Source organism: Monodelphis domestica, chromosome 7, assembly GCF_027887165.1.
Source record: "Monodelphis domestica isolate mMonDom1 chromosome 7, mMonDom1.pri, whole genome shotgun sequence".
In the NCBI taxonomy this organism is placed as follows: Eukaryota; Metazoa; Chordata; class Mammalia; order Didelphimorphia; family Didelphidae; genus Monodelphis; species Monodelphis domestica.
Window position 1 is genome coordinate 147,757,219 of NC_077233.1, and position 116,872 is coordinate 147,874,090.

Sequence of the window (116,872 nt, forward strand, 5' to 3'; positions counted from 1 at the left end):
AGTGAGCAGATCCAGTAGAACAATTAAAACATAATAATAGCATTAGAAAGAATAATAAGTTTGAAGAATTTAAGAACTCTAATGCACTGATCATCACATTTCCAGAGGACTGATAATGACATACTACCTATTTCCTGACAGAGAAGAAATGGACCAGAGATCCAAAAACAGGACATTTTTGGAACCAATGTGAACATTTTTGTTTTGTTTAACTATTCATATTTTTTACAAAGACTTTTCTTTTTTTCCAGTAAGAGAAGGGAGATGAGAGGGAAAGGAAGGAGAGGGACAAAGTGAGAAAAATAAAAGGAAAAATTGTCATTTAAGCAAATTTTTCATTTGAAGTAAACTGAAGAGGATAGAAAGTCCAGAAAGAATCACAGAAAAGTAGGACAGTTTTGAAAATTTTATATTTGGAATGGCTAGGTGCCATAGTGGAGAGCACCAGGCCTGAACTTGGAAGGACCTGGGTTAAATTCTGACTTCAGATATTTCCTAGCTGGGTGACCCCTGGGCATGTCATTTAACCTTGTTTGCCTAGCTTCTGCCTTTCTATCTTAAAAGCATTACTAAGACTGCGGAAGTAAGAGTTAAAGAAAGTATATGTTGAATATATTATATATTTAAACAAAAAGCAAGCTATACATGCCAGAGATCCTCAATTTCATGTACATTCTGTTCTGTTATACCATATATGTGAAAATTTCCATTTTACTTGGTGTTTGTTAGGTTCAGAACAAACACTGTTTTTAAAAACTGAAGGAAAGGTTTTCTTTGAAGTAGGTTGAGTGTTTCAAGCCTCTGTAAGACAGATCTGAAGCCCATATGACTTATAGTTAAGGTTTTACCTACTGGTCATGACTTTTCCAAGAGAGAGAAGGCCAGTTCAACATTAAATTTATTTTAATTTGCATCTTTCCTTGATAGCAAAGACTGTTTTAACTTTTGTAATCCTAGCACTTTGTATAGTACTTGGCATATAGTCAGCACTTAATAAATGATTATCCATTCACTCATTTATGGATTATTTGCTTTTAAAAACCCATTATTTCTTCTGTATAAATTATTAAGTCAATCCCTTCCATAATCATTGATGAGTCATTGTAATATCTGGTAAATGTAAGGTTTGATGCAATCAGGACAGTATTGTCTACAAATGAGCATCTGAAGGCCCTTGCCATTTTCATTTGGTTTTTCAATAGTACATCAGCCATGACAACGGAAAATAACTTTCATAACAATCTAGTACCCTATTTTATGCCTTACTTGATGTTACTAAGTATTGAACAGAGCTATGTCTATGGTTACAGTTATCAAAGAATCTTGCACAATCTTAATATAACATGAGAAAGGCCTTTATGGAGGCTATGTTTTACTCTTATTGAGTCAATTTTGCTTTGGTCTTTATTTTTGTCATCAACAAACTATAAACAGAGTAGGATTTTGAATTCTCAATATCTTTTTGCCTAGAGCATTTTTTTAATATGGTTGTTGATTATATTTCTTCTCTTGAGAACTGCCTCTTTATAGTCTTTGATAGTTTATCAATTGGGGAATAGTTCTTTCTCCTTTATATTTGATTAATTTCTTATATATTCTGTATATTAGATTTGTATCTGAGAAACTTGGAGCAAATATTTCCTCAGTTAACTTTCTCCCTCCATTTATTTATGCAAAACCTTTTTAATTTTTTGTAATAAAAATTGTCCATTTTATCTTATATGATCTTCTCAGTCTCATGTCTGGATTTGACTCTTTCCTTATCCATAAATCCAAAGGGAATTTTCATCTTTTTTTCCTTTAACTTGTTTAAGATGTAAATTTTTTATATTTAGGTCCTATATCCATTTTTTGGCCTATTGTGGTATATAGTGGGAGATGCTGGTCTAAGTATAATTTTCTGCCAGACTGTATTTCAGTTTTCCCAGAAGTTTTTGTCAGTGAGTCTCAACTCTCACAATAAAGGTCTTTGGGCTACCAAACACTATATTCCTTGGCTTCTGTATGCTATGTACCTAATGCGTGACATTTAAATTTTTTAGCAAGTGTCAAGTAGTTTTGATGATTATTGCTTTATAGTATAATTTGAGATCTAACATTGCTAGATATCATCCTTTTCTCCTTTTTTCATTACTTCTTTAAAAATCTTTTGTAAGATATCCCCTATTTCTATTCTCTTACCTGTGGACTATGTTCATATTTCACTGAAAAAAAATAATCTAGAAACCTAGTGATTGATAAACCTCCCCTCCCCTCCCCTCCCCTCCTCTCCCCTCCCCTCCTCTCCTCTTCTTTCATCCCTATATCACATGACTAGGTGGTCTGTCTCTTGTTAAGACAAACCTTTCAGAGGCATCCTTTTATCTTATTCTCTTTAATCTTCTCCAGCACATTGTCCCCATTAATATCTGCATTCTCTAATCTTCATTTCCTCCTTTTCTATTGGCTCCTTCCCTGCTGTCTACAAAGATGTTCCTGTCTCTGCTATCCTTAAAAAACCCCAACTTCATTTGTTCTACCAATGCCTGATAGATTTCATCCCATATATGTACTCCTCTTCTTAGTTAAGCTCCTTGAAGATGTCATCTATACATAACTACATGATTACAACCATAACATATTCTTTTTAAAGAAAAAATACAGACTTAATAGAGAAATAGCAATTGCTTATGTACAGGTTGAAACAATATAACAAAATAACAACACTAAATTATTCAGTGGCATATCTAGCAAACTACCATGTGATTACTTAATAGAGCTAGTCAAAAACAATAATGAAATTCATCTGGAGGACCAAAAGGTCAAAAATCTCAATGGAAATAATTTTAAAAGTGAGAATGAAGGGGGCCTTGCATAATCAGATCTCAAAATATAATATGAAACAGAATATTCAAAATGATTTGGTGATAACTTTTAAATGAAGAGGTAAATCACTGGAATAAATTACGTATACAACACATATAAAGAAATTGATCTAGAAACCTAGTGATTGATAAACCCAAAGACCTTAGCTTTTGGATCAAAAGCTCACTATTACACAAAACTGCTGGGAAAACTAGAAAACAGCCTGAGAGAAATTGAGTTTATGCTAAAACTTCACACCATATACCAAGGTCAGCTCCAAATAAACAACTGATTTAGGCATAAAATATCTCATCATAAGCAAAGGAACAAGGAAGACATTTCCTTTCACATCTATAGATAGTAGAAGAATTTATGACCAAAAATGGGAGAGGGTAGTAGAAGGTAACATGAACAATTTTGATTACATATTTAAATTTTTTTGCACAAATAAAACCGATTCAACTTAAATTAGAAGTGAAACAATTAACTGGAAAACAGCTTTGTAGTAAGTTTTTCTGATACAAGTTTTATATCATTATTTATAAGAACTTTACCCAAATTCATAAGAAAATGAGCCATTTCCCAAACATTTGATAAAAGGCCAAAGGTTAAGAACAGGTAGTTCTTTCAAAGGAAGAAATATAAAATGTCAACAAATATAAGAAAAAATATTCAAAATAAGTAAGAATTAGAGAAATGAAAATTAAAGCAATTCTGAAATTCCATCTCATTCCCATTAGATTGGCAAAGGCAAAAAATGAAAATGGTCCATATTGAAGGGGCTATAGGAAAAGGGCACATGAATGTACTATTGGTACAATCATGCATTGATCCAGCCATTCTGAAAAGTAATTTGGAACTTTGCCTCATAAAATCCCTAAACTATATATACATAATCCAGCAATACCACTCTTTGGCTTCTTGTCCAAAACAGAACAAAAAAGAAGAAAAAGACCCCCGTGTTCAGAAATGTTTATAGCAGCCAGCTCTTTTTGTAGTGGTAAGTCAAGAACCCAAACCTGAAGACGTAATTATTAATTAGGGAATGTTGTAACAAATCATGGTGTGTAAAACGTAAGGATTATAGATGAACAGGCACTGGTGTTACTTTAAGGATGGTGACTGATGGTCGTGAGGAGCTTGTTGTGAAGGAGGAAGGAGCTGTATGGTAGGAGCCTTGGTAGGATGACTCCTACTCTCTCTCTCTCACTCCCTCACTCCTCCTGGGTAGTGCTACTCAGGAAATTGGCATTCCCCTCTTATATGAGGGTGATGAGAGGATGAAGGAAGGTCTCCCCTATCAGGTGATATAAAGGGTACCCCAAAATTCCCTGACACGAAGAGGTCAAGGGGAGTCTTTTGACTCGGTGGGGGAGGGATCTCGATTAGCACTCTGTTATGGCTGATCTGTAGTCTCAACGAGTTATGTCTTTTTATTTATTTATTTTTTAAAATAAAAACCCTGTGGTAGTAGGATGTGTTCTTTCCTTTCTTTCTTTCTTTCTTTCTTTCTTTCTTTCTTTCTTTCTTTCTTTCTTTCTTTCTTTCTTTCTTTCTTTCTTTCTTTCTTTCTTTCTTTCTTTCTTTCTTTCTGTAAGGGCAACCTGCCCTTACAGAATGAAATGGAATGCTATTGCACTATAAGAAATGATGAAGAGGATGAGAACTTGAGAAAGATATATAAACTGATACACAGTGGAGTGAACAAAAACCAGGGAAACAATTTATATAAAAAAGCAATTTTGGGGACTTCCGGTTAAGATGGCGGCTTAGAGAAAGCTGAAGTTCAGATCTCCGGAAAACCCTTCCCGACCGATCTCAAACTAGAAGCTCCTAAGGCGCCGAAATTCAAAACGATCAACAGCACAGACCCTGGGAACCCTCCTCCTGGACCTGGACCCGGTTCAAAAGGTACGGCTCCCCTTAAAAGCCAGAACCCGAGATCCCTCGGACCTCAGGGGTAGGAGCGCAGAGTCCAAGGCTCCCGGAAGCGGCAGCCGCGCCGGGCTCAGAGAGCAGGGTCTGAGGAACAACAACCCTCAGGGTCTTCTACCCAAGTCCCAGTCCGGGTGAAAGTTACTGCCTGGGGCTTCCGCTGCAGAGAGCCGGTAGGTCCGGGTGAAAGTTACTGCCTGGGGCCTCCGCTGCAAAGAGCTGGTCGGTCCGGGTGAAAGTTACTGCCTGGGGCCTCCACTGCAGAGAGCTGGTCAAAACAACAGCAACCCTCAGGGCGGGCAAGACAGCCTCACTGGCTGGATCCTGCTATCCAAGTCTCAGTGAAAGTCTGTGCTCTCGGAGCTTGGGGAAGCGGCAGCCCATCCCCCTGCAGGCCGACGAAACAGCCTCACGGCCAGGGATTCTGAAGGCAACTTCCGGAAATCGAGCCAGGGGGAGAGTGTGGCCTCGTGGTCCGACCCTTCCATTCCAGTTCCAGTGAGGCATATTCAGTTTAACCCAGGGAACGCTCATAGAACCAACATCTGCCCAGGACTAAAGCCACTGATCACCAGACAAAGACAAGAAAAGCCAATCCTCCACGTTCAGAGATGACAAATTCCACAGAAGCACAGAAGCCCCAAAATACCAAGAAAAATAAGAAGAAAGGGGCGACTCTGGACACATTCTATGGAGCCAAAATACAAAATACAGAGCAGATAGAAGAAGATATACAAGAAAATTCTCCAAAATCTTCCAAAGGAAATAGAAACTCTCCACAAACCCATGAAGAATTTGAATCAGAAAGGACCAAAAAGATGGAAGCCCTCTGGGAGGAAAAGTGGGAAATGATGCAAAAGAAATTCACGCATCTACAAAACCAGTTTGACCAAACTGTAAAAGAAAACCAGGCTTTAAAGCAAGAACTAATAAAGCAAAGCCAAAACACCAAGAAATTAGAAGAGAACATAAAATATCTCACCGACAAGGTGATAGATCTGGAAAACAGGGGGAGAAGAGAAAATTTAAGAATAATTGGACTCCCAGAAAAGCCAGAAATAAACACCAAACTGGACATGGTGATACAAGATATAATCAAAGAAAATTGCCCAGAGATTCTAGAACAAGGGGGCAATACATCCACTGACAGAGCTCACAGAACACCTTCTACACTAAACCCCCAAAAGACAACTCCCAGGAATGTAATTGCCAAATTCCAAAGCTATCAAACAAAAGAAAAAATCCTACAGGAAGCCAGAAAAAGACAATTTAGATATAAAGGAATGCCAATCAGGATCACACAAGACCTTGCAAGTTCTACGCTGAATGATCGTAAGGCATGGAACATGATCTTCAGAAAGGCAAGAGAGCTGGGTCTCCAACCAAGAATCAGCTACCCAGCAAAACTGACTATATACTTCCAAGGGAGAGTATGGGCATTCAACAAAATAGAAGACTTCCAACTTTTTGCAAAGAAAAGACCAGAGCTCTGTGGAAAGTTTGATACCGAAAATCAAAGAGCAAGGAATACCTGAAAAGGTAAATATTAAGGAAAGGGGAAAAATGTTATCTTCTTTTACTCAAACTCTCTTCTATAAGGACTACATTTATATCAACCTATGTATACTAATATGTGGGGAAAATGTAATGTATAAATAGGGGGTAAAGAAAGACCAAATAGAATAATGGTTCTCACACAAAGATTCACAGGGGAAGGGGAGGGGAAGAAAACTCCTATAAGAAGGAGAGGAAGAGAGGGGGGGGGGGGTTACTTAAACCTCAATCTCAGGGAAATCAACTCTGAGAGGGAAAAACATCCAGATCCATTGGGATCTTGAATTCTATCTTACCCAACAAGGGTAAGGAGAAGGGAAAACCAAGGGGGGGAGGGGGAGAGGGAGAACAAAAAGGGAGGGAAAGAGAGGGGGGAGGGGGAGGGAACAAAAAGGGAGGGACTAAAAAGGGAAACATCAAGGGAGGGGACAAGGGGGACTGATTCAAAGTAAATCACTGGACTAAAAGGTAGAGCCTAAGAAGAAAAGGTTAGAATTAGGGAAGGCAATCAAAATGCCAGGGAGTCCACAAATGACAATCATAACTTTGAACGTGAATGGGATGAACTCACCCATAAAACGTAGACGAATAGCTGAATGGATTAGAATCCAAAACCCTACCATATGTTGTCTTCAAGAAACACACATGAGGCGGGTTGACACCCACAAGGTCAGAATTAAAGGATGGAGTAAGACCTTCTGGGCCTCAACTGATAGAAAGAAGGCAGGAGTGGTAATCATGATATCTGATAAAGCCAATGCAAAAATAGACCTGATCAAAAGGGATAGGGAAGGTAATTATATTTTGTTAAAAGGGACTCTAGACAATGAGGAAATATCATTAATCAACATGTATGCACCAAATAATATAGCACCCAAATTTCTAATGGAGAAACTAGGAGAATTGAAGGAAGAAATAGACAATAAAACCATACTAGTGGGAGACTTAAACCAACCATTATCAAATTTAGATAAATCAAATCAAAAAATAAATAAGAAAGAGGTAAAAGAAGTGAATGAAATCTTAGAAAAATTAGAATTAATAGACATATGGAGAAAAATAAATAGGGATAAAAAGGAATACACCTTCTTCTCAGCACCACATGGCACATTCACAAAAATTGACCATACATTAGGTCACAGAAACATAGCACACAAATGCAAAAAAGCAGAAATAATGAATGCAGCCTTCTCAGATCACAAGGCAATAAAAATAATGATTAGTAATGGTACATGGAAAACCAAATCTAAAACCAATTGGAAATTAAACAATATGATACTCCAAAACCGTTTAGCTAAAGAAGAAATCATAGAAACAATTAATAATTTCATCAAGGAAAATGACAATGGCGAAACATCCTTTCAAACCTTTTGGGATGCAGCCAAAGCGGTAATCAGAGGCAAATTCATATCCCTGAAAGCTCATATTAACAAACAAGGGAGAGCAGAGATCAATCAATTGGAAATGCAATTGAAAAAACTCGAAAGCGATCAAATTAAAAACCCCCAGCAGAAAACCAAATTAGAAATCCTAAAAATTAAGGGAGAAATTAATAAAATCGAAAGTGATAGAACTATTGATTTAATAAATAAGACAAGAAGCTGGTACTTTGAAAAAACAAACAAAATAGACAAAGTACTGGTCAATCTAATTAAAAAAAGGAAGGAAGAGAAGCAAATTCACAGCATTAAAGATGAAAAGGGGGACAGCACCTCCAATGAGGAGGAAATTAAGGCAATCATTAGAAATTACTTTGCCCAATTATATGGCAATAAATACACCAATTTAGGAGAAATGGATGAATATATACAAAAATACAAACTGCCTAGACTAACAGAAGAGGAAATAGAATTCTTAAATAATCCCATATCAGAAATTGAAATCCATCAAGCCATCAAAGAACTTCCTAAGAAAAAATCCCCAGGGCCTGATGGATTCACCTGTGAATTCTATCAAACATTCAGAGAACAATTAACCCCAATACTATACAAACTATTTGACATAATAAGCAAAGAGGGAGTTCTACCAAACTCCTTTTACGACACAAACATGGTACTGATTCCAAAACCAGGCAGGTCAAAAACAGAGAAAGAAAACTATAGACCAATCTCCCTAATGAATATAGATGCAAAAATTTTAAATAGGATACTAGCAAAAAGACTCCAGCAAGTGATCAGAAGGATCATTCACCATGATCAAGTAGGATTCATACCAGGGATGCAGGGCTGGTTCAACATTAGGAAAACCATCCACATAACTGACCACATCAACAAGCAAACTAGCAAGAACCACATGATTATCTCAATAGATGCAGAAAAAGCCTTTGATAAAATACAACACCCATTCCTATTAAAAACACTAGAAAGCATAGGAATAGAAGGGTCATTCCTAAAAATAATAAACAGTATATATCTAAAACCAACAGCTAATATCATCTGCAATGGGGATAAACTAGATGCATTCCCAATAAGATCAGGAGTGAAACAAGGATGCCCATTATCACCTCTACTATTTGACATTGTACTAGAAACACTAGCAGTAGCAATTAGAGAAGATAAAGAAATTGAAGGCATCAGAATAGGCAAGTAGGAGACCAAGTTATCACTCTTTGCGGATGACATGATGGTCTACTTAAAGAATCCTAGAGATTCAACCAAAAAGCTAATTGAAATAATCAACAACTTTAGCAAAGTTGCAGGATACAAAATAAACCCACATAAATCATCAGCTTTTCTATATATCTCCAACACAGCTCAGCAGCAAGAACTAGAAAGAGAAATCCCATTCAAAATCACCTTAGACAAAATAAAATACCTAGGAATCTATCTCCCAAGACAAACACAGGAACTATATGAACACAACTACAAAACACTCGCCACACAACTAAAACTAGACTTGAACAATTGGAAAAACATTAACTGCTCATGGATAGGACGAGCCAATATAATAAAAATGACCATCCTACCCAAACTTATTTATCTATTTAGTGCCATACCCATTGAACTACCAAAATACTTCTTCACTGATTTAGAAAAAACCATAACAAAGTTCATTTGGAAGAACAAAAGATCAAGGATATCCAGGGAAATAATGAAAAAAAACACATATGATGGGGGCCTTGCAGTCCCAGACCTCAAACTATATTACAAAGCAGCAGTCATCAAAACAATTTGGTACTGGCTAAGAAACAGAAAGGAAGATCAGTGGAATAGACTGGGGGAAAACGACCTCAGCAAGACAGTATACGATAAACCCAAAGATCCCAGCTTTTGGGACAAAAATCCACTATTCGATAAAAACTGCTGGGAAAATTGGAAGACAGTGTGGGAGAGACTAGGAATAGATCAACACCTCACACCCTACACCAAGATAAATTCAAAATGGGTGAGTGACTTAAACATAAAGAAGGAAACCATAAGTAAATTGGGTAAACACAGAATAGTATACATGTCAGACCTTTGGGAGGGGAAAGGCTTTAAAACCAAGCAAGATATAGAAAGAATCACAAAATGTAAAATAAATAATTTTGACTACATCAAACTAAAAAGCTTTTGTACAAACAAAACCAATATAACTAAAATCAGAAGGGAAACAACAAATTGGGAAAAAATCTTCATAGAAACCTCTGACAAAGGTTTAATTACTCATATTTATAATGAGCTAAATCAATTGTACAAAAAATCAAGCCATTCTCCAATTGATAAATGGGCAAGGGAAATGGATAGGCAGTTCTCAGATAAAGAAATCAAAACTATTAACAAGCACATGAAGAAGTGTTCTACATCTCTTATAATCAGAGAGATGCAAATCAAAACAACTCTGAGGTATCACCTCACACCTAGCAGATTGGCTAACATAACAGCAGAGGAAAGTAATGAATGCTGGAGGGGATGTGGCAAAGTAGGGACATTAATTCATTGCTGGTGGAGTTGTGAACTGATCCAACCATTCTGGAGGGCAATTTGGAACTATGCCCAAAGGGCGACAAAAGAATATCTACCCTTTGACCCAGCCATAGCACTGCTGGGTCTGTATCCCAAAGAGATAATGGACACAAAGACTTGTACAAAAATATTCATAGCTGCGCTCTTTGTGGTGGCCCAAAACTGGAAAACGAGGGGATGCCCATCAATTGGGGAATGGCTGAACAAACTGTGGTATATGTTGGTGATGGAATACTATTGTGCTCAAAGGAATAATAAAGTGGAGAAGTTCCATGGAGACTGGAACAACCTCCAGGAAGTGATGCAGAGCGAGAGGAGCAGAACCAGGAGAACATTGTACACAGAGACTAATACACTGTGGTATAATCGAACGTAATGGACTTCTCCATTAGGGGCGGTGTAATGTCCCTGAACAACTTTCAGGGATCCAGGAGAAAAAAAAAAAACACCATTCATAAGCAAAGGATAAACTATGGGAGTGGAAACACCGAGAAAAAGCAACTGCCTGAATACAGAGGTTGAGGGGACATGACAGAGGATAGACTTTAAATGAACACTCTAATGCAAATACTATCAACAAAGCAATGGGTTCAAATCAAGAAAACATCTAATGCCCAGTGGACTTACGCGTCGGCTATGGGGGGTGGGGGGGAGGAAAAGAAAATGATCTATTTTTTTAACTAATAATGCTTGGAAATGATCAAATAAAATATATTTAAAAAAAAAAAAAAGCAATTTTGTAAGATTTAGAACACTGATCCGTGTCACGATCAACCAGAATTCCAGAGGACAAAGAAAAATAAAGGGGCAGTGGAGTAACTGTCTATAGAGCCAGCCATTTAGGGAAGAAGGAAGCAGAGTGAAGGGAATATTCAGGACCAGGACAGGTGAGAGAGAGAGAGAGAGAGAGAGAGAGAGAGAGAGAGAGAGAGAGAGAGAGAGAGAGAGAGAGAGAGAGAGAGAGAGAGAGAGAGAGAGAGAGAGAGAGAGAGAGAGAGAGAGAGAGAGAGACAGGAAAGAGAGAGACAGGAGAGAGAGAGAGAGACAGGAAAGAGAGAGACAGGAGAGAGAGAGAGAGAGACAGGAGAGAGAGAGAGAGACAGGAAAGAGAGAGATGTGAGAGAGAGAGAGAGAGAGAGAGAGAGAGAGAGAGAGAGAGAGAGAGAGAGACAGGAGAGAGAGAGACAGGAAAGAGAGAGACAGGAGAGAGAGAGACAGGAAAGAGAGAGACAGGAGAGAGAGAGAGAGAGAGAGAGACAGGAGAGAGAGAGAGACAGGAGAGAGAGAGAGACAGGAAAGAGAGAGACAGGAGGGAGAGAGAGAGAGAGAGAGACAGGAGAGAGAGAGAGACAGGAGAGAGAGAGACAGGAAAGAGAGAGACAGGAGAGAGAGAGACAGGAAAGAGAGACAGGAGAGAGAGAGAGAGAGACAGGAGAGAGAGAGAGACAGGAAAGAGAGAGAGAGAGAGAGAGAGAGAGAGAGAGAGAGAGAGAGAGAGAGAGAGAGAGAGAGAGAGAGAGAGAGAGAGAGAGAGAGAGAGAGAGAGACACCAAGGATGGCTATTTAACTATTCTTGACATGGAGCAAGCTTTCCCCTTCTGAGCAGCCCATCATTAGGACAAGTGGAATTAAGGGGTGACAGTTTGCAACTCACAACTGCCTAGGGAGAATAATGACCCCAAGTCATTTGTAGTATCTAACTTTCATCTTTGGGGTGAAAATGCAAAACTGCACGGTGATGCCTTTTCCCTAGTCTTTCTTTGAGAAAATATTCCCTTCCTCCCATAAGAGGGGAGCAACAAATTAGGTCAGGTGAGCAAAAAGGATCTGTTTTCTCCTGCCAGGGGCAACTCTAACTTGTCTGTAATTTCTTAAAGTTGGGCTTGTTAAAGGGCCCCCTGAGGCTACACCTTTCAGAGACCATCTAATAAAGTTTAGTTCCTTGTCCCAGGAGCCTCATAAAAAGGTTGGCCCAGAAGGGAAGGCAGGTGCCTCATTATCTCTGGAGTAATTTAAAACTTTTAAATTATATGATCAATAGCAACCCTTGTAATGAGCCCCACAGTGATGGTGTCAGTTAGAGCTTGATGGCAACAGGTCATCATAGGTTTCCTAGAAGCCACTAAGTGATGATAGTAGAGATAATAATTATAATACCACCATGCTGGCTTAATAGAGTACTTTTCCCTGAGGAGTTTAGAGCAATTAGCAAATTTTTCCTTAGGGGGTCAGTCTTGAAAAGATTATTTTTGGAGGCCCAGTTTGAGTGGGTTGTTTAAAGAGAACAATAATTTTTCACTTTTTTAAAAAGCAAAATTAATTCTTGTCATATTATTTCTGCATGAACTTTTTAAAATCAGATTTTGTCCCATCATATTTTAATGAGTGCTCAAAAGGGTTTGTAAATGAATTTTGCAGAGAAGCAAAGCAGTTCAATACAGGTACCAGACCTGGATTTCATTCCTAACTAAATACATATTAGCTGTGTGTCCTTGGGCAAGTTATCTACCCTCTCTGAACCTGTCTCCTCATTAAAAAACAACAACAACAACAAAAAACAAACCAACCTGGATTAATAATATTTGGACCATCTACCTCCTAGGGTTTTTGTGAGAAAAGTTTTTTTGTAAACCAAGAAGCACTAAAGTGTAAAGTATAATTATTATCTATTTCATGGGATTGCTATAAGAAAAAAAGATTTTGTAAACTTTAAAGCACTTTAGAAATGTGAACTATTATTGCTATTGTTATCTTTCTCCCTTCCCTTTTCTCTTCTTTCTATTGTGTATCATGTTTCTACTTATTAAAGAACTTCCCCCTGGGTTTTGCTTTCATAAGATTATTCACTTACGAAAATGAACAATATGGAAATATGTTTTGTGTGATAACACATGTATAACCCAGATTGAATTGCTTGCTAGCTCTGGGAGGGGGGAAGAAAGAAAGGAGTGAGACAATTTGGATCATATAACTTCGGAAAACTTCTGTGGAAATTGGTAATTGGTAAAAAATAAAATAAAATAAAGAAAAACAATAAAGAACTTCCTCTCCCTTTTAGCTAGGCCTTTATTCCATAATTTGACCTCTCCGAAAATGTCTTTAAAATCATTTAAAAAGAAGTCCCTTGCTGTGTTTTAATGCCCAATTAAAACAGCCTGGCATGATGGGTAAAATACCAGACTTGGAATTAGGAAGACCTGTATAAGAGTCAGATTTCTGACATTTCCAAACTTATTACCCCTAAGGCTTATTTAGGCAATAGCAGAGGGAATCGCATATCCTTAATATATTCATATTAGACAATAAAAGGTCTACTTATCACCAGTTCTTACTTGTTCTCTTTTGTCATTTGCAAATTTTTTGACTCTCCTTATTTTTTTAGGGAATGAAAAATTCCTCTGTCACATTCCTTTATATAAATATCTTTATTCCTTTGCCACCTAGAGCTGATTTTGCCCCTTTGCTACCTAAAACTTAGAATCATAGAATAATATCAGAATTAGAAGGGATCTCAGAAGCTATGTAGTCCAACCTATATCAGAACAGGAATCTCCTTTATAAACAAAGCTACCTAGGAACTCTAAAGTCTAAACACAGAAGTCAAAAGAACATAAATGGAAAATATGCTCTAAAGGACTAAACAATGATAAACTTCTTATATTCTTATTTGGGGAGATGAATCTGATCATCATCCAGGATCAGAGAGGAAGGGTAGTTAGATAGAAGTCCTAAGAGTGATTCCATTCTGTCTTGAGGATCTTAAAAGATGAATGAAGTGAAACATATTTTCTGTGGTCAAATTTACTCACCCTCTCTTATATCTATCACAATTTATATCTTCCACCATTTTAACTCACTACAGTTTAAGACCTCAACCATTTTAAATCTCACAACCCTGAGCTAATAAACACATAAACAGGACAGTTTGGTTTAATAACTAAGGGAAAGGTGAAAAGGGTTTGGGATATCTAAACTAAAGAACATGAATAAACTGGTATTTAATAAGCTGGTAGCTTCAGAGAGATGGTATCTGCACTGTGAGGTACTTCTCTACCTAAGAGTCCCAGCTCCTATAATACAATACACTTCTCTAACCCAAATCCTCCCTTAGATGGTGATAAAGGTAGCAGGTTGGAAGGTAAGCAGGAACTGGGTTCAAAGGGAAGGTCTCACTGACAGATGGCTTTAGGTGTCTTCAGCAGCTCTTTAATATTTCTCAGCATCAACAGGTTCCATAGGAATAAGTAGTTGGTAGATAGATCACAAAAAGCCACAAGAGAGAGAATAGCTAGTTCACTAGGTCCCTCCTAGGAGACTAGACAGAAACTCAACCTCCTGCCTGCTTAACTGTCCCTTAGAAGAAGCAACAGTCCTGCCACTTCTCCAGAATTCTAGTACCTTCCTGCTTCTGCCTAACAGGATTGCTCTTTTCTTTATAACAAAGGGAAACCCTCTCTTCCACTTTCCACCATTGTCCAGAAGTCCTCCAGATTCAGCACCACCCTGTGGTTTGGAATTACATTGGGAAACTATGATTTTGAAGTTGCTATGAGGCAAAACCTAGACATTTTAGTGGGTCTCTCACCCAATAGAAATCGATATAGAAGAAATTCAGTTTTATGGCAATCTTGGGAGGGCCTGACTTTCCATAATATATAATATACTTGCCACCATTAGACAACTAACCAATCCTTTCCATTAGATCCACACTTGAAAACTTCATAGTTATAGAACTTAAAAAAAAAACAACTTACCTTCTCTCTTAGAATCAATATTGTGTATTGATTCCAAGGCAGAAAAGCAGTAAGGGCTAGGCAATGGGGGTTAAGTGACCTGCCCAGGATCACACATCTAGATTTAGTAACAGCTTATTGCTCAGATGAATGCTTGAGCAAGAGGCAAGCTACCTACCTCCCACATACTTACACAAAACTCTTGTTATCACCAAACTGAATAATGATCAATAAATTCAATGAGACACCATATAAAGTGACTTCCATTCCAGTACTACACAAAAAAAGTCATACTGAAGTCCATAGGCAGTAGGAAAGGGGCATCTCTAGCAAAGCCAAAATAAGACCCAGAGTTTTGGGAGCAGAAATAGAAACATGTAGTCAATAGGGCTCTGTGGTTGGAGGCAGCAAAGGCAGGGGGCACTTTATTAGAATGCTTTAGCATGTTCAGAAAGTTCCTGGCCAAGGCAGCAAACTGACAGGATGCTGTGGACCTTTAACTGGGACAGCTCAGACCTGCAGGCTCCAAGGTCCCTGATGCTAAGTCCTAAGATGCCAGAGAAGATCTTGAAGATCAAAATACCCTGACCCTCAAAGATCTAGGAAGGCTTATCCTGGGAGAGAGAAGGAAGGGAAAGAACTCAGGGGACCCAGGAAAACACCAAGCATGGCCAACCACTTCACCCAAAGTGCAGCAGGAGGCAGAGCCTGGCCTTAGCATAAAGCTCCAATTCAGAAACTAAAGCTCGAGAGGTAAGAAATAAAGGAAAACACTGACTAGTATGAAAAATGATTCCAAATCTATAAATCCTCTAATAGGAGAGCAATACAGTAGAAACCGCAAGCAGAAACTCAAGAGAAAAAATGTATTTTTCACGAGGACTATATGAATATTTGGAATAAATGAAGCAAGAGATGAAAAATTAAATTAAAAATTTTTGAGAAAAGAATTGGAATTACATCATCAAAAATATAAAAAAAGAAAAGAAAACAATTGGAAAGAGAACAAGTAGCTTAGAAGAGAAAGTGGTAAACATATACAAGAAATGGAATCCCTGAAAACTAGTATAGACCAAACATAAATCAATGACTCTATGTAACATCATGAAGTATTAGTACAAAATTAAGACAGACAAAATAGAAGAAAATATAACATAGCTCAGCCGATCTGGAAAACAGGTAAAAAAAAGATAATTTAAGAATCACTAGACTCCCTGAAAACCAAGATTAGAAGATGCTTGGATACTATATTTCAAGAAAGCACAAATGAAAATTGTTCAGATCTATTAGAATACAAGATTGTAAAAGGTAAAAGAGATAGACTTATTATAAATAATAACCTCCCCTAAAAACAAGGAAAACAGATCTTTCATGGAATAAAAGACTTTCAAAGATTTCTAATGAAAAGAGATAAGAGCTGAGTAAAACTGTTGAAATATCAACATAAGCATCCAGAGAAACCTAGAAAAAGTAAATTTATTTAAGCATTTGGAAGAAGCAATATTATGATCCTAATCAAAGAAGAAGAAACAAATGTTTCTTCAGAACCTTCATGTCTTCAAAAGATATTAATACAATTCAATTAAAAAAACATGTCCTGGGACATGGGAGTGGGGGTTGATTCTGTTCTGAGAGTTTGAAGAAGACAAACTAAAAGGGAGAGTCAAAGGAAAATACCAATATAGAAAAATTTAAGAAGGGGTGGAACTTGCCTGTTCAATTGTTCAGTTGTGTCTGACTCTTCATGACATTTAACCTCTTTTATTGGAAAAGATATTAGAGTGGTATGCCATTTCCTTTTTCAGTGTGTCCCCATTTTACAGCTGAGAATCTGAGGCAAATAGAGGTTAAGTCACTTGCCCAAGTCACATAGCAGTAAGGGTCTGAGGTTGGATTTGAACTCAAATATTCCTGACTCTAGGCCCTATGAACTGACTACTTCTTATAATTTAATTATATAAAGAGAGTATCAAGACACAAAGGAAGGGATTAGAGAGCAAGCATCAAATGAAACTCACTTTTACACACAGATATATACATAAAGTTTGACGTAGGAATATATCAGGCTCAATAGGGATTTAGAACATTTTTTTCAAAAAGCTATTAATACCTTGGATTTCTTCTTTTGAAAACTGCTTATTCATATCCTTTGACCATTTATCAATTGGAGAATAGTTCCTTTTCTTGTAAACTTGATTCTGTTGCCTATATATTTTAGAAATGAGATTTTTATTAGAGAATGCTTGCTGCAAAAATGTTTTTTTCTAGTTTTCTGCTTTTCTTCTAATTTAGCTGCATTGGGGCTTTGTGCAAAAACTTAAATTTTATGTAATCAAAATTATCCATTTTATCTCTTCTGAGTCTCTCTATCTTGGTCACAAACTCTTACCTTATGCCTAGATTGACAAATAATTTTTTCCATGCATTATTAATTGCTTATGATATCACTATGTCTAAATCCTGTGCCCATTTTGAGATTTCCTTGATATATATATATATATAAAAGATTTCCTTTTGCTTTTCTTTACTATAAATATCTGTTAAAAGGATTTGATTTTTCTTTTGATTGTGAGGATGTGAGGAGAAAAATAGATTTTTTTGTAAGTTAAAATTTAAAAAAAACTGTGTACATGTGTATATTTAATAAGGGGTTGAATTGGAGACCTTTCAGTTTCCCTCCCTCTCTAAATCTAAAACATTATTCTTCTGTCATCCTATGAATTCAATAATCAAATCCTATTCATAATGATCAAAAGTAATATACCTGAAGGCAGAAAGGCAGGAGTTTGAGGGTGTAGCAGTCCACCCCTAGCTATGGGCAAGAGGAACAGTTGGTATGTACAGATTGTCTTAGAAGAGAGCATGCTCAGTCTTGAGCATGCTCAGTATTGCACATGGCTGGGAAAGTCTCTGACCCTTGACCCCAGCTTCCCCCAGGTTAGGCGGGAACACAGGTTTCTTTGTGCTCACCTGGTTAAGAGAAACCACACCTATACCTTGTCATTAACCAATGAGAATCATCCCTAGGTACTGTGTATATTTGCATATCAAAGACTATATTTAGCCCAGCAAGCTCCATCTTTAAATCTTCTCTATCTCTCTTTCATCTCTCCGACCTGTGTGGTATTAAATGTGGATCTCTGGACTGGTAAAAGCCTTTGGAAGGGTCCTTTGATCAAAGCTTGGCTGTGGCTTATGGAAAATTAATAAAGACTCATTCCTGCCACCTCATATCTCTAATTTGACTCCATCATCCCCCTCATGGTATCTAAAACTTCTATCCTGTCTCTATTTTCCTACCTTAAAACTTCTTGCGGGCCGGGAGGTTTTAGAGGGAAAGGCAAATTAGTATTTTTTTAGAACTCAGTGCTATAAGGGTCATTCCAATAAAGAGGTAAACAGATGATAGAGATGAGGAATCTTGAATTGCACTGAGAAAGGGAGATGAGAATGTTATTTCAAAAACTAGAAAACAAACAATCCAATGGTCCCACAGCAACCAGAAAAGATATTTTAAAAATCAAAGTAGAGACCTAGATACATTCTACTTTTCCCATAGCTCCCCCTCCTAGTATCTTTCAGCTGAGAAAACTTGCCTTATATTTCACTGAAAAAAAAGGGTGCCATTTGTTGATTCCCATAGCTCAAATACCTTGATTCCTTGATTCCCATACCTCTGATACCTTCCACCACTCTCTCCTCCATCACCTGTTTCACCTGAAAAGGTGATCCCTCTACTTGCCAAGGCAAACAACTCTACATGTACCTTTGGTCTCATTCCATCCCATCTTTTCAAGAAGATTGCCTCCTCTATCATTCCACTCTCTCTCTTATCTTCATTCTCTCCCTGTCTAGTGACTACTTATCTACTTCCTGCAAATATGCCATGTCTCAAAAAACCCTCCCTTGATCCATCCTTCTCTGTGTAAAGATTAAAATTTTTGGGAAGCTAAGGCAGGTAGAAATTAGTTTCTTTCTGCAAGGAGTATTATATTTTTATGAGGTTTATTAAAGGTTAAGGATTAAAGAAAATACAGAATAAGAAAGCACATGCCTAGGCCAGAGAGGCCTAGACAGGATAACCTCACATCATGGAAGAGATGCGTCTGCTCCAAAACAGAGGTCCAAAAAAGACCGAGCCTATTCACAACCAGGTTTAAATACCCCATCTCGCTCTCAGCCCAGGTGAGATTAAAAAGCATTCTGGGGAAGTGGAGCAAGGGCTTCTGGGGATTGAAGTCCTGGATTCGAGTCTATTTTTTACATTTCCTCTTGTGATCATTTTTGGAAAAAATTAATTTTTCCTCCAACAGGATCATGAAAACATAATCAACTTAAAGATTACAATAATGTGAGGATAGGAGGGGGGGGAAACAAAACCAATAATTGCTGGTCGCATTGACAAAAGTCAGTTAGGGGGCAGTCCCTTTTGGCATGAAAGTATACATACAAATAAATGTCCAATCAACCACGCCCAAAATTCGTTTTTGTGCACTTGTGGTCTGGTGGCTTCTTCATGGTATCTTCTCCAACAGTTCAGTTTCTGGATTCAGGGAAGTAGCATCTTTCTTTACCTAAAATTCTTCTCAAAAAGAATGTAAACTTTGCAATTTAAATAATAATATTTTTTTACATTTCCCATGTTGTGGGTGATTGAAAAATACAGGATCACTTAGGGATGCATGACTGAAGTATGAGGTATATGAACCAATTGATATATAATTGAGATATTAAAAGGATATCAGAAAATCCAAATAAAAAAGAAAAATTTCTGGATGAAAATATAGACTATCAAAGTCTTATGTGTAAAAATTCCAAGTAAAAAGAAAAATAAATCTATAACAGGTCCTTGAATCAGGGCCCAATTAAATGATCTAAGCAATGATGCATTTACCCAGTCAATAGCCAGGACTACAGAAAGGTACCACACTATGGAAGGCAGAAAAGGAGACCAGATTATAGGAGCCAAGGTTTTGGGGATACTCATCTGTGAGTATCTTCAGAGTGAGTGTGGACACAAGGAAAGCCTATGTTGTAACAATGTTAAACACAGTAACCTTGAGTCTTCACACTAGGTTCAAGACCTTTGTATTGGCTTAGAAGTGCATCAGTCCATCCTGGATTGGCTTTTCTTTGGCTCTGTGCAATGGCTCTTGTGTGTATATCTTGTCCTGGAATCAGACAGAATCATTAAGCAAAGTCCCATAATTTTTTAAATAATTAGTGGCATCATTTTTATAGTCACAAGCTTTTTGGGGTATGAATTGACAAATGTATCTTAAACTTATAGTATTGAAAAGTAAAAAAGTTAAAGAAAATCTTAATGCTGGTGATGTGCTTGAAATATAAAAAAGGAGAGAAAAAATAAAAAACTGAAATAGTACATTGCACATGCAAGAAAAATATAATAAAAGAGTTTTAAAAATTCAAAAATATAGCTTATAATCATTGACACTCTGTGTCAGATAAGAAAATATAGAATACAAGACATTCTCACCAAAAATGAGATCCATTTCCTCTTTATATCTGGCCATGCTCCACTGTGAGTATAAGGCAAATGAACTGAGCAAAGTAATAATTTTTCATTTTTAAAGAACAGTAGTACAAATATGTAGTTATCAATATCCCCAAAATTCTCAATAGCCCAATTAATTACAATAGCAAACAAATACACTATCATTTTTACAGGAGTTGCTGTATAGCATTAAAAAACCTATGAATTGATGGATATTTGTCACAATTTTTTAGAAATGTAGCAATCTTTCAACCTTGGTAATAAACATATTGTTGAACAAAGTAAAACTCATTTTGGGTTTAGAACATCATGAAATCTATATATCATTCTGGTGGAAGTAAAGTAGTGAGCTGAAGAGTATAAATGAGAGATGCTCCTTTTTTGGAGGCTTTTTTAGGGGTACAAATGCCCTGAGATTAACTACCCCAACTTCCATTCACATATTTAGAAATGTGGGAAGGTTGGGGGTTATAAAATGTATTTCACTTCAGCTAGAATTGGCCTTACACCTCGTGTTAGGGGCAGGCAAAAATAACCAGAGATTGTTTTAAAAAAATTACAAAAATCATATTAAAAAAAAAAAACCTCTTAAAATCAGTTGAGATATTTAGCACATTAAATTTTCCAAAGGTTGTTATAGCAATTGTAACCAGTTCTGATGAAGTCCATCTATCCTCTATGTGACAAATTACAAAGGCAAAAATAGAAAGGCTGTTTTTTCATATATAGGCTTATTCAATAATATTTGTTCAGCACAGTTATAGGGGAGAAACAACAGAATTTAACAGTAGTTAACCCAGTACATTAAAATGAACAGTATAACAGAATAATATTGAATCCAGTAATATATGAACTTAAAATCACAAAGTTATATCTTAAACAAAACAATCAGGAAAATGCAATAGAATACAGAGATTTTTATAAACCACTGGAGTCTGAAATGCCTTAAAATATATAGCCTCTAGTCTTTAAAGTTCCTTAGGTGTGTTTTTTAAAATTTATTAATTATCCATTTAAATGTCTATTGTCCAAAGGCAGAGTGGTAAGGCTAAGCAATGGGGGTTAAGGGACCCATCCAGGGCTCCAACTGGGGAGTATCTGAGGCCAGATTTTAACCCAGGACCACGTGTCTTTAGGCCTGGCTCTCAGTTTGCTAAGCCACCTATTTGCCCTGTTAAAGTTGAATCTTTGGGCTGACTCTTTCTTCTGGCATGCAGGTGAAATCAATGAAATTACCAGAACAGTCAAAAGGTATCCTTTTAAATAGCCCATTGCTTTTAAGTTCCTGTTTGGAAAAGTCTGTTTCTTCTCCTCTCCCTTTTCTCTCTCTCCTCCTATGATCCGCCCACTTGGTCAATACTCCCATCCATGTGGAGGCTTAGCCTAAGGGAAAATTATCCATTCTCCTTTCCCTCTTGTCTCTCTCCTCCGCCCACGTGGCCAATACTGTTACCAGCTGGTAGAAATGAGTCCTGGGCAATCTGCTCCAAAGATCTGGGTGATGAGCCGGCTGGGGTTGTGCTCGTGGGTCTGGGGCGCAGAAACAGGCAGGTAGTGGCCAGCAGATGGCGGCAGGCAGGAACACAGGCAGGCAGGGCCGGGAGAGCGGGCACCAGATGAGAGGCCAGGAGCAGGAGCCAGAGCCGAAGTGGGCCACTGGGGTGGGCAGGGCCAGGACCAGGTGAGGACAGAGAGAGGTCAGTAGCAGCAGCAGGAAAAACAGGTAGGCAGAACAAAGCAACCGGGAACCAGGTGAAAGGCAAACAGCAAACAGGCAGGCAGGGCCGGATGCTAATGGCTGGAATGAGCAGCAGCTTTGCAAGGGTAAAAAAAACCTTGACCAGAGAAACATGGCTTAAAAAAATTCTAGGCAATAGTTATTAAAGGCTGAACTAAAGATAGAGAAAAGAATCAGAAGATTGAGATATTTTGTTTTCCCGAAGTGGTATGCCAACTGTAAAGATTAAAATTTAGGGGAGACTGAGGCAGGTAGAAATTAGTTTCTCTTTCCAAGGAGTATTATATTTTTATGAGGTTTATTAAAGGTTAAGGATTAAAGAAAATACAGAATAAGAAAGCACATGCCTAGGCCAGAGAGGCCTAGACAGGATAACCTCACATCATGGAAGAGATGCGTCTGCTCCAAAACGGAAGTCCAAAAAAGACCGAGCCTATTCACAACCAGGTTTAAATACCCCATCTCGCTCTCAGCCCAGGTGAGATTAAAAAGCATTCTGGGGAAGTGGAGCAAGGGCTTCTGGGGATTGAAGTCCTGGATTCGAGTCGATTTTTTACATCTGCTAGCTATCATGCCATATCTCTTCTCCATTTGGTGACTAACCTCCTTGACAAGACTGCCTACAATAAGTTCATTTATCTCCTTTGTTCTTACTCTTCTCTTAACTTGCTATAATCTGGCTTCTAAGCTCATTATTCAACTGAAATTGCTCTCTCCAAGATTACCAATGTTAACTGCAAAGCTTAATGACCTTTTCTTAATCTGTCTTTCTTGACCTCTCTGCAGCCTTTCATGTTGAAAGAATGTAATCGTACAATAGTCCATTTATGCTTTTTGACCATTAAATACTTATGAAAGGGAATGCATTCTAGGTCAGTAATGTTCTTGCTTAGGCAAGGACACAGGGCACTCCATTTCCAAACTATGAATATGTTTATCGGCTGTCCCCCATGGCTGGAATGTCCTCCATCTTCACTTCTATCCCTTGCCCTCCTTGATTTCCTTTAAGTCTCAGCTAAAATTTCCCTTTCTACAAAACATTTTTCTATATTCTCCTTAATATGAGTACCTTCTCTTTGTTGATTACATATCTTTTTTTTTTGTACATAGTTGTTTGAATGTTACCTTCTCCAGAAGACTGTGAGCTCTTTGAGAGTAGGGATTTTCTCTTTATTTATATCCCCAACACTTAACATAGGAGCATAGTAGATATTTAATAAACAATGGTTGACTTGACTAGTGTCAATATTGCTAGTCACAGGGGTAGGCAGGTGGCACAGTAGATAGAAAGCCAGGCCTGGAGATGGGAGGTCCTGGGTTCAAATTTGGCTTCATACACTTCCTAGCTGTGTAACCCTAATTACCATGACTATGCCAACCATCATTAAAATATCAGCCCTCATCATTACCATTCTTGGCCTCTAATTGGCATAGAGTTAAATTCCTTAACTACCACCAAAAACAACAAAAACTCCCCATACTCACAACTTCTCAAACATATTAGGATATTTCACTCACATCTTATGCCAACTTTCACCACTAATTGCTACCAACTAATAGATCTAAACTGACATGAAAAAACAGAAACTTTTAAAGGCCAAGTTAATATTCACAAAACAGCATCTTCTTCAATTATCTCAACTCAAAAAGGTCTAATCAAATTATATTTCTTATCATTCATAATTTCCATCCCTCTGATCCTATAACTTAATGCAAAGGAACCACTTCCAATACAGTATAGATCAGTGATGGTGAACCTTTTAGCGATGGAGTGCCAGGCCCCACCCCCATACCACCTCCAAGGCCAAGTGCCATGCCTGCCCTCCCAGAGACCTTGTGCCATGCCTTAAGTGCCAGGTGTTTTCCCCAAAAAAACCAGGGTGTGGGATATGAAAAAATGTCATCAGGCACAGTGGAGAGGGGGAGGAAGCAGCTCCATCCAAGTCTCTCTGCCTTTCTAGTAACAAATCTGAGAGGGAGGGGCTGCATATGTGCCCACAGAGATAGCTCTATGTGCCATCTTTGGCGCCTGTTCCATAGGTTTGCCATCACTGGTATAGATAGTACTAAACAAAATCCATTCTAATAGCATGAAAACCCAACCACTGCAACCATATAACAAAGAAACCCCACTAAAGCCTTGATCCATACAAAAACCCCCTACAGAATCAACTCTACAACCATACTTACTTCAACTTCCCCAGACATAAATACCAAATTAACTCTGCTGATAAAGCAAATAACAATATGCTAAAAGCTACAATATTCCCCAGTCAAGTCTCTGGATACTGTTCCATAGCCATAGCAACATTATAACCAAAACCCACCAATATATCCCACAAATAAACTAAAAAAACTACCAGTCCTAAAAAAGTATCTTCTAAAGTAACAACAATCACACTAGCAACCAAGCTCAATCCACCAGAAGCAAAACTACAAACCCTAAAGTTAATAACAAAGAAAACAAGAAAATAATCATCATTTTTATAATTTTATTATGGACTCTACCCATAGCTTATGGCATGATAAAACATTATTCTATCTCAATCACAAAAACCTAATGAGTAACCTATGCAAAAACTACCCTCTTATGAAAATCATTAACCACTCATTCATCTAGCTACTGACACTGTCATATTTCAGTGTGTTGAAACTTTGGCTCCCTCATTAGAATTTGCCTAATTATCCAAATCCTAACAGGACTATTCCTAGCTATACATTATACATCAGACACTCTTACAACCTTATCATAATCTGCTGAGAGATAAACTATGGCTGACTGATCCAAAATCTACATGCCAACAGCATTTCCATATTCTTCATATGCCCAGGAATCTACTGCAATTCCTTCCTATACAAAGAAAATGAAATATTGTAGTGATTCTCCTCCTTAGCATCATAGCTACCACATTTGTAGGATACATATTTCCATGAAGGCAAATATCCTTCTGAGGAGCCACAGTAATTACTAGTCTTCTTTGAGTGCACCATCTTAGTAAAATGAATCTGAGGAGACTTCTCAGTAGATAAAGCCACTCTAACCAGATTCTTTGCCTTCTACTTTATTCTACCTTTTATTATCCAAGTTCTAGTCATTATCCACCTCCTATTTCTACACAAAATAGGATCTAATAACCTTTCTGACATCAACCCAGATGCAGATAAAATCCCATTTTGCCCCTACTACACTATCAAAGATGCCCTTGGATTAATCCTAACAATCCTAGTACTCTTACTACAGGCAATATTTTCACCAGATATATTAGGTGACCAAGACAACTTCACACCAGCAAACCCCTTCAACAACCCACCCCACATCAAACCAGAATGGTACATCCTACTTGCCCAAACAATTCTTCAATCCATCCCCAACAAACTAGGAGAGATTCTTGTCCTTATAGAATCCATCCTTGTCCTGCTAATTATCCCCCTACTTTGCACAACCACACAAAGGAACCTAATATTCCAACCTATATCTCAAACATTATTCTGATCCTTAACAGCTAGTCCCTTCACACTAACCTGAACTGGGGGACAGCAAGTAGAACAACCATATATTATTAATGGCCAAACAGCTTCATCCCTGTACTTTATATTCATTAGTGTCTTAATAGTCCTACCAAGCATATTAAAAAACTATGTACTAAAATCTAAATACTCATAATCCCAATTGCCTAGCTAGCCCTTACTGCTCTTCTACCTTGGAACTGATTCCCAGCATTGATTCTAAGAAGCAGGTAAGGATTTTTAAAAGATATGTTGCTAGGGGGCAGCTGGGTGGCTCAGTGGATTGAGAGGCCTAGAGACGGGAGGTCCTGGGTTCAAATCTGGCCACAGACACTTCCCAGCTGTGTGACCCTGGGCAAGTCACTTAACCCCCATTGCCCAGCCCTTACCACTCTTCTTCCTTGGAGCCAATACACAGTATTGACTTTTGACTCCAAGATGGAAGGTAAGGGTTAAAAAAAAAAAAGATATGTTGCTAGTCAAAGCAGTAAGGAAAAAAAAATTAAAAGAATAAGTTTTGTCCCCCCCCCCCAAAAAGAGGCAAAATTATTTTTATGAATGGATGGATGGAATCAATTCAGGACTAAAGCTCCATCAAAGGTAAATAAATCTACATCCCTTTTTATTCTTTTTGGTCTTGATTCATTATCATAGGCAAGGTGACTGACTGGTATCACTTCCACAAATTTGACCTTGAGTCTTGGTTGTTCCAGATCTGTTCCAACCAGATCTAGTCTGATCCACAGGGAGAGAACTAACATACTTCACTAGTGCTTCTGATAATATGCTAATACATATAATAATATAACATATAATAATAATACATATGATAATATGTAGGATTCTTCCATTTGAAAGAAATTATATTTATTGACATAATTTTGGTATTTATTCTGGACCTCAATTTACTGGATTATGGAAAACTATTTTATCTATCCAACTAAAGATTCTATTGTATACTTATGCTTTGATTTGTACATAAAATATTTAATAGCTTACTTTTGTGAACTTTAGATTACTCCACTCTACTTAGTCTAACAAAAACAGGAATGTCTACACCCATACTTAAGGATTAAGTATTTAGCTGCAGTACAAGCTAGACCACTAGACTTTTCACTTCATGACCTGAACCCAGGAGACAAGGTGTATATTAAATTTCCAGCATACTGGAGCAACTCAGCCTTCCTGGGAAGGGCCATTCCAAATATTGTTAACTACTCCAACATCTATAAAGATTAGAGAGAAGGACTCTTGGATTCATTGCTCACATGTAAAGAGAGCATCTTCTGTTGAGACTGATTGCCTGTACCCTATCACATGCATTGGAAATAATAATCCATTGACAAGTTGTTGCTGTTTTTCGAGAACACATTGAATTCCTTAATTTCTCCCCTTATTTTTACTTTACTTTTATTTTGATTAGAATGTTTGATTTTTTCTTTTTTCTTTTTTCTCATTTCTTATACTAAAGGTATATACAATTAATATTATTTTTCTGCAGTAATATGTTTAATATATATACATATATATTTGTACATATACTTGCTATAATATCGATGCATACCCAAAAGCTTTAAACTGTGGGAACCTGCCATTTATTGATAACATGTTATGGGACTGTGATTAATGTTTGTGTCTGATTCTAGAAAATGGGATAAAAACAAGGAGCACAGACTTCACCTGAATAGTGCCAAAAAGAACACACAGGAAAAAACTAGTGTGAGACTTGAGGTTGCGACGCTTGACATATGTTAAGTCGTAGGACTTCCTTGTATCTACACTCTTTATGAAGTACTCATACAAGTACCAAAGTTTGACTATCATCATGGCTCCCCATATCCTTGAGAATGACAAAAAACCAGACCAGGGAATGACATTTCCCTATCAAAATAAAATTCTAGTTCTTTTTCTTCTTATAGTATGGCATCTTCCTGTATTCTTGGCTGCAGATGGGTAAGTGAAATATGACTGCATTCTGTCCTACAGACTTGTGGGAGAGAAATTACTTTAAATTGGACCTGTACTAGGGCCTATTATGAATTCATTCTTGGTTACTCAATATTTTATATACATAGATTTTGATATTTTGATTCTGATTTTGAATTTTTCTTTTTCCCAAAAGTTTGACTTTCTTCCATTTTTTTCTTTTTTTATGTTTTTTATTGTTTTTTCTCTTCTTTTGATAATTGACTCATACACTCATAACTCAACATTGCATCCTGAGCTAAAATGGATATTTCTTAACACCCACTCCAGAGGGGGATTGTATTTTAATAAAAATCCAAGATTTTGAATTTTTGTTCAAGAAAGATCTTCAAGGAAAGAAGCTTGCTAACACCTAAATCCATAGAATGAACTGTTGCAGAAAGATGCCAGAAAACCTACACTACATCAAGAAGATCCAGAACAAACTTTGGGTGTGGTTGATTGAACTGAAGTTTGATTGAACATTTATTTGCCCCCTAATTGGTTTTTGTCAATGTGCCCAGCAAACATTGGTTTTACTCTCTGTCTTTATTCTATTTCCCTCTTCTATCTAACTATTGTAGTTTCCTCTTAGAAGATGAAATTATGTATGTACCTGCAGTTAGAAAATTTGGAGGTGCAGGATGATTATGTTTAGTGTTCAATCGGGGAGACTAGTCTCCCAATCATCATTGGGGGGGGACTGCGAACTTTCGATTACTCCACCCTACTTAGTCTAACAAAAACAGGAATGTCTACATCCATACTTAAGGATTAAGTATTTAGGAGGATGGACAGACATGTGCTAGCAAATGACAAATCAGAAACAACTGACAGATCCCTGGGCTGTCCTAAGTCAAGCTTAAGGTACCATTGGTATATGTGAGATGCAGGAAAGTGATGTAAAAACCTTCTCTATATTTCACATCACTTCCTCTCTCTGGCCTCTTTCCATGGAGAGGTGGCTCTGGCTGGCAGCATGTGTAGCGTTTCAGCATCTTGGTGTGGCGGCAGCTATTGTCTGGTTGGGTGGTGAGTTTTCCTTGATACTATACTGGGAGAAGCTGAGTAGCCTATTTCAAGTGAGGCATCCTAACTGAGCTCTCTCAGAGTTTAGGCTGATTCCTTTCTCCTTTACCTTGTAAACACTATCCTCATGGCAGAGGTCTTTGAACTCCCCCTGGCACAGGCCAGGCGGGAGACATTCTATACCCTTTTCCCTCTCTTCGCCTTAATTCCTTCCCTCTATATTAATTAAAATCACCATAAATTTCCATACTGACTTGGGTATTTTATTTGGAATTTTTCTCTGGCAACCAAATTAATTTAGAATATGCCACAACCCTAAAATTATCCATACAGTTTGAATTAAAAATTAAAAGAAAATAAATCCACAAAAATCATTAGAATTTTTCTTTTGAATAATAAAAGATAGGCAGAATGGAGAAATGTCCACTGAAATAACTAAAATGCATCATACCAAGATAAAGAGCAGTTCTGTAATATTATAAGATGGTTTTTATTATTATTTTTGGCAAAGATATTTTATTTTTGCCAATTATGTGATAACAATTTTCCACATAAGTTTTCTGAAATTATATGATCCAGATTGTCTCCCTCTCTCACTTCTCTCCCTCTTCCTGGAGCTGATAAGCAATTTGATCTGGATTATACATGTATTTTCATGTAAAACATATTTCCATATTATTCATTTTAAATTTCCTTTTGGGTTCTTCCAGAGTTTGTGACCAGTTCCCTTTTTTTTTTTTTGAGATTTTGCATGTGCTTGCTTGGATCTCACCATCACCTATTGCTTCTGTTCTTTGTTCTTTTTCCCTGTAGAAATTTTCAAGGGTCAAGAGGTTTTTTTTTTTTGCTGTTATTTGTTCATTTTCCCACCAGTGGACTGGGAAATCTGCATGTTGCTGACCATTTCTTAGTACTCTGGCCATTTCTGTTCTACCACCTGGTTTGTAGGGTTTTGCTCTAGAGCTGTCTTCACTGTCATAGCAGAGGCTTGAGCACACCCAGTGCTTTGGATCTCCAGACCTCACTGCCAGGGTCTGGGACCTTAACAGGTAGGCTTGAAGTGCTCTTTTACTGGTGTAACCCATAACTTGGGATCCCAAAGTTGCCTATGCCCTGGTCCTGAGTTTGTCATGTTAGGGTAGTTGTCCTCTCCTTTTCTGTTTACAATTTTTCCTTTTGGTTTTCCCTTATATTATGGAAATCCTCTCTTTCTGCCTACCTTTCAAGTTGTGTTCAATGGGAGAGGCCCTTCACTCATCCTGCTTTGATCCCTATCTTTTTGAGGCACCTATCAAAGATTGTTTTGGAAGGATATCTAGAGTGGTTTCATAGAAATATGTAAAGGGTTGATTAAAATGGGTGATTGAGATTTTACTTGACTCAGTCTGAGAGGATGGTCTGCTCAGGCTCAGAGAGCTAAATGGCTTCTCTCTGAGAAGTCCAGGAGGTAACTCACTCAACTTCAGTTGTTAAACAGTTGAAGATTTATTAACAAAGATAAAAAGGATTGAGGTTTCTTCAGTGTCTGGAATCACAGAGGAATCTTACAAAACTCTTACAAAGTTTCAACACAACAGAACTTTTGCACATTCTCAAACAATGTAGCAAACATCAATATCTCCTATCAATTTTATAAATTGCAAACTCACATAACACCAGAATAGTAGATCAACTATTTCTAAATCAATTTTCATCTATTCCTGTTATATTAAACTAATACACAAATCTTTCTATCCATGACTAATATACCAGAACAATATTTAAACCCTAGAATTTTCCACTTTTATAAGAAACTTCATTTAAGGAAAAAACTTTCTGGTAATGCAGTTTAAAACCCTAATCTGAACAAATTCAAACAGCTTTATTCTAGTTTCTATACTAAATTTTAACCCTATAGTTAAATTGTTACATTAACTTTATAACTAACTTCCTTAACCTATTTTGTACATCGTCTTTCTACATACATGATACATACAAGAAATATTTACATAATTACAAGAATTTTATGTTACAAATATACATCTATATACAGATCTATGTACATATATCTACAAAGTATATCTTACTGTCATTATTTTTAATCCTATCACACTCTGATATTAATCAAATAGAAATCTACAAATCCTTCTATCCAATTAATACCTTATAAATCTACTCCTGACTATGTAGTTATCCAGCAATTTCTTTTCCACCATAAAGACTCCCATTTATTTAGATGGGGTCTATAAAATATATATAAATTATTTTGTGAATCGTGTGTCCTACTTTATGTAGTGTTGGACATAATAATTATTGATATTCTTCAGAAATCCACTTGTCATGTTGACTGATGGAAGTCTCTTTTTCTTCCATGTATGTGCATGTTGCATGTCCTAACATAAACATGTGTTTATGTTGTTTGGTGCACTGTTTCTTACAATTGTCCTGTTCATTGTCTGTCCACTTCATATGTACAAATTTTTCACCATCTGTGCTGTCTTTATTGTCTCTTCAATTCCAAAGTTTCTGTTCTCTTTCTGTTCTCCAGTCTTTCCTTCAGGCTTTCCCTCTGGGCTGGTACATCTGGAACTTTCTTGCCGGTTGTCTGTACTTTACTGATGTTTCTCAGCTTTCTTCTTCTTCTTCTGCATCAGTTTCAGGAACTTCTATCTCACTATCTCCTAATTCTACTTCTGCCTGGTTCCTTTTCTCATTTTCATCTGTCTCATCACTTATTTTACTCTGATTTGTCCTATTCCTGTCAGCTTTTTGGATTTTCACATGGGAACAGTCAATCTATGCATCTTTCCCTAAGACTTTTATAAATGAAGGATTTGTGAGCAAAATTTCATAGGAACCCACCCATTTCTCTTCTGTGGCTGATTGTTTACTAAAGTTTTTAAGAAATACTGAATCCCTGGGCTTTATATTGTATAGGGAATAACCCAGTGGTGTGGTTTCTTGGATTACCCCCATTTCATGGAGCTTTCTCAGTCTCTGTTGCAATGATTTCATATAAGCTGCAAGCTGACAATCACCTCCTAACATAGAAATAAAACTAGATTGACACAGTTTGGTTTGTAGTGGGGCATGTCCACACAGCATCTTAAATGGAGCAAGATGTACCCCCTTGGTCTTGTTGTAATGTAGAAAAGCATTAGAGGTAATATTTAAGTCTATTTTAAACGAGTCTCTGAAGAGACGTTCCCAAAGTCTTGATCTCCCTGTTCAATCTTTCTACCTGTCCAGAGCTCTGTGGAGGTAAGGAGTATGAAAACAGGCTTTGATACCCAAATTTTCATAGATTTGTTTTAAAATGGACTATGAGAAATGTAATCCATGGTCTGAGACCACACAAGATGGCACTCCAAACCAAGGTATTATCTCTTCACTAGTACTTTTACTACAAATTCTGCACTGTTCTTGTTAGTAGGAAATGCCTCTGGCCACCTGGTGAGTCTATCAACTATTACTAGACAATATTTAAACCTTCCAGATTTAGGCATGTTTATGAAGTCTATTTGTATGCTCTCAAAAGGAGTAAAAGCTAATGTAATGTAATTTTGGAACCCTTTATATTCTTCCTATGGCTCCCATCACTTCTATAGACCCAGCTATTTTACTATTCACAGGAGGTATTTTTAGCATTGGCTTACTAGCCCTGGTGTCAAGTAAAACTGAATAAATTTCCTCTCCTACTTTAATTATTACATGAGGTTCACTTGTGTTGGGAGGTTCTAACACTTGTGTGCTTCAAACTCAATCTTGCTTAAATCCCAATCATCTGCTGGGTATTCATCAACATTAGCTGCTCCACTTTCCCCTAGAGATTCAGTTTCCAGCCCATATTCTTCTTTCATTGTGTCACTATACCTGCTCACAGATACGTGCTCTTTAAGTTCACTGTTCTTTGTTTCTGTATCTTTGCAATGGTTTTCTGCTACAGCATTGCCCCCTATTAAGCTCATTTCTTGCTCATTATTTATTGTAGCATTAACTCCATGCATTTTCCCTTTAGTAATATTGTTCTCATCCTTGGCTTATATCACTGTTCCATTTAGCTCACAGGTTTTTGCGCTAATACTTTTTTGCATCATTAACTCCTCCTTATTTACATTATTTTCATTTTCAATGTTATAGTCACTATCTCTTCCATTATCAACATTTCCTCCATTCTGTAACACTTTTTATTTCTGTCTCCCCCACAATGTGGCTTTATAATTGACTTTGTTTTGTTCCCATGATTGCTACTGATGAATACTTAGGTCTAGCACCTTCCTGAATGAATTTCTGCATAGTACTAAGATTTAGGGCTTGGATTCCAGAGTTGCTACATACATGGGAACAGCATTGGCCCTGTTCCTGTCTGCTGTTGTTGACATTTCTACTGCCTTTCCAATTTCTTCTATTGTTCCCATAACCATATTCCCTGTTGTCTATTTGGGCTTTTAATCTACATTCCCTGACAAAGTGACCAGGCTCCCCACAGAGGAAACATTTAGGCTGACTAGTTCTTTGTTGTCTTTGTACATATTCTCTTCTTGGTTTATATGATTGTAATGTTGCTAAGTTTTTTACTTCCTCTATCTCTTTTTCTCTAAGCCTTTTGTTGGCCTCTTTTAACTGTGACCTCAATTCCTGTACAAGCTCATCCCCCTCCTCATTTTTATGTTCTTTTTCTCCAGTGAAAACATAAGTAGCTGTTTTCCTTAAATCTTCTAGATTAAGAGACTCCCACCCTGGGCAGTGAAGCCTGAAGTAAGTTCGCACTGGTAAACAACTTCCCTTGACAAACTGTCTCCTTATGTGTTGCAAATTATTTTCAGAAAGATCAGTAAACCCCAAAATATTTTCTCCCATCTCAACAACTCTATCTAAAAACATAGAAGGATGTTCCCCATGCTCTTGTTTCAGCTTCTCGAATCTGTCCCATGTGTCAGGTCTCTTAGCGAAATTTCTCATTGCCTCTAACAAAGCTTGCCTAGCTTGATCAAGGAAACGTAAGTTTTGCACATTAGATAGTTCTAAATTCTGTCCATCCGTAGGCCATGAAATTAAATTTGGGTTTTGTCTTGTTTCCTCAATAAATTGTTCTTTTTCTTTTTTGGAAAATAGTTCAGATAATAAAAGCTCCGTGTCTTCAAAGGAAGGATCAAATAATCTAATTGCCCGTTTGAACTCCTTGATGCATTTCATAGGTTCTTCAAAAAATTTGGGCATTCTTTTACGTAGGTGTTCCAAATCTGCAGTAGTAAACGGCTTGTGTATTTTAGTATATACAACCCCTGCATCCCCTTGAAGACTAGTCATATTGTGTAGTGGAAGCACTGACTCTCCACCACTGCTTTGTTCCTGATCCTCATTATTATTTTCCTTCACTAGTGTCTGTTGTTGTTTCCCCCTGTTAGTTTTCATTTCTTGTAATTCCCCATTCATTTTTTCTAGTTTGGTTTCCATGTTTGCTATTCCTTCCTTTAGAGCTAATATCGTTAACTTCAATTCTATCTCATCCTTATCTGTGCCTTTCTTCACAAATAGCTTGCCCATAACTTTTTTCCCAGTGCAATAGATCTTTTTCAGTGTGTACAGCAACACTAGAATCACAGGTATGTATGATAAAGTTTTGTCTGTTTCCATCTTCAGCCATTTCACTGTCCCATATAGATTCATCATAACATATATGAAATTGGGAATCACTACAAAAAGCAGGTGATACCCAATAAGCATTGCTTGGTATAATCCAGCTGCTATTCCCATGATGACTACTAGCTTGTGCATCCTTGTGTTGTCTCAAGCCTCAAATAGGAAAAATGTCATTTACTATTGGCCCTTTAAGAAATTCTACCCCACAGGAATGATGGTTTCTCCTGATAGGATAGCCTAGTTGCCAGGTAGACTGTGACCAGTAGAGCTCAGAAAATTCCAATATGGCCACTCTACTGTTACACAGGTCTGACTAGGCCCACGTCTCTCTTTGACCAAAAATCACTTTTCCTGTCTCAAATTTGTACAGTGTGAGTAGATCTGAAACCCAGCCTTGCTCACCAACTGTAAAGGGGTGATTAAAACATGTGACTGAGATTTTACTTGACTCAGTCTGAGAGGATGGTCTGTTCAGGCTCAGAGAGCTAAATGGCTTCCCTCTGAGAAGGCCAGTAGGTAACTCACTCTGACTTCAGTTGTTAAATAGTTGAAGATTTGTTAACAAAGATAAAAAGGATTGGGTATTGGGTTGAGGGCTTGGAGATTCCCTACCACTAAAATTTAACTTTTCCCACTCTACTGACCTTGCAGAAGGTCTCTTTGACTCCCAACAAATGTTGGGGCTACACTCACTTCTTCTCTAACTAAAATTCCTCTGTTTCTTAACTTGCTACCTAGGCTAAGCCCACACAAAGAGAATCTTTGATGGAAGCCAGAAATGGCAGTTAAATCAGAGGATGGTGTCAGTAGTGAGCTAGTCACCCTGGCTTGGACAAGGTCCACCAAGGAAACTTTGTAGTTCAGTTCACTACTAAAGCTAGATGTTCTTGAGATGTCTTGAGATGTTTCTTTAGTGTCTGGAATCACAGAGGAATCACAGGAAATTGCAACAGATGGTTGAATGGGTTTTCACCACAGGATCAGGAGAGAGAGTGAAATCAGCTCCAGTTGCTTGCTCTCTCCTCGACCTTCCCCTCCTCCAGGGCTCTTAACTGTCTCAGAATCTTTTCACAGGATTCTAACGTGTCTCCCCTGGTACTTCCTGGTTTGTTGCATTCCATCCAACTCTTGTTTCCACTCTGCTCCCTTGCTTCCTTCCAAAACTCCCTTTAACAAATAAACAAAATAAAATATAAAATTCATCAATAATATCTAGGGAAATAATGAGCAAAAAGTAAGAATGAAAATAGGCTTGTGTTACCAGATCTTAAACTAAACAACAAAGCAGTAATTAGCAATGACTTTTTGGTTTTGAGGAAAAAAAATTGAAAAGTAAATCAGTAGAACATATGCAATAATCTGGGGTGTATAGGTATTCAAGGAGAACCAGCACTTCTGCTATGAAGGCTTGCTGAGCCCTTTTCAGAGTTATTCATCTATCATTGATATTCACCTGATGCTTAGCTCTTACCTGTGGTTCTCATCATCTCCTATTGCTTCTGTTCTTTGTTCTTTTTTTCCCACAGAGATTTTTGAGGGTCAAAAGGTTTTTTTTTTCTGTTGTTTGCACATTAGAGTAGGGTATGACAGCAGAAACAGCAACAGCTTCCAGAGCTCTTGGTGAGAAATTGGTGAGGAATCCAATAATTGATCAGAATGAAATTACAAAGGATCTTGGAATCAGGAGCTCTAGTTCTAGCTCTAGGAAAGCAGGGGACTTGGTCATGGTTCTGGGGCCAAGAGGAGCACTAACACTAGTGGCTGCAGGGGAATAGGGTCCTTGGTCACAGTTCCAAGGCATAAAGGAGCATTAGTACTTGTAACTGCAGGAGAAGAGGGGCTCTTTCAGGTTAAAGATCAGATCACAGATGAGAGGAGTGACCACATCTCTTTCCATATGATACCATTTCAAAATATCAAAGCAGACCCTCAAAACTAGCTCTGAAACTAGTAGCACAAAAAAAGTCTCAAGTTAGGACTATGTCCCTTCATCCCCATATGAGAAAGCCCAACTTTAATAGTTGGTTATACTAGTATATATTATATGAAAATTATATATATATGCATATACATAATCCATGATTTAAAAAAAGAGCCCAGACATCATATTTCAAGAAATAGTTAAGGAAAAATGCCCTGGCATTCTAGAACCAGAGGGTAAAATAGAAATTGAAAGAATCCACCAATTATTTTCTGAAAGAGATCCCAAAATGAATACTCACAGGAATATTATATCCAAATTTCATATTCCAAATCAAAAGGAAAATATTGCAAGCAGTCAAAAGGAAAAAATTTGAATACCATGGAGCTACAGTGTGAAGATTGGATTTAGCTATCTCCTGATTGTAACAATCAAGATACTTATTGTGAAGATAAAATTGTAATTTCCTTGTTGTAACAATGAAGGTACTTAGTTCTTCCTTTATAGTGAAGCTAGAATTGTAAGCTACAATCTGTTTTTAGATTTTAACTACAAAAAGGTGTTAAGTAACTACAAAAGGTGAACTTAACAAAAGAGGTGTTAAGTAACCCAAAAAGATAAAGTCTAACCAAAGAAGGTGAGAACTAAAGAATGAACAGTCCTGGAGAAAATCTAACCAAAGAAGGTGAGAACTAAAGAATGGGCAGTCCTGGAGACTGCTGTGATTGGTAGACGTGAAAATTTAGAGGAAGTGACACAAGAGAAAAAGGTCTTTAAATAGAGGGAAAAAAGACTGAAGAGGACAGTCAGTTACCAGGCTTGGAGTAAAGGATCAGTCACTCAGAGCTGAAGGGAAGATGGACATTTGTTCGGAGATTCAGGCACTGACTCGGAGGAGAGACCAGAAGGCAGACACCCAGACTTCTTTTAGACAATCACCATTGGTGAGTGAAAAGCTGACTTAGTGACCCCGTCTTAAGGCCCATCTTCTTGAGACTCTCTTCCCCTGGCTGGGGCTTAGAAATTCTAACTGATATCAGAAGAAGCCAAAGTTTTTTTTTCTCTCTCTCATTCCTTAAGATCTTCCTTCTATTGTAAATATTGTAAATAAACTACCATAAATTCCATTTACTTTAGTAATTCATTTTGGGATTTAGAAATTAAATCCCTGGCGACCACCTAATTAAAATTATTCAGAGTCCAACCACAATTTAATTTTAACAACAGTCAGGATAACACAAGATTTATCAGCTTTTACAATCAAAGGATCAGAGGTCTTGGAGCTAAGATTACAACTAAAATCATCTATCCAGTAAAACTGAATATTGGGGGAAGGTGGAATGGATATTTAATGAAATAAAGGACTTTCAAACATTTGTGATGAAAAGACAAGAGCTGAATAGAAAATTTGATTTTCAAATACAAGATTCAAGAAATATTTTTCTTGAAAAATATTTTTCTTAAAAAGGTAAACAGGAAAGAGAAATCATATGGGATTCAGTAAGGTTAAACTGTTCACTTTCCTTCATAGGAAGATAATACTTGTAACTTCCAAAAGCTTTATCATTATTAGGGCAGTTAGGAGTATATACATAGAGAGAGAACATGGATATAAGTTGAATATGATGGGATGATAGGTAAAATAATAAAATTATGGGGTGAGAAAAGGGATGCACTGGGAGAAGGGGGAAGGGAGAGGTAGAATGGAGTATATTGTCATATAAAAGGGTTACAAAAGAGTTTTTACAGTGGAGAAGAAGATGAAGGAGGTAGAATTTTATTTTGAATTTTATTCTTATCAGAATTGACTCAAAGAGGGAAAAACATATACATTCATTTCAGTATAGAAATCTATCTTACCCTATAGAAAAATAGAAGGGGAGGTGAGAAGAGAAGGAGTTGGGCTGATAGAAGGGAGGGCAGATAAGGGGAGACTGGGGTCAGAAGAAAAATACTTTTGAGAATGGACAGTGTGAAAGGAGGGAGAGAACAAGATAAACAGGATGGGGAAAAGTTGGATGCAAATACAAAGTTTGTGAAATATGAAAAAAAATTTATAGCAAGTGTTTATGAAAAAGGTCTCATTTCTCAAATACATAGCAAACTGGATCAGATTTATAAGAATATAGGTCATTCCCTAAATGATAAATGGTTAAAGGATATAAATAGACAATTTTCAGATGAAGTAATCAAAGCTATATATAGTCATATGAAAAAATGCTCTAAATCACTTTCCCCCCCACATTTATTCATTTTAAGGTGCTATTATCCCTCTTTTATTTATTTAAAATATTTTTCCGTAGTTGCATGATTCATGATCTTTCCCACCCCTCTTCTCTCCCCCTTTCAGAACTGACAAACAATTCCCCTGGATTATACATGTACCATTGTTCAAAATTTATTTCCACGTTATTCATATTTGCAATAGAGTGATCTTTTAAAGCCCAAACCCCAATCATATCCCCATCAAACCATATAGTCGATCATATGTTTTTCTTCTGTGTTCCTACTCTCACAAATCTTTCTCTGGATATGGATAGCAATTTTTCTCATAAGTCCTTTGGGATTGTTCTGAATCACTTCATTACTATGAGTAGCAAAGCCCATTATATTCATAGTCTCTGTATACAATGTTCTCTTGCCTCTGCTCATTTCACTCTGCATCAATTCCTGGAGGTCTTTTCAGATCATAATGACATTCTCCTGTTCATCATTCTTTGTAGCACAATAGTATTCCATCACCATCAGATACCACAATGGTTCAGCCATTCCCCAATCGATGGTAACCCCCTTATTTCCCAATTTTTTTTGCCACCACAAAGAGTATGGCTATAAATATTTTTGTATAAGCATTTTTCCTTATTATCTCTTTGGGGTACAAATCCAGTAGTGGTATGGCTGGATCAAAGGGCAAGTATTCTTTTAAAGCCCTTTGGGCATACTTCCAAATTGCCTTCCAGAATGGTTGGATCAATTCACAACTCCACTAGCAATGCATTAGTGTCCCAATTTTGCCATATCCCCCCCAACATTTATTATTTTCCTTTGTTGCCATATGGGCCAATCTGCTAGGTATAAAGTGGTACCTCAGAGTTGTTTTGATTTGCATTTCTCTAATCAGGTGGGATTTAGAACACTTTTAAATGAGATTATTCATAGTTTTGGTTTCTTCATCTGAAAACTGCCTATTCACATCCCTTGACCATTTGACATTTGGGGAATGACTTAATTTTTTTTTTTTGTAAATTTGACTTAGTTCCTTATATATTTGGGAAATTCCAAATTACTATTGATCAGAGAATTATAAATTAAAACACCTCAGGTACTACAACTATCAGATTGGCTGATATGACAGAAAAGGAAAATGACACATTGGAAGGATTGTGGAGTAATGTGGGAAACAGAGTTATAAACTGATTCAACTATTCTGGAGAGCAATTTGGAAGTAAGCCTAAAGGGTTATAAAATTGTGCCATGTCCTTTGACCTAACAATACCATTACTAGATCTGTATCTAAATTACATAAAAATCAAAAAGGAAAAGGACTTATATGTACCAAAAAAATTTATACTGGCAAAGTACTGGGAATAGAGGACATGCCTTATCAATTGGAAAATGGCTATACAAGTTGTGGTATATGATTGCTATGGAATACTATTGTGCTATGAGAAATGGCAAGCAGAATGCTCTCAGAAAAACTTGGAAAGACTTACATGAACTGATGTAAAGTAAAATGAGCAGAACAAAGAGAATATCATACATAGCAATAGCAATATTGTATGATGATCAACTGTGCATGACTTGGTTATTCTCAGCAATACAATGATCTAAGACAATTTTAAAGGATTTGTGATAAAAATGCTATCCACTGTCAGAGAAAAAAATCGGATAGAATGTGAATGCAATCAAAGCATACTTTCATAAACTTGTTTTTTCTTGTTTATTTGGTTTGTGTTTTCTTTCACAACATGACTAATGTGTTTTGTATGACCACATGTAAGATCTAAATAAAATTGCTTGTCTTCCCAATGAGGGGAGAGGGAGGGAGAGACTTTGAAACTCAAAATTAAAAAAAAAAACTAATGTTAAAATTTGTTTTTATATGTAATTGGGAAAAAAACCAAACTTAAATGAAAAAGAAAACAAATTTTTAAATGGTGATCTATAATAGTAGGATGTTACATGTATTATCAGGTTCAATTGACATATTAGGCCATTTTACTTTACTATTATTTTTTATATCTTAAAGGATTATGTTGAGGAGTGAGGTTTGTTTTTTTGGAATGTTTATGATGTCTCAATAAAAAATTTTATATATAAAAATTCCTTTATATATAAAGTTACAAAGCAACTTTAATAATTATATTCCTATTTAATATTTTTATAGTAAATCTTGCTCTAAAAACAGAACTGAGAAAACTAAATAGTTTGACCAAAGGTAGGATTAAACTAGTATTTAATACCATTTACTGTAATAAAATCCAAATGTATAAAAATTCTGAATAATTTAAGAATTACACCATTAAAAATTTAGTGAGTAGAAAGCTATACATATTATAACAATGACTAGAAGTACAATTTATAATCAGATTTGGAATGGAGAGATTATAAAAGACAAAACAAACTATTTCAATTATATAAAAATTTTAAAGCTTTTATTCAAATAAAATCAATGCAGGTAGAATGAAAGGCAAACACATTTATCAGATCAGAAAAAAATATTTGTTTTGAATATCTCTGGTGAAAAGTCTGGCATCTAAATTATAGGGTATTGACTAAATAATATTAATACTATTAATAGAAATGGAAAGTCACTAGCATTTACAGAGACTAGTGCTTTAAGGTTTGCAGGGTACTTTATATGTTATCTCATTTGATCCTCATAAAAACCTTGAGAGGTTTAATTTTATTATCTTCACTTTTAAAATGGGAAAATGTAATACAGGAGATAGTCTGAGATAGAGAGATACTCTTGAGATAGAGAGATACTAGGGGGAACCTGAGGGTGCCTAGTTGTAATGGAGAGAGATGTACTAGAGAAATACTTGAGGGTGTCTATCAATTCCCTAGATGACTAATTGATTAATATTTTTCCTACCCTCCTCCTCCCTCAATACCTCTCTTCACCTCCCACTTCTGAAGCCTTTAGCTTTACCCCTCTCCAATCCTTCCCAGAGTGGATTAGAAGGTTTAGAGAAAATACTCTTTCTCTCTTTCTCAAGTAAGGGGGTTTATTGGGAAAGACAAGACAGGATGGAAGATGAGGTGAGAGGGATGGGGTTATCCCTAGTCTATAATGAGGGTTAGGAGGATTTTGTGCAATGTCAGTCCTTGTCACAGCTGTGACACAAAAGTCTGTCAGGGAGATGGGAGGACAACTGTTTAATCTTTTTTCTTCTTCCTTCAAATTCAAGTCTCAGAGACATCAATATCTTCTTCATCACACTCAGCCACCAGCCAAAAGTTAATTCACAAATTTCTCCCTCAGCTCCAAAGCTACACCGATCCCTCAGCCTACGACAGAAGTTAATAGGGGTCCTGTTCAGAGCTTATTCCCCATTGTGACATGGAAATCACTTTAAAAGACTGATATATATTAATTTAAGGTCACCAAGGAATTCAGCTATGTAATTCCTAAATGAAAACTCAAGTCAGCAGTCAACCTTTTATGGAGTTTTTAATTACAAACAGGAGGAAGAAAGGTATTAGAGAGAGAGAGAGAGAGAGACAGAGACAGAGACAGAGACAGAGACAGAGACAGAGACAGAGACAGAGACAGAGAGAAAGGGGAGAGAAGGGAATAGGGCTTAAATACCCCCTCTGCTTAGGCTGGGCCAAAGGCCCAAGCCCTTAGATAGCTGAGGCAAAGAAAAGAGATCAGTCCCTATCACTCACGTGACCAAAATGGAGAAATAGTCTCAGGGGCCTCCACCTCCAGCCTCCTTCAGAGCAAGCCCTCCTCTCAGACCTCTCTAGGAGCTCTCCCTCCAGGACCTCTCTCCTCTCAGACTCCTCCAGAGAAAAACCTCTCAGAGCAAAACCTCCCAGAGCAAAACCTCCTCCTCAGGCCCTCTCCTCCTTCAGACCCTGCTATCTTTAAGGAAACCATCTAAGTCCCCTCCCCTCAGTTCTCACATCTACCAATCACTGTAGATGTCTCCCCTGTGCCAATGGTGGCTCTAGCTTAACCCAGGACCACCCAGAGGTCTGTTTCCTTTGCACATGTCTGTTGAAGGTCATATTCTCAAATAATTAAATCTTGATCTTTGCTGCAGCCCTTCCTAAATCCTGTTACTCTGAGTAAGGTGGAGATTGTAAGTTCCAAGACCTAGTTCTGTCATTCCAAGTATCTCTATTGTATCAATTCTAAAATCAATAATGACTTAAAGAACTTCCTGTTCTATGCTTAAGCATAGGTCAAAGCCCTTTCCATTGTTTAGCAAAAGGTTTCTGTCCTAAAGTAGTTTTAAGTAGGGAGGAGAAGGATCCTCCCATGCCAAGGAGTTTCACATTCCAATAGAGTTCTTACTATCAGTAGGAAATTTTTCAAGTATGAAATTTCCCAATGGGGAAATTTCCAACATTCATAAGTCTAAGAAATTTTAAGGTTTACACCATTCAGCCTGGCTTGGCTCTCTAACTGTCTTTCCTGGGAACAGTCTATTTTGAATGTTCTTTTTTGATTGACAGCTGAGGTCCTTTACTTTGTGTTGCATGCTTGCCTTGTCTTGTAAATCCTTTCCTTTACATAAACTGAGATTAAAAGAAGTTAAGAGACTTGCCCAGGGTCATATAGCTAATGAGTGTCTAAGGCTGGATTTTAATTCAACTCTTCCTAATATTAAGTCCAGTGCTCCTATCAGCTATATCATATAAATATTTTTATTATTAATAGGTTAATGGTGGCAATATGTTTATGGTTTTTAAAATTTATTCAACTTTATTTTATTTTCAGTTTCAAATTCTCTCCCTCACTCCCCTTCTCCCACCTTATAGTTTTCAAAAGGAGAAATTTAAATTACCAATTACTATTTGAAAAGAAGTTCAAAATCACTGGCAGTCATAAAAATGAAAATTAATACAACTCTAAAGTGTCACATCATACTCAGTAGTTAGCAAAAATGGAAAACTTCAGGGACAACAAGAATGTTAATTCACTGTTGGCACTATGAATTTGCCAACCATTCTGGAAAGTAACTTGAAATTATGTAATAAAAGTTACTGAATTATTGATATCTTGATCCAGTAATCCCATTAATAGCATATGTCCCCAAGATGGTTAAATAATAGCAAAAAAAAATCAGATTTACAAAAAATATCAATAATTGCCCTATTTTGAATAGCCTAAGACTAAGAAGATTTATATGAAATGATGAGGATGCAGAATAATGGGTGACAGAAAAGATGGTACTAAGATATTAAAATTATCAGAATCAGGAGCATAGAACAAAAGAGTAGATGAACAATTGAAATTGAAAAGGGGGGTGAGAAGACTGGATTCAGACTTAAAGTACAATGGTAGTGATGCCCAAGTGTCTGGTGCACATGTGGCAAAGAAAGTCAAAACTCCTGGCACTAAAAAGCCTGGAGGTTCTCTTTTCTTTCTCTTTTTTTTATTTGTTTTTTAAAATTCAAACATATTTTAATTTCCCAATTACATTTGATAAAAATTTTCAAAACATGTTTTTGAAAATTATAAGATTCAAATTGTCTCCCTCCCCTCTTGGAGATGGCAAGCTATTTGATCTGGGTTATACATGTATTATCATGCAAAACATACTTCCATATTGGTCAATTGTTATAAAAGAAATCTCATATAAAATCAAAACTCCAACATAAAACCATAAATAGACTATAGTGAAAGATAGTATGATTGATATGCATCTGACTACAAAAATTCTTTCTCTGGAGATAGATAGCATTCCAAAGAAGGAACTGTTGGAGCCTGAGTTCAGATAAAAGTACACCATCTCTTTGGTGAGTGAGTGGAGGATGATATTGAAGGGCAAAGCAAGGAGACCAATTAGTAGGCTATTCCAGTAGTTCAGGCATGAGGAGGTGAAGGCCTAAATGTAAAATGTGGTAGTTGTATGAGTGGAGAGGAGGGATACCAACTTTTGGAAAGCAATTTGGAATTATATGCAAAAAAACTAATTAAGTAGTGTGTGCCCTTTGACCCAGCTATTCCAAAAGAGACCAAAGAAAGATGATAATATCCTTTATGTACAAAAGCAGACATTTTTTGAATTGGCATAAAAAACAGGAAATAAAGAGGATATTTAACAATTGAGGTATGGCTGAAAAAGTTGTATATTAATTCAGTGCAGTACTTTTGTGCTGGTGGAAATGAAGAAATAGGTGATTTCAAAAAAGACATGGAAAGACATGAGCTGATGCTGAATGAACTGAGCAGAATCAGAAGAATGATTTATGCTACAAACAATAATATTATAAAAATAAACATTTTGATGACTTGAAAGTCTTTAAAAGGTACTAAAATAATAATGAACAAAACTAGGAGAACAATTTATACAATAAAAATAATGCTGTAAAAAACAAAAAACTTTGAAAGCTATAGGAATTATAATCAATACAATGACTCTCTTTGATTCTAGAGAACTGATGATGACACATGCTACCCATGGAAGAGATGTGATAGATTTCAGGCACAGATATAGATTTGCTTGACTTATTGCTTTATTGATTATCTAAACTTAAGAAAGTGATGGAGAAAATATTAATAATGCAGATTAAATTAAAAACTGTGCTGTGCCTACATTTTTATTCCTGAGAGCTAGTTGTTAAACCTTGACTAGCATGCCCTTAGTTAGCAATCATAAAGCAGAGAGAAAGAACGTTATTATTTCAGAGTGTAAGTAGTACAATTTTGAGTGATGGTAAGATCAAGAGTGGTGTGACTCTAGACAAGTAATTTACTCTTTTGTGCCTCAGTTTCCTCATCTGGCACATAGGAATAAATAATCCTGTACTACTTCCCTAACAGTGTCTTGATAAAAAATTATAATTATTTTAAGGCACAACTGTGATAGGAGAAAGAAGAATTAATAGGGAGGAAATTTAGAAGAAAAACAGCTCTTCAGGGACAACATTTTTTCCTGAATTCTGGCTACTTTAGTGCTGAATACTAATTGGCTGTGGAGGGCCTTGATTCTCCCAAGAGTTTTTTTAGAATCAGCAACTGAGCCAAACCTGGAGATAGCAAGCATGGACTCCTGAGAGGACCAGGTGCTACCCTACTGTTAAAAGCTAGCATCCCCAAGCCAGGACCTGAGAGAAGGACCCTACAAGAAGCCTGCTTCTTGCCCTTCAGGGAATCTATCTACCTGACCCTCCAGACATTAGGTGGTGAGTACAGGTGCCCAAGGAGTGCTCAGAGGACTCTCTCATTTTCGACTGCAATACTACCAGCCACTCTGCTGTATTTCTTTTGTATTCCCAACACTTAACCGATAGTAGCCAGTCAGTAAACAGTAGTTGACTGACTGATTGACTCTTAGAGCAAAGACTTTTAACTTAGAGTCCACAGACTCACAGGTAATCTTTGGACAGATTTTATAGATTCCACAAACTTGGATGGAAGAAAAAAGGCATCTCTTTTCACTAATCCTTCATTTCCTTGGTTGCTGTTCATTGTTCATTTATTTCAGGAATATCCAACTCTTCATGAGGCAAACAGGGTTAAAATGACTTGCCCATGGGATCACAGAGCTAGTAAGTATATAAGGCTTTATTTGAAGTTAGATCTTCCTGACTCCAGCCCCACATGCTCTATCCACTGAGTCACCCAGTGCAACTTTTGGTTTCCTTTGTAATTGTGTGCACTTTATATTATGCATTTAAAAACATTATTCTGGAAAAGGATCTACAGGTTTCACCAGTCTGCCTAAGGGATCCATAACACAAAAAAGGAGAAAAATCCCTGCCCTAGAGATAGAAGTCAGTGTTTGCAAAAGAGAGAAGGGGGCTAAGAATATCATTAAAAAGACCTTATGCTGGATTGCAACAACTAGCCTTATGTGTAAATAGAAAAGGCAGCTGCAAACAGGTAGAATCTCAGAGGGATTCTAAAAGCTCGCTCTTCTCAAAAATATTTTCTCCACTGGCCAAGAAGTACAAGAGAAAGAGCACTGGAATAAGATTCAGGAGATCAGCTTTCTACATCATAATTTCCCCATTAGTTCTCTCTGGCAAATCACTTCCCTTCTCCTCATCTGACACCTAAAGGGATGAGACAGGGTAATTTCTAAAATCTCTTCCTTTTCCAACAGTTCTGTTTACCCCCTATAGTCACTCCTTTTTAAATGCGACTGTTAAAGAAAGTTATGCAACTGTTACCTTGGAGAGAGGTAACATATTAACTCACCATAGTTACCACCATAGATTTAGAGCTGAAAGGGACATAATCTCTTCTAAACTCATTTTTCAGATGAAGAAAGTGAGACCCAGAGAAGCTAGGGCCACAAAGTCAGGGTTTGGAATTGGATCCTTTTATTCCATTCAACCCTTTATGCTTTCCCCAATAATTTGGGACTCAGAAAATCCAGATTTTGATCTCTATTCTGCCACTAATTAAGTGCTAGAAACACCTCAGCAATGACTTAATTTGCAAGTAAACTCCAAGGGCAAAGCAAACCTTGTCTGTGACTTTGGGACACAGGATAGGTAAGTTGTGATGGAGAAAGGGAAATGGTTAGAGCATGGAAGTCTGGGTTGGGCACTACAGGCAGGACCCTGGTGAACCAGGAGGTGCTGTATGGGTATTTAGGTCTTGTCCCCAATAGGAGGAAGGAGGTTTAGGAGCTGAAGTCAAGCAGCCTCCAGAGGGTCTAAGATCTACCACCCCAGGATTCAATCTACAGGAAGCCTTTAACCTTCTCTGAGGTAAGTGGCAGGAGTTTGACTCCCTAGTTAAGGAAACAAAAATATGTAGAGGGGAATCAACTTGCCCAAAGGTGCAAAAAAGTGAAAGAGGTAGCTGGAAGTGTCTCATGGAACTTAGTCCCTGTCATTCACCTTTGGATGCTTCAATTTCTCTCAGCTGGGAGAGAATCACAAAACATAGAATATTAGAATTAGGAGACATCTTGGAAGCTGGAATGTCAGAGTTGGAAGGGATGTTGAAATCACAGAACACAGAATGACTGAGCTAGAAGGGACTTCAGAAATGGTTATCTAATCCAATCTATTTTAAAGCCACCTTCCATTTTTTCAATTTCATAGGATTCATTCGTAATGGTAGGTAAGAGAAAAAGAGCAAGAAAACAATCAAAGCATTTGGTGTAATGAAGGAGAGAAGCCTGGAAAGGAAAAGAAAGGGGTGGCAGGAAGAGGGAAGGAAAGGGAAAGGAGATTTGCAAAAAAAAAAAATCATATACCACAGGCTTGAGAGTTCTTACTACATGCTAGGCATCAGTGCCTGGGAGAATTTGGAGATGAACAGGCAGTGGTGGGGGGAGTGAAGAATCAGGGTTGTATAATAGATTCAGGAAACAATTCTGTGCTAGGAGAAGGTGAGGGTGAGGGTAGAGAAGATGGAGGGAGAGAAAAGGAATGAGTTAGATTAAATAACTTCCAACTGAGATCCATTTCCAAATCTAGGATTCTACAGTTCCATTAGAGGGAGAAAGGAAAGGGGGATAGGAAAGAAGAGAGTCAGGGAAACAGAAAAAGATGGGGGAGAAAATGGTGGAGACTAAACAATGCTCTTAAAGGATTAGGATTATCACTCAGGAGAGACGGGTGAAGAACTTGGTAAATGCCTTTGAATTTATTTTTAGACCTATTCATATCCTAATACTCTTTTCCATGAAAGGAAAAACAGGGATAAAAGTATTTAAAATGAAATAAATTAATTATAATGTCATTGATTAGAGCTGTTGGATATTAATGACTGCTCTCTGGTAGAATGGCTACTTTCTGGAATTTATGGGATGTTCAAGGAAGGTGAAAGGGGAACAATAAGCATTGTAGACCCAGACCTTGCTCGTAAATTAGTTACACTCCAATAGGAGAGGAGGCATTGACCTTCGGAGGAACATGGAAGTCTTAGAATCCAGATGGAGTGATGATTGAGAAATCACCAAGTTCAGCTCCCTGCCTCCTGACAGACAAGGGTTTAAACCACCCATGACAAATGTACATCTATTTTCTTGGTGAATATCACTAATATTTTATAATCTTTATAGGAACCAATTTCTCCTGCTTTATTTTATATTAAGATCTTCTATTTTTATCTCTTCTCCCACTTCACTCCACCCCAGATTTAAAGAAGACAGAGAAAATCTTTTTGTCTACAGAAGGCTTTAGCTAAGACTTGAAGGAAGATGGGGGTGCTAGGAGGTAAAAATGAGAGGGAAAGATTCCAGACAAAGGAAACAGCTAATGGAAATGCTCAGAGATTGAAGATGTAGTGCTCCGGTATCATGTTCATTTCCAAATAAATCTCTCCTCCTTCACCTCCACAGAGGGCCACCTCTTCTAACAAATATCTTAAAGATATTCAGCTTATAAGACCATAGATTTAAAGCTGGTTAAACTCTTCATTTTAAAAGTGAGGAAACTACACTTGCCATTGCACCATACCTCATACCTAATTTAAATCCATTTTAGTCTTCTTTCCACAGAGGAAAAAAACTAATACCCTTTCCTTAAAAGGTCTTCAAAGTGACAATAATGAATTAAATGTGGGACATTTTAGCATTTCTTCAATCTAAACAACTCCAGATTTTTAATTTGAAACTGGAACAAGAATTAGAGAAGGAATACAACCCCTTCATTTCATAGAGATAAGGAAATGAAGGGCTAGGGAGATTGTGATTTATAATTTTTAAAATATAATTTTATTTTAAAAATAGTTTTATATAGTTACATGATTAATGTTCTCTCCCTCCCCTTTCCCTCCATCCTCCCCCCTCCAGCTGACAAGCAATTCCACTGGGTTATACATGTATTGTCATTCAAACCCTATATCTGTATTAATTTTTGTAATAGAGTACAGATTGTGATTTAAATATACCGTTCTAAATCTGGTGATTTTTCTTCTTTACTGTATTACATTTTCCATTCTTTAGCTCTTCATCTGAGGATCAATATACTATATTTTTGATACTTTTTCTTGTCGCTAGACTTTCTCTCTTCCTTCCTTCCTTCCTTCCTTCCTTCCTTCCTTCCTTCCTTCCTTCCTTCCTTCCTTCCTTTCTTTCTTTCTTTCTTTCTTTCTTTCTTTCTTTCTTTCTTTCTTTCTTTCTTTCTTTCTTTCTTTCTTTCTTTCTTTCTTTCTTTCTTTCTTTCTTTCTTTCTTTCTTTCTTTCTTTCTTTCTTTCTTTCTTTCTTTCTTCTCTTTCTCTCTTTCTCTCTTTCTCTTTTCTCTCTCTCTCTCTCTTTCTTTCTGTATGGTGTCACTAGTGCCTGAGGACACATTCCAAAGGTAGTCTGGCTTACACTATACAGCATTGGTTGGGAGAATTCAGAGGATGGGCTATTTCTTGAATTCTGATGGTAGGATGACAGAGATTAGGCTTTGTTTTAGGGCAACCTTGCCATAATAACAATTCAGAAAAAGTTGAGGATACTGTGACCCATTATTAGCAAAGGGTAATGTTTTTAGGGCATAAGAACCTAAAAGTTGTCATACTGGGTTAGTTCCATAAACCATCTAGCCTTGGATTCTATCTCCAGTGAAGGGAAAATTTAAAGGTATAAGATCCTCATTCTCTGTGACTTCCACTTAAAAGAATTAAGAATGGTGTTCAAACATCCTAGTTTTCTTGGATTATTTATACATCTACCATCCATTGAATTTATATAATCATGTCCTGAAATGGTTTGCATTTTCTGCCTAAATCAATTTTTGAGAGAAGTTCCATGGCTATTCATTGTAGTATAGCATAAGTAGGCTTTCCTCTTAAATATCATGTTTCTATTTAAATTTGTATTCTTATAGTGGCATCCTTCTTTCCTTCATTTCTGAACTCTTAGAATCAGAGAATCCCAGAAGCAGGAGATAACAAAAAACTCCATCATTCAAAGTCACATATTCTAGGACCACCCCTAGTCCCCATTCTTGGCCACTCCCTAAAAAAAAAGAGTAAGGAGACCTCAAAAAAAACTGATTCAGTTATGTGGTATGAGGTTAAAACTCATTAAAAGCCTCTCATCAGTGCTCTTCTGGCAGAATCAAACTAGTAGATAGCTATGGTACCAGGAAACCCATTAAATAATCTTTAATCCTTCTCCTCCTTCTCCTTCTCCTTCTCCTTCTCCTTCTCCTTCTCCTTCTCCTTCTCCTTCTCCTTCTCCTTTCCTTTCCTTTCCTTTCCTTTCCTTTCCTTTCCTTTCCTTTCCTTTCCTTTCCTTTCCTTTCCTTTCCTTTCCTTTCCTTTCCTTTCCTTTCCTTTCCTTTCCTTTCCTTTCCTTTCCTTTCCTTTCCTTTCCTTTCCTTTCTCCTCCTTCTCCTTCTCCTTCTCCTTCTCCTTCTCCTTCTCCTCTCCTCTCCTCTCCTCTCCTCTCCTCTCCTCTCCTCTCCTCTCCTCTCCTCTCCTCTCCTCTCCTCTCCTCTCCTCTCCTCAATTCTCCTCTCCTTTTCCTTTCCTTTCCTTTTCCTTTCCTTTCCTTTCCTTTCCTTTCCTTTCCTTTCCTTTCCTTTCCTTTCCTTTCCTTTCCTTTCCTTTCCTTTCCTTTCCTTTCCTTTCCTATTTCCCCCCTTATATTATCTTTCCTGAAGACCTAGCATTGAGGAAATGATGTCCACAACTCTCAACTATTGACCTTTTTCTCTTTATCAGGAGACAGAAAGTGACCAGTGATGGGAGGAACCAACATGAGCTCCTTTAAAGGCTTTATCCTAAAGGGTGTCTCTGACCATCCTCAGCTGGAGATGATCTTTTTTGTAGCCATCCTCTTCTCCTATCTGTTAACTTTGATGGGCAACTTGACCATCATCCTAATATCACGCTTGGATGCCCGACTTCACACGCCCATGTATTTTTTCCTCAGCAATCTCTCCTCCCTTGACCTTGCCTTTACCACCAGCTCAGTTCCTCAGATGCTAATGAATCTGTGGGGCCCAGACAAAACCATCAGCTATGGTGGCTGTATAACCCAGCTGTATGTCTTCCTCTGGCTGGGTGCCACTGAGTGCATTCTGTTGGTAGTGATGGCATTTGATCGCTATGTAGCTATCTGCCGGCCCTTGCACTATATGACTATCATGAACCCTCGGCTTTGCTGGCAGTTAGCTGCCATTGCTTGGCTAGGTGGCCTGGGTAACTCCCTGATTCAGTCAACTTTCACTCTGCAGCTCCCACTGTGTGGACACCAGGAAGTAGATAATTTTCTCTGTGAAGTACCAGCTCTGATCAAGTTGGCCTGTGGTGATACAAACCTCAATCAGGCTTTACTTAATGGTGTCTGTGCCTTCTTTACTGCAGTGCCCCTGAGCATCATCCTCATTTCCTATGGCTACATTGCCCGTGCTGTCCTGAAGATTCCCTCAGCTGCAGGCCGACGAAAGGCCTTCAATACTTGTGGCTCCCATCTGATAGTAGTATTCCTGTTCTATGGCTCAGCCATTTATGCCTACCTACTGCCAGCCAAGAGTAGCTCCCAAGACCGGGGCAAGTTCATCTCTTTATTTTATTCAGTAGTTACACCCATGGTGAATCCCCTAATCTACACTCTGAGAAACAAGGAGGTGAAGGGGGCACTAAGGAGATTGTTGGGAAAAGGGAGGGAGCAAGGATAAGGGAAGGAATAAATAGGGCACTATATCTTTCTTCTGTTTTGTATCTCTTTCTCCCTGTGTGTCTTTCTCTCTGCCTCTCTGTTTCTCCTTGTCACTGTCCATCTGGGTCTCTGTGGCTGTCTCTGTCTTTCTCTCTCATCAGATCTACTTTTGTAAAACTGATCTATGATCAGCTTAAGTTTACAATGTGGCAAGACTTTGATTGAGACTTTGCATCTCATCAACTGACCTGCAGACTCCTGTGATTCAAAGCCACCCCTTTGCACTAGACTTATCAAGAGAAGGGAATCAGCTATAGAGTCAATCTTTTTTGCTTTTTTTCCTTTCACTTCTCAGGTTGATCAGAGACTTGAGAACAGATTTTGGCCTGTGCAGATGGAAAATTTTCCACCCCTGAGCTACATTCCCCACTGATGGAGTATGGCAAATTTTCCACCTGCACAGGCCCCTTTGTGACATAACCCCAAAGAGAATGACTAACAACCCCACCCCCAACCTTAGTCCACAAACTGTAGCAACCAAGGGCACTGGTAGAGCAGCAAGAGTCCATGTTCCTGGACTCTGGTGCATCACAGCCCTGAAGAGGCAGCAGCACAGATATATTCAACACAAGCCCCTGGAGGGGAAAGTGCTAGCTATGGTAACAAGAGAATGAAAAGAATTTGAGGAAATAGACAATGAGGAAAGAAAGCTATCACTCTTTTAAAAGGATATCATGGTATACTTAGAAATCATAGAAAACCTACCAGAAAACTAATTGAAACAATTAACACCTTTAGCAGAGTTGCAAGTTATAAAATAAACCCACATAAATCATCAGCATTTCTATAAGTAAATAAAGACCAATAAAATCCAATGGCAAGAGAAGAGAAATTCCATGTAAAATAACTGTAGATAGTATAAAATATCTGGGAGTCTATCTGCCAAGACAGACCCAGAAACTATATGAACCCAATTACATAATATTTTTCACACAAATAAGGCAGATCTAAACACCTGGAAAAACATTAATTCCTCATGAAGGAGTTCAGCCAATTTTTTAAAATGATAATTCTATTTAAATTAATTTACCCTAATTTACTTATTTAGTGCCATACCCATTGAACTACCAAAAATCTTTTTTACTGAATTAGAAAAAACCATAACAAAGTTCATTTGGAAGAACAAAAGATCAAGGATATCCAGGGAAATCATGAAAAAAAATGCAAAGGAAGGAGGATTTGCAGTCCCAGATCTCAAACTATACTATAAAGCAGTGGTTATCAAAACAATTTGGTACAGGGTAAGAGACAGGAAGGACCAGGGGAATAGACTTGGGGTAAATGACTTCAGCAAGACAGTCTATGGTAAGTCCAAAGATCCCAGTTTGTGGGACCATAACCCACTATTTGATAAAAACTGCTGGGAAAATTGGAAGACAGTATGGGAGAGATTAGGTTTAGATCAATATCTCACACCCTAAATACCAAAATAAACTCAGAATGGGTGAATGACCTGAATATAAAGAAGGAAACTATAAACAAATTAGGTAAATATAGAATAGTATTCTTGTCAGATCTCTGGGAAAGGAAAGACTAAATCCAAGGAAGAGCTAGAAAAAAATCACAAAATGTAAAATCAATAATTTTGATTACATCAATTTAAAAATTTTTGTACAAACAAAACTAATGCATCCAAAATTAGAAGGGAAGCAACAAATTGGGAAACAATCTTCATTACAAAAACCTCTGACAAAGTTCTAATTATTCAAATTTATAAAGAGCTAAACCAATTGTACAAAAAATCAAGCCATTCTCCAATTGATAAATGGGCAAGGGACACGAAAAGGCAATTTTCAGTTAAAGAAATCAAAACTATTAATAAACACATGAAAAAGTGTTCTAAATCTCTTATAATCAGAGAAATGCAAATCAAAACAACTCTGAAGTATCACCTCACACCTAGCAGATTGGCTAACATGACAGCAAAAGAAAATAATGAATGTTGGAGGGGATATGGCAAAGTCGGGACATTAATTCATTGCTGGTGGGGTTGTGAATTGATCCAACCATTCTGGAGGGCAATTTGGAACTATGCCCAAAGGGCGATAAATGACTGTCTGCCCTTTGATCCAACCATAGCACTGCTGGGTTTTTACCCCCAAAGAGATAATAAGGAAAAAGACATGTACAAAAATATTCATAGCTGAGCTCTTTGTGATGGCCAAAAATTGGAAAATGAGGGGATGCTCTTCAACTGGGGAATGGCTGAACAAATGATGGTATATGTTGGTGATGGAATACTATTGCACTCAAAGGAATAATAAAGTGAAGGAATTCCATGGGGACTGGAACAACCTCCAGGAAGTAATGCAGAGTGAGAGGAGCAGAACCAGGAGAACATTGTACACAGAGACTGATACACTGTGGTACAATCGAATGTAATGGACTTCTCCATTAGTGGCAATGCAATGACCCTGAACAACCTGGAGGAATCTACAAGAAAAACCACTATCTACATCCAGAGGAAACACTGTGGGAGTAAAAACACCAAAGAAAAACAACTGCTTGAATACATGGGTTGAAGGGATGTGGTTGAGGATGTAGACTCTAAATGAACATCTTAGAGCAAACAGCAACATGGAAATAGGTTCTGATCAAGGACACAAGTAATACCCAATGAAATTGCGGGTTGGCTGTGGGAAGGGTGAACAATGTGATTATTGTAACCAAGGAATAATGTTCTAAATTGACTAAATAAATGAATTCAAATGGGAAAAAAATTAACTTACCTATTCAATGCCATAGCAATCAAACGACCAAATCCTTGTTTCAAAGAACTGGAAAAAAACAATAACAAAATTTATCTGGAAGAACCAAAGCTCAAGGATATCAAGTGTGGATGAGAAAAATTGGAAAAAAGCCTACAGCAGAGTCAAAGGAACAAGATCTGCAGAACTGTCAATCAAGGAAAGCATTCTGTAATGGAATGGTGATCAGGAAAGATGGTAGCAAGTAACAATAAAACTGAGAGAGTTGATCTCTTACTCTTGAGACAAGAAGGAGTAAGGACTGAAAAAATCCTGCTCTCACTGATTTTTCTCTGTAAGACTCAAGTGACAGAAATCTTCAAACCTGTTAGTCATCTTCCCAATTGAAGACTCTATTCCACTATCCTTCAATTTAGGAGTATTGTAGGATTAGGGAGACCCAAAACCTCTCTCCCATCAACTTCCTTACCTTTCCCTTTCTCCTAAATCAACCCCTTTATTTAAACTAAACAGAGAGAGAGAGAGTTATCTGTCTGATATATCAAGATACTCAGAGCTGATTTTTGGTGATACCAACTGAAGAACCAACTGACAGGGGAAGAGAGGAGGGAGGAAGGAAAGGGAGGGGGAAAAGGAGAGAGAGGAGGTTGGCTGATCTGATCTTTCCATCACCATAATCCTTAAGTTAATTCCCTAATACACAAGGGAATTGTTTATTTTTTTAAATGAATGAATGTGATAGTAGCACCAGATCTCAAACTATATTATAAAGTTATAATCATCAAAATAACCTGGTAGTAGCTAAGAAATAGAGTAGTGGATCAATGGATTAGATTAGGTACTTCACACAAAATAATAAAGGGTAAGAGTAACATAGTGTTTGATAAACCCAAAGATCCAAGTTTTGGGGTAGAATAACTCACTATTGGACAAAAACTGCTGGAAAAACTAGAAAACATATGGAAGAAGCTAGGGATTTTTTAAAAGAACAAAAACAAAGTGAAACAAACAGAATCAAGAAAACAGTGTATATAATAACATCAACACTTTATGATGGTCAACTGTGAATGACAAATATTATCAGTAATGCAAAGATCGACAACATTCCAGAGACTCAAGATGACAAAGGCTATCCACTGCAATAGAAGGAATTAATAGAATCTGAGTGAAGATCAAATTATACCATTTATATTTTATTTCCTTCATGAGTTTTTTTCTTGAATGTGTGATATGTGTCTTCTATCACAACATGACTAATATAGAAATATGTATTGCAAGATATTGCATGTATAACTTACATCATTTGTTTGCTGCCTCAGGGAGGGGGAGAGAAGGGACAAAGAGAATCTGGGTCACAAAATGTCAGAAAACCAATGTTAAAAATTGTTTCTCTATGCAATTGGGGAAAACTCCCGAAGTTTTAGAAAAACTCATGATCACATAATGGAAATGCCTCAAAAGCAATCCTAACTTTGCATGTTCAGCATCCAGACTTTTATCAGAAGAAAGGGAAGGGACAACTAGGTGGCTCACTGATAGGTCTAGAGACAGGAGGAGGTCCTGTGTTGAAATCTGACTTCAGATGCTTCCTAACTATGTGATCCTGAATAAGTCACTTTTACCACATTTCCCTAGCTCTTACTTTTGTCTTGGAAATAACACTTAGTATTGATTCCAAGACAGAAGATAAGAGTTTATAAAAATCCAATCAATCAATCGAGACGTTATACACTAACTTATACCTTAAAATATCAAAACAAGGACCTAGTTCTTTGGGGGGTGAGATGCAATCCTGAAACTGAGATCAATAAATCAATCATTAAATATTCTCTTAATGCCTTATGCATGTGGATATTGTGATATTGGCCAAAATAGGTACAGGTACTCTAGCCCTCTACTTTCAAGGAATTTATCATCTATTTGGAAAAAAAGAAAATCTATGCACATGATCTTAACTAATAATACTAGGTAGTGAGATGTGTTAAAATAGGGTCAAGATCAACACTATGAGAATTCCAAAGACATAATCATTGTGAGCTGGGCTAGTCAGAGAAGGTTTCCAGAGACCGTCTGTGGCATAAAGTATTTGTCCTTTAATACAGTAAGATTTTTAAGCTGTGCCTCCTTAGGGACTTTATTTTGTGTGATACTTACTGGTAGTTTATTTAACTGTCTTATCAATCTGTTAGTTTAATATCCTACATAAGTTCTTGGTTGTCTCTCTGCATAGTCAGATATTTGAAACTAAAGAGATAGTAACTATGATATGTTGCTTGTAGTAGTACTGTTTTTCTTATGACAAAATTAATAAAAATATGGAGCATTTATACTAGAAAAAATAATCCAAAGAACATATTCCACCGATGGTATGTCAATAACACGATCTACAGATATTTAAGGAGAACATAGTTCTTTTGTATGGTATAGTAGAAAGTATATTGGAAGAGCCAAAGACCACTTCTGACCAGGACAAACAAGAAGAATTTATCTACTCCTATTATGTGCCAGGCACTATGCACTGGGGACACAGAGAAAGGCAAAAAGAATTACTAGCCTGGAGAAACTTACAGTCCAATGGAGGAGAGGACATGAAATTACTATGTACGTGAAACATATATATATATATATATATATTTTTTTTTTTAATTTTAAACATTATTTTACTTGGTCATTTCCAAACATTATTCACTGGAAACAAAGATCATTTTCTTTTCCTCCTTGCCCCCCCTCCCACCACCTTTCCCCATCAGAAGTAATAAGGAACCACTGGAGATTGTTGAGTAGGGAAGGCTGACATGGTGAGACCTAAACTTTAGGAAAATCTCTTTGGTGGCTGAGTGGAGGATGAGATAAAGGGACAAAGCAAGGAGACCAATTAGTAGGCAATTTCAATAGTTCAGGCAGGAGGTGATGAAGGCCTAAACCTAAAAGGTGGTGGCTATGTGAGTGGAGAGAAGGGATACCTACTAGGGATGTTGTGAGCGTAGAAATTCACAGGTAGATCTATGAATGGATCCAACTATTCTGGAAAGCAATTTGGAATTATACACAAAAAACTTACTAAACTGTGTGCCCTTTGACCCAGCTATTCCAAAAGAGACCAAAGAAAGATGATAATATCCTTTATGTACAAAAATATTAATAGCAGATATTTTTAAGTTAGCTTAAAAAACTGGAAATTAAGAGATTGCTTAACAATTGAATAGTTGAAAAAGTTGTATATTAATGCAGGGGAGTACTTTTGTGCTGGAGGACATGAAGAAATAGGTGATTTCAAAAAAGACATGGAAAGACATATGAAGTGATACAGAATGGAATGAGAAGAATCAGAAGAATGACATGCTATTAATGATAATATTATAAAAATAAACATCTTTGATGACTTAAAGTCCTTAAATGATACTAAAATGATAATAAATAACAAAGTCAGGAGAACAATTTATACAATCAAAGTCTGTAAAAAACAAAAAAAATAACTTTGAAAGCTGTAGGAATTATGATCAAAACAATGACCCTTCTTGATTACAGAAGACTGATGATGACAAATGCTACCCATTGAAGAGAATTGATAGATTTTAGGTACAGATATAGATTTGCTTGATTTATTGCTTTATTGATTATCTAGACTTAAGAAAGTGATGGAGAAAATGTTAATAATGCAGATTAAATTAAAAAACTGTGCTGTGCCTATATTTTTATTCCTGACAGCCAGTTGTTAAACATTAACCAGCATACCCTTAGTTAGCAGTCATAAAGCAGAGAGAAAGAAAGTTATTATTTCAGAGTGTAAGTAGTACAATTTTGAGTGATGGTAAGATCAAGAGTTGTATGACTCTTTTGTGCCTCAGTTTCCTCATCTGGCACATGAGAATAAATAATCCTGTACTACTTCCCTAAAAACAGTGTCTTGAGGACCAAATAAAATAATGCATAGGAAAGCAAATTAAAAAATATAAAGAACTAAAAAATTATAATTATTTTAAGGCATAATTGGGATAGGAGAAGGAAGAATTAATAGGGAGGAAATTTAGAAGAAAAACAGCTCTTCAGGGACAACATTTTTTCCTGAATTCTGGCTACTTTAGTGCTGAATACTAATTGGCTGTGGAGGGCCTTGATTCTCCCAAGAGTTTTTTTAGAATCAGCAACTGAGCCAAACCTGGAGATAGCAAGCATGGACTCCTGAGAGGACCAGGTGCTACCCTACTGTTAAAAGCTAGCATCCCCAAGCCAGGACCTGAGAGAAGGACCCTACAAGAAGCCTGCTTATTGCCTTTCAGGGAATCTATCTACTTGGCCCTCCAGATATTAGGTGGTGAGTACAGGTGCCCAAGGAGTGCTCAGAGGACTCTCTCATTTTCGACTGCAATACTACCAACCACTCTGCTATGTAACAACCCAGGTTAAGGCTTTCCTCCTGTGAAAAGTACACTTGGAGGTTTGGTGTGTCAGAAGTAGAACCTAGCCCCATGGTCTTCATGCCTAAATATTAATATTGTCAGTAAACAGTAGTTGACTGACTGATTGACTCTTAGAGCAAAGACTTTTAACTTAGAGTCCACAGACTCACAGGTAATCTTTGGACAGATTTTATAGATTCCACAAACTCGGATGGAAGAAAAAAGGCATCTCTTTTCACTAATCCTTCATTTCCTTGGTTGCTGTTCATTGTTCATTTATTTCAGGAATGTCCAACTCTTCATGAGGCAAACAGGGTTAAAATGACTTGCCCATGGGATCACAGAGCTAGTAAGTATATAAGGCTTTATTTGAAGTTAGATCTTCCTGACTCCAGCCCCACATGCTCTATCCACTGAGTCACCCAGTGCAACTTTTGGTTTCCTTTGTAATTGTGTGCACTTTATATTATGCATTTAAAAACATTATTCTGGAAAAGGATCTACAGGTTTCACCAGTCTGCCTAAGGGATCCATAACACAAAAAAGGAGAAAAATCCCTGCCCTAGAGATAGAAGTCAGTGTTTGCAAAAGAGAGAAGGGGGCTAAGAATATCATTAAAAAGACCTTATGCTGGATTGCAGCAACTAGCCTTATGTGTAAATAGAAAAGGCAGCTGCAAACAGGTAGAATCTCAGAGGGATTCTAAAAGCTCGCTCTTCTCAAAAATATTTTCTCCACTGGCCAAGAAGTACAAGAGAAAGAGCACTGGAATAAGATTCAGGAGATCAGCTTTCTACATCATAATTTCCCCATTAGTTCTCTCTGGCAAATCACTTCCCTTCTCATCTGACACCTAAAGGGATGAGACAGGGTAATTTCTAAAATCTCTTCCTTTTCCAACAGTTCTGTTTACCCCCTATAGTCACTCCTTTTTAAATGCGACTGTTAAAGAAAGTTATGCAACTGTTACCTTGGAGAGAGGTAACATATTAACTCACCATAGTTACCACCATAGATTTAGAGCTGAAAGGGACATAATCTCTTCTAAACTCATTTTTCAGATGAAGAAAGTGAGACCCAGAGAAGCTAGGGCCACAAAGTCAGGGTTTGGAATTGGATCCTTTTATTCCATTCAACCCTTTATGCTTTCCCCAATAATTTGGGACTCAGAAAATCCAGATTTTGATCTCTATTCTGCCACTAATTAAGTGCTAGAAACACCTCAGCAATGACTTAATTTGCAAGTAAACTCCAAGGGCAAAGCAAACCTTGTCTGTGACTTTGGGACACAGGATAGGTAAGTTGTGATGGAGAAAGGGAAATGGTTAGAGCATGGAAGTCTGGGTTGGGCACTACAGGCAGGACCCTGGTGAACCAGGAGGTGCTGTATGGGTATTTAGGTCTTGTCCCCAATAGGAGGAAGGAGGTTTAGGAGCTGAAGTCAAGCAGCCTCCAGAGGGTCTAAGATCTACCACCCCAGGATTCAATCTACAGGAAGCCTTTAACCTTCTCTGAGGTAAGTGGCAGGAGTTTGACTCCCTAGTTAAGGAAACAAATATGTAGAGGGGAATCAACTTGCCCAAAGGTGCAAAAAAGTGAAAGAGGTAGCTGGAAGTGTCTCATGGAACTTAGTCCCTGTCATTCACCTTTGGATGCTTCAATTTCTCTCAGCTGGGAGAGAATCACAAAACATAGAATATTAGAATTAGGAGACATCTTGGAAGCTGGAATGTCAGAGTTGGAAGGGATGTTGAAATCACAGAACACAGAATGGCTAAGCTAGAAGGCACTTCAGAAATGGTTATCTAATCCAATCTATTTTAAAGCCACTTTCCATTTTTTCAATTTCATAGGATTCATTCGTAATGGTAGGTAAGAGAAAAAGAGCAAGAAAACAATCAAAGCATTTGGTGTAATGAAGGAGAGAAGCCTGGAAAGGAAAAGAAAGGGGTGGCAGGAAGAGGGAAGGAAAGGGAAAGGAGATTTGCAAAAAAAAAAAATCATATACCACAGGCTTGAGAGTTCTTACTACATGCTAGGCATCAGTGCCTGGGAGAATTTGGAGATGAACAGGCAGTGGTGGGGGGAGTGAAGAATCAGGGTTGTATAATAGATTCAGGAAATAATTCTGTGCTGGGAGAAGGTGAGGGTGAGGGTAGAGAATAGAGAAGATGGAGGGAGAGAAAAGGAATGAGTTAGATTAAATAACTTCCAACTGAGATCCATTTCCAAATCTAGGATTCTACAGTTCCATTAGAGGGAGAAAGGAAAGGGGGATAGGAAAGAAGAGAGTCAGGGAAACAGAAAAAGATGGGGAGAAAATGGTGGAGACTAAACAGTGCTCTTAAAGGATTCGGATTATCACTCAGGAGAGATAGGTCAAGAGGAACTTGGTAAATACCTTTGAACTTATTTTCAGACCTACTCATATCCATCTCTTTTCCATGAAGGGAAAAAGAAGGATAAAAGTATTTAATATAAAATAAATTAATTAAAATGCTATTGCTAAGAACTGCTGGATATCAATGACTATTTCCTTTTTGGCTGAATGGCCATTTTATGGAAATTATTGGATGGTCAAGGAAGGAAAAAGGAGTACAACAAGAATGATAGATTCAGGCCCTGTTCCTGATCTGGTTATATACTCCAACAGAAGAGGAGCCGATGATATATGGAATATCATGGAAGTTCTAGAATCCAGATGGAGGGAAGATTGAGAATCCACCAATAATATTCCATTAAAATCATGTACTACAACTTACTCAGTCATTCCCAACAATTAATGTACAATTTTAGAACCCTCTAATGATAGGTCCAACCACTCTGGGGCACAAAAGTGCTCTAAAACTATGCTTACATTTTAGTTCAGCTCTTTGCCCCCGACAGAGAAGGGCCTATACCCTCCATGACAAATGCACATCTATTTTCTTACTGAATATCAATAATATTTTACACCTTTATCAGAATCAGTTTCTCCTACTTTGTTTTATATTGATATCCTTTGTTTTGTTTCAGAATAATTTCATTTTTTTCTCTAGAATTAAATAGAAGAGGGAAAAGGTTTTTGCCTAAAGCAAGGTTTAGTTAAGACTTGAAGGAAACTAGTGATGCTAGGAGGTAGAAATGATGAAGGAAAGATTCCAGACAAAGAAGACGGCTAATGGAAATGCTCAGAGAATGAAGATGTAGTGCTTGGGTATCATATTAATTTCCATATAGATGCCTCCTCCTTCACCTCCAAAGAGGTCCCTCCTTTCTAGCAAATATCTTGGAGATATTCATATCATAAAATTATGGATTTAAAACTGGTCAGACCATTTTACCAGTGAAGAAACTGAGCCTAAGAAAAGCTAAAGGACTTGTTCAGCACAAGAAAGGTAGGAAATAATAGAAACTGGATTTGAACTCAGATCCTCTAAATAGAGACAGTATACTGTACTCTGCACTCCACCTCATCTTACTTTAATTTAAACCTATTTGGTCTTCTTTCCACAGAAGAAAAACCCAATACTCTTCTCTTAAAAGCCCTTCAAAGTAACAATAGTGAATTAATGTAGGACATCTTAGCATTTCTTCAATCCAAACAACCCCATTTTTTGTATTTGAAATTGGAAGAAGACATTAGAGATGGAATCCAACCCATTCATTTTACAGAGATAAGGAAATTAAAGGCCAGAAGGATTGTGATTTAAACATATCCTCTGACTCCACATCTGGTGGTTTTTCTCCTCTCTTCTCTACCATATCTTTTTTTTTTTTAACCCTTACCTTCTTTCTGCCTTAAAGTCAATACTGGGTGTTGGTTCTAAGACAGAAGATTGGTAAGGACTAGCAAATGGGAGTTAAGTGACTTGCCCCAGGCCACACATTTGAACCCAGGACCTCCTGTCTCTAGGCCTGGCTCTCAGTCCACTGAGCTATCCAGCTATCCCCCATATCTTTTCTAACATTATAGTGCTCAAGCTAATATTAAAATGAGTTTGTACTTATGAATCATGTGCTGTCAGGAAGAAAGAGAAAGTATAAAATCTATATATAGATATTTATATACATATATATGTTTTAAATCATTCCTTTTCTTAATTGTGAGTGGCTTAGCTTAATATTAATGTGAGGTTGCATTTAAAGCTTCAAAATCTGGCCTTCAATTCTGATAATTCTAAGATTGAGGAGAGAGTACATGTTTGTCTTACCCAATATTCAAAACTTTCATGACTTTTTGAACTAGCCTTAATAAAGAGGAGAGAAGTTACCCCAGAGCAGGACAGAGTCAAGTCAGCTTCAGATTACAGAAGTGATATAGATCACTCCTACCAGTGAATGTTAAGAAGTAATATAAATGTTTTAGGACTGAGGTCAGTCAAGTTCCCATATGGTGTCACACATTTCAAAGATAGTTTTACTTACACTATAAAGCATTGGTTAGGAAAATTGAAAGGATGGGGTATTTCTTGGATTCTGATGGCAGGACGACAGAGAGCAGACTTGGTTTATTATGGAGTAACTTCAATCCAATCAAAATTCAGAAATGGTTATGAGGAAGAATAGGGTACTCTGGCCCTTTATCAGCAAGGGGGTAATATTTTTAGTTCATAAGAACATAAACACTGGCATCCTGGGTTAGTTCCATAAACTATCTAGCCTTGTATTCTATCTCAGGTGAAGGGAGAGTTTAGGGGTATAATATCCTCATCCTCTATAACTTCAGTTTAAGTTTAAGGATGGTATTCAGACACCCTAGATTTCTTGAATGATTATAGAGCTATCATCCATGAATTTATTTAAACATGTCTAGAAATGGTTTACATCCTCTTCCTAAATCATCTTTTGGGAAAAGTTCCATAACTATTCATAGTTGTGCAGCATAGGTAGGCTTTCATCTTATTTATCTTATTTCTATTTAAATTTGTATTCTCATAGTGGCATCCCTCTGTCCTCCATTTTTGAACTCTTAGAATCAGAGAATCCCAGAAATAGGAAGTATCACAAACTCGGTCATTCAAAGTCACTCAACCTAGGGTCACCTGTACTCCCTTTTCTTGCCCACACCTTCCCCCAAAAGAGTAAGATGATCTCAGAAAATGTCTGATTCAGTTTTATGATATGAGGTTAAGGACTCGGTCTCTCTCGGGTCTCTCTCAGGAGAGTCAGCTAGGAAAGCTGAATTGGAGGAGGCAACTGGTGTCTCTCTGAACACTAGAGTCCTCGGTTGAACAAATCTTGTGGTGAGTGGATAAAAAACTGACTGATCTCCTTGTCTCTTAGGGCTTGGGCCTGGGCTGGCCAGAGGTGGCCTGGGCCAGCCTATCTTTTTCTCATTATTTCCTTTTTCTCTCTCTCTCTCCCTTTCTTTAATTCCTCATTTATATTAATTAAAATCTCTATAAAACCCAGCTGACTTGGGTATATTTAATAATTGGGAATTTTCCCCTGGTGACCACCTTATATTTGATTTAAAACAAGACACTGTCTTGAAACCATATTTTCTGCGGTCACAATTTAAGGCAACCACTCTATTATCTGCCACAGTTTGTCTTCCACTATTTTAATCACTACAACTCATGTTCTTTGTTAGTATAGATACTTTCTGGAGAAGAGTGGAGGTACATGGCACTAAGACCCAGACTGATGACACAGTCCTTCTTAGATCCTGTGTCTGGATCCTTAGTTCTGGATTTGCCCTTCTACTCACCTTCTTACTCATTCTCACCTCTTCTGTGTTCAAGGAATCCTATCTTTATTTGCTCTTTGCATTTTCCAGATTCCCTTAATCAAACTCATTTCCATGCTATACCCATCCACTCACTCATCCTATACAATACTTGAATTATTTCTCAAATTCAGTACCAACTTGAAGAAATAAGCATAATAAGGAAGGAACTTTAGAAGTCAAATAGTCCAACTTGTGCCTATCTGAAAACCTCTTCCTTGTAACATCTCTGACAAGTGGTCATGTATCCATTGCACTCATCATAATAATAGCTAACAGCTTACATTTATAAAGTGCTGTTTACAAATATTTATCCTCAAAACAAACCAGGAGGTGAGTGCTATTATTATCCCATTTTACAGATGAAGAAACTGAAACAGGCAAAACTTTTTTGACTTGCCCAGGATCACATAGTTAGTTAGTGCCTAAGGCTTGATTTGAACTCAGGTCTTCTTGATTCCAGGTCCAGCACTCCATCCACTGTATCACCTAGCTCTCTCTGACCACAAATATTAACTCTACATCTATGCCCCTTCCTTCACTACTCCCAGTTCGAAGAGATCAATGTCAGTACCAAGCATTCTTTCTGACATTTTTTAAATGATCACAAGGATAGTTGCCATTTGTTTGTTCCTGTAGCCTCAGCTACCCAGCTACTTTTCTTTTCCCAAATAGACATATTCTGGCTTCAAGTCTGGAGCATTTGCATAGAATAATCATTCTCTTCACCAACAAGGGGAACCTTATGCAAACATTCCAAGGTTGAAACCTTGGCTACATTTCTGAACTTCTGACAGAAAAGACTTCAGATGTTATCTAGACCCCCCTTCTATATCCAGAGCTGTTACCCAGGATCAACTTGAAGACCTCTAGTTATAAAGAACTCAGTACTCTTCTTCTGCATACTCACTGTACTCTATTCTATTTTGAGGCCACTCTAATTATTAGGAAGTTTTTCAGTTAAGTTGAACTTGAATCTAGTTCTTTTAACCTTCTAGTTTTGCCTTTCAGGTCTAAGTAAAAAAAGTCGAATCCCTTTACCATCGGATACTTCTTCCCTCAATTTTAAGACAATGATTATAGCAACCTCTGCCCCTGGCTTTTCTACAGCTACATATTTTCAATTCTTTCACCCTGTCATCATACAGCATAGCTTTGAATCCCCTCACCACCCTGGTTGCTATCTCCTAGATGTGCTCTGATTTGTACAGATAGTTCATGGTAGCTATTTTTGTATGGTTAAAGTTCCATGTCTATTTGAGGATTCTTACTGGTTGAAGTTTTGCTAACAGGAAAGACAGACCATGAACTGGCAGAATCAAACTAGTAGATAGCTATGGTAGGAGGAGACCCATGAAATAATCTTTAATCCTCATCATCATTTCCCTTCCTTTCTTTCTTTTCTTTCTCATGTTAGCTTTCCTGAAGACCTGGCATTGAGGAGATGATGTCCAACAGTTTACAACTCTCACCTATTGCTCTCAACTATTTTCTCAGCATATTGACCTTTTTCTCTTCATCAGGAGACAGAAAGTGACCAGTGATGGGAGGAACCAACATGAGCTCCTTTAAAGGCTTTATCCTAAAGGGTGTCTCTGACCATCCTCAGCTGGAGATGATCTTTTTTGTAGTCATCCTCTTCTCCTATCTGTTAACTTTGATGGGCAACTTGACCATCATCCTAATATCACGCTTGGATGCCCGACTTCACACGCCCATGTATTTTTTCCTCAGCAATCTCTCCTCCCTTGACCTTGCCTTTACCACCAGCTCAGTTCCTCAGATGCTAATGAATCTGTGGGGCCCAGACAAAACCATCAGCTATGGTGGCTGTATAACCCAGCTGTATGTCTTCCTCTGGCTGGGTGCCACTGAAGCTCTTCTGTTGTTGGTGATGGCATTTGATCGCTATATAGCTATCTGCCGGCCCCTGCACTACGTAACCACCATGATCCCTCGGCTTTGCTGGCAGTTAGCTGCCATTGCTTGGCTAGGTGGCCTGGGTAACTCCCTGATTCAGTCAACTTTCACTCTGCAGCTCCCACTGTGTGGACACCAGGAAGTAGATAATTTTCTCTGTGAAGTACCAGCTCTGATCAAGTTGGCCTGTGGTGATACAAACCTCAATCAGGCTTTACTCAATGGTGTCTGTGCCTTCTTTACTGCAGTGCCCCTGAGCATCATCCTCATTTCCTATGGCTACATTGCCCGTGCTGTCCTGAAGATTCCCTCAGCTGCAGGCCGACGAAAGGCCTTCAATACTTGTGGCTCCCATCTGATAGTTGTATTCCTGTTCTATGGCTCAGCCATTTATGCCTATCTACTGCCAGCCAAGAGTAGCTCCCAAGACCGGGGCAAGTTCATCTCTTTATTTTATTCAGTAGTTACACCCATGGTGAATCCCCTAATCTACACTCTGAGGAACAAGGAGGTGAAGGGGGCACTAAGGAGATTGTTGGGAAAAGGGAGGGAGCAAGGATAAGGGAAGGAATAAATAGGGCACTATATCTTTCTTCTGTTTTGTATCTCTTTCTCCCTGTGTGTCTTTCTCTCTGCCTCTCTGTTTCTCCTTGTCACTGTCCATCTGGGTCTCTGTGGCTGTCTCTGTCTTTCTCATCAGATCTATTTTTGTATATCTAATCCATCTGATTTTCATCTAAGATACCTCTAAGTGAAAAATCTTTCCAACAACTCTAAGCAGTTGGGATCTGGTTAGTTTTATTTGATAATTTTCCACTAAGTGATGAACAACTGCAGTGTGGTACACATTAGATGGCCAGAAGCTTTTAGGTCTCAGAAATTATTGAATCAGTATAGATACAATTTCTTTTACTCTGCCTCTATACCAACCTATATTATTCTTATTATTATTCATATCTTAAATCTAAAGTGCTTTGCAAATCTTCTAATGTTATATACATGTAAGTGATTAGTATTACATAGTTAACTTCTACATTTTTATATATACTCTTTTAAATGTCATTAATTTTCAAAGTATTTTCACACTCGTTATCTTGGTTGATTTGGTTGCATACTGGAAAAGATGATAATTTCGTAGTTAGTATTACCTCTTTCCAGATACATATACCTTTTCCAGTCTTTTGGTAGATAGTCTTCTTAAAATACATCATCTAACAAAAAATCATCATCCAGTAGCCAGTTTTTAGATGTTGAACCTCTTTACAATTAAGTTGACTGCTCATAGACAATCTCCAAACCTGCCCTTGAAGCCTTTCAGACTTGGTAAGCTCTGCCTGCCTCAGCCTGTGCCCTCTTGTCACAGCATTTGAGAACACAAGGTTACTTCCCTGCCACATGAGGTATTGAAGTAGGGATTTCATGGAAGATAAGTATAATTATTCTTATTAGCTGGATTTAGAATGTTTGCCTAAGTGTCTGAAATCATATCATCTTTATTCATGTCCATCTGTTCTTCTTTCAACTTACCTACTGAGTTTTTCACCCACTTACCTCTCTTTTCTTTTTTCTGTTTACATTTGTACTGAAGCTTCCTTTAGCCTCTTGTGATTTTTTTTTTGTAAAGGATAACTTTAACTTTACTTATTTTTTAAATTTTATTTGTTCATTTTCAAACATTATTCGTTGGAAACAAAGATCATTTTCTTTTCTTCCCCCCCCCCTCCCATGACTCCTCCCATAGCCGACGTGCGATTCCACTGGGTATCACATGTGTCCTTGATCCGAACCCATTTCCATGTTGTTGGTATTTGTATTAGGGTGTTCATTTAGCGTCTCTCCTCAATCATATCCCCTCAACCCCTGTAGTCAAGCAGTTGCTTTTCCTCGGTGTTTTTACTCCCACAGTTTGGCCTCTGCTTGTGGATAGTGTTTTTTCTCCTAGATCCCTGCAGATTGTTCAGGGACATTGCATTGACACTAATGGAGAAGTCCATTACATTTGATTTTACCACAGTGTAACAGTCTCTGTGTACAATGTTTTCCTGGTTCTACTCCTTTTGCTCTGCATTACTTCCTGGAGGTTGTTCCAGTCTCCATGGAATTCCTCCACTTTATTATTCCTTTGAGCACAATAGTATTCCATCACCAACATATACCACAATTTGTTCAGCCATTCTCTAACTGAAGGGCATCCCCTCATTTTCCAATTTTTGGTCACCACAAAGAATGCTGCTATGAATATTCTTGTACAAGTCTTTTCCCTTAATATCTCTTTGGGGTACAAACCCAGAAGTGCTATGGCTGGATCAAAGGGCAGTCTTTTATCGCCCTTTGGGCATAGTTCCAAATTGCCCTCCAAAATGGTTGGATCAATTCACAACTCCACCAGCAATGCATTAATGTCCGGACTTTGCCACCTCCCCTCCAGCATTCATTACTTTCCTTTGCTGTCATTTTAGCCAATCTGCTAGGTGTGAGGTGATACTTCAGAGTTGTTTTGATTTACACCTCTCTGATTATAAGAGATTTATAACACTTTTGTATGTGCTTATTAATAGTTTTTATTTCTTTGGCTTAGAACTGCCTGTTCATGTCCCTCGACCATTTATCAATTGGAGAATGGCTTGATTTTTTGTACAATTGATTTAGCTCTTTGTAAATTTGAGTAATTAAACCTTTGTCAGAGGTTTTTATGAAGATTGTTTCCCAATTTGTTGCTTCCCTTCTGATTTTAGTTACATTGGTTTTGTTTGTACAAAAATTTTTTAATTTGATGTAGTCAAAATTATTTATTTTACATTTTGTGATTCTAAGTCTTGCTTGGTTTTAAAATCTTTCCCTTCCCAAAGGTCTGACATGTATACTATTCTGTGTTTGCCTAATTTACTTATAGTTTCCTTCTTTATGTTCAAGTCATTCACCCATTCTGAGTTTATATTGGTGTAGGGTGTGAGGTGTTGATCAAAACCTAGTCTCTCCCAAACTGTCATCCAATTTTCCCAGAAGTTTTTATCAAATAGTGGATTTTTGTCCCAAAAGCTGGGGTCTTTGGGTTTGTCATAGATGGTCTTGCTGAGGTCATTTACCCCAAGTCTATTCCACTGATCCTCCTTTCTGTTTCTTAGCCAGGACCAAATTGTTTTGATGACCACTGCTTTATACTATAGTTTGAGATCTGGGACTGCAAGTCCTCCTTCCTTTGCATTTTTTTTCATGATTTCCCTGGATATCCTTGATCTTTTGTTCTTCCAAATGAACTTAGTTATGTTTTTTTCTAATTCAGTAAAGAAGTTTTTTGGTAGTTCAATGGATATGGCACTAAATAAGTAAATTCATTTGGGTAGGATTGTCATTTTTATTATGTTAGCTCGTCCCACCCATGAGCAATCAATGTTTTTCCAACTGTTTAGATCTAGTTTTAACTGTGTGGAGAGTGTTTTGTAGTTGTGTTCATATAGTTCCAGTGTTTGTCTCAGCATATAGATTCCTAAGCATTTTATATTGTCTAGGGTGATTTTAAATGGTACACCTCTTTCTAATTCTTGCTGCTGAGATGGATTGAAGATATATAGAAATGCTGATGACTTATGCAGGTTTATTTTGTATTCTGCAACTTTGCTAAAGTTGTTGATTATTTCAAGTAACTTTTTGGTTGTTTGTCTAAGATTCTTTAAGTAAACCATCATATCATCCACAAAGAGTTATAGCTTGGTCTCCTCATTGCCAATTTTAATACCTTCAATTTCTTTTTCTTCTCTAATTGCTACTGCTAGTGTTTCTAGTACAATGTTAAATACGAGGGGTGATAATAGGCATCCTCATTTTACTCCTGATCTTATTGGGAAGGCTTCGAGTTTATCCCCATAGCAGATGATGTTTGCTGATGGTTTTAGATATATACTGTTTATTATTTTTAGGAAAGGTCCTTCTATTCCTATACTTTCTAATGTTTTCAATAGGAATTGGTGTTGTATTTTACCAAAGGCTTTTTCTCCATCTATTGAGATAATCATGTGATTTTTGTTAGTTTGCTTGTTAATATGGTCAATTATGTGGATAGTTTTCCTAATATTGAACCATCCTTGCATTCCTGGTATGAATCCTGCCTGGTCATAGTGGATAACCCTTGTGATGACTTGCTGGAGTCTTTTTGCTAGTATCCTATTTAAGATTTTTGCATCTATATTAATTAGGGAGATTGGTCTATAGTTTTCTTTCTCTGTTTTTGACCTGCCTGGCTTTGGGATTAGTACCATGTTTGTGTCGTAAAATGAATTTGGTAGAACACCTTCTTGGCTTATTCTGTCAAATAGTTTGTTTAATATTGGGATTAGTTGTTCTTTGAATGTTTGATAGAATTCATTTTTTAATCCATCTGGACCTGGGGATTTTTTCTTAGGGAGTTCTTTGATGGCTTGTTCAATTTCTTTTTCTGATATATGGTTGTTTAGGTAATTTATTTCTTCCTCTTTTAGTCTAGGCAATTTATATTTTTGTAAGTATTCATCCATATCACCTGGATTGCCATATTTGTTGCCATATAATTGGGCATAGTAGTTTTTAATGATTTTGCCTTAATTTCCTCTTCATTAGAGGTGAGGTCTCCCTTTTCATCTTGGATACTGTCAATTTGGTTTTTTTTCTTTCCTTTTTTTAATTAGACTGACTAGTACTTTGTCTATTTTATTTGTTTTTTTTTTCAAAGTACCAGCTTCTAGTCTTATTTATTAAATTAATAGTTCTTTGATTTTCAATTTTATTAATTTCTCCTTTTCTCCTGAGTTTTAGGATCTCTAAGTTAGTCTTCATCTGAGGATTTTTAAGTTGTTCATTTTATAATTTTTTAATTTGCATGCCCAATTCATTGACCTCTGTCCTTCTTAATTTGTTAATATATGAACTCAAGGATATAAATTTCCCCCTGAGTACTGCTTTGGCTGCATCCCATGGGTTTTGAAAGGATGTCTCATCATTGTCATTTTCTTCAATGAAGTTATTGTTTCTATGATTTGTTCTTTAACTAAGTGGTTTTGAAGAATTGTATTGTTTAATTTTCAATTAATTTTTATTTACCTCTCCATGTTCCCTTACTAATTATTATTTTCATTGCATTGTGATGTGAGAAAGTTGCATTTATTATTTCTGCCCTTTTGCACTTGTTTGCAATGTTTTCATGCCCTAATACATGGTCAATTTTTGTGAATGTACCATGTACTGCTGAAAAGAAGGCATAATCCTTTTTGTCCCTATTTAGTTTTCTCCACATGTCTACTACCTCTAATTCTTCTAAGATTTCATTCACTTCTATTACCCCTTTCTTATTTATTTTTTTGGTTAGATTTATCTAGTTTGGATAGAGGAAGGTTCAGGTCTCCCACTAGTATAGTTTTTCTATCTATTTCATCCTTGAGTTCCTCTAGTTTCTCCTTTAGAAATTTGGATGCTATGCCATTTGGTGCATACATGTTGAGTACAGATATTTCCTCATTGTCTATACTGCCTTTTATCAGGATGTAATTACCTGCCCTATCTCTTTTAACTAGATTTATTTTTACTTTGGCTTTGTCAGATATCATGATTTCAACTCCTACCTTCTTTTTATCAGTTGATGCCCAATTGATTTTGCTCCATCCTCTTACTTTTACCCAATGCATATCTACTTTCCTCATGTGTGTTTCTTATAAACAGCATATGGTAGGGTTTTGGATTCTAATCCACTCTGGTATTTGCTTGCATTTTATGGATGAGTTCAATTGATTCACATTCAGAGTTATGATTACTAGTTATGTATTACCCAGCATTTTGATTTCTACTCCTGGTCCTGCCTTTTCTTCTTTCACTATTTCCTTCTACACCAATGTTTGTTTTTAATCAGTCCCCCTAGTTCCCACCCTTATTTTACTTCCCTTTCTACCCCCCCTCCCTTCTTATTCCCTCCCTTATTTTCCCTGTAGTCTTTTTAAAATTAACCCCCCGCCCCTTCCCTCCCTTGTACTGCATCCCTCCCCACCAGGCCGTTTGTTACCCTTCTACTCCCCTATAGGGCACAAATCTATTCTCTGCCCTAATGGATTGGATTGTTCTTCCCTCTTTGGGTCAATTTCAAAGCACGTAAGAGTTGAGTATTTCCTATCTCTGACCTCTTTACCCTTCCAATGTATTGATGTTCTCCCCCCTCCCACCATGAGCTTCTTTGTGACATATAAATTTACCCCCATTTGTTTCTTTTCCCACTTCTTTTAATATTAACCTATTTTTAAGCTCTAGTTATATATATGTATATATATGCATACATATGTGTATGTATTTATGCATGCATATATCTATATATTTATTTATGTTTTGCCCTTTCATCCTATACAGTTTGTCACTGTTCCCTCTAAGTGTACTTCTTTTTGCTGCCCAGGTAATAACACCAGTTTTTAAGAGTTACCAATGACCTCTTTTCTTATAGGGATATATATCATTTTAACTTATTGAGTTTCTTAAATTTTTTTTGTTTTGTTTTGTTTTTCTTTTTTCCCTCTTTTTTAATTACCTTTTGATGATTCTCCTAAGTTCTGTGCTTGGACATCAAATTTTCTGTTCAGGACTGGTCTTTTCTTTATGAATTCTAGGAATTCTTCTATTTTGTTGAATGACCATACTTTCCTGTGTAAGAATATAGTCAACTTTGCTTGGTAGTTGATTCCTGGTTGTAGACCTAGTTCCCTTGCTTTCCGGAATATCATATTCCATGCCTTTCGGTTTTTTAGTGTGGATGCCACAAGATTCTGCGTTATCCTCACTGTGGTTCCGTGGTATCTGAATGACTTCTTCTTGGCAGCTTGTAATATCTTTTCTTTGGTCTGATAGTTTTTTAATTTGGCTATAACATTTCTAGGTGTTGTCAGTTGGGGATTAAGTACAGGAGGTGATCTGCGGATTCTTTCAATCTCCACTTTTCCCTCTTGTTCTAGGATATCGGGGCAGTTTTCTTTAATAATTTCCTGTAGATATGATGTCCAGGCTTTTTCTTTTGTCATGGTCTTCTGGTAGACCAATGATTCTTAAATTGTCTCTCCTTGAACAATTTTCTAAATCCTCTGTTTTGTGAATGAGATGCTTCATATTTTCCTCAGTTTTTTCATTCTTTTGGTTTTGTTTTATAGTGTCCTGCTGCCTTGTGAGGTCACTTAATTCTAGTTATATTCTGGTTATTAAAGACTGGATTTCATCCCTGGCATTTTGGTCATCTTTCATCCTCTTTACCTCATCTTTCATCTCCTTTTTCTCATCTTTCATCTTCTTCACCTCATCTTTCATCTCCTTTGTCTCATTTTCCAGCTGGTTGATTTTGGCTTTCAAGACACTATTTTCTGTTTCCAGATGATTTATCTTAGTTTTAAGTTCTTTTCTCAATTGTCTTCAGCCTCTCTTAATTGTGTTTTGAATTGCATTTTGAGTTCTTCCAAAGCCTGTGTCCAATTTGCTGGGATTTCTGATTTTTCCTTTGTTGATCCCTCCCCCTCTGTTTCATTTGCTCTTTGCTCGTTACCTGTACAGAAGCTGTCTATTGTAATTTCTTTCTTCTTTTTCTGTTGTTTGCTTGTGTTTACCCCTTCTTTGCTCCCCATATTTGTCTGTGTTCTTGCTCCTCTCATTTTAAAATTTTTTTTGGTTTTGGGCCTGTCAGTCTTCCCTCTTGCAGCTTTGTCAGATCTCTTGATACAGTCTCTGGGGGAGGAATGTTGGCTTCCTGTCCTCTGGAGGCTTTTGATTGGATTAAGTTCAACTGGGTTGGGTTGTATATGCTCTGAGGCCGAAGACTCCTGGAAGGCTGGAACTGCCCAGGCTCTCTCCGGTTCTCTCCAGCTGCTTCTCCACTGGCCTGCTTTTCACACTCTGAGCCTGGCACAGCACTGTCCGTAAGGTACACCAGTGCCTTTACCTGCTCAGAAGTTCCTGTCCTTGCAGGAGGCCCTGCACTCTATGGAGGGAGGGGTCCTGGCCTCCCTGAGCTCTGAGGTCTCCTGATGAGATTAGGTTCAACTAGGTTGGTCTGGATGTGCCCCGAGGCAAAAACCTCTGGCAAGACTGAAGCCAGATGGAAGGACCCAGCTATGGGGCTATAGGCTCTTCGGTCTCTCTCTGGATGCTTCCGCTCTAAGACTGGCCCAGGTTGCTCTCAAGATAGACCCTCCAGACCAGCACCTTTGCCCGCCCAGAGGTTCCCGCTGCCGCTCAGTGCTCTGGGTTGGGGGGAGGGGTCCTGGGACCTTCCTTCCACCTTCCCCTTAGACCCGAGTTTTCTTGGATTCTGGCTTTTGGGGGCATACCTTTTGATTTGAGTCCAGAAGGAGGGTTCCCCAACTCTGTCTTGTTCTTAAGTTTGAATTTCAATCCCCTAGTAGCATTCAGTTTGTGTTAGGTAAGGAAGGGTTTTCAGAGGTCTGAACTTTTGCTGCTTCTAAGCCTCCATCTTGACTCCGCCTCTTGTGATTTTTAACAGTAAATCAAGGGGAAATTGTTCACTCTTCCATTCCAAACAAATCAATGTCCCTATGGGAAAAAGGAACTTGCTACTTTTTTATTGATGCCATATAGCCAATATATTTGTCACCATCTTACATATTCTGATTTGGCTAGTGATCCTATATGAGACTTATATGAGACTCTCCAAATAAAACAAGAGGTTATAATATAAGGCACAAGGAAAGGCAAGCAAGGACTTTATCATTCCCCCACCACCTCCTTCCCTTAGTTTCATTCTACTCTTCTTGAACATCTGGAGCTTCACTTCTCCAGAACCTGAAACTAGGTGATTAAATTGGCATATGTCAACCCAATTTAATAGAATGCTAGAATGGGAACCACAATGTTAATATGTATTTTTACAAATCTAACTGGAATTGCCAAAGTAAACTAAATCAATGCATTCTCTTCTTAGGTAAGCATCTCAGTCAGATAAAAAAATTTTCTCATTGGCTGTATGTAGAATTAGAGAAAAGGGTTTTCACTATAATTTTGGAGAAATTTTATTAATATTTTTATTGACCCTTCTAAGTTACCATCTTTATTACTATAAGAACTACATTTATCAAGTAAACCATTTTTATTAGGTAATCAGGGTCATGCTGTCCTTCAAATAGTGCTTAATGATAGTAACATTTCTCACTTTAAATTCTCTTTTTCTGTATTCCTACACTGTCCGCAGTCTTCTACTTTTTCAAGTTCTTTAATCACTGGATCCCAAATTGTAAATCTACCTTAAAAAAAAGTTTGTCCTCCCAGCCCTTAAAAATATTGCTTTATTAATCTTACTGGATGTAACCTTTCTCTCTAGTATCCCTCACTTTCCCCCTTCTCCTTGTGTATTTTCTGATGTAACAAAGAAAAATATTTAAGCAAAGCCAACATATGCAGTGGGCACAGGGAACAGTGTATGTAACTACATAGTCATAGTTTCAATTCTTCAGTGAAGAGAGGATGATGCAAGACATCAATATTTCTTAATCTCTTCTCTGTCACCCTACTTTTCCCCACTCCCACCCCAGACTAAATCACATTGGTTTCATTTGGGTGGTACCTTAAAATTCAATTTTAATTTTTAAGGGTACTTCAATTCACATATTGAACATGTTATAAGACTGACTTTTATTCATTTCTACCTAAATCTGTTCTTTACTTTAAACCTGATCACTGTTCATAAACTGATCATTATTCTCCTACTTCCTCATTTACATTTCATAACCTTCCCATTCTCCCCTATGTCTCTATAACTCTTTAAGATGGCTCACAAAGGATAGCATTTGCATTGTCCTCTGTGATAAAGGATGGAAAGGTTTGTAATTTGCAAAACTGTGCAAGAACTGAAAAGTACAAATCTAGGTATGACTGACAGTGGCATGTGACCAAAGGTCACATGGGAGGCTGAGGGAGAGGATCTGGGAAGATTCCATCTTGCCCCAACGGACTTTTTCTTCTGGTCTCCTGAGAAAGTCAAGAGGAAGGTCTGAAGAGGGATATCAAGAGGATTTTCCCTGTGTTGAACTGAGGAAGGGTTCCTGTATCTGGCTGCTGGCAGCATTCAGTCTCACTTAGACATCAGGACTTGCTTGGACATCTAACAACAACAGATCCTGGCTGTAACTGTGTTTTTGGACCCCTGCTGAGTAAGATTTGGGAACTTGGTTAAGTTTTAGTTTTTTAACCTAGTTTTCATCGTTAGTTAGTTTTTAAAATAAGAATAAGCATAAGTAAATCCCTAAGCCCTTATTCCTTTCCCCTCCAAAACAATAAAGTAGATTTTTATATGTTTTTCCTCTTGTGTTTCCCTTATCCAAAATCCTATCCTAACAGTTTGGCAAGCCAGCCAGGATCTGTATATTGTATTTATTTCTTGTATGATTGTATATATCTCTGTGTATTTAGCTAACTAGGAGCTTAGGGGGTTACATAGAATTCTGAGTGTTGGCTTCCTGAAGGGGTTACTGAATCTGCAGTACAGACCCTGGCAGCCATCTTAAGATTAAAAAAAACAAACAACTGTTTTGATTGTTTGAAATTTATTTGTGTTGTCTTTACTTTATGTACAATATACATTGTAGCAATAATCTTATAATTGAAACTGGCGTGTCTGTAGACATGTTTAGCAATGTACTGTTTTTGTTCTTCAATTATTTTCTGCATGTACCATATTTTGTATTTGTAATGTTCCCTAATTATTGTCATTATATGTTTGCTATGGACTGTCTGAAACCCCTAATGGATGTTAAGCTATGTGACATTATGGCTTATGTACCCCTGGCTGTAATCTGTGCCTGTGTGCTCTATAAGTCTCGTGTCTCTGTGTGTCTATGTGTTAAGCGTCTAAAATATCTGGTGACCTGGTTTAGAAAGGGTGACATGAAGATGATGGTTATGCAAATGAAATTCCAACTAGATACCCTTGAGCACTTAATAAACCTGAATATGACTCAAGGCTTTGTACAAGATGACAACAGAGTAAACAATATTGGGAAAAAATTAAATAGACTAGATAAAGAGGAAGCAGCAGGAATAATTTCTTTGTGCCCACTTAGAGATATGCCAGTGGTAAAACAAAATGAAGTCCATAAAGTGAGAATACATAAGAGATTTTCCCCAGAAGACCTTGAGTCCATCAGGAAGAGAGCACCACTTTTTAATGATGAAGCTAATAGGGTGATTAAGGAGATGCGTAGGGCAATTGGTTTGTACCATCCAGACTTCAATGATTTTGCCCTACTGATGAAGGAGGTCTTGACTAAGAGAGAAAGAACCAAATTTATTCAGGAGACTAGAACAGATCCATTATTGCAATCCTGGCCAGAAGATTTGAAGTTAGATACATCTGAAGAGGGAGTTAATGAGATGTTAGTAGAGACAAGAGATGCAATTTTGGAGGTAATGGGAAGGTATACCAAAAGGCCCAATTCATGGTTAAAATTTGAGGCAATCAAACAGAAGGTCTCTGAAGCTCCTGCAGTTTTCCTGGAAAGGATAACTGAGGCAGCTGAAACTTTATTGGGAATGAATCCCCTGGAAGAGAACTCAATTGCACATATTAAGAGGGTCTTTGTTAAAAATGCTGTCCCAACGATCAGGCAATTTTTTTAAAAAACAAATTACTCTGACTGGGAGTAATTAGACTTGGATGATCTACTGAGGAAGGCTACATATTTGATTACAGATTCGGAGGAAAGGAATGATGACAGGGATACTATTGTTGAGGACTTTGAAGAGGAAATTGAAGGAAGCTGAATCAAAAGCTAGAGAGAGTGAAATCAAAGAAATAAAAGCTGTGGCTGCATTAAGATCTGTACAGCCAAAGTATACTAATAATACTTATAAACCAAATGAAAGATCAGGCCCTTAGAGGTGTTTCCTGTGTGATTGCATTGGACACCTGTACAGAGACTGCCTCTTTAGGAATCATGTTAGGAGACAATTAAGTAATTGGTATAATAGAAACAATAACTGGAATAGTAATAATTATAATAATAATAGATGGAATGCAAACAATAACAATAATGAAACTAGGTATATCAATGTCAAAATGCCTGTTGCCAGGGACAACAAGCACCTGATTTAAATACTATGCAGTCTTGGGTAAATGCTGGAGCAAGGCTTAAATATAGCCAGGTTGTAAAGGGTGACCAGAGTAAGAATACTGTTTTATGAAGGTTTGCCCAGGGAACACATGAGAATGGATCAAGGAATGAGTGTGATATAATTGCAAATGAGTTGAGGATAAATGAAAATGGGAGTAATGAAAATAAAATACATGGTGATACAAACGAATTAATTGAATCAAAGGAGGATATAGCTGGTGTAAATAATTGTACAGAAAAAGAACATTGTGATATAAATTTAATAGACAATCCTAATGAATGTATGATAAGAAAAATTAATGAATAATATAACCTAAATAATAATAATGAAATTGTAAATGGGAATAACGATACTAAGATGGAGAATTTAAGGACCAATGAGAGTAATATAAAAGATGATGATGCAAAATCCTGGGAAAGTCATGTAATTCATGCAGATGTTGACTTGGATGGACAGGAAATGACTGAGCTTTGTACTGATGTTACTGTGCTTGCATCAATTCTTGAAACCTTCCAACTCCCAAATAGCACTGAACCCTATGTTTTGGTAACTATAGAGGATCAGATATATGATCTTTTGGTGGATACTGGAGCCAGTAAATCAGTTTTGCAAAGTCTTACTAAAGATTATAGAGCTGTTGGTACTATGGAAGTGATTGGAACTACTGGGAAACCAGAGAGAGTAGTTAAATTACAACCTAAAAATGATTTCCCTTGGTCCATTAAGTGTGGAACATGCATTTCTATGTATGCCTGGATGCCCAATGAACCTTCTCGGGAGGGACTTGCTGTGTAAATTATGAGCGATTCAATGTACAGACACTAGGGACATATCATTACAACCCCCAGAAGAATCTCTGAAAGCCTTTCCATTGCTATTCTTAGATTCAGTTAGTGCAGAGAATGAGTTGGATTCCATCTATCCTATTCCTGAGGATATACCAGAAGGTTTATGGGCAAAGTCTTCCACAGATGTTGACCTATTGAAATCAGCTGATCCAGTGAGAGTGAGAACAAAAGAAGGACCAGTTCCTTGTGTTCCTCAATATCCTTTGAGTAAAGAAGATATAGATGGAATAATACTGATTATTAAGTCCCTAATTCAACAAGGGATCATAATACCGTGTTTTTCAAATTACAATACTCCCATACTGCCAATAAAGAAACAAAAGCTCGATCAAGATGGCAAAGTTGTATATAGATTCATACCAGATTTAAGAGCTGTAAATGATCATGTAATTAAGACTCATCTTGTAGTAACAAGCCAAGCTACTATAATATCATCCATTCCAAGTCAAGCAAGATATTTCACCATGATAGATTTATGATCAGCATTTTTCTCGATACCAATTCATGAGGATTCTCAAAAGATCTTTGCTTTTCACATGGGACAGTGCCCAGTGGACATTCATTTGTCTTCCACAGGGATTCTGTGACAGCCCGAGCCAATTCTCTCAAATTTTGAACAGAGACCTTAAAACAATATCATTCAAGGAAAGTAAAATAGTGCATTTTGTAGATGATATCCTCCTAGTATCTCCATCTACTAAAGTGTGTTTGAGAGATAGCAAGATTCTTTTGATTGAATTATATAAACGTGGATATAAAATCTCTAAAGCAAAACTTCAGTGGATTTTGCCATGGGTTGAATATCTTGGTTTTGTGTTGTCAGAGGGTTCCAGAAGTATAACTAAGAAAAGAATAGCTGATATCCAGAAACTGAGTGCACATAAGACCAAGAAGCAACTCAGAGCTGTTCTTGGGACAACTGGTTTTTGTAGACAATGGATACCTGCATATAGTGAAATTACTAAATGTTTAACAGATCTAACTAGGAATACAGAACCAGAACCTCTGAAACTCAAACCTGGACATCTGCAAGCCTTAAGGAAGCTTAAGGAAGCAATTTTATCTGCACCAGCTCTTGGGAATCCCAGACTATACTAAACCTTTTCAATTATTTTGTGCATGTGACCAAAGATTACACATCTGGTGTACTGACACAGACTTTAGGACAAAGTTATTGTCCAATTGGATACTATAGTTGTCAGCTAGATCTAACTGCTGCAGGTACAGTTCCTTGTTTAAGGGGTATAGCTGCTGCAGTTGTGTTAGTTCAAAAGTTATCAGAATTCGTTTTTGGGATGTCCATCGACGATATTCTGTTCACATCAAATAGAAGCGCTAATGAGGAAATTTCGTACGCAAGCATATTCAGACCCACAAATATCTGAGTATGAAATTATACTTCTAGGTAGTGAAAACATCACATTGAAAAGGTGTAGTGTATTAAACCTAGCTACACTTCTTCCTGGTTTGCCAAAGAATGGTGAACCATTACATGAATGCTTAGTAGTAGTAAATCTAGTGAATAAGCCAAGGACAAATTTAAAAGACACTCTGATTGAAAATCCAGATTTAGTTTTATTCACAGATGGATCTTCATATTTGTGTAATGGAATTAGATGTACAGGTGCTGCAGCTGTCACAGAATTTGAGATGCTGTGGTATGGATCGTTAACTAGTAATCTTAGTGCTCAAACCTCAGAATTAATCACTTTAAAGCAAGCATTTCTTCTGGCAGCTGGTAAAAGTGCAAACATTTACATAGACTCTCATTATGCTTTTTCTGTTTGTCATGTGACAGGAAAGATCTGGAAACAATGAGGTTTTATTACTGCATTGGGAAAACCAATTGCTCACACAGAAATAATAACTGAGTCTTTAAATGCTATTCAGAAGCCTAAACAGCTAGCAGTAATCCATTGTAGAAGTCATACTAACAGAAGAAATTCTGTTTCTAAAGGAAAGCATAGAGCCCACATTATGGCAAAATTTGTGGCCAGAAATGCTCCGGTGTATATTATGAACTTATCAACTATGGAATCTGATGACCTAGAAAAAGCTTATGTAGACTGAGAAATACAAAAATGAAAAGAGAAGTTTGGAGCTAGAAAAGAACATGGTATATGGTTAACAGATACAGGAAAACTGCTGTTACCAAAAGACCATTATGCTTATTTGTGTCAAACCATTCACACAAAATGTCATTTTGGTAGTCAAGCTGTAATTGATACCATAAAGAGGTAATGGAATAAGTACTATAGTATACTATAGTACTATAGCAAATAAGATCTGCTCAAGCTGTTCTGTTTGCCAAAAATTCAATCAAGATGCATTCAGACAGAAAGGTTTAGGTGGTAGACCTTTAGCATACTGTCTATTTGAGAGTCTGCAGATTGATTATATCAGCATGCCAAAAGCTGGAAGATACAGGTTTTGCTTGATAATTGTTGATAGATTAACTAAATGGCCTGAAGCTTTTCTATCAAATACAAATACAGCTAGCTTTGTGGTGAAAGTGTTGATTAAGGAAATTATACCTAGATTTGGAGTAGCATTAACAATGGACTCCAATAAAGGATCCCATTTCACTCATGACATCCTGAAAAGAGTCTATGAAAATCTAGAAATAATACCAAAATATCATGTGTCATATCATCCCCAAAGTTCAGGCCAAGTTGAGCATGTGAATAAGGAAATAAAGACTATGGTAGGGAATCTCTGTGCTGAAACTCATCTCAAATGGCCAGAGATTCTTCCCATAGCTTTGTTTTACTTATGTACGAGGCCAAGATCAGATTTGCATATATCATCCTATGAAATGCTCTTTGGACATCCTCCACTACAAGCAAAAACTTGTAAGATAGTCTATACATCTCTCTTAGGAGGAGACTATCAACTTACTTCTTACTTAAGTGCTTTACAACAAAGACTAAAAGAATTACATGAAATGGGAGTATTAATTCAAAATGGTCCTTTGGATTATTCTCTTCATAATTATGAACCAGGAGATATGGTATATGTAAAAAAATTTGCTAAAACATTAGCAACACAGGAAAGTTGGTTAGGTCCTTACACTATTGTGTTGGTTTCTCCATCTTCAGTAAAAGTTTTGGGTAGAGATTCTTGGTATCATTGTTCACTTATAAAATTAGCACATGATATAAATAATGAAAATGTACAAATCATTGAAGAAGAAGGAAACGAAGAGATTGCAGAAAGATAGAATCATCAGTCAAATTGAGTCTGCAGTCAAAAAGATCAGTAAGGAGAGGACCATTCCTGTGGAAGAGGATAGAAGAGGACAATGCAAATGAAGAGGAGAATTCAGGAATTAATGGACATTGATGAAAGACTGAGAACTTAAAAATTTTAAAGACTTTGTGAAATTTGCAATGAAGAGGATTACAGGATAAATGGACTAATGATTTTATACTTTGGGTAATGTATTATAGTATATAATAACATAGCATTTATTCACATACAAACACAAATATATTTACTACTATGGAATTGCAGAAGGATATTCAAGAGGAAGGAAGTAGGGGTAAGTATGTGGCATACAACAGTAACATAACTCTTATATAACAGTAACACTGACATTTAAATAGCAAAACAACATGACATAACAAAAGTAACACCATAATAAAACATAAACACAAAACATAAACCTAACCAGGTTACATTGAATCACTACTTAAAGGAGTGAAACAATGTATAGTTAGGGTACTAACAGTGTTATGATTAGCTATAGATATGTTATTTACTAACAAAATGTAGTTACATATTTAGATTTAGTTTAGGTATAGAAATTTAGTTAGGAGATGTATTTTGAAGTTAGGAAAATTAAGTAAGATAAGGTAAGAAAATTAGATACTGACTTGCACTGCATCATACATTACACAACACAAATAACATATGACATCACAAATAAAATTGTAAATAAATATGTAAATATATATAAATAGGGTATATATTAGGATTGTAATTTAATTGTATTATAGTGTATATAGATATATAGACTATGTGTAAATATGATGTGTATATAAGTGTATATATGTGCATATATATAATATACATGTATATATTGTATGTATGTACTATATGTATATAAATGTAAATTATGTACATAGCTCACTGTTATATCTATTTGCATAAGTGAGTTTGTTGTTTGGTTTAATTTTCATTGTAAAACTTATGCAATGTTGTATTTATTGTGACTTTCAAAAATTTTTCTCTAAGTTTAATGTCAATGTACTGCAATACTAGTACATTGTTCTGTTTTAGCTGATAAGAGTATTTAAAGTTTGATATTTGCATGGAAGTTATGTTCATCTGTTTGATGTTATTTGCTGTTCTGATTTGGCTTCTGTTTGACTTTTGTACTTGTTCATTATTTACTTTGTTTTCCTTTTCCTTTTTCCCTTGTTACAATTCCTTAGAATAGGTTAGTGTAAGTTAGAGTAAGATAGTTGAGTATAGGTTGTTTGTTATTTTTGGGTAGATTTATTAGTTTAGGTAACTGGTAAGTATTTTAGATTATGCACAAATCCAAAAATAGTGTTTCCAACACGCTTTTTGATTCATGCAATAGGGGGATATTGTGATAAAGGATGAAAAGGTTTGCAATTTGCAAAACTGTGCAAGAACTGAAAAGTACAAATCTAGGTATGACTGACAGTAGCATGTGACCAAGGGTCACATGGGAGGCTGAGGGAAAGGATCTAGGAAGATTCCATCTTGCCCCAACGGACTTTTTCTTCTGGTCTCCTGAGAAAGTCAAGAGGAAGGTCTGAAGAGGGATATCAAGAGGATTTTCCCTCAAGAGGATTTTCCCTGTGTTGAACTGAGGAAGGGTTCCTGTATCTGGCTGCTGGCAGCATTCAGTCTCACTTAGACATCAGGACTTGCTTGGACATCTAACAACAACAGATCCTGGCTGTAACTGTGTTTTTGGACCCCTGCTGAGTAAGATTTGGGAACTTGGTTAAGTTTTAGTTTTTTAACCTAGTTTTCATCGTTAGTTAGTTTTTAAAATAAGAATAAGCATAAGTAAATCCCTAAGCCCTTATTCCTTTCCCCTCCAAAACAATAAAGTAGATTTTTATATGTTTTTCCTCTTGTGTTTCCCTTATCCAAAATCCTATTCTAACACCTCTCTCTCTTGATAATCTTCACCAATAGTCTACATCTATCTAATGATGATAGTTATATGTAGGTTTTTTCCAATAATGTCCTTATCCCCCAAACTAATTGGGTTTTCTGCAGTTTTCATTCATTCCGTAACACAAAGCTTTATCAACTGCAAAGTGATTTCTGACTGCAATACACATCCACAAAATATTATGTACATAATTAGGTACACAGCCTGCCTTAATGCTTGCAAGAGAAGCTAGCCCACTATTCAATATTGCTACAAATAAAAAAAGCCTAGTAAGTTATTCAAGATTAGCACCTCTTTTTTGTAATTGTATTTTTTACTCCAGTAGGATTGAGGACAGGGGTTCAGTTGGAGGGATTTTTTTTCTTCTCTTGCTTTCTATGACCCTACCCAGTAAACCTGAGAAAACCTATTTTAGAAAATTGATCCGGGAAGTTCTCTGATTAGCTTAAGTTTACAGTGTGGCAAGACTTTGATTGAGACTTTGCATCTCATCAACTGACCTGCAGACTCTTGTGATTCAAAGCCACCCCTTTGCACTAGACTTTTCAAGAGAAGGGAATCAGCTATAGAGTCAATCTTTTTTGCTTTTTTTCCTTTCACTTCTCAGGTTGATCAGAGACTTGAGAACAGAACAGGGGCCTGTGCAGATGGAAAATTTTCCACCCCTGAGCTACATTCCCCACTGATGGAGTATGGCAAATTTTCCACCTGCACTGGCCCCTTTGTGACATAACCCCAAAGAGAATGACTAACAACCCCACCCCCAACCTTAGTCCACAAACTGTAGCAACCAAGGGCACTGGTAGAGCAGCAAGAGTCCATGTTCCTGGACTCTGGTGCATTACAGCCCTGAAAGGCAGCAGCACAGATATATTCAACAAAAGCCCCTGGAGGGGAAAGTGCTAGCTGTGGTAACAAGAGAATGAAAAGAATTTGAAGAAATAGACAATGAGGAAAGAAAGCTATCACTCTTTTAAAAGGATATCATGGTATACTTAGAAATCATAGAAAACCTACCAGAAAACTAATTGAAACAATTAACACCTTTAGCAGAGTTGCAAGTTATAAAATAAACCCACATAAATCATCAGCATTTCTATAAGTAAATAAAGAAGAGAAATTCCATGTAAAATAACTGTAGACAGTATAAAATATCTGGGACTCTATCTGCCAAGACAGACCCAGCAACTATATGAACCCAGTTACATAATATTTTTCTTTTTTTTTTTAATTTTATAGTATTTTATTTGATCATTTCCATGCATTATTCATTAAAGACAAAGATCATTTTCTTTTCCTCCCTCCCACCCCCCGTAGCCGACACATGATTCCACTGGGTATCACATGTGTTCTTGATTCTAACCCATTGCCATGTTGTTAATATTTGCATTAGAGTGTTCGTTTAGAGTCTCTCCTCTGTTATGTCCCCTCAGCCACTGTAGTCAGGCAGTTGCTTTTCCTCTGTGTTTCTACTCCCTCAGTTTGTCCTCTGCTTATGGATAGTGTTTTTTCTCCTAGATCCCTGCAGATTGTTCAGGGACATCACACTGCCACTAATGGAGAAGTCCATTACGTTTGATTATACCACAGTGTATTTGTCTCTGTGTACAATGTTCTCCTGGTTCTGCTCCTCTCGCTCTGCATCACTTCCTGGAAGTCGTTCCAGTCTCCATGGAACTCCTCCACTTTATTATTCCTTTTTGCACAATAGTATTCCATCACCAACATATACCACAATTTGTTCAGCCATTCCCCAATTGATGGGCATCCCCTCGTTTTCCAGTTTTGGGCCACCACAAAGAGCGCAGCTATGAATATTTTTGTACAAGTCTTTGTGTCCATTATCTCTTTGGGGTACAGACCCAGCAGTGCTATAGCTGGATCAAAGGATAGACATTCTTCTATTGCCCTTTGTGCATAGTTCCAAATTGCCCTCCAGAATGGCTGGATCAGTTCACAACTCCACCAGCAATGAATTAATGTCCCTACTTTGCCACATCCCCTCCAGCATTCATTACTTTCCATAACTGTCATGTTAAGCCAATCTGCTAGGTGTGAGGTGATACCTCAGAGTTGTTTTGATTTGCATCTCTCTGATTATAAGAGATTTAGAACACTTCTTCATGTGCTTATTAATAGTTTTGATTTCTTTATCTGAAAACTGCCTATCCATGTCCCTTGCCCATTTATCAATTGGGGAATGGCTTGATTTTTTGTACAATTGATTTAGCTCTTTATAAATTTGAGTAATTAAACCTTTGTCAGAGGTTTTTATGAAGATTTTTTCCCAATTTGTTGTTTTCCTTCTGATTTTAGTTACATTGGTTTTGTTTGTACAAAAGCCTTTTAATTTGATGTAGTCGAAATTATTTATTTTACATTTTGTGATTCTTTCTATGTCTTGCTTGGTTTTAAAGTCTTTCCCGTCCCAAAGGTCTGACATGTATACTATTCTGTGTTTACCCAATTTACTTATGGTTTCCTTCTACATAATATTTTTCACACAAATAAAGTCAGATCTAAACACCTGGAAAAACATTAATTCCTCATGAAGGGGCTCAGCTAATTTTTTAAAATGATAATTCTATTTAAATTAATTTACCTATACAATGCCATAGCAATCAAACCACCAAATCCTTGTTTCAAAGAACTGGAAAAAACAATAACAAAATTTATCTGGAAGAGCCAAAGGTCAAGGATATCAAGGGAATTAATTTTTTAAAAAATGAATGAATGTGATAGTAGCACCAGATCTCAAACTATATTATAAAGTTATAATCATCAAAATAACCTGGTAGTAGCCAAGAAATAGAGTAGTGGATCAATGGAATAGATTAGGTACTTCACACAAAATAATAAAGGGTTAGAGTAACATAGTGTTTGATAAACCCAAAGATCCAAACTTTTGGGGGGAATACCTCACTATTTGACAAAAACTGCTGGAAAAACTAGAAAACATATGGAAGAAGCTAGGCAAAGACCACATCTCACAACATACACCAAGATAAAATCAAAATGAATACAGAATTTAGAAATAAATAGTGGTACCATAAACAAATTACAGGATCATGGAAAAATTTACCTGACAGATTTATAGATAAGGGAAGAATTTAAGACAAAAGAACATATAGAAAACATTATGAGATATAAAATGTATAGTTTTGGTCACATTGAATTAAAAAACTTTTACATAAAAAAAAACAACCTTTTACATAAACAAAGCCAATGCAGCCAAGACTAGAAGGGAAACAACAACAAAACTAAAGGAAAAAATTTTATAGTTAGTGTTTCTGATAAAGGCCTCATTTCTCAAATAGAAAATTAACTCAATTATATAAGCATACAAATCATTCCTCAACTGATAGTCAAATGATAGGAAAAGTTCTCAGATAAAGAAATTAAAACCCTCTATAGTCATATGGAAAATTGCACCAAATTACTATTTATTAGAGAAATACAAATTACAACTCCAATTCACCACTTCACATCTATCAGAATGGCTAATATGACAACAACAAAAAAAAGGAAAATGGTAAACATTGGAGAGGATATGGAAAAATTGGAATAATAATACTGGTGGAGCTGATACACTGATACAACCATTATGGAGAATAATTGGAAACCATACCCAAAGGGTCATAAAATTGTGCAAGCTCTTTGACCCAGCAATATCACTACTAGGTCTATATCTTGAAGAGATCAAAGAAAGGGTGAAAGGACCTTACCAGTATAAAAATATTTACAGCAGCTCTTTAGTGGGGTAAAGAATGAGAAACTAAGGGGATGTCCATCAGTTGGGAAATGGTTGAACAAGTTGTGATATATGATTATAATATATTATTGCTCCATAGAAATGACAAACAGGATGATTTCAGAAAAAATCCTGGGAAGATTTATATGAACTGAAGCCAAGTGAAGTAAGTAGCCTGTGGATATAAAGTCAGACCTTGAGACAAGACGTCCTAGGATCAAATCTAACCTCAGACACTTCACAGCTGTGTGACCCTGGGCAAGTCACTTAACCCCCATTGCCTAGCCCTAACCACTCTTCTGCCTTGGAGCCAATACACACTATTGACTCCAAGACAGAAGGTAAAGGTTTAAAATTTAAAAAAATTAAAAAATACTTTATGATGGTCAACTGTGAATGACAACTATTATCAGTCATGCAAAGATCGACAACATTCCAGAGACTCAAGATGACAAAGGCTATCCACTGCAATAGAAGGAATTAATGGAATCTGAGTGAAGATCAAATCATACCATTTACATTTTGTTTCCTTCATGAATTTTTTTTCTTGAATGTGCGATATGTGTCTTCTGTCACAACATGACTAATATTGTAAAAATGGAGCCTTGAACTCTGGACACTAAACCCCAGGAGTCCTTGCTAGCTCCCAGAATGCCTTCTAATCTCACTGAGATTCTCACCTGGGCAAGATCACAAATTATTATTTAAAGGGAGTTCTCCACCTACTGGGCCTTTTTTTCTACTTCTGCTTCGGAGCAGACAGATCTCTCATGATGTGAGTGAAATTGAATTGGGCCTCTCGGCCCACCTAGCATGTGCCTTTCTTACTCGTATTTTCTTAAATTCTCAACCTTAAATAAACCTCATAAAAATATAATACTCCTTGCAGCGAGAAACTAATTTCTATCTTGCCTCAGCTTCCCCAAATTTTAATCCTTACAATATAGAAATATGTATTGCAAGATATTGCATGTATAACTTACATCATTTGTTTGCTGCCTCAGGGAGGGGGAGAGAAGGGACAAAGAGAATCTGGGTCACAAAATGTCAGAAAACCAATGTTAAAAATTGTTTCTCTATGCAATTGGGGAAAACTCCCGAAGTTTTAGAAAAACTCATGATCACATAATGGAAATGCCTCAAAAGCAATCCTAACTTTGCATGTTCAGCATCCAGACTTTTATCAGAAGAAAGGGAAGGGACAACTAGGTGGCTCACTGATAGGTCTAGAGACAGGAGGAGGTCCTGTGTTGAAATCTGACTTCAGATGCTTCCTAACTATGTGATCCTGAATAAGTCACTTTTACCACATTTCCCTAGCTCTTACTTTTGTCTTGGAAATAACACTTAGTATTGATTCCAAGACAGAAGATAAGAGTTTATAAAAATCCAATCAATCAATCGAGACATTATACACTAACTTATACCTTAAAATATCAAAACAAGGACCTAGTTCTTTGGGGGGTGAGATGCAATCCTGAAACTGAGATCAATAAATCAATCATTAAATATTCTCTTAATGCCTTATGCAAGTGGATATTGTGATATTGGCCAAAATAGGTACAGGTACTCTAGCCCTCTACTTTCAAGGAATTTATCATCTATTTGGAAAAAAGAAAATCTATGCACATGATCAGAATAATAATACTAGGTAGTGAGATGTGTTAAAATAGGGTCAAGATCAACACTATGAGAATTCCAAAGACATAATCATTGTGAGCTGGGCTAGTCAGAGAAGGTTTCCAGAGACAGTCTGTGGCATAGAGTATTTGTCCTTTAATACAGTAAGATTTTTAAGCTGTGCCTCCTTAGGGACTTTATTTTGTGTGATACTTACTGGTAGTTTATTTAACTGTCTTATCAATCTGTTAGTTTAATATCCTACATAAGTTCTTGGTTGTCTCTCTGCATAGTCAGATATTTGAAACTAAAGAGATAGTAACTATGATATGTTGCTTGTAGTAGTACTGTTTTTCTTATGACAAAATTAATAAAAATATGGAGCATTTATACTAGAAAAAATAATCCAAAGAACATATTCCACCGATGGTATGTCAATAACACGATCTACAGATATTTAAGGAGAACATAGTTCTTTTGTATGGTATAGTAGAAAGTATATTGGAAGAGCCAAAGACCACTTCTGACCAGGACAAACAAGAAGAAGAATTTATCCACTCCTATTATGTGCCAGGCACTATGCACTGGGGACACAGAGAAAGGCAAAAAGAATTATTAGCCTGGAGAAACTTACAGTCCAATGGAGGAGAGGACATGAAATTACTATGTACATGAAACATATTTGATATGAATAGGAGTTAAGTTGAGAGAGCACTGGCAGGTTTGGAAGAGAGAACAAGAATCATGAAAGGTCTTTTGCAAAAAGTCAGATTTAAACTGTGTTTTGAAGAAGGTCAGATAAGCCAGGAGGTGGGGCAAAGAAAGAACATTCCAGGCATGAGGGACAACTAGTGAAAAGGCATGGAGATAACAGAAGAGGTTTTATATGTGAGGAACAGTGAGAAAGCCAGTGTCACTAGATCACAGAGACTGTTATAGAGAGTACAGTATCAGAAGGCTGAAATGGTAGAGAAGTCATACATTGTGAAGGGCTTTAAAAGCCAAACAGGATTTTCCATTTTATACCAGAAGTAATAAGGAACCACTGGAGATTGTTGAGTAGGGAAGGCTGACATGGTGAGACCTAAACTTTAGGAAAATCTCTTTGGTGGCTGAGTGGAGGATGAGATAAAGGGACAAAGCAAGGAGACCAATTAGTAGGCAATTTCAATAGTTCAAGCAGGAGGTGATGAAGGCCTAAACCTAAAAGGTGGTGGCTATGTAAGTGGAGAGAAGGATACCTAATAGGGATGTTGTGAGGGTAGAAATTCACAGGTAGATCTATGAATGGATCCAACTATTCTGGAAAGCAATTTGGAATTATACACAAGAAACTTATTAAACTGTGTGCCCTTTGACCCAGCTATTCCAAAAGAGACCAAAGAAAGATGATAATATCCTTTATGTACAAAAATATTAATAGCAGATATTTTTAAGTTAGCTTAAAAAACTGGAAATTAAGAGATTGCTTAACAATTGAATAGCTGAAAAAGTTGTATATTAATGCAGGGGAATACTTTTGTGCTGGAGGACATGAAGAAATAGGTGATTTCAAAAAAGACATGGAAAGACATATGAAGTGATACAGAATGGAATGAGAAGAATCAGAAGAATGACATGCTATTAATGATAATATTATAAAAATAAACATCTTTGATGACTTAAAGTCCTTAAATGATACTAAAATGATAATAAATAACAAAGTCAGGAGAACAATTTATACAATCAAAGTCTGTAAAAAACAAAAAAAATAACTTTGAAAGCTGTAGGAATTATGATCAAAACAATGACCCTTCTTGATTACAGAAGACTGATGATGACAAATGCTACCCATTGAAGAGAATTGATAGATTTTAGGTACAGATATAGATTTGCTTGATTTATTGCTTTATTGATTATCTAGACTTAAGAAAGTGATGGAGAAAATGTTAATAATGCAGATTAAATTAAAAAACTGTGCTGTGCCTATATTTTTATTCCTGACAGCCAGTTGTTAAACATTAACCAGCATACCCTTAGTTAGCAGTCATAAAGCAGAGAGAAAGAAAGTTATTATTTCAGAGTGTAAGTAGTACAATTTTGAGTGATGGTAAGATCAAGAGTTGTATGACTCTTTTGTGCCTCAGTTTCCTCATCTGGCACATGAGAATAAATAATCCTGTACTACTTCCCTAAAAACAGTGTCTTGAGGACCAAATAAAATAATGCATAGGAAAGCAAATTAAAAATATAAAGAACTAAAAAATTATAATTATTTTAAGGCATAATTGGGATAGGAGAAGGAAGAATTAATAGGGAGGAAATTTAGAAGAAAAACAGCTCTTCAGGGACAACATTTTTTCCTGAATTCTGGCTACTTTAGTGCTGAATACTAATTGGCTGTGGAGGGCCTTGATTCTTCCAAGAGTTTTTTTAGAATCAGCAACTGAGCCAAACCTGGAGATAGCAAGCATGGACTCCTGAGAGGACCAGGTGCTACCCTACTGTTAAAAGCTAGCAGCCCCAAGCCAGGACCTGAGAGAAGGACCCTACAACAAGCCTGCTTCTTGCCCTTCAGGGAATCTATCTACCTGGCCCTCCAGATATTAGGTGGTGAGTACAGGTGCCCAAGGAGTGCTCAGAGGACTCTCTCATTTTCGACTGCAATACTACCAGCCACTCTGCTATGTAACAACCCAGGTTAAGGCTTTCCTCCTGTGAAAAGTACACTTGGAGGTTTGGTGTGTCAGAAGTAGAACCTAGCCCCATGGTCTTCATGCCTAAATATTAATATTGTCAGTAAACAGTAGTTGACTGACTGATTGACTCTTAGAGCAAAGACTTTTAACTTAGAGTCCACAGACTCACAGGTAATCTTTGGACAGATTTTATAGATTCCACAAACTCGGATGGAAGAAAAAAGGCATCTCTTTTCACTAATCCTTCATTTCCTTGGTTGCTGTTCATTGTTCATTTATTTCAGGAATGTCCAACTCTTCATGAGACAAACCGGGTTAAAATGACTTGCCCATGGGATCACAGAGCTAGTAAGTATATAAGGCTTTATTTAAGTTAGATCTTCCTGACTCCAGCCCCACATGCTCTATCCACTGAGTCACCCAGTGCAACTTTTGGTTTCCTTTGTAATTGTGTGCACTTTATATTATGCATTTAAAAACATTATTCTGGAAAAGGATCTACAGGTTTCACCAGTCTGCCTAAGGGATCCATAACACAAAAAAGGAGAAAAATCCCTGCCCTAGAGATAGAAGTCAGTGTTTGCAAATGAGAGAAGAGGGCTAAGAATATCATTAAAAAGACCTTATGCTGGATTGCAACAACTAGCCTTATGTGTAAATAGAAAAGGCAGCTGCAAACAGGTAGAATCTCAGAGGGATTCTAAAAGCTCGCTCTTCTCAAAAATATTTTCTCCACTGGCCAAGAAGTACAAGAGAAAGAGCACTGGAATAAGATTCAGGAGATCAGCTTTCTACATCATAATTTCCCCTCTAGTTCTCTCTGGCAAATCACTTCCCTTCTCATCTGACACCTAAAGGGATGAGACAGGGTAATTTCTAAAATCTCTTCCTTTTCCAACAGTTCTGTTTACCCCCTATAGTCACTCCTTTTTAAATGCGACTGTTAAAAAAAAGTTATGAAACTGTTACCTTGGAGAGAGGTAACATATTAACTCACCATCATCCATAGATTTAGAGCTGAAAGGGACATAATCTCTTCTAAACTCATTTTTCAGATGAAGAAAGTGAGACCCAGAGAAGCTAGGGCCACAAAGTCAGGGTTTGGAATTGGATCCTTTTATTCCATTCAACCCTTTATGCTTTCCCCAATAATTTGGGACTCAGAAAATCCAGATTTTGATCTCTATTCTGCCACTAATTAAGTGCTAGAAACACCTCAGCAATGACTTAATTTGCAAGTAAACTCCAAGGGCAAAGCAAATCTTTTCTGTGACTTTGGGACACAGGATAGGTAAGTTGTGATGGAGAAAGGGAAATGGTTAGAGCATGGGAGTCTGGGTTGGGCACTACAGGCAGGACCCTGGTGAACCAGGAGGTGCTATACGGGTATTTAGGTCTTGTCCCCAATAGGAGGAAGGAGGTTTAGGAGCTGAAGTCAAGCAGCCTCCAGAGGGTCTAAGATCTACCACCCCAGGATTCAATCTACAGGAAGCCTTTAACCTTCTCTGAGGTAAGTGGCAGGAGTTTGACTCCCTAGTTAAGGAAACAAATATGTAGAGGGGAATCAACTTGCCCAAAGGTGCAAAAAAGTGAAAGAGGTAGCTGGAAGTGTCTCATGGAACTTAGTCCCTGTCATTCACCTTTGGATGCTTCAATTTCTCTCAGCTGGGAGAGAATCACAAAACATAGAATATTAGAATTAGGAGACATCTTGGAAGCTGGAATGTCAGAGTTGGAAGGGATGTTGAAATCACAGAACACAGAATGGCTAAGCTAGAAGGCACTTCAGAAATGGTTATCTAATCCAATCTATTTTAAAGCCACCTTCCATTTTTTCAATTTCATAGGATTCATTTGTAATGGTAGGTAAGAGAAAAAGAGCAAGAAAACAATCAAAGCATTTGGTGTAATGAAGGAGAGAAGCCTGGAAAGGAAAAGAAAGGGGTGGCAGGAAGAGGGAAGGAAAGGGAAAGGAGATTTGCAAAAAAAAAAAAATCATATACCACAGGCTTGAGAGTTCTTACTACATGCTAGGCATCAGTGCCTGGGAGAATTTGGAGATGAACAGGCAGTGGTGGGGGGAGTGAAGAATCAGGGTTGTATAATAGATTCAGGAAATAATTCTGTGCTGGGAGAAGGTGAGGGTGAGGGTAGAGAAGATGGAGGGAGAGAAAAGGAATGAGTTAGATTAAATAACTTCCAACTGAGATCCATTTCCAAATCTAGGATTCTATAGTTCCATTAGAGGGAGAAAGGAAAGGGGGAAATAGGAAAGAAGAGAGTCAGGGAAACAGAAAAAGATGGGGGAGAAAATGGTGGAGACTAAACAGTGCTCTTAAAGGATTCGGATTATCACCCAGGGGAGATGGGTGAAGAGGAACTTGGTAAATACCTTTGAACTTATTTTTAGACTTACTCATATCCATCTCTTTTCCATGAAGGGAAAAAGAAGGATAAAAGTATTTAATATAAAATAAATTAATAAAATGCTATTGCTAAGAGCTGCTGGATATCAATGACTATTTCCTTTTTGGCTGAATGGCCATTTTATGGAAATAATTGGATGGTCAAGGAAGGAAAAAGGAGTACCACAAGAATGATAGATTCAGGCCCTGTTCCTGATCTGGTTATACTCCAACAGAAGAGGAGCCGATGATATATGGAATATCATGGAAGTTCTAGAATCCAGATGGAGGGAAGATTGAGAATCCACCAATAATATTCCATTAAAATCACGTACTACAACTTACTCAGTCATTCCCAACAATTAATGTACAATTTTAGAACCCTCTAATGATAGGTCCAACCACTCTGGGGCACAAAAGTGCTCTAAAACTATGCTTACACTTTAGTTCAGCTCTTTGCCCCCGACAGAGAAGGGCCTATGCCCTCCATGACAAATGCACATCTATTTTCTTACTGAATATCAATAATATTTTACCACCTTTATCAGAATCAGTTTCTCCTACTTTGTTTTATATTGATATCCTTTGTTTTGTTTCAGAATAATTTCATTTTTTTCTCTAGAATTAAATAGAAGAGGGAAAAGGTTTTTGCCTAAAGCAAGGTTTAGCTAAAACTTGAAGCAAACTAGTGATGCTAGGAAGTAGAAATGATGAAGGAAAGATTCCAGACAAAGAAGACGGCTAATGGAAATGCTCAGAGAATGAAGATGTAGTGCTTGGGTATCATATTAATTTCCACATAGATGCCTCCTCCTTCACCTCCAAAGAGGTCCCTCCTTTCTAGCAAATATCTTGGAGATATTCATATCATAAAATTATGGATTTAAAACTGGTCAGACCATTTTACCAGTGAAAAAACCTGAGCATAAGAAAAGCTAAAGGACTTGCTCAGCATAAGAAAGGTAGGAAATAATAGAAACTGGATTTGAACTCAGATCCTCTAAATAGAGACAGTACACTGTACTCTGCACTCCACCTCATCCTACTTTAATTTAAACCTATTTTGGCCTTCTTTCCACAGAAGAAAAACCCAATACTCTTCTCTTAAAAGCCCTTCAAAGTAACAATAGTGAATTAATGTAGGACATCTTAGTATTTCTTCAATCCAAACAACCCCATTTTTTGTATTTGAAATTGGAAGAAGACATTAGAGATGGAATCCAACCCATTCATTTTACAGAGATAAGGAAATTAAAGGCCAGAAGGATTGTGATTTAAACATATCCTCTGACTCCACATCTGGTGGTTTTTCTCTTCTCTTCTCTACCATATCTTTTTTTTTTGACCCTTACTTTCTTTCTGCCTTAAAGTCAATACTGGGTGTTGGTTCTAAGACAGAAGATTGGTAAGGACTAGCAAATGGGAGTTAAGTGACTTGCCCCAGGCCACACAGCTGGGAAGTATCTGAGGCTACATTTGAACCCAGGACCTCCTGTCTCTAGGCCTGGCTCTCAGTCCACTGAGCTATCCAGCTATCCCCCATATCTTTTCTAACATTATAGTGCTCAAGCTAATATTAAAATGAGTTTGTACTTATGAATCATGTGCTGTCAGGAAGAAAGAGAAAGTATAAAATCTATATATAGATATTTATATACATATATATGTTTTAAATCATTCCTTTTCTTAATTGTGAGTGGCTTAGCTTAATATTAATGTGAGGTTGCATTTAAAGCTTCAAAATCTGGCCTTCAATTCTGATAATTCTAAGATTGAGGAGAGAGTACATGTTTGTCTTACCCAATATTCAAAACTTTCATGACTTTTTGAACTAGCCTTAATAAAGAGGAGAGAAGTTACCCCAGAGCAGGACAGAGTCAAGTCAGCTTCAGATTACAGAAGTGATATAGATCACTCCTACCAGTGAATGTTAAGAAGTAATATAAATGTTTTAGGACTGAGGTCAGTCAAGTTCCCATATGGTGTCACACATTTCAAAGATAGTTTTACTTACACTATAAAGCATTGGTTAGGAAAATTGAAAGGATGGGGTATTTCTTGGATTCTGATGGCAGGACGACAGAGAGTAGACTTGGTTTATTATGGAGTAACTTCAATCCAATCAAAATTCAGAAATGGTTATGAGGAAGAATAGGGTACTCTGGCCCTTTATCAGCAAGGGGGTAATATTTTTAGTTCATAAGAACATAAACACTGGCATCCTGGGTTAGTTCCATAAACTATCTAGCCTTGTATTCTATCTCAGGTGAAGGGAGAGTTTAGGGGTATAATATCCTCATCCTCTATAACTTCAGTTTAAGTTTAAGGATGGTATTCAGACACCCTAGATTTCTTGAATGATTATAGAGCTATCATCCATGAATTTATTTAAACATGTCTAGAAATGGTTTACATCCTCTTCCTAAATCATCTTTTGGGAAAAGTTCCATAACTATTCATAGTTGTGCAGCATAGGTAGGCTTTCATCTTATTTATCTTATTTCTATTTAAATTTGTATTCTTATAGTGGCATCCCTCTGTCCTCCATTTTTGAACTCTTAGAATCAGAGAATCCCAGAAATAGGAAGTATCACAAACTCAGTCATTCAAAGCCACTTAACCTAGGGTCACCTGTACTCCCTTTTCTTGCCCACACCTTCCCCCAAAAGAGTAAGATGATCTCAGAAAATGTCTGATTCAGTTTTATGATATGAGGTTAAGGACTCTGTCTCTCTCGGGTCTCTCTCGGGAGAGTCAGCTAGGAAAGCTGAATTGGAGGAGGCAGCTGGTGTCTCTCTGAACACTAGAATCCTTGCTTGAACAAATCTTGTGGTGAGTGGATAAAAGACTGACTGATCTCTCTCTCTTAGGGCTTAGGCCTGGCCTGGGCCAGCCTATCTTTTTCTCATTATTTCCTTTTTCTCTCTCTCTCTCCCTTTCTTTAATTCCTCATTTATATTAATTAAAATCTCTATAAAACCCAGCTGACTTGGGTATATTTAATAATTGGGAATTTTTCCCTGGTGACCACCTTATTTAAAACAAGACACTGCCTTGAAACCATATTTTCTGCGGTCACAATTTAAGGCAACCACTCTATTATCTGCCACAGTTTGTCTTCCACTATTTTTATCACTACAACTCATGTTCTTTGTTAGTATAGATACTTTCTGGAGAAGAGTGGAGGCACATGGCACTAAGATCAAGACTGATGACACAGTCCCTCTTAGATCCTGGGTCTGGATCCTTAGTTCTGGATTTGCCCTTCTACTCACCTTCTCACTCATGCTCACCTCTTCTGTGTTCAAGGAATCCTATCTTTATTTGCTCTTTGCATTTTCCAGATTCCCTTAATCAAACTCATTTCCATGCTATACCCATCCACTCACTCATCCTATACAGTACTTGAATTATTCCTCAAATTCAGTACCAACTTGAAGAAATAAGCATAATAAGGAAGGAACTTTAGAAGTCAAATAGTCCAACTTGTGCCTATCTGAAAACCTCTTCCTTGTAACATCTCTGACAAGTGGTCATGTATCCATTGCACTCATCATAATAATAGCTAACAGCTTACATTTATAAAGTGCTGTTTACAAACATTTATCCTCAAAACAAACTAGGAGGTGAGTGCTATTATTATCCCATTTTACAGATGAAGAAACTGAAACAGGCAAAACTTTTTTGACTTGCCCAGGATCACATAGTTAGTTAGTGCCTAAGGCTTGATTTGAACTCAGGTCTTCTTGATTCCAGGTCCAGCACTCCATCCACTGTATCACCTAGCTCTCTCTGACCACAAATATTAACTCTACATCTATGCCCCTTCCTTCACTACTCCCAGTTCGAAGAGATCAATGTCAGTACCAAGCATTCTTTCTGACGTTTTTTAAATGACCACAAGAATAGTTGCCATCTGTTTGTTCCTGTAGCCTCAGCTACCCAGCTACTTTTCTTTTCCCAAATAGACATATTCTGGCTTCAAGTATAATCATTTTCTTCCCCAACAAGGGGAACCTTATGCAAACATTCCAAGGTTGAAACCTTGGCTACATTTCTGAACTTCTGACAGAAAAGACTTCAGATGTTATCTAGACCCCCCTTCTATATCCAGAGCTGTTACCCAGGATCAACTTGAAGACCTCTAGTTATGAAGAACTCAGTACTCTTCTTCTGCATACTCACTGTACTCTATTTTATTTTGAGGCCACTCTAATTATTAGGAAGTTTTTCAGTTAAGTTGAACTTGAATCTAGTTCTTTTAACCTTCTAGTTTTGCCTTTCAGGTCTAAGTAAAAAAAGTCGAATCCCTTTACCATCGGATACTTCTTCCCTCAATTTTAAGACAATGATTATAGCAACCTCTGCCCCTGGGTTTTCTATTACCAGCTACATATTTTCAATTCTTTCACCCTGTCATCATACAGCATAGCTTTGAATCCCCTCACCACCCTGGTTGCTATCTCCTAGATGTGCTCTGATTTGTACAGATAGTTCATGGTAGCTATTTTTGTATGGTTAAAGTTCCATGTCTATTTGAGGATTCTTACTGGTTGAAGTTTTGCTAACAGGAAAGACAGACCATGAACTGGCAGAATCAAACTAGTAGATAGCTATGGTAGGAGGAGACCCATGAAATAATCTTTAATCCTCATCATCATTTCCCTTCCTTTCTTTCTTTTCTTTCTCATGTTAGCTTTCCTGAAGACCTGGCATTGAGGAGATGATGTCCAACAGTTTACAACTCTCACCTATTGCTCTCAACTATTTTCTCAGCATATTGACCTTTTTCTCTTCATCAGGAGACAGAAAGTGACCAGTGATGGGAGGAACCAACATGAGCTCCTTTAAAGGCTTTATCCTAAAGGGTGTCTCTGACCATCCTCAGCTGGAGATGATCTTTTTTGTAGTCATCCTCTTCTCCTATCTGTTAACTTTGATGGGCAACGTGACCATCATCCTAATATCACGCTTGGATGCCCGACTTCACACGCCCATGTATTTTTTCCTCAGCAATCTCTCCTCCCTTGACCTTGCCTTTACCACCAGCTCAGTTCCTCAGATGTTAATGAATCTGTGGGGCCCAGACAAAACCATCAGCTATGGTGGCTGTATAACTCAGCTGTATGTCTTCTTCTGGCTGGGTGCCACTGAAGCTATCCTGTTGTTGGTGATGGCATTTGATCGCTATATAGCTATCTGCCGGCCCCTGCACTATATGACTATCATGAACCCTCGGCTTTGCTGGCAGTTAGCTGCCATTGCTTGGCTAGGTGGCCTGGGTAACTCCCTGATTCAGTCAACTTTCACTCTGCAGCTCCCACTGTGTGGACACCAGGAAGTAGACAATTTCCTCTGTGAAGTACCAGCTCTGATCAAGTTGGCCTGTGGTGATACAAACCTCAATCAGGTTTTACTCAATGGTGTCTGTGTCTTCTTTACTGCAGTGCCTCTGAGCATCATCCTCATTTCCTATGGCTGCATTGCCCGTGCTGTCCTGAAGATTCCCTCAGCTGCAGGCTGACGAAAGGCCTTCAATACTTGTGGCTCCCATCTGATAGTTGTATTCCTGTTCTATGGCTCAGCCATTTATGCCTATCTACTGCCAGCCAAGAGTAGCTCCCAAGACCGGGGCAAGTTCATCTCTTTATTTTATTCAGTAGTTACACCCATGGTGAATCCCCTAATCTACACTCTGAGGAACAAGGAGGTGAAGGGGGCACTAAGGAGGTTGTTGGGGAAAAGCATGGGAAAAAGGTAAAAAAGGAGGAACAATGGTATCATTTCTTCCTTCCTCTTTCTTTCTCTTTCTTTCTTTCTTTCTTTCTTTCTTTCTTTCTTTCTTTCTTTCTTTCTTTCTTTCTTTCTTTCTTTCTTTCTTTCTTTCTTTCTTTCTTTCTTTCTTTCTTTCTTTCTTTCTTTCTTTCTTTCTTTCTTTCTTTCTTTCTTTCTTTCTTTCTTTCTTTCTTTCTTTCCTGTGTATTGATTCCAAGGCAGAAGAGTAGTATAGGCTGGGCAATGGTGGTTAAGACTAAGAAGTGTTTGAGGCCAGATTTGAATCATATCTTTCTTCTGGGTTGTATCTCTTTCTCTCTTTGTGTCTGTTTCTCTCTGTCTTTGTCTTTTTGTGTCTATTATATCTGTCTCTCTGTCTTATCAGATCTACATTAGTTTAACTAACCATGACTTCCATCTCTGCTACCTTTGAGTAAGTGAAATATATTTCCAACACTTGAAGCAATTGGGGTCTAGCTAGTGTTATTTCATAATTTTCCACTTAGTGATGAACAACATGCAGTGTGATATGGAGTAGAAGGCCAGAAGCTTTTAGGTCTCAGAAATTATTGTTCTAGTATAGATCCAATGTCTATTCTCTGTCTTTATTCCAACTTATATTAATATTATTATTCACATCTGAAGTGAGATTATGTAAAGTGCTTTGCAAATCTTACAGTGTTACATAAATGTTAGCAATTATTATTGTATAATAACTTTTAAATGTTTCATGTACACTTTTATAATAGTTTTTTTTTATTTCTGTATTTTTCTAAGTACCTTCACATTCATTATCTTGATTGATTTGGTTCAGTACTGAAAAAGATAATGATTTCATAGATCACTTGTCCCTGTTTTTTGGTAGTCTTCCTAAATATCATGTCTAAAAAAATTTTCATTCAATAGCCAGTCTTTAGGTGATGAACTTCTCTACAATTAATTAGACTGTTTTTTGGATGCCATACAGACTGATGGGCCCCAAACCTGCCCTTGAAGTCTTTCAAACTTGGTAAGCTCTACCTGCCTCAGCTTATGATCTGTTGTCACAACCTTTGAGAACACATGGTTACTTCCCTGCCACATGAGCTGTTGAAGTAGGGATTTCATGGAGGACAAGTATAATTATTTCTATTGGCCGGATGTGAAATATTTGTCTAATGTGTGAGATTGTATCATCTATATTCATCTCCATCTATTCATCTTTTCAACTTATTTGTTCTTGTTTCTCACATACATTCCTCTCTCTGGTTTACTTTTGTACTGAAGTTTTCCTTCAGCCTCATGTAATTTTTAGTCATAAATGAGGGGGGAAATTGTTCACTCCTATTCAAAACAAACCAATGTCTCTAATGGAAAGAAGAACTTGCTACATTTTTGTTAATGCCATATACCTGAAAGTTATAGTCAACAAGTTTGTCACCAGCTTACAAATTCTGATGTGGCTAGTGAGTCACAGACCTACATGAGACTCTCCAAACAGGACAAAAGACCATCTAAGGCACAAGGAAAAGGCAAGCAAGGAAGGCCTTTATCATTTTTCCCCCTTAACATTCATTCTCCTCTTCTCCAACGTCTGGAGCTTCACTTCTGCAGACCCTGAAACTAGGTAATTAAATTAATATGTGTAAACTCAATTATTAGGATGCTAGAATGGGAACCACAATGATAATATTTACATTTGCAAATCTAACTGGAATTGCCAAAGTAAACTAAATCAATGCATTCTCTTCTCAGGTAAGCAACTCAAGTTAGAATCAAAAGTATTCTTGTGACTAAGAATCAGAGAAAAGGATTTTCAATAGGGTTTTAGTAATAATTTTATCAATATTATTATTGAGCACTATGAATTCCTTTTTTATAACTATAAAAACTATATTTGCCAAGTGAACCATTTCCATTCAGGTAATCAGAGTTGGCCTGTTCTTCAAATAGTGTTTAGCGGGTAGTAACATTTCTCTCTTAAACTCTTCCTTTTCCATATTTCCACACTGTTCCCATTCCCCTATTTTATCAAGTCTTTGGATCACATCATTCCATCCTAATAATTGTTATTCCAATTGCAAATCTGCTTTCCAGACTAGTTTGTCCTTCCATCCCTTAAAAAATTGCTTTATTAATCTCACCAGATGTAACCCTTCTTTCTAGTATTCCTCATTTCCCCCCTCTCCCTGTGAATTTTCGGATGTAGCAAAGAAAAATAATTAAGCAAAGCTAACATATGTAGTGACCACATATGATAGTATAGGTAACATTACATACACATAGTCTCAATTCTCTGGGGCAAAGAGAATGATATGCATGACATCAACATTTCTTAATTTCTTCTCTGTCTTTCTGCTATTTTTCCCAGGTTATAATTATAATTATTTCATTTGGGTAGAACCTTAAAGTTCAATTTTAGTTTTTAAGGCTAATCTAATTTACATAGTGATCAGGTTACAAGACTGACTTTTATTCATTTCTATCTAAATCAGTTCTTTACTTTAAACAAGATCACTCTTTATAGACTGATTATCACTTACATGTTTTCATTTACTTTTCATGATCTTTTTGTGTTCCTATATATCTTTATATCTCTCTAAAAAAACTTATAAAGGATAGCATCTTCATTGTCCTCTTTCTTGATTATCCTAACCAAGAGTCTATATCTATCTAATAATTACAAAGTGATATGAAGAGCTTTTTTTCAATAATGCCTTTATCCTCTAAACAGTGATGGCAAACCTTTTAGAGATCAAGTGGCCAAACTGCAACCCTCATACTGCATGTGAGCCTCCCTCTTACCCCAAACAGGGGAGGGAGGAAACGCTCCTATAGGGCTTCTGGGAAGAGGGGTGGATAATGTGAGGAATATCCTCAGACATGGTGAAGGGGGAAAGCAGCTCCTTCTGGCACATGTGCCATAGGTTTACCTACATGAACCAATTAATTGGGCTTTCTGCAGTTCTTCATTCATTCCATAGCACCAGTCTTCTAACAACTACAAAATCATTTCTACAGTCCATCCTCAAAATGCAATATACATCCACAACATATTAGGTACCTAATTAGAAACACAGTCTCCATTAATACTTGCAAGAGAATGGTAGCCTAGTATTCAATATTAATACAAACAAAAACACCTAGTTATTCAAGATCAGTACCCCTTTTTTTGTAATCATATTTTCAGCTCCAATGGGACTGAGAACAGGGGTTCAGTTTGAGGAATTTTTTACTTCTTTTGCTATGTCCCTACCCAGTAAACCTAAGAAAACCTGTGTTAGAAGATTGGTCAGAGAAGCTCTCTGATCAGCTTGATAAGTTTATTGAGTGATTGAGACTTTGATTATATCTCATCAGTTGAGGATGAACTGGTTGGCTCCCAGACTCCTGTGAGTCAAAGCCACCCCTTTACACTAGACCTATGAAAAGAAGGGAGTCATCTATAGAGTCAGTTCTTTTTTGCTCTTTTTCTTTTGCTTCTCAAAGATAATTAGGTTTCTTAGAGACCTGAGAACAGATTTTGGCCCCTTCATAACATAACCCCAAAGAGAATGACTGACTCTCCATTACTAGTCCACAAACAGCAGCAACCAGGGGCACTGGCAGAGCAGTAAGAGTCCATATTCTACTCCATTGCCTGAATACACTAATGGAAAGGCAGCAGCACAAGATATATTCAAAATGAGTCCCTGGGGAGGAAATGCTAGGTATAGCTATATGAAAATATATAGCTATATATATAGCAATAAGAGAATAAAAATAAATTAAAGAAATAAATGAGGAAATAGAATTATCACTCTTTGAAGATATGATAATATACTTAGAAAATCTTAGAGAATTAGCCAGAAAACCAACTGAAGCAATTAACAATTTTAGTAGAGTTGCAAGTTATAAATATACATAAATCATCAACATTTCTATATATTACCAATAACATTCATTCAATGGTAAGAATTAGAAATGGGAATTCCATCTATAACAATTGTAGACAATATAAAATATCTGGAGGTCTACCTATGAAGAAAAACACAGCAACTATATGAACACAATTACAAAAATTACACAAATAAAGCCAGTACTAAACAGCTGGAAAAATGTTGATTGCTCATGAGTAGGCTGAGCCAATATTTAAAAAATAAAAAGTCTATCTAAATTAATTTGCCTATTCAGTGCCATTCCAGTCAAACTACCAAATAATTATTTTATAGAGCTAGAAGAAAATTCAACAAATTTTTTTTTCTGGAAGAACAAAAGTTCAAGAATATCAAGGAAATTAAATTTTTTTTAAAATATGAAAAAGTGGCTTGGCAGTACCAGATCTCACATAAAGCAGTAATTGTCAAAACAATCTGGTACTAGCTAAGAAATAGAGTAGTAGATCAATCAAATAGATTAGGTACTCAACACACAGTAATAAATGGTTATAATAGCATAGTGTTTGATAAACTCAAAGAGCCAAGGTTTTCAGGGGAAGATAAAAAAAACAACACTGGGAAAACTAGAAAATAGTATGGAAGAAGCTAGGCATAGAACAATGTCTCACATCATATAGCAAGATAAAATCAAAATAGATGTAGGATTTAGAGATAAAAGGTGATACCATAAACAAAGTAGAGAGCATGAAATAATTTACCTGATAGATTTATGGATAAGGGAAGAATTTTAGGTCAAATAAGACACAAAGGACATCATGAGATATAAAACTGATCATTTTTATTACATTAAATTAAAAAGAATGAGAAACTAAGGGGAAATGGTTGAACAAGTTATGGTATATAATTGCAACATAATATTATTGTTCCATAAGAAATGACAAACAGGATGATTTCAGAAAAAATTCTGGAAAGATTTATATGAACTGATTCTAAGTAAAGTAAGCAGGGTAGCAAGCTAGATGGCTCAGTAAAAAGAATGCCAGACTTGGAGAAGGGAGGTCCTGGGTTCAAATTTGGTCTTAGATACTTCCTAGTTATGTGACCCTGGGGAAGTTACTTAACCCAATTGTGTAGCCCTTCTGCCTTGGAACCAATACTCAGTAAAGCCTGTAAACTTTTTTCATTATTATGATTACTGTATGCTTCCCTTCATCCTGTTTATCCTACTCTTTCTCACCCTGTTCATCCTCAAAAGTGTTTTGTTTCTGACCATATCCTCCCCATTTTGCCCTCTCTTTTTACTGCCTGCCCTTCTCTTGTTGTCTTCCCCTCCTACTTTCTGTAGATAGATTTCTATACTCAACTAAGTATATGTTCTTCTTTCTTTGAATAAATTCTGATGAGTAAGATTCAAACACTCCCCTCCTCTCTTTTCTAATCTTCTCCTCCATGGTAAAAACTCTTTCATGCCTCTTTTGTGTGAGATTATTTATCCAGTTCTATCTCTCCTTTAACTCTTCTGCCAATGCATTTCTCTTTCTCACCTCTTAATTTTATTTTTTTAGATATCATCCCATAATATTAATCTAACACTCTTACCCTCTAAATATACTCCTTATATTTGCCCTAAAAATGATAAAGTTCTTAGGCATGGCATGTATTATCTTTCCATATAGGAATGTAAAGTTTAACCTTATTGAATCCTTTATAATTCCTCTTTTCTGTTTATCTTTTTATGCTTTTCTTGAATCTTGTTTTTGAGGGTCAAATTTTTTATTTGGTTCTGGTCTTTTCATCAGTACTACTTGAACGTCCTCTATTTCACTGAATTTCCATTTTTTCTCTCACAAAAGATTATAATCAGTTTTGCTGAGTAGGTGATTCTCAGTTGAAATCCTAACTCCTTTGCCTTCTGGACTATCATATTCTGAGCTCTCTGATCATTTAATATAGAATCTGCTAAATTTGGTGTTATCCTGACTGTGGCTCCACAATTTGAATTGTTCCTTTCTGGCTGCTTGCAATATTTTCTCCATGACCTAAAAAGTTCTGGAATTTGGCTATAATATTCCTGGATTTTCCATTTGGGGATGTCTTTCAGGAAGTGATTGGTGGACTCTTTTCTCTGTATCTATCATGCCAAGAGCAATTTTCCTTGACAATTTCTTGAAAGATGATAACTAGGCTCTTTTATTATTATTATTATTATTATCATGGCTTTTAAATGATCTAATAATTCTTAAATTATCTCTCCTAGATCTATTTTTCAGGTCAGTTCTTTTTCCATTGATATACTTCACATTTTCTTCTATTTTTTCATTCTTTTGACTTTTAAAAATTGTTTCTTGATGTCTTATAGTCAATAATCTATTATTTTCTTCATATTTTTGCCTCCTTTACCAAATTGTTAACTTTTTTCATGATTTTCCTCACATTATTTTAATTTCTTTTCCAAATTTTTCTTCTAACTCTCTTATTTCATTTTTAAAACCCTTTTTTAGCTCCTTTAGAAATTATTTTGGGGTTTGGGACCCCAATTCACATTTTTCTTTGAGGCTTTGGATACAGTATTATTTACTTTATTGGCTTCTTCTGAGCTTATGTTTTGTTCTTCCTTCTCACCAAAATAAACTTTCTATCATAAGTTTCTTTCTTTGTTGCTTGCTCATTTTTCCAGCCTTTTTCTTGACTTTGAAAAAATTTAAAACCTATTAAAGTTGGGCTCTATTCCAGTAGTGAAGGAGATACTATTCCAAGCTTCAGGTTCTTTGGGTAGCTGCTTTCAGAACTAGCTCCAGGACTCTATAAGTTTTCAGTTCTTGTTTAATACTCTCCTGACAGGTGCTCTAGTCTATAAGCAATCATAAGTACTCTTTTCCACCCTGAAACTGTGACCACAATCCCCCCTGTTTTCCTGTGGCAGCAAGCATTGGTGTGCTAGTTAAGTGTTTTGCCTTTCCTTGAGACCAAGACCTAGGACTGTGACCCAGGACACCTCCTGGAACTGAGTATTGGTAATGCAACAGAGTCCTATGTCCAAAGCCAGCAAAGGGATCTCCATAATCTCTTTCTGATCATTTGTCCAACTCCCTTAATACTCCCTGTGGGCTAAGAGCTTTCAACACCACTGCTGCAGATTCAGTTGCCCTCAGGTCTGTGCTGACTTGCCAAGGTGGGGTCTTCCTTGGCTTATTGGTCTGTGCTCCACTTCCATCTCAGTGTAACAGACCCTTTTTTTTTTAACCCTTACCTTCTCTCTTAGAATTAATACTATGTATTGGTTCTAGGGCAGATGAACAGTAAAGGCTAGGCAATGGGGGTTAAGTGACTTGCCTGCCCAGAGTCACTCAGCTGGGAAGTATCTGAAGTCAGATTTGAACCTAAGGCCTCTCATCTCTAAGTTTAGCTCTCAAATCACTAGGCCACCTATTTGTCCCAGCAACAGGCCTTCTTGGGCTAAAAAATTATTTTAACTTGTCCTTTTGAGGGTTCTGCTGCTCCAGATTTTGTTTTGAGACATTATATTTGGGAGAGATCACTAAGGTCTCTGTCCCTTCTCTGCCATTTTGGCTCTGTTCCTTTATTAGTCTCTTAAAAAACTAAGATACTTTCTCTTATCCTATAAACCATAAAATTATTTACATACAAAAAAAGACATCACTAAATCTTTTATAAGGAAATTTAAGTCTTTAATTTTCACCACCGTTTGATGTGATTTTTCTTTCCTTTTGGCTCCAAATTGAAAATCATGTTTCTTTGCACACAGATTTCAGTAATTTTTATTAAGTCAAAGTACTTTTCCTTTTCTAAACTATTCATCTTGAAAGAGAATTACCTTTACCAGTTACATCTTTTACCAGTTGCTTGATATAATCTTTTTCCTTTATGTAACAGTCCTTTTTCCTTAATATATTTATACCTTTTCTTAATATCAAATTGCCCTCTATTAGGTTCAAATCTGGCCTCAGACAAGGTTCAAATCTGGCCTCAGACACTTACCAGCTGTGTGACCCTGGGCAAGTCACTTAACCCCCACTGCCTAGGCCTTACCACTCTTCTGCCTTGGAACCAATACATAGTATTGATTCCAAGGTGGAAGGTAAGGGTTTCAGAAAAAAAAATGCTCTCTATGGATGGGTAGTATTTTAAAGGGACAGTACTTTACATGTATATACAAAACTTAAAATAAAAAGACAAACAAGAGTTGACAGCTTGATTAGTTAGAAAATCTTAATAAAACTCTCAGGAAGAGAACATATGGAAGACAAAAATGCAAAGATAAAATAAGAAAACAAATTTGCAAAACTGCACCACTGCACAACTAGAAGATTTAAAACTCCTCCAATTGATAGAGTAAAAAGAGCAGAACCAGGAGAATATTGTACACAGAGACTGATACACTGTGGCATAATCGAATGTAATGAACTTCTCTACTAGCAGCAATGCAATGATCTAGGACAATTCTGAGGGACTTATGAGAATGAACGCTATTCACATTGTAATAGGTCTGATCAAGACTTGCTCCTGAACATCCAGAGAAAGAACTGTGGGAGTAGAAATACATAAGAAAAACAACTGCTTGATTATATGGGTTGATGGGGATATGATCAGGGATATAAATTCTAAATGATCACATTAATGCAAATATTAATAATATGGAAATAGGTATTGATCAATGAATGACACATGTAAAACCCAGTGGAATTACGTGTTGGCTATGGGAGGGGGTGGGAGGAGGAGAGAAAAAGAACATGAATCATGTAACCATGGAAAAATATTCTAAATTAATTAAGATTTTTAAGACAAATTATTATTTGTCTTATAAATAAATAAACAAACAAACAAATAAATAAATAAACCTTCCAAGTCAGAGCAACAGAACTAGAGAACAGAGTTCTATAATCTACAAGACAATCTGAGAATCACTGGTCTCCACACAAAAATGAATAAACAGACTCTAAATATTATATTCCAATAAATCATACGAAAAAATAGCCCAGAAATTTTGCCAACAGAAATTAAAATATATACAATGATCTTCATTGGAGAGAAAGCCCAAACTTGAAACAACTAGAAACGTAGTCATCAAAATTCAGAACTTTAGTAGTAAAAAGAAAAAAATTTTATGAGCAATAAAGAAGTAAATACATTACCTCTAGCACCCTGATGGGAGACATAGTAAAGGCCTTTTGTGAACCTGACATGCCACTGTGAAAGAAAGCTGGAAGCACAAGTCCATCATTTTTACTCCCTCTCATTCTGCCCCACAGCACTCTATTCTCCCCAAATAAAAGCAAATAAGTATTATCAAATAAGTTTACATTATATTGTCTATGCTTCAAAACATGTCTCACTTTGTACCTATTGTATATCACCTTTCTTCCAAGAGGTGGAAGTTATGCTCTTCATCTACCTTCTGAAGTAGTGACCAGTTATTGCATTCATGAAAGTTCTGAAATCTTTCAAATTAATGTTTTTTTACAATATTGTAGACAAAATGAAAATTATTCTCTTGATTCTGCTTACTTCACTTTGTATAAATTCATACAAGTTTTTTTTCACATTTCTTAGAATCCATCCTTTTCCTCATTTCTTATGGTGCAAAATATTCCATTTGCATTTCAATAATATAGTTTATTCAGATTACCCACTTGATGAACATCTACTTTATTTCCAGTTCTTTGCTACAACAACAAAAAATGTTGCAATAAATATCTTTGTATATATGGATCTTTTCCCTCTGCTTTTGAATAATTGGGGATAAGAGACTAGTAGTAGGTTTGCTGAGCCAAGTAGTATTTATAGTTTCATGACTTTGGGGTATAATTCCAAATTGCTTCCCACAATAGTTGGACCATTTCATAATTCTATCATCCACATATCAGTGTTCTCATCTTCCCACAAACTCTCCAACAATTGTCATTTTCCTTCTTTGTCTCAGTCATTTTAATTTGCATGTCTCTTTATTTATTATTATTTAGCAATTTTCAGTATTTTCAAACAGTGGTTGATTGTTTGCTTCTTTTGAGAATTACTTATACATATCTTTTGAGCATTTATTTATTGGAGAATGGCTCTTATTCTTATAAATTTGAATCAGTTGGGGCAGCTGGTGGTTCAGTGGATAGAAAACCAGGACTGGAAGGCCTGGATTCAAATCCGACACTGTCCAACCACTTAACCCCAATTGGCAAGCCCTTACCACTCTTCTGTCTTGAAACTAAAAGAAGGCAAAGGTTTTTAAAAAATTGAATCTGTTCTTGGGCCTTTATCAGAAAAATATTCTGCAAAGATGCTTCCCATTGGCATGATTGCTTTCTCTTAATTCCAAACAATTGTGGCAGATGTAGAAAAATGTGAAAGAACAGCTAAGCATTATTCATTCCACTCCCAGATTAGGCAATGGATCCTCAAAGTGTCCCTGACCATTCATGAAGATCTCAGGGAGACACCCTAGAGGTCAGATCTGGAGCCTATGATGGCTGATGAACACGGTAATCCTAGGTCCAAAGAATATGGTGGTGGACGAAGAAAGGGCTTTCAGCTCCCTTAAGACAAAGATCTCCAAATATAAAGGCTGTGAAGGCAAATTCCTGAGGAGGTGGTCCAGAGGGGGAACAAGCAAGGTACTGCTGGAACTCCATCCACTCAAGCCCAGAGTATTCTTAGGAATCCCCTAACCTGCTTCAGTCCATTCCATTGGAAGGATCCCCGAGATGAGCAGAGAAGTCATATCCAGCACTTGACTTCTCAATTCCATCCAGCTCTGCTCTCCCTGTCCACTGGGCCTCCATGTTCCCTTGCTTTCACCGCCCACTCCATTTCTTGACTCCAAAAAGTGGGCCACTCCTCTTACGCCCCCTGATACACAGTGTCGTTAGAGGGCTAGCTGGTGTCGTACGGCGGGGATTTGGAAATAATGACGGCGTAATTGGGCAGATCTGGGAGCTCACCTCGCCCCGAAGGCCAGTTGATGGCATTCCTCACAGAGCCGAAAGGCGGTGCTAGAGACAAGGCGCTGACGCAGTGAACCGCTAAGAACCCGAGCCAGAGCTTCGTGATACCTCCTCATTCACTGGGCGTTTACTGTTCCTTTACTAGCGGGGAGGGCGCGAGGAGGAGAGAAGGAGGAGCTTAGAAGCAAAAACTGCAGGTTCCTTTACTCTTCGTGGGCTGGGTTCTGATGCATGCGCTCTGAGACTCCCAGCTTGCCGTAGGGTGGGTCAGCTTCCGGTTTGGAATTCTTGAGAAGTGAGCGTCCAGTTCTGGGGTGGGAGGGGCGGAGCCTGCTTCCGGGCCGGGCGGGGATCTTCTAGTGAGTCGTAGCCTGCCTTCTGAAGATCTTGGAGGGAAACCGACTCTCCAGATAGTGGGGTAAATTCCACAGTCCAGGATCCTCCCACTCTCTTCTTGACTTTAGCAAATTCGTAGATAGAAACCTGGATACAGAGCTGGAACGGATCCCCGCGGAGTCCAACCAACTTCCCTCATTTTACAGATAAAGAAACTGAGACCCGGGGAAACCGGACTTTGTCCAAGATCTCGCACAGGTGTAGTAAAGTCAAATTTGAACCTAGGGCCTCCGACTCCAGAGTCAATTCTCCCTCCACACAGTAGTACTTTGCTATTAATTATTAATATTATTAATGCTATTAATATTAGCACTATTAATGCCTTAGATTTATTTTGTATCCCCTACAGTGCTCAATAAGCATAACATCGAATGTCAGCTCTAAGGACAAGGAACTGTCAGGAGGGCCTAATGTAGGGGGTGAATCTGTGAAAAGAAAGTTAGAACTCCCTCCTCACGTTCCACCTTCTTGTAGCTTGGTGCAGTGGAAAGAGCACTTAGTCTTATAATCAGAAGGGACATTAAGTCTTATCATAATTACTTCGTAGCTGTATGATCCTGGGCATGTTATCTAATATCTCTGAGTCTACTTTTCCATCTGTAAAAGTTCATCTTAGAGTTCATCTGTTCACACCCCCTCATTTTCTAGAGGAAAAAACCCCAAATCATATATCCATATAAACAAGTGATAAATCATATGTTTCTTCTGTGATACTATCTTTATAACCAGAACAAAGCTCTACCTATGAGAAGCCCTTTAAGTCCCAAGAAAAATCCTTACAGGAAGTCTCCTCCAACACCTTAATTCCAGTATCAATTAGTTCTGTCAATTAGTTCCTATTTATCCTCTTTATAACTTGTTTTGTATATATTTATTTGCATGTTGTTTTCCTCTTTAGATTATCCGTTCCTTGAGGATGAAGGCTGTCTTTTGCATCTTTTTGTATCCCCCGTTCTTAGCACAGTGCCGGGCACATGAATTGAGTTCTAAAAATTGAATTTTGAGCCACACACCTTAGATTCAAGTTAAAGTGAGATTCCTATTCCCCCTCCTTTGATGACAAAACTGGAGACTCCAGGAGGTGATGATAAGACTTTTGTCAACAGTTTAGACTCTTCTATATAACTCAACACTCTTAATCTTATACTATTATAGTTGAGGGAATCCCTATTTATCACAAGGGATTTTGTCTGCAGTTCCAAGGCCTCCCTGGAGTCAGAGTCACTGCTCTCTCTGTGGTCTAAATTTGTACTGTGGCTCTGTAGCCTAGAAAATTGGTAGGCTGTCATTGCTAGTGGGCTTTGGGTTATTGTTACTAAGCAAGGTATGTTTAGTAAAGTCTGTCCAAAGTGATATTTAACTTCAGGAAAGAAAAACTAAAGAGATGGAGGCAGTCCTTTTTAAAAAAACTCTTACCTTCTGTCTTGGAATCAATATGGAGTATAGGTTCCATGATGAAAGAGCAATAAGCCTAGGCAAATAGGGTTAAGCGACTTGCCCAGGGTAGCACAGTTTGGAAGTATCTGAGGCCACATTTGAACCTAGAAGCTCCCATCTTTAGGCTTGGTACTCCATCTACTGAGCCACCTAAACTGCCCCAGAAATAAGGACAGTCTTCAAAAGTAATTTCACATTTGGACCAGTGCCATGTAAACTTGATAGTTGAATGAGAGAAAGAGGACAAATACTTAAGGAGTTTGAAGGGTTTTAATCAGAGAGCCTGGAAGCACAGTATTCAATCACATGCTATGCCAACTCTTTTAATCAGAGAACCAAAGCCATATCCCCAGAGAGCTGTTAGCTACTCACTGCTCACTAGGGCAGTATACTGAGTGTAGATCCTATTTTGTTTTTGATTTTGGAAATATCCTTTGGGAATTTAACCTAAGGCAACCAGGTGATATAGTAGATAAAGCATAGGACTTGAAATCAGGAAGAATTGAGGAAGTCACTTAGCCTGTCTTTTCCTCAGTTTCCTCACCTTAAAATTGGGTTAATAGACCCTCACAGGATTATAGTGAGGATCAAACAAAAAACCATAAAGTACTCTATAAATGTCATTCTTTTTGTTGTTGTTATAAGAATCATGTAGGGAAACCAAAAGCCTATGGAATAGTGAATTGAAGAGTTTATGGTATTTCACATATGAAATTAGACCTCTGGAGTCTTATAGGAAAAAACTTCTTTGTGTCAGACTGCATAAGCTTCACATGGACAAGGACTATGTTTAATTTTTATGCCCTGCCAGCCCATTAGCTGGGCTGGGGGGTGTGGGAGAGGTAGCACTTTGTAAATAATAATGGAAGCTGATAATGAATGTGTAACTGTCAGTGGACAGGCCTGAATCCTATGGAATCCACTGAATAGGAAGGAATGAAGAGGAGCTTCTGCTGGGAGAAAGTAAAACAGGCTTCGTGTTCTCAGTAGCTACTAGTCTGGATATTGATGATTTTCCCACTGGATTTAGGGTTCCTATCCGGTAATAAAGATATGGAGCCAGAAAAACCAAGATGAAATTGAGCAAATTTTAACAAGAAAGAACATAACAGTTAATGTCTTTTAGAATACAGAATGGTGATGTCTGTTTCCCAAATCCTTTCCCCTTCTTCAGCAAGGATAGTATCCCAGATTCTGGGAGAACCTAGAAGATCATCAGATGGCAACTGTATTCCTTACAGCTCAGTCCCAGATGAGCTATTGGTTTCCTTGCTGAGGATATCAAAAATTCAGGTATTTGATTTTAATTCTAGGACTCTTTAAAACCTTAGGGATTTCTGTTCTATCAAGATAATCTTCCTTAACAGTCACAATGAGGCTAGGACCATCATTGGGAATAGTAGCTCCCAAAGTTTGCCAAAGCTTCTACCATTAGAACTTTCTCTTCTACAATTTTTATGACTTGCTTTTTCCTCCTCATAAGGTCTAGCTTCTTTCCACTTGAAAAAGTGAAGAAAAGAAAGAAAGGAAGGAAGAGTGAAAATCATTTTGGAACCAGTGACTTAGGAGTGTTTGTGGTTAGCTCTTGAATTTTGTTAACCTCTATCCACAGAGGAGACTCTTGATCTCATGTCTTATGTCCTATTTAGCATGCTTTGTGATCTTGCCTCTGCCAGGAGTTGTTGTTCAGGCATTCAGTCATGTCTGACTCTTCATCCACTATCTCTCAAGTTCATGTTTGATGTTTCCATGACACTATCTGTCTCGACTTCTGTTATCCCCTTCTCCTTTTGCCTTCAATATTTCTTAACATCTAGATCTTTTCCAATGAGTTCTATCTTCTTAGTATGTAGCCGAAATATTTAAACTTTAGCTTCAGTATTTGCCCTTCCAATGAATAATCTGAATTAATTTCTTTAACTATTGACTGGTTTTATCTCCTTGCTGTCCAAGGGACTTTCAATAGTCTCTAGCACTGCAATTCAAAAGTGTGGTTCTGTGGTGCTCAGATTCAGCTATATATTGCTACTGGAAAAAAACAAACAAACAAAAAAAACCCCAACATAACCCTTTCACAGATCTTTGTGGTAAGATGGCATCTCTGCTTTTTAGTATGCTATCCAGGTTTGCCATAGCTTTCCTTCCAAGGAGCAAAAGTTTTTTAAATTTCATAGCTAAAATCCCTGTTTTCAGTGATCTTTGAGCACAAGAATATAAAATCTGATACTGCTTTAATTTCTTCTCCCTTTATTTACCAAGAAGTGATGGGGCCAGTTGTCAAGATCTTAGTTTTTTTGATGTTAAGCTTCAAACCAGCTTTTACATTATTTTCTTTCACCCTCATGAAGAGGCTTCTTAATTCTTTTTCACTTGATGCCCTTAGAGTGATATTATCTGCATATCTGAGATTACTGATATTTTTCTGCCAGGAGAAAATACTCTTTATTTTCTCAGTAGCATCAGATTTGTGTTATAACAGAAAACAATCACATATGTGAGGATGTGACCATGTTGCCTTCCAGGAAGGAAGCATCTGAACTTTACTCAAAGGGCCCTTTGTGGTCTCAATAGGTAAGTATTCATTTTCCTGCTAGATTTCAGTTATTGTGTTTTCTTCGTCAAATATATACATAAACTCATTCCTGCTTCCACTCTCCCCCCAGCTACTTTGGCAATGGAGATTCAGAAACTTAATTACATACTTCCTCCATTTTTTTTTAAGTTAGGAGAGTTCTGTGATTTTTTTTTTAATGTTCTAGAATCAAAATATTTCTGTTCTTCTACTGAGGGAAATTCCCCTTCTCATAATTTTCTAACCTCAGTGCTATCACAAATGAGCTGTTCCTTTGCCATTTCTAAATTATATCTTCTCATTCTTAAATAATGAATGTCTCACTTTTCCAAAACAACTTCCTAAGTTTTTCCTTCAGATCTCATCTTTCTCAGGGAGGTCCCTGGGAGTAGTGTTAAACTCTGTGTTCAGTATGAACCATGATGTTCCCTTTCTACTTCTCCACATGTAGGATTT

The 116,872-nt window shown here is 37.2% G+C and overlaps 3 protein-coding genes and 1 pseudogene across 3 annotated transcripts; 3 read left to right on the plus strand and 1 right to left on the minus strand.

Annotated features, from left to right (window-relative positions):
• Positions 1-30,228: 30,228 nt before the first annotated feature.
• Positions 30,229-112,272, minus strand: LOC103106438 (uncharacterized). Its single transcript, XM_007499090.3, has 2 exons — positions 110,209-112,272; positions 30,229-35,553 (listed from the first exon to the last, which is right to left on the minus strand). The coding sequence occupies exon 2, from the start codon at positions 34,519-34,521 to the stop codon at positions 32,959-32,961; it is 1,563 nt and encodes a 520-aa protein (XP_007499152.1). The 5' UTR covers positions 34,522-35,553; positions 110,209-112,272; the 3' UTR covers positions 30,229-32,958.
• LOC100014318 (olfactory receptor 2C1) lies at positions 51,132-52,734 on the plus strand. The gene has a single exon (XM_001364014.5). The coding sequence runs from the start codon at positions 51,132-51,134 to the stop codon at positions 52,068-52,070; it is 939 nt and encodes a 312-aa protein (XP_001364051.2). The 3' UTR covers positions 52,071-52,734.
• Positions 66,473-67,411, plus strand: LOC100617842 (olfactory receptor 15-like). Its single transcript, XM_007499089.3, has one exon. The coding sequence runs from the start codon at positions 66,473-66,475 to the stop codon at positions 67,409-67,411; it is 939 nt and encodes a 312-aa protein (XP_007499151.1).
• LOC100618344 (olfactory receptor 15-like) lies at positions 100,246-101,213 on the plus strand (annotated as a pseudogene).
• Positions 112,273-116,872: the final 4,600 nt, after the last annotated feature.

What these genes read in the sequence shown, in the direction of transcription:
- LOC103106438 (XM_007499090.3), bottom strand. Translation starts at nt 34,521, where the DNA reads ATGCACAAGCTAGTAGTCATCATGGGAATAGCAGCTGGATTATACCAA.
- LOC100014318 (XM_001364014.5), top strand. Translation starts at nt 51,132, where the DNA reads ATGGGAGGAACCAACATGAGCTCCTTTAAAGGCTTTATCCTAAAGGGT.
- LOC100617842 (XM_007499089.3), top strand. Translation starts at nt 66,473, where the DNA reads ATGGGAGGAACCAACATGAGCTCCTTTAAAGGCTTTATCCTAAAGGGT.